This window comes from Microcaecilia unicolor, chromosome 6, assembly GCF_901765095.1.
Source record: "Microcaecilia unicolor chromosome 6, aMicUni1.1, whole genome shotgun sequence".
Taxonomy (NCBI): Eukaryota; Metazoa; Chordata; class Amphibia; order Gymnophiona; family Siphonopidae; genus Microcaecilia; species Microcaecilia unicolor.
The window spans coordinates 14,217,815-14,361,744 of record NC_044036.1 but is presented as its reverse complement, the minus strand read 5'-3'; the positions used below and the strand labels follow the sequence as shown (position 1 = coordinate 14,361,744).

The following is a 143,930-nucleotide window of genomic DNA, read 5'->3' as shown; positions in this document are numbered from 1 at the left end:
TAAATTTACAACACTGCAGCTTCATCGCATGCCCCCTTGTCCTAGTATTTTGGAAAGCGTAAACAGACGCTCCACATCGAACGACCCATTCCATTCCACTCATTATCTTATAGACCTCTATCATTTCTCCCCTCAGCCTCCTTTTCTCCCAAGCTGAAGAGCCCCAGCCTCTTCAGTCTATCCTGATAGGGAAGCCGTCCCTTCCCTTGTATCATCTTTGTTGCCCTTCTCTGCACCTTGTCCAGTATTAAGTTCATAAGTAAGTTGTAAATTCAATTTTGCATGTACCTAGCATTGAAATTTTATTTAGCTCCACCGATCCTATTTTTTGAGCCATGTATAGTATGGTGCTAAGTATATTATGTATGTCACAAGTTCAAGTGTAAGAGTCAGGGCCGCCGAGAGAGAGGGAGAGGGGGGGGCAAAACTCCCCAGGCCCGGGCCTCCAAGGGGGGCCCGGCGCCGGGGTCAGGCCGCCGGCGCTGCCGTACCCAGTCTCACCTGCCTGCCTCCACGGCTCCGGGCCCCCTTCATTCAAAGCGGCAGTCGCAGATCGCATCTCTTCTGGCCTTCCCTCCCTGTGTCCCGCCCTAGCGGAAACCGGAAGTTACATCAGACGAGGGCGGGACACAGGAAAGGAAGGTCAGAAGAGAGGTGATCTGCGACTGCCGCTTTGAATGAAGGGGGCCCGGAGCTGTGGAGGCAGGCAGGTGAGACCGCGAACTGCAGCAGCTGGGGGAGCAACGGGGGGCGGACGCAGGGCGGTGTGGGGACGGAGGCGGGGCGGCCTAGCCCCGGGCCCGGCCTAGTCTCTTGGCGGCCCTGGTAAGAGTAGCACTGGTATCAATTAATTTTTATTAATTCTGAGGGTCTTTTACTAAGGTGCGCGCGCGATTTTGGCGCATGTTAAAATTGTGGGCATGCTAAACGTTAGAGACGCCAATGCATTACTACGGGCATCTCTTAACAATTTTAGCGCGCACTAAAAAATGTGAGTGCGCCTTAGTAAAAGAGGCCCTCTGTGGCCCTAAAAAGGACCATTTGAAACTATTTATCAACTTTAATACTTGGCCAAAAACTAAAGCATATTCATTGGTCAGAAAACTCTCAATGCCATTGGTTCATTTTGATCCGAAAATGCATCAAATTTAGAAGCGCCTAATGGAACACCAATGGGCGGGGAAAAAACCATTACAGGCACCGAAAAATATTAGAAAAGCACACACAACTGATGCAAACTTGAATTCTGAAAATGGCATATGATATGCAATATTTTCCACCGTACATTTGGGCAGAAAGCTGGTCAGAGATGAAAGTTATCATTATCGCACAGGTGACACAGGACTTTTACACACCACTGGAGATTTGGAGTCTTCTCATATGAACAAGCAGAGTTCTGGACAAATCCACGCACTTTCCTCCTAGAAGATTTGCAACCTCTCTGTGAAATAACTGAATTTTTGTTTCTTCTTCATGTCTACTGGTCTTCCCCCCAAGCACGCAGCTCAAGTGTATTTGCAGTGGTGTGCTGGAGCCGGCTCTGTCCGGCTCGCAAGAGCCGCTTGTTAAATTTTGACAGCTCTTGCGAGCCGGTTGTTGTTGGGCAGCGAGCCGGCTCCATTAGGGGAGGTAAGCATGGCAGGAGGGCGCCATCACAGGCCATGCTTACCGCCCCTGCAGCTCCGAAACTTGTCCAACGATGTCCTTCGCCCCCACCCTCCCCTCCCGCTCCCATCTCTCTTTTTTAATTACCTCCGTCAAAGTGCACGCGATTTAAAGCCCTGCTGCATGCTGGCCGTCTCTCCAGGCTTCCCCTGCTTGCTTCGGTGATGTTCGCGCCCTTAGTCCCGCCTTCTGACGTCATTCTGACGTCATTTCCTTTTTCCACGAAGGCAGGGGAGGGAGGAGAATCACTGGGTATGGATGGGGAGAGGGGGGCAGGGGAGAGACTTGCTGGGCATGGATGGGGAGAGGGGAGCAGGGGAGAGACTTGCTGGGCATGGATGGGGAGAGGGGGCAGGGGAGAGGCTTGCTGGGCATGGATGGGGAGAGGGGGACAGGGGAGAGACTTGCTGGGCATGAATGGGGAGAGGGGGCAGGGGAGAGACTTGCTGGGCATGGATGGGGAGAGGGGGACAGGGGACAGACTTGCTGAGAATGGATGGGGAGAGGGGGGCAGGGGAGAGAGGAGAGTTTCAGGACATGGATGGAGGGGAGAGCAAGAGAAATTCTGGACATGGATGGAGGGGAGGGAAGGGAGAGAGAAGAAATGCTGGACATGAAGGGAAGATAGAGGAAGGAGATTAGATGAGGGAAAAGGAATTGAGGAGAGAAACTGCACATGTATGGAGAAAATAGGAAGAAGCTAGATCCACTGGACAGTCAAGTCTGCGGAGGACCAGAAATGAAGAAGAAAGGAGGAAAGAAAAGAAATAAAAGGAAAGGAAGCCCTGGAAACGGAGTCAAGGGAACAGATAGAGCGCAGCAGAATCAGATACTGGACCAGCATGATCAGAGAAACAAAGTCACCAGACAACAAAGGTAGAAAAAAAATAATTTTATTTTCATTATAGTGTTTGGAATATGTCCACTTTGAGAATCAGGTGCTGAACGTTAAAAGTTTATATGTATTATTTATTTATAGCATTTTATCCCATATTAACATGAATTAGATTGGAACCTGTGATCATTTAATTTTTTTTCCTGGAGAGAGTAATGCATTGCCTCCCTCCCCCCCCCCCCCCCCCCCCCCCCCGGCTATAGCCAGCTCTGCAATTTTGGGGGGGGCGCAGAGGTGGGCGGGGGGCGCCGAGGTGGATGGGGGGGCGCCGAGGTGGATGGGGGGGGTGCCGAGGTGGACCAGGGAGAGAACCTGTTGTTAAAAATTTACCAGCACACCACTGATTAAACGTTTATTTTGTTGCCTGTCAACCAAGAGATTTTGTGCTCGGGAGTTTGCTTAAAATAGCGTTGACTGCTCTGGAAGGCGAAGCAGTCAAATATCAGAAAGCAGATCTGGGTGTAAAGGTTAAAGGTAACTGTAGAAGCCGGTTCCTGTGGCATTCTCTTTGGCTTTCATTACCTCTTGGCTCCCTGTTTGTAACAGCCTTGCTGTACCTGAAACATTTGCTTCATCTCGGCAATGCAAAATGCAAACCAACTTGATGGATGGGCTCTCAATTTTAGCAAGTACCAAGAAAGATCATGTCTGTGCCCTGGTCATTGTGGAAGGATTCTCCCCTTTCACCACTGGCAAAAGATTTTGTGCTTCCCCCTGGCCAGCTCATGATCCATTTTCACCACTGTTAGAAAAGGGAGAGGGCGGATTGTAGACTGACACAAGAACTCGGACTCTTTCTGTGATAGCACATTCTTCTCTCCTGGAGAGGGTCTTGGGGGATTGAAGGATTCTTGGGCTACTCAGGTGGTAGGACACTGAACTGACACAAGGGGATCCCTTCCCTCCCTCCATAGAAAAGGGTGGGCTTGTGCACTTTCCAGACCCTCATTTTTACACCTGTCCACTCATGACCCATGATGAAAAATCTGAGTAAGCTCAACTGAATGGCCCTAATTATTGATAATACACTAAAAGTCTTGGATACTCTAGTGGCATTAGAACAACTCTTGAGTTACCATAGCGCAAATCACAGCTTTGGAAGGTGTCAGGATCTTCTTGAGCATTTTCAGCACAGAGTAATGAAGAACCCCATTTTTGTCTCCCTTCCAATACCCTTGTCTAGGAAACAGAGAAAATGATGGCAGAAAAGGCCATATGGCCTATCCAGTCTGCCCATCCATATCATTCGCTATCTCTTCCTCCCCGCTAAGAGATCCCACCTGCCTGTCCCATGCTTTCTTGAATTCAGATACAGTCTTTGTCTCCACCACCTCCACCAGGAGGTCATTCCACACATCCATCATCCTTTCTGTAAAGAAGTATTTCCTTAGTTTACTTTTGAGACTATGCTCCTTCAACTTCATCTTATGCCCTCTCGTTCCAGAGCTTCCTTTCAGTTGAAAGAGACCTGCCTCCTACGCATTTAAGCCATGGAGATATTTAAATGTTTCAATCCTATCTCCTCTCTCTCGTCTTTCTTCCAAAGTATATATATTGAGGTCTATGAGTCTGTCTGTCTGAGGAAGACCATTAACCATTTTAGTAGCCACACTCTGGACTGACTCCATCCTAGTTATATGTTTTTGAAGGTGTGGTCTCCAGAACTCTAAATGAGTCCTCACCAGAAACGTGTATAGAGTGTCACTGTCACCTCCTTTTTCCTGCTGGTCATTCCTCTTTGTATGCACCCAAGCATCCTTCTGGCTTTGGCCATCACCCTTTCTACCTGTTTGGCCACCTTAAGATTGTCAGAAACAATCACCCCCAAGTCTCGTTCTTCTTTCGAGCACAGAAGTACTTCTTCTCCTAAATGGTATTAGTGTCTTCCAGCAGATGCTACGAAGAATTCAAAGGTTGGGTTTTTAGGGTGACCATAGAAAACCAAATATATAGTTCTGGATCATATTCTGCAACTGGGTGTTGAAAGGGGCCGTGCTAGATGCAGGGCTAAAGGGAGGAGTGGCCTAGTGGTTAGGGTGGTGGACTTTGGTCCTGGGGAACTGAGTTTGATTCCCACTTCAGGCACAGGGAGCTCCTTGTGACTCTGGCAAGTCACTTAACCCTCCATTGCCCCATGTAAGCCACATTGAGCCTGCCATGAGTGGGAAAGCGCAGGGTACAAATGTAACAAAAATAAAATAGATACTATTGGAGATTCTACATGGAATGTTGCTACTATTGGAGATTCTAAATGGAATGTTGCTATTCCACTAGCAACATTCCATGTAGAAGGCTGCGCAGGCTTCTGTTTCTGTGAGTCTGACGTCCTGCACGTACGTGCAGGACGTCAGACTCACAGAAGCAGAAGCCTGCGCGGCCACATTGGTGATCTGCAAGGGCCAACTTCTACATGGAATGTTGCTAGTGGAATAGCAACATTCCATGTAGAATCTCAAATAGTAGCAACAGTAGAGGAGTGGCCTAGTGGTTAGGGTGGTGGACTTTGGTCCTGAGGAACTGAGTTTGATTCCCACTTCAGGCACAGGCAGCTCCTTGTGACTCTGGGCAAGTCACTTAACCCTCCATTGCCCCAGATACAAATAAGTACCTGTAAGCCACATTGAGCCTGCCATGAGTGGGAAAGCGCGGGGTACAAATGTAACAAACAAAAAAATAAAAATATATTATGCCAGATTCTACATTTGGCATATTCTATAAACCGTACCTAAAGTTAGGTGCAGTTTACAGAATACACACAGTACCGTCCATGCAACTAAAACTTAGGCGCAGTCATTTACACAAAAGCCGGTGTAAATGCCCACGCCTAATTTTAGGCGTGAAATGGGTTATTCTATAACACTGGGTGTAAATTTTAGGAACACCCATGACCCGTCCACATAGTAGAATTTATGTGGACTACTTTATAGGATATGCTTAGCGAGTAGCGCGCATAAATTCTAATTAGTGCTGATAATTGCTTGTTAATATCCAATTATCGGCGCTGACTGGCTTGTTAACCAATTGAGTTGTGATGCAAATCAGAATACGCTCAGATTTGCACGCGCAACTCATTGCACTATGTAGAATTCAGGGGGATGGTGTATCCAGAACTGGACAGTACAGACTGCGCTGAGGTCTCTCCTGCAATGCAATGTTGCATTTTTCCAGGAGAATTTAGAGTTGGGGGTCCAATGTTCAGCTGAATATCAGCATTTAACTGACCAAGTGCTGACTCCGCCTTGAAATGAGTTGGGCACTAACTGCACATTTTCAGTGGCACCATCCAGTTAGTTACATGCTGCTGAATATGACTGGTTAGGCCCCATACAAGTGATTTAACTGACCAGGAGCCATTTCTGGCTGGTTAAATTGCTTTGAATATTGACCCCGGGGAGATTATACAAGAATCACTTGTATGTCCAGGACGTGGATGCCATAAATGGAATCCTTGCAAGAGTAATGAATGTAAAGCTAGGATGAGGTCACGTGCATGTGCAGAAGATACATGGGATGCACTTGACTGGGGTAAACTATCTGCATGGATTACGTATTCCTCAGGCCTAGCACTGTTACTCCCCTTTCTCAGCATACATTGACTTCCCTTTCAGAGAACAATGTACGGTAGATAATACCTTTCATTTCACCAATGTATAACTCCATGTTACAGTAGCTTCTGAACATTTGCAAAGAGCCATTCATCAAACCGTGTACACACCCAGGTCCAACCTCATGCAAACTCATCCACATACCCTGTTTCCCCGAAAGTAAGACATCCCCCAAAAATAAGACCTAGTAGAGGTTTTCCTGAATTGGTAGATATAAGGCCTCCCCCGAAAGTAAGACCTAGCAAATTTTTGTTTGAAAGCAGGGCTGCCGAGAGCCGGACAAGGCCGCCCCCCCCCCCCCCACCCGAGGTCGCCGGGCCCCCCTCCACCCACCCTCCATCGCTCCCGGAACTAACCTTAAACGCCTCCTTTCACCTTCGCAGCAAGCAGCAGCAGGGCAGACCTCTCCTTCCTTCCATGTCCCGCCCTCGCGGACATTACGTCAGGTGAGGGCGGGACACGGAAGGAAGGAGTGGCCTGCCCTGCTGCTGTTTGCTGCAAAGGTGAAAGGAGACGTTTAAGGTTAGTTCCGGGAGCGACGGAGGGAGGGCAAGCGATGTTTCTCCGAAAAATAAGACAGCCCCTGAAAATAAGACCTAGCGCATTTTGGGGGGCAAAAATTAATATAAGACAGTGTCTTATTTTCGGGGAAACACGGTACACACCCAGAACGTCCATCATGCACGCTCACCTATATATATATCCTCCACCACTATGATCCATTATACAACTGTGCCCACATAGACTCAAACACCAACACTATGTTCTGCTACCCAGGGATGCTTTGAGATAGGGGAAACAGGGCCATTGTCGGGGGCCCTCAAGAGCACAAGAGGCTGACTTGTTAAAGCTGCATAATATCAGTGAAGCAGAGCTTCCAGGTGTGAGGTAGCGAATGGGCCTATTACATAAGTACATAAGTACATAAGTAGTGCCATACTGGGAAAGACCAAAGGTCCATCTAGCCCAGCATCCTGTCACCGACAGTGGCCAATCCAGGTCAAGGGCACCTGGCACGCTCCCCAAACGTAAAAACATTCCAGACAAGTTATACCTAAAAATGAGGAATTTTTCCAGTCCATTTAATAGCGGTCTATGGACTTGTCCTTTAGGAATCTATCTAACCCCTTTTTAAACTCCGTCAAGCTAACCGCCCGTACCACGTTCTCCGGCAATGAATTCCAGAGTCTAATTACACGTTAGCTTATGCCGTGAGCCCTATCTGTACCAACTCACCCACATACTCACATCCTCCACCATATGCCCTCATTCACAAACACACCAGCTATTGCTCCTTATCCAGCATACACTCTCATCTTCATGCATACCTTCCACTATATACCATTACCTACTTACACACTATCCCATCACCACCTTCACCCCTATACATACCCATCCACCGTACAACCTCACCCACATACACACCCTCCAACCACAGACTTTCATTCATATGCACACTATCATCTACCCACACACGATCCATCATACCGTCATCTGTACATATACCCTTTATCACTACCTATCCACTGGAGTGGAGGAGTGGCCTAGTGGTTAGGGTGGTGGACTTTGGTCCTGAGGAACTGAGTTCAATTCCCGTCACAGGCAGCTCCTTGTGACTCTTGGCAAGTCACTTAACCCTCCATTGCCTGCCGCATTGAGCCTGTCATGAGTGGGAAAGCGCGGGGTACAAATGTAACAAAAAAAAAAATACAGCCTTGTAGATAAAATCTTTAAAAGGGATAGTTGTGTTATTCTGGTGTAACTAAATTGACAGAGGCAGGCGGCGCCTTAAAGACTAATCAATTTATTGAGGCATGAGCTTTCAAGGGCCAGAGTCCACTTCATCAGATGCCTGAAATACACAGACACCCCCCCATCTCTATTTATCCACCATACTTCACTCACATTTATACCCTGCATGACTACCTATTCATTATCCCCCGCAATTCTATATATAGTGCCCAAAATTGGGCCTCAACCCAAGATGTTTGCCCAACAAATTGGCTAACAAGCCAATTAATGCCAATAATTGGGTGTTAATTGGTGCTAAATCAGTGCCAGTTTGAATTTGCACGTACATCTTGCTACAGGATATTCTATAACAACTAGTAAAAAAGGCCCGTTTCTTAACGCAATGAAACGGGCGCTAGCAATGTAATGAGTTCCTGCCATTAATGTTTCCACGGTTGTATTCTGAATATAATTGTTGTTTACATGTGTAAGATTTCTTTATATACAATACTAGCCTTTGAGCCCGTAAAAACGGGCTATTATAGGAAGGGGGGGGGTTGAAAGGCCCGCCCCCGCCGCCGAGTTCGCTGCTGCCCCTCCCCTTCTGAATTCACGCCCCCCCCCCCCCCGAGCCGTCACCACCCACCTTCCACCCGGCCGGGCCCTCGCTCCGCTATTGAAACAGCGAGGGTCCGGGAACGCAGCACTGAGCTCTGCTGAGCTGCCGACGTCGGCCTTCGTTCTTCTTCTCTGCCTGTCCCGCCCTCGTGTGACGTAACGTCGTCGAGGGCGGGACAGAGGTAGAGAAGAAGAAGGAAGGGCGATGTCGGCAGCTCAGCAGAGCTCAGTGCTGCGTTCCCGGACTCTCGCTGTTTCAATAGTGGAGCGAGGGCTCGACCGGGTAGAAGGTGGGTGGCGGTGGCGGCGACTCGAGTGGGGGGGAGCGTTAGACAGCGGTGTCCCTCCCTCGGAAATGCGCAGTACAGACCCTCTCTGTTCCACCCCCCGTCATCACGTATTGACGCGGGGGCGGGGCAGAGAAGGTCTCTACTGCGCATTTGCGAGTGAGTACGACACTCGCCTTTTATATATATTGATTTTTTGTGTAAACTGTGTTACAATGTGGTAAAAGTTTTCCTTGTTCAGGCCCTTCAATCAGTTTAACAATCACATCAGAAGAGCTCCTTCCTCGTGAGAATGCAACATACAGTTGCCCATGTGAGAGACTGAGAGTGACAGTGTGTTTTACAGACAGTGTAAGAGAGAGATACACAGAGTGATTGAGTGTGTGTGTGTGATGTGTGTGAGTGATAAAGTGATTAAATGTTTGTCTTCCCTTCCGTTCTGTGCACTTGCCTCCACTGACGTTCGTACCTCCCTGTATATGATTGTTTGTTAGAGATTCAATCCACTCCACTTCCCTCCTCCAAGTTCCGTTCTGTCTGATTGGTTCTTCGTTCCTGTGACATCGCATTTGTTTGCTTGGCAACTATGCAGCGTTCTGTTTCCTCGACGTGAGGGCGGGGACAGTGAGAGCCAATGAAACACTGAACTACAGACTTACGAACCCTACACTGCCACAGTGCCACAGAGTCAGCTTCAGAATGTTGGAGGTGCTTTTTATAGGATAGGATGTGCACTCAAATCCCATAGCACGCAATCCAAAAGGGGGCGTGGCCATGGGAGGTGCATGGGCAGATCTGGAGAATTCCTAAAATTTGTACACAGTGATATAGAGTACTGGGATATGCCCAAGTTGGGTGCCAGGAATTACACCTGGTTTCAGCAGGCGTAAGTTCTGGCACCGAAATCGGCACTCAGTGTTATTCTATAATGGGCACATATCTTTGAGTGCCCATTATAGAATAGCATTGAGTACCAATTTTTGAGTGCCATCTACAGAATCTAGCCCTATATGACCTCGCTCATGTACACACTCTCCAACACTAGATAGGCACCATTATCACACCCAAACACACCCTCCACCATATATCATTCCCATACACACCCTCCATCAGTGGCATTTGCTGACAGGATGAATGGAAATATTTGGCGGGCTAAGCCCTATTCCTCGGAAAGCTGCCTCTCTCCTTACATCGAGAAGGTAAACCTTATCCCAGTTGTGCATGCCATGGTAACATCAAGACTGGATTACTGCAATGCACTATACAATAGTCTGACTAGAAAGGGACTGCACCAGCTCCAGTTGATTCAGAATGCAGCAGCAAGACTCATAGAAGGTTACAAGCGACGTGACCACATCACACCATTTTTATAAAAGCTTCATTGGCTACCAGTACAATACATGGCTAAATTTAAAACTCTGATCCGGAAATGGCCCTGAGTACCTGAAGAATAGGATGATCCTCTCCACACCGCCAAAGACACTAAGGTCCTCTCAAGGACTATCACTAACCACACCCTCTCCAAAAGACATTACACGATGTGATACCCGCAAGCGAGCCTTCTCCGGAGTAGCCTCCACACTCTGGAATGCATTGCCTGAAAGGCTCCGCTTAACACAAGACTATCTGTACTTCAGGAAGCAGGTGAAAGCTTGGCTCTTCAACCAGACCTTTAATGGAAGAAGTAACTAGCTTGTTAGTCTCACTCACACACACAAGGAGTGACTCGGGCTGCACATACTGCAGCGGGACATGTTTATCCACTCCTACCCTAGCTGAGATCATATTTAACCAGCTCTCTGACATCATGTGCAGCTTTCTTTAAATCAGTCACCTTACTTTCTAACCCTTCTTACTCTCTATATGTTCCATCTTTGCTTACACCCTACACTGTCAATTAAAATGTTCTATTGCGTATTGTGTTGACATTGTAAGTAGTGTACTATGCCATACTTTGTATTGTTATTTGAATATTTTTACTGCTGTAATTGCCTATTGCTCATGTTTGAGCTATTCTTACTGTATACCGCCTTGAGTGAATTCCTTCAAAAAGGTAGTAAATAAATCCTAATTAATAAATAAATAAATAAAATAGGTACCTTTATCACACCCATACACACCCTCCACCATATATCGTACCCTCATTCCCATACACACCCTCCATCATTCACTGCACAGCCTCACCTACACACATACCTTCTACCATCATCTACAATCTCTCCCCCTATAGCGCCACTTCCAGAGATGGCAGATCACCAGCACACAGCTTTGCGATATTCAAATGAGCATGCAGCTGGTAAAGGTTAACCTTTCTCGAAAAATAGTGACAGTGTTAATAGGCATGCGTGCCACAGCACTTTGATCTCATCTGATAACACCTCCGCACAGCCACAGTGTTATCTTCTGCCCGTTATTCCCATTGTAATCTTGTGGGATTTTCCCTGTCCCGGACAGTGAGTGCAGTTTCAGGCAGGATTACGGGATTTTAATCTGGTTTGTTATTCTAGGATCAACCCAAAGCACAGGACTCAGCAAAACAGCTTTCAATTAGCCAAGGCCAGGAAATGAGAAATTATTTATATATAGATTTCTTCTACCACTGTGAGATCCTTGCACCCAAGTTGGTGCCATGAAGCACACGGAGAAGAAGGGTTGTTGTTTTTTTTTAAACCAAGCTTAACTGGAATAAAAATGCAAACAGTTAATTCTTTAATTGGACGTCAAGTAATAGTAAATAGTCATAGTACTCCCCCCCCCCCCCCCCCCACTATGATACTTGCCACTGGAAGTACCCATAAAACTCCCTAGGCAAGGAGCTGATGATCCCCTGATGAGGTATGTTTGGGAAAACAAATCCATCCTGAGACTCAGATTCTTTCACAATTTGTAGACCGGACCAGCACTCTATAAGCTTAAAACCACAGATAAACTGTACGCAGGACTTGGTTTACATGGCCCAATGAGATTTGAATCTTGACTCTCCTCCACAGAAAGAAGCCACATGCAGTCAGGTAAACCATACATACCTTTTGTTTAAATAGCAAAACTTGTTTCTGGCTTATTTGCAGCCTGTGAGCCCTCTGCACTTTTGCCCGCTCTATCTTCATTTCCGTTAGATTGCGGTCTATCCATCTCTCTATTACGAAGACAGTGACCAAGTAGCACACGATGGAGAAGATGAGCAGATCGAGGAGAAGTTCAGGGAGCAGCAGGCTTACACCTTCTAAGATCATGGTGAAGTCTCCCTGTCTTCGTCCTCCAGCCTCCTGGGAGATATCGTATAGAAGTGTCCAGTGGCTGAGTTGCCTGTTCTGTCAATGCCAACCTAATGGGAAAAGCAGGTCAGAAAACCCGGACTGGAATGTTCCAGTACACGGATGTGAGCCAGGGACCTTTAAATAGCCTTCCTCCAAAGTCCCGAAACTAGTAGCTGGTGGGCCCCTAAGAATTTACATCAGTGTGCTGAAGTGAAATATTCAAAGCAGGACAGCAAGAGAAGAACTCAAGATGGGAGTTTATACTTAGTCCATCTGTGAACGCCTTCCAAGTCACCTGTCCTTTTTCCAAACAGACACAGCAGGTGGATGGAAAGTTCCTCCCTCTCTGCTGCCAGCCCGGTCCCTGTCTGCAGTGAGGCGCTTCCACCAAGCAGTCTCCCCTCTCAGAAAGAACATCCTGGTAATGCAAAGAGAATTGGCCTGGGAGGAGATTTATTTAAGGACTCTTCATGTGGAAAAGGAGGAGAGCTGCCCGAAGGTGCTGGGGGGAGGGGGGGGAGTCTTGGATTTCCACAGTCCTGCTCAGAGCTGATGAAAAGCTAAGCTCATCTTTAAAGGGGCATCAGGGCTGACCCTTCTCCACTCTCTGTCAATGCACCAAACTGGAAGTTCTAAGAGGGCTGGGGTCGGACACTGCACGCTTCCTGGTAATGGCAGTCGTGAACTCAAAGGGGCCTCTAAAAAAAAAAATCCTGCAAGTTCTTCAAAAAAGCGTAATCAACTGCTACTTATCTTTTCTCCCCCGCAGTCGCTAAAGCATCAATAGCGCTAGAGACCTGAATAGAAATGGGGTTTGCGGGAATCCCGTGGAACCCGTGGGATGGAAGCAGTTCTACTACTACTACTACTATTATTTAACATTTCTATAGCGCTACAAGGCTTACGCAGCGCTGCGGGGTTCCTGTGAGGATGGAAACAATTCCTGCAGGGTTCCCATGAAAGTGGAAGCTGCACCTGCGCCAGCCTCTCATCTACAGAGTACCAAGTTCTTTGAGTGCTGTCGCCTCCTGTTCCTCCATGCTTTAACAGCCCAAATGTGGTCAGGGCCGCCGAAAGGGGGGGGGGCAGGGGGGACAAAATTCCCCAGGTCTCCAAGGGGGGCCGGCGCTGCAGTCCCCTCCACCCTCCACCCTCCGTCCACCACCGGGCCGGGCCCCCCTCAATTCAAATCATAGTGCCTCACCTTGACCTCGCTCCGTGTGAAAGCGCAGCAGCAGCAGTCTGCAGATCGCCTCCCTTCGGGCCTTCCCTCCCTGTGTCCCGCCCTCGTCTGACATAACTTGCGCGAGGGTGGGACACAGAGGGAAGGCCCGAAGGGAGGCGATCTGCAGACTGCTGCGCTTCTTTCACACAGAGCGAGGTCGAGGTAAGGCGCTATGATTTGAATTCAGGGGGCCCAGCCCGATGGTGGACAGAGGGGGGGGCGACAACGACCTCGGTGGGGGGGCAGCGGGGGCCCGGCCCAGTCTCTCGGCGGCCCTGAATGTGGTAAGTATTTCATTAAGGGGGTGGTAGAAACACAAATGATAACAAAATTCAAAAAGGCGTGGGATGAACACAGAGGATCTCTAATTAGAAAACAGAAGTTATAAAAAAGCCTAACCTTAAATGGCTGCATGTGTGTGGATACGTGAAGTAATGCTTAGATGGCGACTCTGGCTGTGATTAACTAGGGCCGATACTGGGCAGACTTGTGTGGTCTGTGTCTCATATATGGCAATCTAGTTTAGGATGGATTGGAAAGAACTTATACAGCAACTTCAGTGGCTGAAACACGAGGACAGTGCTGGATAGACTTTTACAGTCTGTATCCCACAAATGAGAAGACGAATAGACTGGAGTGCGCTTGAACTGCAACTCCAGCAGTTGGAACATAAGGATAAGGCTGGATAGACTTCTATGGTTTATGTCCCAGAAACACCAAAGAAAGACCATAATCAAGCATATAAGAGATTTGCACAGGAACGGGGTTCGTGGGGTTGCCGTGGGGACGGCAGCAGTTCCTGCGGGGTTCCCACGGAAGCGTACACTGCACTTGACTCAGCCTCTCACCTACCGAGTACCAAGTTCTTTGAGTGCTTTTTCCTCCTCCTTGCTTTAACAGCACAAATGTGGAAAGTCTTCCATTAAGGAGTTGGTAGAGACACAAATGGTGACAGAATTCAAAAAGGCGTGGGATGAACACAGAGTATCTCTAATTAGAAAATGGAAGTTTTAAAAATCCTTAAATGGCTGCATGTGTGTGGATATGTCGAGTGGCACTTAGATGGCGACTCTGGCTGTGATGAACTAGGGCCTATACCGGGCAGACTTATATGGCCTGCTGTGTCTCATATATGGCAATCTGGTTTAGGATTGGCTGGAAAGGGCTTAGACAGCAACTTTAGTGGCTGGAACATGAGGACAGTGCTGGACAGACATTTACGGTCTGTGTCCCGCAAATGAAAAGACAAATAGGCTGGTGTAGGCTTTGATGGCAACTCCAGCGGTTGGAACATAAGGATAGAGCCGGGACAGACGTCTATGGTCTGTGTCCCAGAAATGCCAAACAAAAACAATAATCAAATATCCAGCAGATCGCCAAGACCTGTCGCTTCTTTCTTTACAACATCCGTAAAATCCGCCCCTTTCTTTCCGAGCACTCTACCAAAACCCTCATCCCTTGTCACCTCTCATTTAGACTACTGCAATCTGCTTCTTGCTGGCCTCCCACTTAGTCACCTCTCCCCTCTCCAGTCAGTTCAAAACTCTGCTGCCCGTCTCGTCTTCCGCCAGGGTCGCTTTACTCATACTACCCCTCTCCTCAAGTCGCTTCACTGGCTCCCTATCCATTTTCGCATCCTGTTCAAACTTCTTCTACTAACCTATAAATGTACTCACTCTGCTGCTCCCCAGTATCTCTCCACACCCGTCCTTCCCTATACCCCTTCCCGTGCACTCCGCTCCATGGATAAATCCTTCTTATCTGTTCCCTTCTCCACTACTGCCAACTCCAGACTTCGCGCCTTCTGTCTCGCTGCACCCTACGCCTGGAATAAACTTCCTGAGCCCCTACGTCTTGCCTCATCCTTGGCCACCTTTAAATCTAGACTGAAAGCCCACCTCTTTAACATTGCTTTTGACTCGTAACCACTTGTAACCACTCGCCTCCACCTACTCTCCTCTCTTCCTTCCCGTTCACATTAATTGATTTGATTTGCTTACTTTATTTATTTTTTGTCTATTAGATTGTAAGCTCTTTGAGCAGGGACTGTCTTTCTTCTATGTTTGTGCAGCGCTGTGTACGCCTTGTAGCGCTATAGAAATGTTAAATAGTAGTAGTAGTAGTAATATAATATGTTCACTGTTGATTTAATTATGAATTGATGAGTGTGACTATTGGGCAGACTAGATGGACCATTCAGGTTTTTATCTGATGTCACTTACTATGTTACTATTAATCCTCTTTGCTCCCGGGCTGATGCGCAGACCTCAGCTCTGACACAGGCACGAGCATCAGATGTCACCTGACCTACTGGCACTTGCATGAGGCGACCTCTCAGCATTGAGTGCCAGTGAATCAGAGACAAGCCTTACACGAGCGCACCAGAGTGTTCCAAGTTCCAAAGTCAGTTCCTTCCTTGCCTGCAGTGCTGTGGCTCAAATCCAGAGAGACTGAGAGAGCTGACCGGAATTTTCTTTTATATACCATTAAATTCTGCGGGGACGGGTGGGGATGAGTTAAATTCTTACAGGGATGGGTAAGATTTCTGTCCCAGTGCAACTCTCTAAATAGCACCTTAAACCAGCACATAGGGTACTTCAGAAGAAACTGACTTGCCCCTTAAGTACATAAGTATTGCCATACTGGGAAAGACCAAAGGTCCATCAAGCCCAGCATCCTGTTTCCAACAGTAGCCAATCCAGATCATAAATACCTGGCAAGATCCCAAAAAAGTACAAAACATTCTATACTGCTTATCCCAGAAATAGTGGATTTTCCCCATTTAATAATGGTCTATGGACTTTTTCTTTAGGAAGCTGTCCAAACCTTTTTTAAACTCTGCTAAGCTAACCGCCTTTACCACATTCTCTGGCAACGAATTCCAGAGTTTAATTACATGTTGAGTAAAGAAACATTTTCTCCAATTCGTTTTAAATTTACTACATTGTAGCTTCATCGCATGCCCCTTAGTCCTTGCGCTTCCCCATTCTCCCCTAGCTAAAGCCATCCTTTACCTCCTGCAAGTCATAAAGGAAGAAGCACCAGATAACCCAACTGGTCTTCATTGCTCCTTTTTGTTGCCAAAGGGGCATGCCCCTTTGTTTGCTCCCCATCGGTTGTAACACAGCAGGAGTATGCAGTTGACAAATGGCTTTTAGTATCATCGATCATCAACGATATGGCTGGTGGGGTCAGGGTTCAACCCCTTATGATGCATTAGAACTTTTCCAGGTGGCACAAAAGCCAGGAGAGCCCCAGCCATGCAGAGAGGTAACTGTCGTATCTTTCTTTTCTGATTGTTGCTCAACCTGTTAAAATCACAACTAGGACCTTACATGTCAATAAGTTAGTTTCCTTCTTTTTGTACGCCTAGATTGGTTTTGTCTTCCAAAAGACTTCTCACTTTTGCAGTGGTTCCTAAAATCTAATTATCTGAGGTTCCGTAACCTACTTAAACACTGGATGTTCATTAAATATTTCACTTGAATTTGTATTTTACGCTAGCAAATTCTGTTGTTTTATTTTTTTTTATGTTAGGACAAACTATCTGTTTGATTGTAGTTTATTAGATTATTCAAGCAAATAATTTTGAATTGTATTTTATGTTTGAAATTTCTTTTTTATGTTTTGGCAACTTATTTGTTTGATTGTAGTTTGCTAGATTTTTTGCTTAGAGCCTTTGGGTTTGACATGGTATATAAGACTTGGCATGTAATATTATGTTATGTTATTATCCTATATAATAAAACTCACCCTCAACGTTCTGAGGATACTGACGTCACTGTCAGTTCCTCCGGGCACTTCCTTCCGGTTCGAAGGGTTCGTGGTGGTGAAGCCACCAAAATCACTGTGTTGGGGCCCCGCCCTCGCGTCAAACGTGATGACGTCGAGGGCGGAGCAATGGCGTCAGTGGCTTCACAACCAACGACTCAGCACATTGAAGGTGGCGTTGGCGTGCGTTGACGAGGTCCGCAACAATGGCGGTCAGTGCCATCACAACGCCGAAGGGGTGAGTGGGGGGGGGGGTTCGGGAGGAAAACCTTGCTAGCGCCCGTTTCATTTGCGCCTGAAACGGGCATGTTTTACTAGTGTTATGATAAAGTCATACCCCCACCTGCACATTCAGCTGTTTCTGGGAAAAATAAAGTTCCTTAGACATAGGCACCTGGTTTAAAATGCTTCAGGAGGCTCAACTTTCTTAAAACTTAGCAGTGTCACGATACAACTAGTTCCAGTGTGGGCTGGAAGACAGATGTAGCAACACTTTGTGCTGTGTGAGCAGGACAGATGTTGGACTCACGGAATACTCCTAGGAGGGCAGGCCTCAGAAAAGCATGCTTGTCCCCCCTCCGCCTTTCTTCCCCTTACTCCTTACAGTATAGGTTGCAGGACTCTCTCTACAAATGCACTTCCTGTTTTAGAGTAGAAGGGTTTGGATAGAAGGGGGAAAGGGAATGGGACTTGATATAGTGCCTTTCTGTGGCTTTTGCAACTACAAAGCGGTTTACATAGTATATACAGGTACTTATTTGTACCTAGGGTAGCCGCTAGGCTGCTACTCCACTAGCAACATTCCATGTAGAATCTCAAATAGTAGCAACATTCCATGTAGAATCTCAAATAATAGCAACATTCCATGTTCCACTGCACTAACCACCAGGCTAGGCTACTCCTCCACTAGCAACATTCCATGTAGAATCTCAAATAGTAGCAAAATTTCATGTAGAATCTCAAATAATAGCAAGGGAATCTCAAATAATAGCAACATTCCATGTTCCACTGCACTAACCACCAGTCTAGGCTACTCCTCCACTAGCAACATTCCATGTAGAATCTAAAATAGTAGCAACATTCCATGTTCCACTGTACTAAACTTAAACAGCCAAGCCGATGCTCTAATCTCAGCCTCTACTTACTTACCAAAATAAATGGGAATTGATGTTATCGTCTAATTATGATCCCACAAAATGGACAGATCCTATATAATTATTTGCACCTCCAACATTCCATGTCTGGCTGCCTGGGTTCGTAACATCTCCTGACATAAGCCAGCCTCCAGCATTCCATTCCCCCTCACTGTCCCGCCCTCGCATCAAGACGTAATGACGTCAGAGAGCGGAACAATGAGAGGGAAGGGAACGCCGGAGGCGAGCTGACATCAGGAGGGATGTTACGAACAGAATGGAAGCCAGCGTCAGCCAGCCAGAGAACCTTCAGGTACAAATCGAGGGGAGGAGAGAATTGCGGGACATCGAGGGGAGGGGAGGGAGGGAGGAAGGGAAGGGCAGGGGGAATTGATGGACATGGATGGGATGGGAGGACAGTAGAGGAGAGAATCGTGGGACACAGATGGGAAGGCAGGGAAGAGGAGAATCGCTGGACATGGAGGAGAGGGCAGGGGAGAGAGAAAAAAAAAAGCTTACACGACAGCCTTCCTAGGGCCCCGTTTCATTGTTGAGGGAACGGACATGGTTCCACTAATATTTAAATATTTGTTGAGACTTTCTGTCGCAACCCCTCTGGTGGAAAATGGCTGTAAGATGTTAAACCAATGGTATTTTGCATCATATAAACTGTTTCCAAAAATACTAGGACTAGGGGGCATGCGATTAAACTACAGTGTCGTAAATTTAAAACAAATCGGAGAAAATTAAACTCTGGAATTCATTGCCGGAAAATGTGGTGAAGGCGGTTAGCTTAGCAGAGTTTAAAAAGGGGTTGGATGGTTTCCTAAAGGACAAGTCCATAAACCGCTACTAAACGGACTTGGAAAAATCCAAAATCCCAGGAATAACATGTATAGAATGTTTGTACGTTTGGGAAGCTTGCCAGGTGCCCTTGGCCTGGATTGGCCGCTGTCATGGACAAGATGCTGGGCTCGATGGACCCTTGGTCTTTTCCCAGTATGGCATTACTTATGTACTTATGTCTATTATTCTAGTAACCGTTAAGCCCGTAACAATGGGCTAGTTTTTTGTTTTCTTATGGCCTCCCCCCGTCCACCAACCCTGCTCTCTCCCCTGCCCTCCCCCCAGCGTGTTTCCCTCAGTTCCGCCCCCTCCTTCCCGCCCTGCTCTCTCCTCCTCCGATTTCCATGCCCATGTCCAAGCCCTCCTCCCTATTGGGCTGTACTGCTGGTGGAGGCGGGGCTTGGACTTCTATACTCTCAGCATTCCAACACTACTGCGCATTTGCAGGTGAGTCGGTCACTTGCCGTTTAAATGTTTGATTATTCAGACCTTTTGGAACGGTCTTCATTCTCAATTGTTGAAAGGTCTTTCGGGGATTCCAAGCCTCGTGCCAGATGCTTGCCTCCTGAATGTACAGCAACCATTCATTAAGAAGGATCTTCACTACCTTTTATCGCATATCTACACAGCAGCCCGGATAGTGATCGCGAAATATTGGAAACAATCTACAGTACCCTCAGTCAATCAAGACTTTAAGACGGTGGACTGTTGTTGTCTTATGGCTAAGCATACAGCTAAAAAGACACGGAAATAATGCACAGTTTTCTAAAGTATGGGCACCTTATATGAAATGGCGGGGTATATCTGCATGGCAGCTTTGCGTTGGCATAATGATTGGGTCTTATTGAGTCACCATATCTGAACTTCTCGTTTTGTTTTGTTATTCCAGCTGGGGCGGGAAGGGGGGATGGACTTCAGTTGGTGGAAAGGGAAATGGGACTTGATATACTGCCTTTCTGAGGTTTTTGCAACTACATTCAAAGCGGTTTACATATATTCAGGTACTTATTTTGTACCAGGGGCAATGGAGGGTTAAGTGACTTGCCCAGAGTCACAAGGAGCTGTAGTGGGAATTGAACCCAGCTCCCCAGGATCAGAGCCTGCTGCATTAACCACTAGGCTACTCCTCCACTAGCAACAGTCCCTGTAGAAGCCTGCCCTTGCAGATCAGCAACACGGCCGTGCAGGCTTCTGTTTCTGTGAGTCTGACGTCCTGCCCAGACTCACAGAAACAGCAGCCTGCGCAGCCGCGTTGCTGATCTGCAAGGGCAAGCTTCTACATGGAATGTTGCTAGTGGAATAGCAACATTCCATGTAGAATCTCCAATAGTAGCAACGTTCAAATAGGGAACGGGAAATGGTATACTGCCTTTCTGAGGTTTTTGCAACTTCATTCAAAGCGGTTTACATATATTCAGGTACTTATTTGTACCTGGGGCAATGGAGGGCTAAGTGACTTGCCCAAAGTCACAAGGAGCTGCAGTGGGACTTGAACTCAGTTCCCCAGGATCAAAGCCCACTGCACTAACCACTAGGCTACTCCTCCACTAGCAACATTCCATCTAGAAGCCTGCCCTTGCCGCGCAGGCTTCTGTTTCTGTGAGTCTGACGTCCTGCACATACGTGCAGGACGTCAGACTCACAGAAACAGAAGCCTGCGCAGCCGCGTTGCTGATCTGCAAGGGCAGGCTTCTACATGGAATGTTGCTAGTGGAATAGCAACATTCCATGTAGAATGTCAAATAGTAGCAACAGTGGAGGAGTGGCCTAGTGGTTAGGGTGGTGGACTCTGGTCCTGAGGAACTGAGTTCGATTCCCACTTAAGGCACAGGCAGCTCCTTGTGATTCTGGGTAAGTCACTTAACCCTCCATTGCCCCATGTAAGCTGCATTGAGCCTGCCATGAGTGGGAAAGCGCGGGTACAAATGCAACAAAAATAGAATAGGTACTATTGGAGATTCTACATGGAATATTACTATTCCACTAGCAACATTCCATGTAGAAGGCTGCGCAGGCTTCTGTTTCTGTGAGTCTGACGTCCTGCACGTGTCAGACTCACAGAAGCAGAAGCCTGCGCGGCCACATTGGTGATCTGCAAGGGCCGACTTCTACATGGAATGTTGCTAGTGGAATAGCAACATTCCATGTAGAATCTCAAATAGGGAAAGGGAAATAGGACTTGATCTACCGCCTTTCTGAGGTTTTTGCAACTACATTCAAAGCAGTTTACATATATTCAGGTACTTATTTTGTACCAGGGGCAATGGAGGGTTAAGTGACTTTCCCAGAGTCTCAAGGAGCTGCAGTGGGAATTGAACTCAGTTCCCTAGGATCAATGTCCATTGTACTAACCACTAGGCTACTCCACCATACGTATGATATTATAAAAATACAACAGATGTGAGTGCTGTTGCTTTCTGTATACATGTGTATGATGATTGACAATAAAAGAGAATTAAAAAAAAAAACAGCCAAGCTGATATTCAGCGCTGGCCGGTTAAGTTGAAACTGGCCAAACAGACCTGCTATTTCGGGCGGCCTAATTTGGCCCCCAAACTTAGCCGGAATTTCGCTGAATATTAGCAGATACAACCGGTTATCCACTAAACGCTAACCGGCAATATTCAGCAGGAGGTAACTGGCGATCAGCCGCTGGTTATTGCCAGATAGCCAGTTAAGTGCCATTTCATTAGCCAGGAGCTGTTCCTGGCCAGTTAAATGGTTTTAAATATCGGGGAGGGGGGGGGGGAATCTTTAAACTCTGTGGTCGGTGTTTAAAACAAATGCTGGAGTTTCTATACTGATCCTGCTGGAAAATCTGGAGGCTGCAGACACAGGCATACATATGCTTTTTATAGGTACAGCCTCAAAAACAAAATCCCTTCCCCCCCCCCCCCCCCCCCCCCAGGATCCTTTTTTTGGAAGTGAGGGACAAGGGGATCTCCACTCACCCCCACTACTATGCTTCGGGCTTCCCAAATAAGGGAGCCAGCAGGCCCCTCTGATCTCAGGTTCTGATTCCCTGGAAACAACACAGACCTAGAGAGAGTGCAGCACACAGTTTTAATTTCAGTCCTTTGGCACTTCAGTACAGACAGTAGAAATTTGGGTGTCATTTTTAGCTTGTGCAGTTCAGTTTTCCAGTGCTTTACATGGTGCACTCCTTCCTGGTTTGGTCAAAAGAAATTGTAATTCTTATCAGTGGCGTTCCTAGGGGGGCTGACACCCGCCCCCCAGTGCAGCGCCCCCCCCCCCCCCGATGCAGCGCGGACCCCCCCCCCCTGAAGGACCCCCCCCCCGGGTGCAAGCCGCTGGGGGGGGGGGGTGCCACGCGCGCCTGTCGTCCGTTGTTCCATGCTTCTTCTCTGCCCCGAAACAGGGGCAGAGAAGAAGCATGGAACAACGGAGGACAGGCACGTGCGACACCCCCCCAGTGGCGTGCACCCGGGGCGGACTGCATCCACCGCCCCCCCCCCCCTAGGAACGCCACTGATTCTTATACATTAGGGATGGCCAAGTCCTGCCCTCTCACTTTTGGAAATAATGTGAGATCAGTTCAGCCCCCTTTCCCCCTCCGGCGATTATTTATTGCTCACATATCGCACCAAAAAAATCAGAAAGGTTTGTGTCACAAATCAAATGAGCAGTAAAATTCCATTTAAAGCTGGTGGTCAGGAAATAGCCTCTATTTAGCATGTCTATAATTCCTGTGTGGAGTTGTTTTCTTTAATGAGCCCTTCTGACACCCTATCAAGTCCTGATTATTCTTGTCTTCTTGGCATTCAACCACCACTGCAGCGCTTCACAATTCCGGCCGTGCCCTCCTGTTCCACTGTAGGGTTAGAAGTCTTTCTTCCTCTTCTGCTGGGTCAGTCTCTCCACCTCCTTCATGAACCGAAGACACAGTTCCTCCTGCCAAGGTAATGCCACACATTGCACAGCTACGGGCAGTCCCACCCCTCCTTCCATAGCCTGCAGAGACAGCATGAGACAGGAAAGACATTTAATGCATCTGACAAGAGTTTGCTAATCGTCCGATTATCCAGGTTTGGTTCAACTAACAAATTTGACTTCATTTCTTTCGCAAATTTTCCGACTCTCTCCTGGGGGCAGCCATGCTTGAAGAGTCACTGATGACACTACAAACGCTAGATACAAATGGCCCATTATCCATTAAACCAGCCATTCCCAACCCAGTCCTCGGGGTACACTTTCTTTTGTTGTTACATTTGTACCCCGCGCTTTCCCAATCATGGCAGGCTCAATGTGGCTTACATGGGGCAATGGAGGGTTAAGGGACTTGCCCAGAGTCACAAGGAGCTGCCTGTGCCTGAAGTGGGAATCAAATTCAGTTCCCCAGGACCAAAGTCCACCACCCTAACCACTAGGCCACTCCTCCACTGTTGCTACTATTTGAGATTCTACATGGAATGTTGCTATTCCACTAGCAGTCGGCCCTTGCAGATCACCAATGTGGTCGCGCAGGCTTCTGCGAGTCTGACGTCCTGCATGTACGTGCAGGACGTCAGACTCACAGAAACATGCAGGACGTCAGACTCACAGAAACAGAAGCCTGCGCAGCCTTCTACATGGAATGTTGCTAGTGGAATAGCAACATTCCATGTGGAATCTCCAATAGTAGCAACATTCCATGTAGAATCTCCAATAGTATCTATTTTATTTTTTGTTACATTTGTACCCTGCGCTTTCCCACTCATGGCAGGCTCAATGCGGCTTACATGGGGCAATGGAGGGTTAAGTGACTTGCCCAGAGTCACAAGGAGCTGCCTGTGCCTGAAGTGGGAATCAAACTCAGTTCCTCAGGACCAAAGTCCACTAGGCCACTCCTCCACTGTTGCTACTATTTGAGATTCTACATGGAATGTTGCTATTCCACTAGCAACATTCAATGTAGAAGTCGGCCCTTGCAGATCACCAATGTGGCCGCGCAGGCTTCTGCAAGTCTGACGTCCTGCACATACGTGCAGGACGTCAGACTCACAGAAACAGAAGCCTGCGCAGCCTTCTACATGGAATGTTGCTAGTGGAATAGCAACATTCCATGTAGAATCTCCAATAGTAGCAACATTCCATGTAGAATCTCCAATAGTATCTATTTTATTTTTTGTTACATTTGTACCCCATGCTTTCCCACTCATGGCAGGCTCAATGCGGCTTACATGGGGCAATGGAGGGTTAAGTGTCTTGCCCAGAGTCACAAGGAGCTGCCTGTGCCTGAAATGGGAATCGAACTCAGTTCCTCAGTTCCCCAGGACCAAAATCCACCACCCTAACCACTAGGCCACTCCTCCACTCCACTTGTGTATGCAAATCTCTCTCGTTCATATTCACTGTGGATATCCTGAAACCTCAATGGGGCTAGGGGTGCCCCAAGGACTGGGTTGGAATGGCCGCATTAGACAGTAATGACACCACCGGTGTATGCTGGTACATGTGACTCTCTCAAACATGGTTGCTCCCAAGAGATATGGGAAACAGCTAATAGAATTTTAAAAATGACAGTGTAAAAAGTAACTTGATCTCATCGTAGCGTGGCTTAGTTCCCATGGGTTGAAGTTAAACCCAGGAAAATCTTCGGGGGGGGGGGGGGGGGGTTCAGTTCTGTAGGTCCCCTTTTCCTTTCCATTCCACAGTTAAAGTTTTAGGACTTCTGTTCAACCAAAATCTAAACCTTTTTGGGCAGCCAGCTTTGGAACGCTCTACCCAGACCAATCCGATTAATAAACGACTTCTTGCCCTTTAGAAAAATGCTGAAAGCTCATCTCTTTAAGCAAGCCTACCCTAATGCCCCAACCTGATCTCACCAACTTCCACCCCCAATTCTGTTCTGACTTAAATACCAACCTCCCATCCTTCTCTTTCCATCTCTCCTTAATTTTATCCCTCCTTACCCTTTCTCCCAAATTACACTATCCTATCCTGTCTACCCTCTTTTATTCTAGTCATATAGTGGAGGAGTGGCCTAGTGGTTAGGGGGTGGTGGACTTTGGTCCTGGGGAACTGGGGAACTGAGTTCAATTCCCACCTCAGGCACAGACAGCTCCTTGTGACTCTGGGCAAGTCACTTAACCCTCCATTGCCCCATGTAAACCGCATTCAGCCTGCCATGAGTGGGAAAGCGCGGGGTACAAATGTAACAAAAATAAAATAGATACTATTGGAGATTCTACATGGAATGTTGCTATTCCACTAGCAACATTCCATGTAGAAGGCTGCACAGGCTTCTGTTTCTGTGAGTCTGACGTCCTGCACGTATGTGCAGGACGTCAGACTCACAGAAGCAGAAGCCTGCGCGGCCACATTGGTGATCTGCAAGGGCCGACTTCTACATCCCATGTAGAATCTCAAATAGTAGCAACAGTGGAGGAGGAGTGGCCTAGTGGTTAGGGTGGTGGACTTTGGTCCTGGGGAACTGAGGAGCTGAGTTCAATTCCTGGCACAGGCAGCTCCTTGTGACTCTGGGCAAGTCACTTAACCCTCCATTGCCCCATGTAAGCCGCATTGAGCCTGTCATGAGTGGGAAAGCGCAGGGTACAAATGTAATAAAATAGATACTATTGGAGATTCTACATGGAATGTTGCTACTATTGGAGATTCTAAGGCTGCGCAGGCTTCTGCTTCTGTGAGTCTGACGTCCTGCACATACGTGCAGGACGTCAGACTCACAGAAGCAGAAGCCTGTGCAGCCACATTGGTGATCTGCAAGGGCCGACTTCTACATGGAATGTTGCTAGTGGAATAGCAACATTCCATGTAGAATCTCAAATAGCACCAACAGTGGAGGAGTGGCCTAGTGGTTAGGGTGGTGGACTTTGGTCCTGAGGAACTGAGTTCGATTCCCACTTCAGGCACAGGCAGCTCCTTGTGACTCTGGGCAAGTCACTTAACCCTCCATTGCCCCATGTAAGCCGCATTGAGCCTGCCATGAGTGGGAAAGCGCAGGGTACAAATGTAACAATAAAAAAAATAAAATAAACTTTATCATACACTACTACTAAGCCCAACTTTACATTGTTTTACTACTGTTTTATTAAAATCCTATTAACTTCGTATTTCAAATTACTATGTAAGCCGCATTGAGCCTGCATTGTGTGGGAAAGCGCGGGGTACAAATGTAATAATAATAATAATAACCTCAGGGTGGTTCAGTGCAGTTTTTTTTTTTATTGTGCATCCTGTACTGTGTCTGGGGCCTTTTTTCTTCCTCCGCCTTATGGGTGTTGATTCACTCTCTTGTACTGAGTCAGCTAGATTACTGCAATGACCTTTATAATGGGCTTGCGATGTTCTGATCACAGGCACCTTCAGATAGTTCAAAGCTCCAGCCATAAATCTGCTGGCTGGTTCCAAGAGACATGAACATGTCGTACCCTTACTCCCTTACTTCTCGGATAACTTTTTAAGATTTTATTTTTAGTTTATAAGACCTCATCCACAGGCCTCTCAGATCTTTTGGTTCTTTACGTTCCCACTCAGACCCTTAGGTCCTTCTCTCTGAGCCTATTGGGTTTCTTCACAAATACCTGGCAAGATCCCAGAACAGTACAACAGATTTTAAGCTGCTTATCCCAGAATATGCAGTGGAGTTTTCCCAAGTCCATCTTAATAATGGCTTGTGGACTTTTCTTTTAGGAAACTATCCAAACCTTTTTTAAAACCCCGCTAAGCTAACTGCTTTTACCACATTCTCTGGCAACAAATTCTAGAAATTAATTACACGTCGAGTGAAGAAATATTTTCTCCAGTTTGTTTTAAACGTACTACTTAGTAGCTTCATTGTTTGCCCCTAGTCCTAGTATTTTTGGAAAGAATAAACAAGCGATTCACGTCTACCCGTTCCACTCCACTCATTATTTTATAGACCTCTATCATATCTCCCCTCAGCCACCTTTTCTCCAAGCTGAAGAGCCCTAGCCGCTTCAGCCTTTTCTCATAGGGAAGTTGTCTCATCTCCAAACTCTTAGAGGTAGGCTGTTTAAGGTTGCTGGACCTAAGCTCTGGAATGCTCTGAATGTTTGCCATACCTTTAAGAGGCAGTTAAAAGCTTTTTTTGCTTACAGAGGCTTTTGGCCCTTAATTTTGGGCTTTTTTCCCCTTCGAGTTGCTGTGCCTGGGGTTAATTTCTCCGGAATCTCTAGGACTTGTTGTGTGTGTATATGTGTACAACAGTGCTTGCTGTGCTAATTCTTTTTTTCCTGTTTTTATTTTTGTTTTATTATTGTAAACCGCCTAGCTTTTTGTTTTGAGCGGTACATCACATTTTATTAAACTTGGAAACTTTGACTGAGGATATAGGGACTGAAAAGATGTCCTCCAGCCTTGGGCAGTCAGTTCCAGTCGTCCCCACCATGAAATGCTGACTGCCCAACTTTACTGTGAGTGGGAAAAATTGTGCTCACCTCCCCCCCCCCCCCCCCCGTCCCCCCATAAAATAAGCCACAAGCATCTACTAGTCCTGCTCTTCAGTCTGAAACTCCACTGGCACATATGCCAGGGAGCTCAGTTACACATATTTAATTTTTTGAAAGGAGCAAAAGAGCGAATCACATGGAGCTGATAACCTGGATTTTGCACTGCCAGAGAATGGAAAAACCATCCCTGGGAGGAGACAGGACAGACTATGACTAAAAGATTGGCCCAACTTTCCAGATCAGACCAAAGTAGAGAGGTGTGGTAGCCGTGTTAGTCCACTCTTAAAGGTTATCAATAGAAATTAAACAAAATAAAACATGGAAAAGAAAATAAGATGATACCTTTTTTCTTGGACATAACTTAATACATTTCTTGATTAGCTTTCCAAGGTTGCCCTTCTTCCTCAGATCGGAAATAAGCAAATGTGCTAGCTGACAGTGTATATAAGTGAAAACATTCAAGCATTACTATGACAGTAAAATAGATACCATTGGAGATTCTACATGGAATGTTGCTACTATTGGACATTCTACATGGAATGTTGCTATTCCACTAGCAACATTCCATGTAGAAGCCTGCGCGGCCACATTGCTGATCTACGAGGGCCGACTTCTACATGGAATGTTGCTAGTGGAATAGCAACATTCCATGTAGAATCTATAGAAATCAAACAAAATAAAACATGGAAAAGAAAATAAGATGATACCTTTTTTATTGGACATAACTTAATACATTTCTTGATTAGCTTTCGAAGGTTGCCCTTCTTCGTCAGATCGGAAATAAGCAAATGTGGTAGCAGATAGTATATATGAGAGAAACATCAAAGCATTACTTTGACAGTCTGACAGAGTGGGAGGGTGGGCCAACACTTCAGAAGACCAGAACACTGCACCAGTGATTTCACAGTAAGAATACTGAAAGGTAATTTTAAAACAATACAGGAACGTAAGACCTTTGAAATAAGAATGATTGAATATTTTAACACCCAACAAACAGGACTTAATAAGGATCTGGGTTTTCTAACCCATTATAAACCATAAAGCTTTATTTCGCTGTTTATTTCTCTGTTTATTACGCTCCTGTCACCTACCAACATCCATCCTGTTAGAATATCAATGAAATGCTTTGATGTCCCCATGCATACCCCCACCCTCCCACTCTGTCAGACTGTCATAGTAACGCTTGAATGTTTTCACTTATATACACTGTCAGCTAGCACATTTGCTTATTTCCGATCTGACAAAGAAGGGCAACCTTCGAAAGCTAATCAAGAAATGTATTAAGTTATGTCCAATAAAAAAGGTATCATCTTATTTTCTTTTCCATGTTTTATTTTGTTTGATTTCTATTGATAACAGATCAGACCAAAGTTTTGATCTAGGTGGATGAGTGGGGGTGTAGAGATGGGATGAGGGTTAACGAAGCTAACCTGGGATCAGTGGGTCAGGAAGGAGGTGATGAGGCTCAGTGAGGCTCTTCCATATGGGGCTACTAAAATTCAAAGATCTTAGGTCCCAGATCAATGGTTTTCAACCCAATCCTTAGGGACCACCTGGCCAGTCAGGTTTTCAGGATATCCACTATGAATATGCAGGAGAGAGATTTGCATACCAAGAAGGCGGGGCACTCAAATCTATGTCATGCAAATTCATTGTGGTTGGATCTCCTGAAAACCTGACTGGCCAGTGATCCCTGAGGACTGGGTTGAAAACTTGAAATCCACTGTTCTAGGTGATCTTAAGACAAAAACTGCTATATGAAGGTCGGGGGATGATCCACTGGGAAGAATCATGTCCAGTATGTTCACCCCAATGGACATCAACCTCTCTGCTCCCTGCCAAAATGGGGGCAGTGTCTCTAATCTGGACCCAATAAAAAGAATGAATGATTGATTGATTGATGACATTTATATCCCACATTATCCCAAACAAGTTTGAGTTCAATGTGTCTTACAATAAACAGTACAGGATACATAACAAAGAATAATGCATAAGAAAGTAATTTGTTGTAAGAATCCAATTTTACAATACAGTATCATAAACGTACTGGGATAACTATGGATGTTTAACATTTAGGAAATCTATTATGAATGAGAAATTGTACATGAAGCAAAGAGAAAGTTAATGGTAAACAGAGTAATAACCAATTCAGGTAATAATTAATTGTTTGAGATATGGTCATTCTTTGTGAGGGTTTGTTTGAATAGGAACGATTTGAGGATTTTGTGGAATCTAGTACATTCCTGGATATTTCTTATTTTGGGCGGTAAGGAGTTCCACCGTTTGGTTCTTAGGTAAGTGAAGTCTGCAGAGTGGACAGTTTGTAGATCACTTTTTTGAAATTTGGGAGGTGTAGTTTCTTGCCTCATATTTAGTGTTTCTTTGAGGTACGTTTATTAATGGTACCATACAGTCTGGAGCTGTGCCATTTAGTATTTGAAAGATAAAGGTACATAATTTGAAGGTGATTCTTGCTTTGACTGGAAGCCAGTGTAATTTGATTAATAAAGGGGAGGCACTTTCAAAACGAGAGATTTTGTATATGAACCTGGCTTCAGTTGTTTTAGATTTAGCTCATAGCTTTTCATACATTTGTACTCAGTGTTCCCTAGTCTAGTGAATGATATGGGAAAATTGCTACCAAAGCATCTGTCATGAGTACTGGTGATTCAATACTGAAATTGAATTGAATTGAATTTAATACAAGGATACATTTTGGTCTGGGTTTGTGGAATAAGAGACATGACCGTCATGTTTGATTAGTTGGATACTTACTAGATGGCTTTTTATGCTGTTGTCCACTATGTAACTACAGGGTCAACAGAGCAAGGAAGGCAGTGCAGCCTATGTAGGCAAAAAAAAAAAGGCAGGCGATATTAATAGCCACGCAGGCCAGTAGGAGAAAAAGGTAGACGTCAGAAGGCTGATGCAGGATGAAGAGGAATGAGGGACGGGATCTTAGAGGCCACAGCAGGCGGACCTAAAGTGGTGAACTGGATTAGGAACTGGTTGACGGACAGACGCCAGAGGGTGGTGGTGAATGGAGTTAGCTCGGAGGAGGGAAAGGTGAGTAGTGGAGTGCCTCAAGGATCGGTGCTGGGGCCAATTCTGTTCAATATATTTGTGAGTGACCTTGCCGAAGGGTTAGAAGGTAAAGTTTGCCTATTTGCGGATGATACTAAGATCTGTAACAGAGTGGACACCACGGAGGGAGTGGAAGACATGAAAAAGGATCTGAAGAACCTAGAACAACGGTCTAAGGTCTGGCAATTAAAATTCAATGCGAAGAAATGCAAAGTGATGCACTTAGGGAATAGAAATCCACGGGAGACGTATGTGTTAGGTGGCGAGAGTCTGATAGGTACGGACGGGGAGAGGGATCTTGGGGTGATAGTATCTGAGGATTTGAAGGCGACGAAACAGTGTGACAAGGCGGTGGCTGTATCTAGAATGTTGTTGGGCTGTATAGAGAGAGGTGTGACCAGCAGAAGAAAGGGAGTGTTGATGCCCCTGTATAAGTCGTTGGTGAGGCCCCATCTGGAGTATTGTGTTCAGTATTGGAGGCCATATCTTGCTAAGGATGTAAAAAGAATCGAAGTGGTGCAAAGAAAAGCTACGAGAATGGTATGGGATTTGCGTAACAAGACGTATGAGGAGAGACTTGCTGACCTGAACATGTATACCCTGGAGGAAAGGAGAAACAGGAGTGATATGATACAGACGTTCAAATATTTGAAAGGTATTAATCCGCAAACGAACCTTTTCCAGAGATACGAAGGCGGTAGAACGAGAGGACATGAAATGAGATTGAAGGGGGGCAGACTCAAGAAAAATGTCAGGAAGTATTTCTTCACGGAGAGAGTGGTGGATGCTTGGAATGCCCTCCCGCGGGAGGTGGTGGAGATGAAAACGGTAACGGAATTCAAACATGCATGGGATAAACATAAAGGAATCCTGTTCAGAAGGAATGGATCCTCAGGAGCTTAACCGAGATTGGATAGCAGAGTCGGAAGTGGGAGGCGGGGCTGGAGGTTGGGAGGCGGGGATAGTGCGGGGCAGACTTATACGGTCTGTGCCAGAGCCAGTAGTGGGAGGCGGGACTGTAGGTTGGGAGGCAGGGATAGTGCTGGGCAGACTTATACGGTCTGTGCCAGAGCCGGTAGTGGGAGGCGGGGATAGACTTATATGGTCTGTGCCAGAGCCGGTGGTTGGGAGGCGGGGCAGACTTATATGGTCTGTGCCCTGAAGAGCATAGGTACAAATCAAAGTAGGGTATGCACAAAAAGTAGCACACATGAGTTGTCTTGTTGGGCTGACTGGATGGACCGTGCAGGTCTTTTTCTGCCGTCATCTACTATGATAGGGGCTTGGAGAATGAGGGAAACTGCTGTGAACAGGGTAAGAGGTGTTTTTTAGGCTGCTTGTATCTCCTCCCAAATTAGCATAAACCAGCCATTCTCTACTGGAAGGAGTAAAAGAAACCTCAAACTACAAGATAATGAGAAAGGCAATTCTTTATTCTTACCAAGAGAAAGTACATTGCAAATACTAGTTTCTCATGAGGGGTGCAGGGGACCCAAACATGTGGTCTAACTCTGCATCTCCCCCCAATGTAATGCTCTGATACAGCGGTTTATATACCTTTTGTGTTAAACAAGGCTTCAGCACTTATTTTGCTGAGAATTCATTCTGTCTTCTGTTCACACCATCTATCTCCATGTCACTAAATCTCACATTCTTCTGTTCCAGGCCCGTTTGCACATAGGAATGTCTTATCAGATCATAAGTCCTTGGGCCTCACGATTTACTCCGCTCTACGGTGGACAACTAAGCTTATAGTGTTTACTTAAGTGCTAGCAGACCATGAGCTCTGATTCAGTAAAGGGGTCAACTAAAAGAGACCCTCATGGCCTGCTTTTACAGGTCTTAACCATGGTTCATATTTCATGGTTCATAACTGTACCCATAATATACAGAGGGACTGGTGGGGACCAGGGCTGTGATGACAAGGAAAAGAGTTCCATTGGGTGCCTCAGGCACATGTCACTAATGGAACTCATAACCATAAGAACTGTACTGACCAAATTCAGGTAAATTGCAAAAATGGAGAAAAACATCCACTTTGCTAGGACCGCTGCTTTTTAATATATTTATAAATGATTTAGAGATGGGAGTAACTAACGAGGTATTTACATTTGCTGATGACACAAAGTTATTCAAAGTCGTTAACTCGCGACAGGATTGTGAAAAATTACAGAAGGACCTTACGAGACTGGGAGACTGGGCGGCTAAATGGCAGATGACGTTTAATGTGAGCAAGTGCAAGGTGATGCATGTGGGAAAAAAGAACCCGAATTATAGCTACGTCAAGCAAGGTTCCACGTTAGGAGTTACGGACCAAGAAAGGGATCTGGGTGTCGTCATCGATAATACGCTGAAACCTTCTGCTCAGTGTGCTGCTGCGGCTCGGAAAGCGAATAGAATGTTGGGTATTATTAGGAAAGGTATGGAAAACAAGTGTGAGGATGTTATAATGCCGTTATATCGCTCCATGGTGCGACCGCACCTTGAGTATTGTGTTCAATTCTGGTCGCTGCACCTCAAGAAAGATATAGTGGAATTGGAAAAAGTGCAGTGAAGGGCGACTAAAATGATAGCGGGGATGGGATGACTTCCCTATGAAGAAAGACTAAAGAGGCTAGGGCTTTTCAGCTTGGAGAAGAGACGGCTGAGGGGAGACATGATAGAGGTATATAAAATAATGAGTGGAGTGGAACAGGTGGATGTGAAGCGTCTGTTCACGCTTTCCAAAAATACTAGGACTAGGGGGCATGCGATCAAACTACAGTGTAGTAAATTTAAAACAAATCGGAGAAATGTTTTCTTCACCCAACGCGTAATTAATCTCTGGAATTTGTTGCCGGAGAACATGGTGAAGGCGGTTAGCTTGGCAGAGTTTAAAAAGGGGTTAGACAAGTCCATAAACCGCTACTAAATGGACTTGGGAAAAATCCACAATTCCAGGAATAACATGTATAGAATGTTTGTACGTTTGGGAAGCTCGCCAGGTGCCCTTGGCCTGGATTGGCCGCTGTCGTGGATAGGATGCTGGGCTTGATGGACCCTTGGTCTTTTCCCAGTGTGGCATTACTTATATATGTACTTATGATACTGTACAAATACCCAACACACCTAAGTGGAGCTTTAAACAAAATGGAGGCAAAGACCTCAGCTGGCTACAGCTTTATTAAGTGCAGTATCTTTGCCGGTAAAATTGACAAACAACCAGCTTAACTCTACTCACTGCCGTTTAATCTCTCTCGTCGGCCAGAAACCTCCATTATTTCACAGTATTTATTCTGCATTTCTTTGAACATTTTTGAGCTTTATAATTTGTGCTTGACTCTTTACCAATCTCAAATATTCTTCACTTGAGTATTTCTTTGTGACTTTGTCGTTCAAAATCAGACCAAGAAAAAAGAAGCACTTAACTTCCCCTACGGGAATCACTCTTACAGCCGAAGTTACGTGCTTCTTTTTTCACTGAAGGGCATTTAAAGCTCCACTTAGGTATGTTGGGTATTTATCAAATTCGGGTGCAATACGAAGCTCTTTAAAGCAAGAAATTTAAAAAAAAAGAATGAGAGACCCCAAACACACACTCACCTTTACAATCTGCTTATCCCAGGGATCCTTATAGTAGCCTTGGTGATGCTTCAGCTCTCTCTCATCTTTCTCGGTCACCGTGGTTACGGGTACCACTCCAGCAGGGAAGTTCAACAGGTTATACAGAACGGTGTAACATATCCCAGCTGCGCAAAACAACAACACCTTTTAAATCTACAAATCCAAGACCTTCTATTTAGAAAGCAACCCCAAGGGAAGAAGATGCCAGGGCATTAATAATCGTCTGTGGGGATGCCACTGGTTAACTATTGAACACTGAAGAGATGGGCTGCAGAGGAAGATGGCAGCGTGCACTACTGAATGTTACCGAGAGAATGCACACACCTCTGTGTGGCCCTACACACACCTCTTCCTGACTCGAGTGTACGTCTTCAAATCTCTTTCCCTCTGGGCCGCAGAGACTGGGCCGGGCCTAGCCCCGCCCCTGCCGCCCTTGCCGCCCCGCTCCCCGAGGTCGCCGCCGCCACCCCCCCCCCCCCGAGGTTGCCGCCGCTCCCCCAGATCGCCGCAGCCACTGCTTCCCCCCTCCACCCCTCCGAGGTCGCCACCGCTCCCCCCTTCCGTCCGCCATCGGGCCGGGCCCCCTGCATTGAAATTGCAGTCTCACCTCTGTGAAAGCACCTCCCTTCGGCCCTCCTTCCCTCCTTGTGTCCCGCCCTCGCAGAAGTGACGTCAGACGAGGGCGGGACACGGAGGGAAGGAGGGCCAAAGTGAGGCGTTCTGCTGCCTGCAGCGCTGCTTTCACGGAGGTGAGACTGCGATTTCAATGCAGGGGGCAGACAGTCGACGACGGAGGGCGGGTGGGACTGCGGTGCTGGACCCCCCCCTTGGAGGCCCAGGCCCGGGGAATTTTGTCCCCCCTGCCCCCCCCCCCTCTCGGCGGCTATGCTTTCCCTAATGGGACAGGTCACCGTGCTCGATATACTCTCACTTCCAGAAGGTGGGACCAGCTCCAAGCCACTCCAGTTTGATTTTCTGATTGGGTGGTTTGCTTCCTGTGCTGTAAGTGGGTACTCTGGGTTCAATTCCAAAAAAGGGGCTAAAAATTAGGGGACAAAAAACTGGGTACTAAGCTGGTATTCTATAATTGCACAATTACGTACCAAATCTGTTCCAGAATACTGGTGTAAGTCCACAGTAACGCGCTCAAATTTAGGTTTATGTTCATTAAAATGTTTGATATACCGTGATTTCCAGCAAGAGGATCAAAGCAGTTTACAATCATGGAAAGGAACCCCCATCATAATTTAAAAGGACAATTAACTATCCAAAATAGAGGAAATCCATTGCAATCAGCAACAGCACACATCCACAGCGAAGGTGACAAAGATTACATGGATGGCAGTAGCGATCCGAGGTCGGCTACCACCTGGGGCGGATCGCACCCCTCCCCCCCCCGGTGCAGCAGCGTCCGTCCCTCCACGGTGCAGCATGACACTCCCCCCCCCCCCGGTGCAATGACACCCCCTCCCCAACGCATCAAGCCCCCCCCCCCCAGCGCAATGACACCCCCCTCCCCAGTGCATCAAGCCCCCCCCCCCGGTGCATTCTTGGCTGCTGGAGGGTGGAGGAAGTAACCTGTTCCATGGCAGAGGGAGCAGGGAACCAGCAGAGCCGACAGCGCGCAGCTGCTCTCTGCACCCTCCAGCAGCGTGCACCTGGGGCGGACCGCCCCCACCGCCCCGCCCTTGGTACGCCACTGATGGATGGTACAGAATGATCACATCTACAGACTCAACACGGGCCTTCGGTGAAGACGTGTGATGAACATGTGAGCTTGCCTAGTTCTCAGTAAATATAATTGCTTATAGTCTATTGACAGTCATGAATTAGACTATATACTACAGTTCCATCCAACAAGAGACTCCTGAGGCAGGCCTATTGGCCAAAACGCAGGCCCGTGTTGAGTCTGTGGATGTGAATTAAGGATTTGATCTTTCAGTAATGTCCGTGTGATCTTTGTCACCTTCGCTGTGGTTGTGTACAGATAAAAAGTAAAATAGAAATTCTCGACAATCTCAAGGCTGACAAGCCCCTGGTGAAAGGCCAAAAGTACGTTGAAAAAATGCGTTTTCAGCATAGATTTAAATTTGGCAAAAAAAAAAAAAAAAAGCCTCAGAGATCGTTTGAAAATTTTGGGGCCACAAACTAAAGCGCAGTGACCATTTATGCCACGTCTAATATTGGGTTAAATGGTGGTGCCCAAACGCAGCAGTTGGGTGCTTACTACTACTACTACTATTTAGCATTTCTATAGCGCTACAAAGCAAGTATTCTATAGAGCACACGCAAGGTTAATTGGAACACCCCTAACTCACCCATTCCCCTCCCATGTTAACGCCCCCTTTTAAGTTCTGTGTGTGAGAGAAATTACACCCCCTTCAATCCGTTCAGAACTGTGCTGTGCGTCTTATCTTCCGCCTAGACCGATATACTCATATCACCCCTCTTCTCAGGTCACTTCACTGGCTTCCAATCAGATACCGCATACAGTTCAAGCTTCTCCTACTAACCTACAAATGCACTCGATCTGCAGCCCCTCATTACCTCTCTACCCTCATCTCCCCTTACACTCCTACCCGTAACCTCCGCTCACAGGACAAATCCCTCCTCTCAGTACCCTTCTCCACCACCGCCAACTCCAGACTCCGCCCTTTCTGCCTCGCCTCACCCTATGCTTGGAATAAACTCCCTGAGCCCATACGCCAAGCCCCCTCCCTACCCATCTTCAAATCCTTGCTCAAAGCCCACCTCTTCAATGTCGCTTTCGGCACCTAACCATTGTACCTCTATCCAGGAAATCTAGATTGCCCCCAATTTGATTGACTGCACTTTTTTGTCCTTTAGATTGTAAGCTCCTTTGAGCAAGGAGTGTCCTTCTTTGTTAATTGTACAGCGCTGCGCAACCCTGGTAGCGCTTTAGAAATGTTAAATAGTAGAAGTAGTATAGGTTACAGGATAAAGGTGTCAGTCAGTTACACACGGAACTGCTAATTAGTGTCAGTGCTTCTTAATGCCAATTACTGGGACTTATCTCCAATTAAGTGTCAATTAGATAATTATGTTAAATGTGTAACTGACCCTAAGCTATTAACTGGGGGTGCAACTTTAGGTGCCATTTATAAGTTCGGAGGTCTAGGTCAGGTCCTGACGGGGGGGCCAGTCAGTTCTCGGCTAAGTGGTTTAACGTCTGTGTTTCCTCTTCACGATGTCTTAATTGGCTGTTCTATATTTCCTATATTTCAATAGAAATATTTTTCACTAAGGAGAGAGAGGGTAGAGTTGGGTATTGGGGTTAAGCTTAGCTGAGATTGGGTGGCAGAGCCAATTTGGGGAGGCGGGGCTAGTGGTTGGGAGGCGAGGCTAGTGCTGGGCAGACTTCTACGGTCTATGCCCTGAAAATGGCAGATAATGGCAGATACAAATCAAGGTAAGGTATACACATAAAGCAGCACATATGAGTTTATCTTGTTGGGCAGACTGGATGGACCGAACAGGTCTTTCTCTGCCGTCATCTACTATGTTACTATTACTATGTATTTAGTCCAGCAGTTAATTTGTGGATTTTCCTTGCCACAATGTTGTATTGTTTTTTTGTTTTGTTTTGGTTTTGTTTTTGCATTTTTCTGTCCTGTTATTGAATTGTTATATATCGTTGAAGTTTCAATAAAAAAATGTAAACATGTTGTCTTAATTGGGTGAGTCATCCCTACAGCGGTAGCTACCCACATGGTCTCCCTTTTATTCTCTCCTGATTGGAAAGAGAACACAAAAATCAGCTGAGTTAACGTGGAAATGTGTAGGGCGAGACTACTACTACTACTACTTATCATTTCTATAGCGCTACTAGACGTACGCAGCGCTGTACACTTCAACATGAAGAGACAGTCCCTGCTCGACAGAGCTTACAGTCTAATTAGGACAGACAAACAGGACAAACAAGAGATAAGGGAATATTAAAGTGAGGATGATAAAATAAGGGTTCTGAACAAGTGAATAAGGTTAGGAGTTAAAAACAGCATCAAAAAGGTGGGCTTTTAGCTTAGATTTGAATACGGCCAGAGATGGAGCTTGACGTACCGGCTCAGGAAGTCTATTCCAGGCATATGGCGCAGCAAGATAAAAGGAACGGAGTCTGGAGTTAGCGGTGGAGGAGAAGGGTGCAGATAAGAGAGATTTACCCAGTGAACGGAGTTCCCGGGGAGGAATGTAGGGAGAGATGAGAGTGGAGAGGTACTGAGGAGCTGCAGAGTGAATGCACTTATAGGTCAATAAGAGGAGTTTGAACTGTATGCGGAAACGGATAGGAAGCCAGTGAAGTGACTTGAGGAGAGGGCTAATATGAGCATAACGACACTGGCGGAATATTAGTCGTGCAGCTGAATTTTGAACAGATTGAAGAGGAGAGAGATGGCTAAGTGGGAGACCTGTGAGAAGCAAGTTGCAATAGTCTAAGCGAGAGGTGATAAGAGTGTGGATGAGGGTTCTGGTAGTGTGCTCAGAAAAGAAAGGGCAAATTTTGGTAATATTATAGAGAAAGAAATGACAGCTTTTAGCAGTCTGCTGAATATGTGCAGAGAAGGAGAGGGAGGAGTCGAAGATGACCCCAAGGTTACGAGCTGATGAGATAGGAAGGATGAGAGTGTTATCCACAGAAATAGCGACTGGGGGAGGAGGAGAGGTTGGTTTAGGGGGAAAGATAAGAAGCTCAGTCTTGTCATGTTTAGTTTCAGATGGCGCTGAGATATCCAGGCAGCAATGTCAGACAGGCAGGCTGAGACTTTGGCCTGGATTTTGGCTGAGATTTTTGGTGTGGAGAGGTAGATCTGGGAGTCATCAGCATAAAGATGATACTGAAAACCATGGGATGAGATCAGAGTACCAAGGGAAGAAGTATAGATGGAGAAAAGAAGAGGTCCCAGGACAGATCCCTGAGGTACACCAACTGACAGTGGGATAGAAGTAGAGGAGGATCCACTAGAGTATACACTAAAGGTACGCTGGGAGAGATAAGAAGAAAACCAGGAAAGAACAGCTGAAATCTAAGTGAGGACAGCATATCAAGGAGTAGGCTGTGATCAACAGTGTCAAAAGCAGCAGATAGATCGAGAAGGATGAGGATAGAATAGAGACCTTTGGATCTGGCTAGGAACAGATCATTGGAGACTTTAGCAAGCGCTGTTTCAGTTGAATGAAGAGGGCGAAAGCCAGATTGAAGTGGATCAAGAATAGCTTGAGATGAAATAAAGTCAAGGCAACGGCGGTGAAGAGCACGTTCAAGTATCTTGGATAGGAAAGGGAGGAGGGAGGTGGGGCGATAGTTGGAAGGACAGGTAGGGTCCAATGAAGGTTTTTTAAGGAGTGGTGTGACTACGGCATGTTTGAAGGCATCAGGAATAGTCACAGTGGACAGTGAAAGATTGAGGATATGACAAATAAAAGGGATGACAGTAGGAGAGATAGTGTTAAGTGGATGGGTGGGAATAGGATCAGAGGAACAGGTAGTTAGTTTCGAGGAGGAAATAAGATGTGTAGTTTCCTCTTCAGTGATTTCAGAAAAGGAGGCAGGGGTTGGAGGGTTGAGAGAATGGACTAAGGGAAGGAGAGGTGGAGGTGACCTGGTTGAGAATTCAAGTTTAATCTTGTGAATCTTATCATGAGAGTACTCAGCCAGTGTCTGGGGGGAAAGTGAAGGTGGGGTTGGAGGTGAAGGCACTTTGAGGAGAGAGTTCGGTGTGGCAAAGAGACGACGAGGGTTTGAGCCAAGAGAATTAGTCAACTGGATGTAATAATCCTGTTTGGCAAGTAAAAGAGCAGACTGGAAGGAGGTCAGCAAGAATTTGAAATGTATGAAGTCAGCATGGGCACGGGATTTCAGCCAAAGGCGTTCGGCAGACCGGGCACAGGAACATAGGTAGCAGATTCTAGAGGTCAGCCAAGGCTGGGGTTTGGTACGTTTTACAGAACAGGGAATGGGAGGAGCGAGAGTATCCAGAGCAGAGGAGAGAATAGTATTATAGGAAGAGACAGCCTCATTGACAGACTTGGATAACATAGTGGTAGAGGAGAGATTTGAAACACTGGAGGACAGAATAGAAGGGTCAATAGCCTGAAGATTCCTAAATGTATTGGTTAAGATTGGACGGGACTGGGGAGGAGGGTGTTTAAGTGTGAAAGTTATCAGATGATGGTCAGAGAGAGGAAGAGTTGAGGCACAGAAACTGGAGAGTGAGCAGTTTGAGAAGAGGATAAGATCAAGACAGTGGCCATTCTGGTGAGTGGGGGCAGTGGAGCACAGTTGAAGATTGAAAGAGGATGTTAAAAAAAGGAACTGAGAAGAGTCAGAGGGATCATCAGCATGAATGTTAAAATCCCCAAGAATGAGGGAAGGAGATGAAGGTTCAAGAAAGAAGGAAAGCCAGGCATCAAAGTCAGTGAGAAAGGAAGAAAGGGACTTATCAGGGGGTCAATAAATGACTGCTACTCGGAGAGGCAGAGGAGCGAATAGACGGATGGAATGGACTTCGAAGGAAGAAAAACAGTGAGACTGAGGTGGAAGAAGAGGTTGAAATCTACAAGAGGGTGAAAGTAGCAGCCCGACACCACCTCCGCGGCCAACCGGGCGAGGCATATGGGAGAAAAGATAACCTCCATGGCATAGAGCCGCGACTGAAGCAGAGTCTTCAGGGTAAAGCCAAGTTTCAGTTAGGACAAGCAGATGGAGAGTACGAGAGATAAAGAGGTCATGGATGTAGGAAAGTTTGTTACAGACAGAGCGAGCATTCCACAGGGCGCAAGACAAAGGCAGGGAAGAAGGGGGGAGGAGAGGAACAGAAATTGGATTAGAGATATCACGGTGTGACCTGCACAAATAGAACAAGAGATATGTAATGAGGAGCTGTACGGTGAAGCCCCCCCCCCCACCCCCCCCAATATTCAGAAACGGCTCCTGGCCAGTTAAATAGCACTTAACTGGCTTTCTGCAAATATTCAGTGCATCAGCCAAATCAGGCCACCGAAACAGCAGGCTTATCTTTGGCCAATTAAAACTTAACCGGCCAGCGCTGAATATTGACCTGGCCGGTTACGTTTAAACCGGCTAAAAATAAACCGGATATTCAATGCCAGTCACCAGAAACGGCTCGGCACTGACTATCCGGTCTCACCGTCGACCGCGGGAGGTAGTCGGGCTGCCTCCCGTGGTCTGAATTTCAGCCCCAATGTATTTATAGGTGAGTGACAGAAGCTTGAACTGTTTGTGGAAGTTGATGGGGAACCAACGTAATGACTTGAGAAAAGGGGATTCCACGGTCATGGCGTCACAGAAGGAAGATAAGTCGTGCAGCTGCATTTTGAACAGACAGCAATAGAGAAAGACGGTTCCTTAAGAGACCCGCAAGAAGTAGGTTACAGGAGTCTACAAAGGAGGTAGTGTTCAATTCTGGTCGCCGCATCTCAAAAAAGATATAGTGGAATTAGAAAAGGTGCAGAGAAGGGCGAAGAAAATGATAAAGGAGACGGGATGACTTCCTTATGAGGAAAGGCTAAAGCGGCTAGGGCTCTTCAGCTTGGAGAAAAGGCAGCTGAGGGGAGATATGATAGAGGTATATAAAATAATGAGTGGAGTGGTACAGGTAGATGTGAAGCGTCTGTTTACGCTTTTCCAAAAATACTAGGACTAGGGGGCATGCGATGAAGCTACAATGTAGTAAATTTAAAACAAATCGGAGACAATTTTTCTTCACTCAACGTGTAATTAAACTCTGGAATTCGTTGCCAGAGAATGTGGAAAAGGCGGTTAGCTTAGCAGAGTTTTAAAAAGGTTTGGATGGCTTCCTAGGGAAAAGTCCATTATTAAATGGACGTGGGGAAAATCCACTATTTCTGGGATAAGCAGTTTTAATATGTTTTGCACTTTTTGGGGATCTTGCCGGGTATTGGTGACCTGGATTGGCCACTGTTGGAAACAGGATGCTGGGCTTGATGGACCTTTGGTCTTTCCCAGTATGGCAATACTCATGTAGTGAGAAAGAGGACAAGTATTTTGGGAGAGTGCTCAGAAAAGAAGGGACAGAATTTATCAGGGCTGAAAAGGAAGAAATGTCACATTTTGGATAGGTGTTACGATCTGAGGGAAGCAGAGCATGACAGCGCCACCCACACCGACAGAAAAAGAGGGCAGGTGAGTTGGGGGGGGGGGGGGGGGAAATGTGTTCACCATGTTAAATTTAAAGTGACAGTGTGACATCCAGGCAGAGGTGGTGAAAAATTGACCTGTTGCTATGGTCCTTGAGGACTTGGCTGAGGGCCACTGAGTTACCCATTAAAAATATCCCACTGCTAATACCGAGAGGCCGTAGTGCCATGGACAGTACCAAAGAGTTTTCCAGGGTATCCGATTTTTTGTGCGGGGCTGAGCAAGGGGCACAACATCACATCCAGCTCCAGCTTGTTCCATTCGGTAATGAATTCATGGCAGTATTCCTGAAACACAGGATGTGGAAAAGTTTATCTTTCATTCCACCAAGAATTTTGCCACACAAAAGCCTTCACAGGACTACCTGCCGAATCTTTGCACAAACGTCAAAGCACTTTGATTTGCCCTTTTAACCCCCCCCCCCCCCAACAATAAAGTAAGATATGGCAAGTTTTTGAATAGAGTGACACCATCGAGCCGCGTGTGACGCGTGTCAAACATTCTGCCTTTCCCTGCAGGAAGGTTGTGTCTTACTGTGGCTTCCACATGCTGCAGCCAGAGGTCCTGTACCGAGCTGAAATTTCAGAGGAAAAAGACAAGGTCAAAAGCAGTTATTGCAAAGATCTTTGGGGGTCGATATTCAAAGTGGTTTACGTACACACGAGAGGCGCCTGCTCGCTTAATCGTGCTCAGTGGGCCAGGCAGCAATATTCAGCAGCTGTTAACTGGGCAATGCTGCTTATAAAAACCAGAGCATGGGTATAAAGGAGACGAAATAGTGAAAGGATTGACCCAAAACGAGTTCCAAAAGATGTGGAGATAGTTTTTGTATATGAATATTTTATTAATATCAATATATGAAGATCATGAGGAAGTTCTCAGAGTATAAACTCACCCAAGCGAGACTACACCAAAGTGAATTACGTCTCTAAGGGTGGACAAGGTTCTCGATCCTAGAACTTTTTGAGTATTTTTTCAATTTTTTATGAGCAATTGCACACCCGTGCTCTAATTGTTTTTAGATAATAAGATAAATGTTCAGCCCACCCCCCCCCCCACAAAATTAAAGAACTAATGAGTCAATTCTATCACTTGCTCCAATAAATCTCAAGCACGCGTGAGTAAAAATACACTATAATCTAACACTCTTGATCACTGAATAGCAGCTTTAGTCAGCCATCTTGAATCTGGGCAGTGGGAGGGGTGTTCCGGTGGCGGGGCCGCTGAGAGACTGAGTCGGGCCTAGGGCAGGGCCCCAGGATTGTCGCCACCACCCCAAGGATTGTCACTGTCGCCACCCCGCCCACCCACCACAGCCTGCTGCAACTGTAACACCTTGTCTGGCGGGGATCCCAAGGCCCCGCAAGCAGAAGAGTCTTCCTCCAGCGCTGCTCTTCGTCTCTCTGCTGCCTGGCCTGGCCCTGCAGCTGCTTCTTTCTCTCAGTTCCCGCATGCTGGGTTTCAAAAGTCGCTTGGAAGGCAACGGGGCAGACTGTGAAGAAGATCTTTTCCGCAGGCAGGCAGGCAGGCAGGCAGGCCCCCCCCCCCCCCCCCCCCAGTCTGCTGTGTCCAGGTCCTCCCCAGCCTCCGAGGGGGGGCCCGGCACCAGAGTTTTCTCTCTCCTGCTCTTGTTGGGACGCGATCACCCGGGTCCCGTCAGGAGCAGAACATAGAGAGAGAGAGAGAGACCCTGGCACCGGGCCCCCCCTTGGAGGCCCAGGCCTGAGGAATTTTGCCTCCTTCCCCTCTCTCGGCGGCCCTGTCCAGTGGTGGAGTATAAAAGGAGCCAGCAGCTATGCAGGTACTGGCAATACTCAGTGCTGGCACCCACACAGCTGTGAGAAGACAGGACAAGACAGCACAAAAGGCAGTCATAGGTCTGCTTAGCTATGCAGGTGCCAGCAATGAGTATCGGCCAGCATCCGTCTAAATTCTGGGTACCGTCCTGAAGCTTTCCACGTCCCTCCTCCATCCTGACCCCTCCAACAAGAGAAGACCACCCGGTTTTGATCCGCCTTCTTGGACATCACCCCAACAACAGAAGCCCCTTCCCTCCCCACATCCCTGGATGCCTGCCCCCCCCAGCCTATTTGACCATCCCTGATGGTGCAATTCATGGAGGTTTGTCAACAGGAGAAGGCATGAGCCTATCTGGCCCATTATGTGGGCTGAAGCCAGTAGGCAGAACTTGTCACCCTATCAATTTCATTGTTTTTGGGTGTACCAAGATGGCAGAAGCTGCACTGAGGAGAATTAAAACTTCCGTGGGTGGACACCGGCTTCAGCCTTGTGAAATCATGCAGTCTCCTGTTATCAAATCTCCTCAGTCCAGTTGGGAAGGCTGACAGCTCTTGCCCCTGGCGGCTCCCGCTATAAAATGGGGTCACAAGCTCTAGTGGTAGTCTTGTAGTACTACCGCTAGAGGCTGAGACCCGAGCGATGGTGGCCAGCAGATGCCTGGAAAGCCCTGGGTATTCAATGCTGATGTCAGGACATGGGCCGGCACTGAATATCAGGGGCAAATTTAGTTGGCAACCATCAGTGCTTAAAAAAAAATGCTGACCACCGCCAGTTGAATCCTGACAGATTTATTTTCAGGCATTTCAATATAAAATTCGTACATAATATTTGATTTGACAGAACCATTGTTTTTTAGATTAATGTGCTGCAGTTCTCTGTGGCCTATTCCCAGCTGTGACGCTCAGCTCATTTCAGCCGTAGGGTTAGGTTTCTCTCTTATGGCTGGCACTGCCAGGCAGGGGAGCAAACTGCATTCAACCTTGCATTCACTTACCCCCTTATTACAAAGACAGCAGCTTTCAGTGTAAATATTGCTAACTCCAGAGAGCAGACAGTTTCACGCTGGAGGCATCACACATCCAAAGAAAAGTGTCTTATTTTAACATAATTTTTAGCTCAGTAAGCTGAAGAAGTCTTGAAACAACCGTGACTTCCTGGATGTATGTAAGGTGCTTTCACTGATACAGTACTGTAAGCAGACATTACAAGCGAACGTTCTGGAAACATCTGTCACCATAGGAGCCAACTTTTCAAAATTATTGGGAGTGCTAAGCCCAATGAAAATAACCCCTCCCTGGACACATACAAGGAATTTTCTCAATATTGGGGGTGCTCAAGCACCCATAGCACCCACAGAGTCGGCTCCAATGTCTGTCACCTGTATAGGCCGCATGGACTGGCTTCCAAGCATTTGTGCTGATTTGTGCGAAAGCTTCTAGAGTTTGGATGGAAAATTAAGGATTCCCCACCTGAACTCTTCACAACAGAGTCATCACTATTTGTCATTTTTTCCCAAAAGGAAGGAGGAGTCTTGCCCCAGAAAACCCCAGCACATAACGCAGGAGGAAATCCGGCCTCATCAGTCCAGCCAGACCTGGCAGCTAATAACAACTGTCCTGTCACCCACTATAAGCATTCCCCCTCCCCTGCCATCCCAAAACCAGCCTCCCGAATATAGGATGCAGTATCTTACCTTACACCTGCCAAGTTCTTCAATGACTTTGCTATTCTGGGATACTGAAGAAAAATAAATATAATTACACAGTATATTGATTTGATAAAAGTGTACAACGTCTTGTAAACATCTCCACACTGACCTTTGCACGTGTAACACATTCTGCTGTCGAAAAATATACGATTCAAAATATATCGAAGGGTTTATTTTACTGATCAGCACAATATGAAAACAAAATTATAGAAATATTGAAAAAAATAATTAGGAATAAGAAACCAAAAAGTCCTGATTCCATAATTGTTCACAAGCTCACTCGTACTGTAGCAGAGCTGATTTGGACACGCCTGGATAAAGAACCAAGCTCCTTCTGTTGTGTGAAATGAATTTAAAGTAGAGTCTAAACACGCTGAATTTCAAGATAAACGTTATTAAAAGGTACTCATTGGAGAAAAAGGGTATAAGAAAATTTCAATGTGTTTGAAGCTGGCTCGCTTGAATGAAGTTAAAGCATGCTGCAGAGCCGTAGCGAAGGGAGCTGACACCCGGGGCGGGTCGCCACTGCGCACCCCCCCCCCCGGGTGCAGCACGGCGCACCCTCCTCCCGCTGGAGCGCCCCCCCTGGAGCGCATCCCTCCCCCCCCCCCGGAGCGCATACCTGCGGCGAGGGACGGGCGGGAGGGCCGATCCGCCCTGACTGCACGCCGCTAGGGTGTGTCGGCTCCGCGCTGGTTCACTGCTCTCTCTGTCCCGGAACAGGAAGTAACCTGTTCCGGGGCAGAGAGGGCAGTGCACCAGCGCGGAGCCGACACCCCCCAGCGGTGTGCACCCGGGGCGGACCGCCCCCCCTTCCTAAACCACTGGCATGCTGATAAAGCACCACCACCAGGGGCATAACCAGACCTCGCCGTAGGAGTGGGCCATTTTGCTCTGCCGCTTCCCCCGCCACTCCCCACCCACTGCCGCAGCAAATACCTTGGCTGGTGGAGGTCCCCAACCCCTACCAGCTGAAGCCTTGTCCAGGGCCATTCTCCAGGGCCACCATGTTGCCTGCCCTACTCTGCCTTCCCCTCGTGTCCTGAACACTCCTTTTAGTGAAGTTGAGCATGCTGGACGTGAGAGGAAGACAGAGCAGGGCAGGCAACGCGGCAGTGCCAGAGACCAACGCTGGACAAGGTTTCAGCTGGCGGGGGTTAGGGACCTCTGTCAGCAAAACCAGGAGCCCACAGGAAATTGGGGGGGGGGGGGCCAGGTCCCCATGGCCCCACATCGCTACGCCACTAACTGCCACTGCCTCAGAAATAAGAGTACTTTGTGCTTCTTTATGAAACAACTTCAGAATTCCTCTAACAGCTCCTTCAACGGATGGCTCCACTGAACAGACAGAGGCCACATCAGATAAGGAGGGAGAAGCAGAGACAGCCTCATCTGCCCACTCCTGGAGGTCTAAACCAGATCTCTTAGGAGCCAGAGGGGCAGCGAGGCGAAAAACTGCAGCACCTTGCAGAAATTTGTCCCTGTTCCAGTAAATAGGCCTAGAACTCTGCAGAAAACAAAGATCCCGATGAAGCCTGATGCTCTTTTGGGCCCGGAGGCTGTGAAATGGCGGCTGTGCTCCAAACACGATCAGACAGAGGCTGCTCCTCACTGCCAGTTGGCTCCGACGAAATAGCATCCGTTCCCGTGCTGGAGAGCCTGAAGACCCCGGCATATTCGGACGCTGCGTCAAATCCGAAGACGTGCCGCCGCCGACAGTTTCCTCCCCGTTCCGTGGGATTCTCGGCTTCCACGCACTGCGATGCCGCAACCCTGGCTGGTGGATCCCACAGCGGGAACCCTGCTTATTTACCTCCGCAGCAGTTGCCATTCATCCCAAATGTCACAAGTGCGGAACGTGTCCCAAGCTGTGAGTCGGGATCCCCTACACCAAGTAGAGCTTGCAGCCCTCCAGGTGGTTCTGAGTCAAACCACTGCCTGATGCTGCTCCCCCCCCCCCCAAGTTCATAGTCACCGTAAATCTTACCACAGATGAGAACGGCTCAGGACTGATACTCTGTCCGCTCTCCAGCAAACCTCTTTCCTTATCCTTTCTTTCTTTTTAATTTTTAAGGTTGTTGTGCTGGAAAAGGAAAGCTCCATGGGAAACAGGGGAGAGGTGAAGGGAGGGAAAAAGTAAATTTCCGGGGAACCAGAGACAGGGATCTGAAGACCTCCAGATATTACTCTGCAGACTCAAGCCATCTGCAAAGCTCAACTGGGAACCAGTTGTCCAACTGGACCAGGATCAAAGCACTCGGAAACATCCACCTGCTGGAGACAGAAAATACTGAGCAGCTGGACTGGATGCCAAGAGAGATATGACTCGGCTCAGTTTTCAGTTCTCTATCTCCACCTGCTGGTAGATGAACACAACTATCCCACTGGTTCTGGAATAGTGGGAAGCTACGTAATGGAAAACGCACTTACTGTAAATATTGCATTTGGAATTTGCTACATTGTCTGTACGACTAGCCCTTGGGGCACTATCAGCTCCATCACTGTGAACTTGAAGCAGTTTGGCACTACCATGACACAGTCTCAATCAAGCAGTCCACAGATGAAGGTTAAGGAAACTGTGAGGCTTAAGATTTCTTTAAAAGAAGTATACAGGTCTTGAGCTGAGACAGGGGAAGATATTTAACGTTCAACAACTTCAAGATCACTCCTCAAATGTGATTTTTATGGGAGGGCACTGATGTGCCACATAGCAATAGAAACATAGAAACATGACGGCAGATAAAGGCCATATGACCCATCCAGTCTGCCCATCCTTTGTAACCCCTAATTCTTCCTGTTCCTAAGCGATCCCACATGCTTATCCCATGCCTTTTTAAATTCTGGAACAGTCCTCGACTCCACCACCTCCACTGGGAGGCCATTCCACGCCTCTATCTGTGAAATAATACTTCCTTAGGTTACTCCTAAGCCTATTCCCATTATGACATCACAATATGAGCTCTGGTTACCAGAGACTGAAACTCTTCACACTAAGGGGGGAAAGTAAGCCAAGAATAGGACAATTGAGCCATTGTGACATCACTGATGAGGTTGGCTCTTAGGCATTGGTGGAATGAGGCATTATGACATCACAATCTCAGCTCTGGTTACCAGAGACTGAAACACACTAAGGGGGGAAAGTAAGGCAATAATAGGACAATTGAGCCATTGTGACATCACTGATGAGGTTGGCTCTTAGGCATTGGTGGAATAGAAACATAGAAACATGACGGCAGATAAAGGCCATATGACCCACCCAGTCTGCCCATCCTCTGTAACCCCTAATTCTTCCTGTTCCTAAGCGATCCCACATGCTTATCCCTTGCCTTTTTACATTCTGGAACAGTCCTTGACTCCACCACCTCCACCAGGAGGCCATTCCACGCCTCCACCACCCTTTCTGTGAAATAATACTTCCTTAGGTTACTCCTAAGCCTATTCCCATTATGACATCACAATATGAGCTCTGGTTACCAGAGACTGAAACTCTTCACACTAAGGGGGGAAAGTAAGCCAAGAATAGGACAATTGAGCCATTGTGACATCACTGATGAGGTTGGCTCAGGCATTGGTGGAATGAGGCATTATGACATCATCAAAATATCAGCTCTGGTTACCAGAAACACACTAAGGGGGGAAAGTAAGGCAATAATAGGACAATTGAGCCATTGTGACATCACTGATGAGGTTGGCTCTTAGGCATTGGTGGAATAGAAACATAGAAACATGACGGCAGATAAAGGCCATATGACCCATCCAGTCTGCCCATCCTCTGTAACCCCTAATTCTTTCTGTTCCTAAGCGATCTCACATGCTTATCCCATGCCTTTTTAAATTCTGGAACAGTCCTCGACTCCACCACCTCCACAGGGAAGCCATTCCACGCTTCCACCACCCTTTCTGTGAAATAATACTTCCTTAGGTTACTCCTAAGCCTATTCCCTCTTAACTTTGTCGTATGCCCCCTCATTCCAGAGCTCTCCTTCATTTGAAAAAGGCTCTCTTCCTGTACATAAATGCCCTTGAGATATTTAAATGTCTCTATCATGTCTCCTCCCTCCCTCCTCTCTTCCAGCGTATATATGTTGAGGTTCATAAGCCTGTCCCTATAATATTTGCATTCAAGACCGCTTACTAATTTCGTAGCTGCCCTCTGGACCAACTCCATCCTGTTTATATCTTTCCGTAGGTGCGGTCTCCAGAATTGCACGCAGAACTCCAAATGGGGCCTCATCAGAGATTTATACAACGGCACTATCACCTCCTTTTTCCAGCTGGTCATGCCTCTCTTTATGCACCCAAGCATCCTTCTGGCTTTGACCGTCGCTATTTCTACTTGAGAAAAACTTACGTGCATTGCTTGTACGTGGAAGATGTTTTTGTGGGCTGATGAGATCAAAGTAGAATTTTGGGAGTTTCAATACTATATGATAATTGTGGCATAAAAACAAACACAACCCATCACCCTGCTTACATCATCCCTACAGTAAAGCATGGTGGGGGCAGCATTATATTGCAGGGGTCTTTTGCAGCAACGCTGACAGGGTGGCTTATAAAGATCGAGGTAAGATGGATGGTGCAAAGTACAAGCAGATCCTGGAAGAAGATTTGTTCCAGTCTACATGGAACGAGGAACGGGAAAAAAGTTTCACCTTTCTGTAGGACAATGGCTTTGTGTGGCCCAGTCAAAGCCCAGACATGAATCCAAAGACTTGAAGACTGCAGTCGACACAAGATTCCCAGCTTACAAGTACGTAAGTATTGCCATACTGGGACACACCGAAGATCCATCAAACCCAGCATCCTGTTTCCAACAGTGGCCAATCCAGGTTACAAGTACCTGGCAAGATCCCCCAAAAGTACAAAGCATTTTATGCTGCTTATCCTAGAAATAAGCAGTGGATTTTCCCCAAGTCCATTTTAATAACGCTTTATGGACTTTTCTTTTAGGAAGCCATCCAAACCTTTTTTTGTTAAACCCCGCTAAGCTAACTGCTTTTACCACATTCTCTTGGCAACGAATTCCAGGGTTTAATTTCACGTTGAGTGAAGAAAGATTTTCTCCAATTCGTTTTAAACTTACTACTTTGTAGCTTAAATGTATGACCCCTAGTCCTAGTATTTTTGGAAAGAGTAAACAAGTGATTCACATCTACCTGTTCTACTCCACTCATTATTTTATAGACCTCTATCATATCTCCCCTCAGCTGTCTTTTCTTCAAGCTGAAGAGCCCTAGCTGGTCGTCAGACTCACAGAAACAGAACAAAGCCTTGCGCCAGAAGAAGAGGACCTCGGCTGGCGGGGGTTGGGGTCCCCCGCCAGCAAAGGATCAAAGGTAGGCGACAGCGGGGGAGGGTTGGCGGTGGGGGGGGGGTCAAGACTCTCGGCAGGGTCATCGGCGGGGGGGGTCAAAGTTGTTGGTGGTGGTGGTGGCGGGAGGGGGTCAGCAATGGCAGGGGGGTCGGCAGCACCGGGGGGGGGGGGCTAAAATGTGCCCCCTCACCTCAGGCTATGGACCCCCCCTCCCGCCAAAGTCTGGCTATGCCCCTGATTTTTGCTGCTCTGATTAGTGCTAGATTTCTTAACTGAATGTATTAGTTTACTTTAAGTTCAGTTTCAAAACTGTAATCTACCTTGGACTAGTTTGTTAGGCAGAATATAAACGTCAAATTAAATATTCTTAATTAATTTTTGAATTTTTCTATAATTCTTCTTTCACATTGAAAGTGTAGAATAATGGTGTGTATATTAGTGAAACAAATTCCTCCCATGATGTGTTTGGAACAGTACTTTTTAGACAGCAGAAGATGAAAAAGTGCAAGGGTGGGAAGACCATTGCAAGGCACGGCATTTAATCCAAATCGAATTCCAGTTTCATTTCATTCCTTATCAACTGCATGCTCTAGAGGTCATGGAAGCAAATCAATAAAAGCACTTGAATGCAACAGCAATAAAAACAATAACCCCACATCAAGAAAATCATAAATGCATAAAAACAATACAAAATTCCAAATCAATCTAAGGTTATCAATAGAAATCAAACAAAATAAAACATAGAAAAGAAAATAAGATGATACCTTTTTTATTGGACATAACTTAATACATTTCTTGATTAGCTTTCGAAGGTTGCCCTTCTTCGTCTGATCGGAAATAAGCAAATGTGCTAGCTGACAGTGTATATAAGTGAAAACATTCAAGCATTACTATGACAGTAAAATAGATACTATTGGACATTCTACATGGAATGTTGCTACTATTGGACATTCTACATGGAATGTTGCTATTCCACTAGCAACATGCCTGCGCGGCCACATTGGTGATCTACAAGGGCCGACTTCTACATGGAATGTTGCTAGTGGAATAGCAACATTCCATGTAGAATCTATAGAAATCAAACAAAATAAAACATGGAAAAGAAAATAAGATGATACCTTTTTTATTGGACATAACTTAATACATTTCTTGATTAGCTTTCGAAGGTTGCCCTTCTTCCTCAGATCGGAAATAAACAAATCAATCTAACAAATCAACATGATAATTTAGAATATCCAAAGTTTACTAACATCGGTCCCAAAGAAACTATTTTATTTATTTATCAAATTTATATCCCGTATCATAAAACCTGGAATGTTTATAAGAAGTGGCGTGATCAATCTGCATCGTTACTGTAGTTCCTCTTTGCTGTTTGGAGAGTTTTTGACCACCAGACTTACAACAGGACATTTAGGGGGCTGGGGAGGTGGGGTATTGCCTGTTTTGTATTGATGGTTGTTTGCTGTACTTTCGGCTGTAATTTAAAGATCCTGCTTAGCACAAGTGACTGTGATTTGGCTGCTTTGTAAATCCATTAAAACTATATATACAATAAAAAAAATTATATCCTGCATTATCCATACAATCTAAGCGGGTTACAATACAGCATACTAAAAACATATAAAATACAAAATAAATTTATACAAATAAACAGAACTAACTAAAACCAAATTATTCAAATACCAACAAGGAAAAAGGAAAACTTAGACCAGCTATCCACCTATATAACTTCAACAATGCTATCAATAAAATGCCATCTGAAATAAATCTGTTTTTAGCTGTTCTCTAAACTGAAAAATAGATGTTGTTATCTGCTGTAACTCTAGAGGAAGCTCATTCCACATTGTTGGACTTGCTATAAAAAACATCTGGGAATGATCTTCTTCTAGCTGGACCTGGTGAAATGAGGGGATATATCAACTCACTTGAAAAACATGCGAGTACAGCCTAAATGTTACCAATTAACGGTGAAGGAAAGAGCCTCAGAATTCTTCATAGATTACAAAAATGCACTTATTAAATTATAGGCAAAAATAATCCTCCACTCCCTCCATTTTACATTTAATTTTTCTCTAAATCTTTTCCATTTTTATAAATGTCAAAAAAAAGGTGTGTTAGCGTTTTTAACGAAAATTAATGGTTGATGCGCCTTAAACACTAATACGCTCATAGGAATGTATTGGCAGTTTACTGTTTACACAACCTAACTTCAAAAGCGCGTTAAAAACACTAACATGCTTTAGTAAACATACCCCTTAGGCATGTTTTTCAAGCGAGTTGGTTTGCGATTTTTTGATATAGCGTGTGTCCCTCACTCCTCATAATGTATTGAAATGAGGCGATATCCAGCAAACATTTTTCCCGAGACCTTAGATTTTTAACAGGATGATAAAATTTTAAACATTTAAAAATAACCAAAAGAGCATCATTATGAAAGGCCTTAAATACTAACAATATTATTTTCAATCTAATCAAGAGTTAAACCCACTTAAGGACAGAACAACTCCATGCAAGGATCAGTTTATGAATGCTAATGTACTGCCAGATCACCATTATTTCACACCTGTGAATCAAAAACTTGGGATGGGGCATCATAGACCACAAGACCCGATGCCCATCTTTCTTCCCCTCTTCAAACCCACTATCTACAAACAAGCATTAATGCTCTAACATTTTATTTATTTATTAGGATTTATTTACCGCCTTTTTGAAGGAATTCACTCAAGGCGGTATACAGTAAGAATAAATCAAACATAAGCAATAGACAATTACAGCAGTAAAAATATTCAAACAACAATACAAAGTATGGCATAATATGCTACATTACAATGTCAACACATAAGTACATAAGTATTGCCATACTGGGAAAGACCAAAGGTCCATCAAGCCCAGCATCCTGTTTCCAACAGTGGCCAATCCAGGTCACAAGTACCTGGCAGAAACCTAAATAGTAGCAACATTCTATGTAGAACCCCAAAGAGTAGCAAGATTCTAGAATTCTAAAGAATAACAAGATTCCATGTAGAACCCCAAAGAGTAGCAAGATTCCATTCAGAATCCCAAGTACATAAGTGTTGCCATACTGGGAAAGACCAAAGGTCCATCAAGCCCAGCATCCTGTTTCCAACAGTGGCCAATCCAGGTCACAAGTACCTGGCAGAAACCTAAATAGTAGCAACATTCTATGTAGAACCCCAAAGAGTAGCAAGATTCTAGAATTCTAAAGAATAACAAGATTCCATGTAGAACCCCAAAGAGTAGCAAGATTCCATTCAGAATCCCAAGTACATAAGTGTTGCCATACTGGGAAAGACCAAAGGTCCATCAAGCCCAGCATCCTGTTTCCAACAGTGGCCAATCCAGGTCACAAATACCTGGCAAGATCCCAAAAGGTACAAAACATTTTATACTGCTTATCCCTGAAATAGTGGATTTTCCCAAGTCCATTTAAAAACAGTCTATGGACTTTTCCTTTAGGAAGCCGTCCAAACCTTTTTTAAACTCCGCTAAGCTAACTGCCTTTACCAATACACAATAAAATATTTTCACAGACAGCCTACAGTATAAGCAAAGATAGAGCATACAGATAGATAAGATAGAGGAACAGGAGTAAGAAAATAAGGGGATTAATCTTGCATTCTATCTGTTTTTCAACAGCCAATTAGTGTAATTCATATATTGGTGTAATATGATCTGAATTTTTAGTTCCTGATAACAATCTTGCAACTGTATTTTGTACCAACTGTAAATGTTTTAAACAAACCTTACTCGAACCAATTAATAATGAATTACAGTACTCTAACCTACTAGTAATGAATGCATGAACCAATTTTGTCACATTTTCTTTAGTAAGAATTATTTTCAATTGTTTTAACATGCACGATTTCACTACATGATTTATCTGAGGATGAAATGACAAGTCACTATGGGGCCCCTTTTGTACTTAGATTCTGGCAAGGCTTCTGAAACAATTCTGCACGAAAAACTTATAAATGCGCAAGCACTGTCGCTATGGGCCCTAAAGTAAACTGACTGGGAGGTGCCAAAGAGTGGCGACAAATGGAATTCATTTTGAGGAAAGGGAAAATAACCAGAGATGTGCTGGAGGGTCTAATCTCGGTCTGCTGGTTTTCAACAGTTTAATATGCAGAATCCTGGGAGGGCTATTGGGGAAGATTTGCCTTTTTGTGGATGACACCGAAATTTGCAGAAGGGCAGGAAGCTGCGGATAACAAGAGGCTGTCTCTCGCAAAGCCTGAGGAATGTTCTAGAGTGCAGGTTCTTGTAAAAAAAATCTAAGAGGCCCTTTTAATAAGCACTACTACTACTACTACTATTTAGCATTTCTATAGCGCTACAAAGCGACAATCTAGTAGACAAAAAAATAAAGCAAACAAATCAATTAATGTGTAGAGGAAAGAGGAGAGGAGGGTAGGTGGAGGCGAGTGGATACAAGTGGTTACGAGTCAAAAGCAATGTTAAAGAGGTGGGCTTTCAATCTAGATTTAAAGATGATCCGGGACTCCACCAGCCCAATGAGGGCGCCGGTGGAAGCTCCGCCCTCAGCACATGGCATTTCTGGTGCTAGTGGAAATATTTGACAAGTCTTTCCACGGGGGGGGGGGGGGGGGGGGGGGGGGGGGTTAGCACAAGAGCCCTTACCGCCTCCTCAATGGGCATCGGTTAGTGCTTCCTCCCGAAACGGCAGCACGGAAAGTATGACCTTACCGCACAGCCACTTCATTTTTGGCCGTTTTTACCCTCTGCGTGGCATAGAGCCCCTTATACTGCAGCTTAGTAAAAGGTCCCCTAAGGCAGCAAAAATGTGAAAAAATATGAGAGTAGTACAGTATTGGGGGGGGGGGTGGTCTTTGCGTGGAACAAGACTGGGATCTGGGGTTGAAAGGATCTGATGATATTACAGTGACCAAACAAGTAGAAATGGTTAACAGCGAAAGCCAAAAGTATGCTTGAGAGTACAGGGAGAGGACTGGCCAGCAAGAAAAAAGGAGGTGAAGTCTCTAGTGAGACCCTCAAAAAATATAAACACCATAAGAGTCAGTTTATTTATTTATTTGTTACATTTGTACCCCACATTTTCCACCTATCTCCCCCTATGTTCCCGCCCGTAACCTCCGCTCCCAGGACAAATCCCTCCTTTCAGTTCCCTTCTCCACCACTGCCAACTCCAGGCTCCGCTCATTCTGCCTTGCCTCACCCTATGCCTGGAACAATCTTCCTCAACCCCTACGCCAAGCCCCCTCCCTACCCATCTTCAAATCTCTGCTTAAAGCTCACCTCTTCAATGCTGCTTTCGGCACCTAACCTTCCGTGAAATATAGCATGCCCTATTAGTCGGACTCTACACTTGTCTTTGACTGGACACTTGTCTCTAGATTGTACACCTGTCTTTTAGATTGTAAGCTCCTTGAGCAGGGACTGTCCTTCCATGTTAAATTGTACAGCGCTGCGTAACCCTGGTAGCGCTTTAGAAATGTTTTTTTTTTTTTTTTTTTTTTTTTTTTTTGCTGTTAGTTCAGTTTAATGGTTAATAAATTTATGTTTAAATTTGTTTATTGATTTGCACGGAAAATTCCATATCATATTCAGAAAAGGCTCTAAACAATTTTCATGTCTAACATAAACAGGTTATTTATAACTTCAACTATCTCTCAATTTTACTAACATCAACTTCTAATCTATCATGACCTAAAACCTTTTCCAAATGTCCTTATTGATATTCCTGTGATATTTCCGGTAGGCACCTTGTTTCCTATCTCCCCCCCTCCCCCCCTTCCCTCCCACGTCCACCCTCCCTTATGCTCTTATGTCCTTAGCCGATCAGTTTGTACTGGATTGTCCAAGCAGTTCTGCTACAAATTCAGGATCCGGCTTCTTCCCCCTAAGGGGATAGTTTGCCAGAAGGCAGTCCAAATCCGATGGAAGTCCTTTTCTGTAAATCTTCTTTCACTTTTATAGTCTGCCAATTTCTTTTCAAACTTCATGTAGTCTATCATCAAACCACGCCACTGCTGCAAGGTTGGAGTTTTATTTGTAATCCATTCAGTAAGTATAACTTTTTTTGCAATCATTATGGCTCTATGAGTAAATCCCTTAAACCCTGTCGGAATCGGGTGCACCATCATGGGTTTTCCAAATAACATCTGTGGTCCCTTCTTACAGGTAGCACCCCACATCTGTGAGATCGACTGGGTAAGTATTGTCCAAAATTTTTGGATGCTGGGGCATGACCAAAACATGTGTCCAAGTGTCGCCCCGTGCGCCCCACACTTAGGGCATGCACCATCCGGGGATATTCCCATGTGGAAGGCTCTCCTTGGAGGGATATATGCCCTCATTACAAATTTGTATTCCATTTCGCTGTATTGAACCATTTTGGAAGCTTTTTGGACCTTGTTGATATACTCCTGTATTATATTTGGTGGCAAGATCGTGCCTAGGTCCGTGTTCCACTGTTCAGTCAGCAACTGGTAGTCCGGTTCTTCTGTCCTGTCTTTTAGATGACGATGATTCATGGACAATGACACTCTGCCCTGGGACTGCAGGGAGTATGCCGATGAAAGTTCCTCCTGCACATCCTCTGTGAGGCACTCCCAGGGCAAACTTTTTACATAATGAGTCAACTGCCAGTAGTGAAAACGATCCCTTGGTTTGAGGGTAAATTGTGTCTGTAGTTCTTCAAAAGTTCTCATTTGCCCCTCTTCTGTTACCACTTGATGAATATATGCCAGACCGCTTCGCCTCCATATACGAAACCCATCATGCATGATTCCGGGCTGGAACTGCGGGTTTTCACAAATAGATAGATATGGGGTCACTCTCCACGAGAAGTTGTGCTTTTTACATACCCATCTCCATACTGATCTGGCTGTTGGAAGTAGGTATGATTGTTGGAGGAGCCTAGGCTGTTGGCCCATTCCCATATGTAGCCAGCAGCTAAAATGAACTCCTTGAGTTAGTGAAGTTTCTAAGGGTGTGTCTGAAAATTCTGTGGTATTCCTATACCAATCTGTGATATGTCGCATGCCACTGGCAATGGTGAGATAACGCATATTCAATAGGCCCAAGCCTCCATATTCTCGCGGGGTGTGCAATAATTGTATCGGCAGTCTTGCTTTTCGTCCTCTCCATAGAAATCTCTGAATGAGCTTATTTAACTGTTTTTCATCTTCTGTTTTCAGAAACAGAGGGAGAGTCTGGAAAACATATATCCACTTGGGCGCGATCATCATATTATAGACAGTGATGCGCCCCAACAGCGACAGAGGATATGATTCCCACATTCTTAGTTTTAGACGTGTGGTCTCCAGCAGGGGCTCAACATTCTCTTGGTATAGTCTGCCCAGATCTTGTGTTATGTTGGTGCCCAGATATCTAATTTTCCCTTTTACTTTGGTCAGAGGGCAGTCCTCCCGGTCCGGGCCTCCTTTGTCTGGATATGCCTCCATGGCCAGTGATTTTTTTTTGTTCAAAGTAAACCCTGAGATTCGGCCATATTCCTCAGTTTTCTGTATAATCTGGTCTAGCGAGGCTGAAGGATGAGTTGTCACAATCATCAAGTCATCTGCAAACGCTAAGGTTTTGATAATTTTATTCCCCACCTGCACTCCTGAGACTTCTTCTGATTTCTTCAAAGCTCTCAGCAGGGGCTCTAATGACAGGATAAACAATGCTGGGGACAGTGGGCAGCCCTGTCTTGTACCCCTCGCTATCTCGAAAGGCTTGTCTCTAATCCCATTTACTATTACTGCAGCTGACGGGTCTGTATATAGTGCTACGATTGCATTGTAGAACCATCCCCCAATGCCCATGTACCGCAGGACGGCGAACAGATATGTCCAGTTCACTTTATCAAATGCTTTTTCGGCATCTAGTGAGTATAAAGCAGTTGGTGTCTCTGTCAGCTGTCCCGCTGCCATTGCCAGTAAGAGCCTACGTACATCTTAGTTGCCTGTCTGGTTTTGACGAATCCCACCTGCTCCTCTCCCACCACCCTGGGTAGTATCCCTGATAACCGGTTGGCAAGAATCTTGGCTAGGATTTTTAAGTCCACATTGATAAGTGATATGGGTCTATAGGAGTCGGCCAGGTCATCTGACTTCCCGGGTTTCAAAATTAAAGTTATTAAAGCTAAGTTTGCGTGTTGTGGGAAGTGGCCTGCTTCTATTACTTGCTCATAAAATGCATGTATCACTGGGTAGAAGGAGCTGGGCATTAGCCTGTAAAACTCCCCAGAATATCCATCTGGACCTGGAGCCGAACCTGTAGGCATTGACTTGATGACTTCCTGAATCTCTTTTGCCTCCAGGGGTGCCTCCATTTCGAGTTTTTCTTTTTCTGATAATTTAGGTAGCCCAGCCTTATCTAAAAACTGGTTTATCTGCCCTACTTCTGGTTCGACAGGTGAGCTGTACAGGTTGGCAAAAAATTTTGAGAGAAGCTCAGCTATTTTGTCACTTTTATTATATACCTTCCCTGTCGAATCTCTGAGTGTCACTATTGGCTTGCGGGGTCCCCATGCATTGACTAGGTGTGATAGTAGTGTTCCTGGCCTATTCCCAAATCTTTGAAATTTACATCGCTGAGTCGCTAAAAATCTCTGTCCCCTCTCCTGTAATAAAGCATTCAGTGTTACTTGAATTGCTCGCAATTGTTCTTTAGTCTCTTCGGTCGGGCGTTTAATAAATTGGGACTTAGCTTTCCGTAGACTCTGCTCTAATCGTGTTATTGCTATGGATTGCTTCTTATTTTTGGCATGAACAAAGGCAATGATCTCGCCTCGAAGGACAGCCTTAGCTGCACTCCAGAGTAGTTCTGGTTGATCTATGTGGCCACTATTGTTATAAAGGTAATCTGACCATTTTTTTTTAAGAAAGTCTTGGAATCACTGTTCTTTGCTAGGTAATTTGGGAAAACGCCAGTTACGTGTCTGCTGGTAAATAATGGCACTTCAATGTCAGCCCACACTAGGGAGTGGTCCGAGACCTCTTCTGGGACCTATCTCGATGCTAGCACCCAGGAAAACGCCGGTTTGGGAGATAAATATGTAGTCTAGTCTGGAATAAGTCCCGTGTGCTCTTGATAAGTGGGTGTAATCATGCTCCTCAGGGTGTAAGCAGCGCCATGTGTCTATTAGGCCAGAGACCGTTGAAAAAATGAGAGCGCATGGGCCCTAGGTCCCCCCTAGAAGCCGCCTGGGGTTCGAACAATCTGCTTTAGGATCCACCCACTAAGTTGAAAATCTCCCATCACCAGCAGCTGTATGGATTTATATGGGAGACAAAGTTGCACAAGGCTGGTATAGAACTTGCATCATATACATTGGGGCCATACACCCCTAGAATCAGGAGCTCCCTCTGATGGATCCAAAGGCGAACCAAGACATAGCGTCCGTTTGGGTCTGCTCTTATTAGTTCTGATCTTGAGGCAATCCCTTTACGGATCACTACTGCTACCACCCCTTTACGATCCCCGGAGGATGCTGCATGGACCTCGCCCACCCATTGTATCTTTAATTTATTGTGTTCCTCCATGGTGAGTTTGTCTCCTGCAGGCATCCTATATCTACTTTGTGTCTCTTTAAGCACATAAGTATTTTTGCCCCGCTTTACTGGTGTAGAGATCCCCCCCACGTTCCATGAGGCAAATCTTGTGGTCTTAATGTGGGGTTATTCTATATGTGTTCATTTGCTGTTTCTGTCTACCTATAACCGTCCCCGGGTGCCCAGCCCCACCCAGGGTTGCAAATACACCTTGTTCTGTAATGTATGACTTCCTATAAAGCTTACTCAATTTGGACTTTGTTTGTGGTCTACCCTCCTGGTTGATTTGCTTGGTTCTCCAGTATCTATCTCTTGCCTTTATACCCTCCCTTACCCACCCCCCTGTCTCTTCCCATTCCCTTTCCCTGCATCACTATTTACCCTTCCTCCTATCTAATGTGAAAAATATGGGGATCAATAATGTGAGGCTTTCCCTCCCCCCCCCCTTACTTTGAATGTTCCAGTCTTGCCCAGTACCTCCTTATTTTCAGGATCGCTTTCTTGTTTTACAGTTGCATTCTCCAGATCTGCCTGGCGCCATGTTTCATGTAAAGGAAATCTTATTTTCTTTGACATTGAGATTCGCTGCCAGCCAGTCCTGCGCATCTTTCGGGGTTAAGAATGTTCGCCATGTACCTTGGAAATTGATTCGCAGTGTGGCAGGGTATATTAACATAAATTTTTGATTAGCATCCACCAGTGTTTGGCAAACAGGTCCATAAGCTCGCCGTCGCTCTTGCAACGCAGGAGAGTAATCTTGAAAGATTTTAATTGGCGACCCCTCAAAAGCCAGTGTATTGCGTTTCTCTCGTGCTCCTCTAAGGATTTCTGCTTTGTGGATAAAGTTATGTATTTTATCATTACCATTCTAGGTCTCTGGTTACTGTCTATCTTGCGGCCCACGCGGTGTGCTCGTTCAAGGCAAAGCGCGCCAATACTATCAGACAAGGCAAATTCCGTTTGGAGCCATTTTTCTAATACAGAGGGCAGGGAACGATCTGAAACTGTTTCTGGTATTCCTATAATTCGAAGGTTTCCCCTTCTCGATCTATTTTCTAGATCATCAAGTTGTTGCGATTGTTTTTTCACCGTTTTGTCTTAGATCTTCAAGCTCCGTTGTCATGCCCGCCTGTTCATCCTCAGCAGATGATACTCTCTGTTCTAATTCTCCGGTTCGTCGGGTCGTGTCAGCCAGCAAGCTTTCCACCGCTTTCATTTGCCCAGAGAGCTGTTGTAATTGCGGTTCCAGGGCTTGCTTAACTGCGTCGGTAATTTGTTGCAGCTGTGGCGGAGAGAACATCGAGGTTGACGCCTCAGGCTGCGGGCTCATCGCCATTTTGGAGTCTGCGGCGCGGGGCCTCTCCGCTTCTTTTTTTGTCGATTTCGGAGGCATTTTTGATTCCAATCGCGTAATAAAAGGGTCCATTCACTTGCGCGACCCCTACCTCAGCGAATGTTGGCTCGAAGGAGTGCTAGGCTGCTATTTTGTCGGCGGGATGGGGGATTCGGCCTAAGAGGTGAGCTTTCCTGCCTCCGCTCTCCTCAGCACATCACGTGATCTCCCTGCGCTTTAGAAATGTTAAATAGTAGTAGTAGTAGTAGTAGTATTTGCAGGCTCAATGTGGCTTACATGGTACTGTGAAGGCGATTGCCAACTCTGATAGAGAGCAAATACGAAGTGGTGTTATAGTCGGATTATTATTATTATTGTTTGCATTTGTATCCCACATTTTCCCACCTCTTTGCAGGCTCAGTGTGGCTTACAATAAGATATGAATAATGAAAATACATTTGTTACAACTTGGTTATGGGTTACATTGTACAAGTTATGCGAGATAATCGAATTATCATTAGGAATATCACAATGGGACATCAACATTGAGACATTGGGAGGAGACAATGGGAAGCTTAAGGGCAGTGTTGAGACACAAAGGCACATGGTGTACATATTTCTGTGAGTAAATGTATGAGTAATGTGGAATTATGGGGGATGAGAGATCATAGGTGGATGTATGATGCATTGATGAACAGTGAGTGTGGACTCTATGTGTTTTGGTTCTTTCCGTAAATTGTCTCAAATAGATGGGTCTTCAGTAATCTGCGGAAGGATGCTTGTTCGTGGATCGCTCTTAAGTTGCGCGGCAGTGTGTTCCAAAGCTGTGTGCTCGTGTGAGAAAAGGTTGACGCGTGTAGCGTCTTGTATTTCACGCCCTTGCAAGTAGGGAAATGGAGGTTGAGGTACGTTCGGGAAGATCTCCTAGCATTTCTGGGTGGTAGGTCAATCAACTCGGACATGTAGGCTGGGTTCATATGTTACAATCGCATTGGGAATCGCAGGGAACAAGAATTATATAGTGTTCATTACGAGCTCTGGTTACGTTGTGTTGCAGGGTTCAGGCACTAAAGTTGGGTCGGGAGGGTATGCCCTTCCGAACAGGTAGTTCTTTAGTAATTTCCGAAAGTTAAGGTGGTCATACGTTGTTGTCACAGCTTTTGGTAGTTCAGAGGGCAGCTACTAAAATGGTCAGTGATCTTTGACTTAAAGACCTCAATATGTATATTTTGGAACAAAGACTGGAGAGGGGAGATGTAACAGAGACGTTTAAATACTTCTGTGGCATAAATGCACAGGAAGTGAGTCTCCTTCAAATGAAAAGAAGCTCGGGAACGAAGGGACATAGGATGAAGGTGAGAGAGGACAGACTCAGGAGTAATGTAAGGAAATACTTCTTCGTGGAAAGGGTGGTGGACGCGTGGAACCGCCTCCAGTGGAGGAGGCGAAGATAAAACTGTTATCTAAATTCATGAAAACTTGGGACGAGCACAGAGGACCTCTAAGGGAGAGGCAGGAGTAATAGAATTTAGTACTTAATGTGGCTGGGCAGCTACTATTTGTCAGTAGGAAATGATTTTATAGGGTTATTACCTCTTAAACATAACATAGTAGATGACGGCAGAAAAAGACCTGCACGGTCCATCCAGTCTGCCCAACAAGATAAACTCATATGTGTATACCTTACCTTGATTTGTACCTGCCTTTTTCAGGGCACAGACCGTATAAGTCTGCCCAGCAGTATTTCCCGCCTCCCAACACCGGCTCCGGCACAGACTGTATAAGTCTGCCTTCCACTATCCTCGCCTCCCAACCACCAACCTCTCTTCCCCCACCTGCTCCGCCACCCAATTTTGGCTAAGCTTCACATCAACCGAAACGGGCTGATCCAGACGGCCGGTTGTTGTATTTCATGTATTATTATTATTATTATTTGTTACATTTGTATCCCACATTTTCCCACCTATTTGCAGGCTCAATGTGGCTTACATAGTACCATTAACGGCGATAGCCGATTCCGGTATGAACAAATACATGTTACGTGAATAATACAAAGTGATATTGTGGTGGGATGAAGTACATTATTGGTAGGTTGGATTGGGGGGTCTTAGAGAGGGAGAGGGGAGGAAGAGTCAGGTAATGTTCATTAAGGTCTTTGGTTTCATTATGACGTAGGTGTCCAGGTATTTTATGTTGAGTGCTTTCCGGAAGTCTAGATGGTCGAGCGTAGTTTTTACTGCTTTATGTATGGCATGATTGTTCTCAAATCCCTAAAGAAAACAGGACCATGCAATGGAACAAAACCAGAATGGGACCAACATTCTCAGGTCTCCCAGGATGAGGTAATGACCCTACACCCCCAGTCTTTGGTCCCCTGCTGCCAAACCCTCCCCCCATGATGTCCCAGCACCAGAAGGCCTCCAATTTCTATTAACAGAACAGTCCCTGACCCTTCAGTCCAATAAGATAAGAACATTCCTTGATTTCCACCCTCCATCATGCCCTCCACCCACCCCAAAGACGCCCACAGACACAATTAAATCCTCAGTTCATCCAAATGTAAATGTGTGAAATAAAGGAACCTCACCAGCGGCCGGAGAACAATGGACAAGAGTCTTTTCAGCCAGCCCGGTAGCTTAAACAGCAAGATCTGGGATTTTAAGGTAGGGTCCACAAAGTCTCCTTTACTGAAAGAAAAGCAGTTGAGGATAATAAAAGGCTGAAGGCCCTCAGATTCACTTCTTCAGCTTCATGTTTAAAGGTTCAATTTCAAAGCACTTAGGGAGTCTTTTACTAAAGCTTAGCTCGAGTTATCTGCAGCAGGGTCCATAGGAATAAAATGGGCCCTGCTGCAGATAACTCATAGTAACATAGTAAGTGACGGCAGATAAAGACCTGTACGGTCCATCCAGTCTGCCTAACAAGATAAACTCATTTTACATGGTATGTGATACTTTATACCCGAGTTTGATTTGTCCTTGCCATTCTCAGGGCACACACCCTAGAAGTCTGCCCAGCACTGTTCTTGTACTAAGTTCTGAAGCTAAGGTCGAAGCCACTTAAAATGTACACTCGAGCCCATCCCTATCTATTCAGTCACAATCAGGGCGTAGACCATAGAAGTGAGTCCTTCAAAACCCACTGTACCCACATCTAGGTGCCCCCCTTCACCCCTTAGGGCTATGGTAGTGGAATACAGTTGTGGGGAGTGGGTTTTGGGGGGCTCAGCACACAAGGTAAGGGAGTTATGCACCTGGGAGCTTTTCACTGCAGTGCCCCCTAGGGTGCCCGGTTGGTGTCCTGGCATGTCAGGGGGACCAGTGCACTACGAATGCTGGCTCCTCCCACGACCAAATGAGTTGGATTTGGTCGTTTTTGAGATGGGCGCCCTCAGTTTCCATCTCAACATTTAGGTCGACCATCTCTAAGGTCGACCTAAATGTTGAGATTTGGGCGTCCCCGACCGTATTATCGAAACGAAAGATGGTCGCTCATCTTGTTTCGATAATACGGGTTTCCCCGCCCCTTCGCCGGGACGTCCTTAGAGATGGTCGCCCCTCCACGTAGGACCTTCGGAAAGAGCAGCACAGTTCAGGGACATAACAATTTTTTTTTTTTCATTTTAAATAGCAAACATTTTACCAATTTTTTAAACCATTTTAGTGACAAAAGTTATCGACTGCACTTAGCTTTGCGTTGCAGGATCCAACGCCAACAACATAGCGTTTTGCTATCTTCATCAGGGAAGTGGTCCGTTTAATGTGGAAGGAATGATACTACGCTTTGACAGACCAAGATCACTGCTGCAGGTCTCCCCTGTGGCCGTATTTACTGCTATTGCTCACAGCAGAGGAGGAGGAGATGCCATGAGAGAACACCGACCCCTCACCCGCTGATAGACTCTTTCTCCTTCTGCCAACTCTAATTCTTGAGTGGAGACGGTAAGGTTTAAAGGGACAAGGCAGCAGGAGGAATGCTTGAAAGGGGAAAGAGAAAGAGGATATGCATAGGGGTGGGAGTTAGGACAGAGGGGGTAAACCTGGTTGGCATGATGAGAGAGAAGGTATAAACAGTGCAATGGTGTCACTACAGGAGAACCCTAGGGCTGCAAGTGCCACCCTTCAAAAAAGTGACTTTCAAGATTGAGATTAGATGGAAATTCAGGGATGGGAGGGTGTGAAGAAACAGTATTTTGGGTCTGTAAAATGTATTGGATATTTTCCTGCCTTGATTATGTCATGAAGTGAATTTCTTCTATTTGGCCAGCAGGTGGTGTTTCTTTGCTGTAAAGCTGTTAAAGGGAACTAAATGTTCTTTTTCTTTAACACAAGCAGGAAGCAAGCAGCAGTATACTTTTAAATCTTGTTGACTGATTGGCCCAGGAGCTCATTTTCTTTAGTGTACTGATTTTGCCTCCAGTCTTAGCCTGGGAGAAAAGAGAGACAGCTCTCTTTGCTGAGGCTTGGTGAATTATATGTCCTGATCTTCCCAGATACTGTTTATATAGTATACAAATTTTTAGTTAGTGTTATAATTGATCCATATTTCAGTTACCTGTTATAGTTTGCTGATTGAACTATTCTATTCCACTGTTTGATTTTTTAAGAAAATAAACAATATTTAGTTTATTGCCTCTCTGTCTGGACTGATAAAGAATCCTGGTGGTTTCTGTGTTGGGTCTGTGAGTGCTTTCTGGACTGTGGGACCACTGGGAGTGTGGCTCCAGTAACCTATAAATCAATGGGGACAACTGGAGAGCGGAAGACTCACCCAGAGGCAGTTATGACCCAGGGTGCTAGTGTAGAGCACAAGTGGCAGGTGAAGGCGGACCTGAGCTGTGCTGGGGATAGACCCTCTAAGTGGCTGCAGGGTAACCCCAGGCGGGTGGCTAGGCGTTTCGTGACAGAGGGGTACTTTTGTCCTTCATCTCTCAGCATTCCCCCCTGTCTCTGGACTAAGGGAACTCTCACCTTTAGTCTCTCAGCACTTTCTCAGATTAAGAGTGCTCTCTCACCATGTCCCCCTGTCTCTGGGCTCTGTAATGACGCTTTCACATCTGGCTTCTCAGTACTCTTCCCTGATTCTGGGCTGTGTTAGCACACTCTCACCTTTGGTCTCTCAGCACTCTCGGAGGTTAAGGGTACTCTCACCTTTGATCTCTCAGCACACTCCCCTTTCTCTGGGCTGTGTAATGACACTCTCGCCTTTGGTTTCTCAGTACTCTCTTCTGTTCCTGGGCTGTGTAATGGCACTCTCACGTTTGGTCTCTCAGCACTCTCGGAGGTTAAGGGTACTCTCGCCTTTGGTCTCTCAGCACCCTCCCCTGTCTCTGGACTGTGTAGTGGCACCCTCGCCTTTAGTCTCTCTTCTGTTTCTGGGCTGTGTAATGACACTCTCGCCTTTGGTCTCTCAGCACTCTCAGAGGTTAAGGGTACTCTCGCCTTTGGTCTCTCAGCACCCTCCCCTTTCTCTGGGCTGTGTAATGGCACTCTCGCCTTTAGGTCTCTCTTCTGTTTCTGGGCTGTGTAATGACACTCTCGCCTTTGGTTTCTCAGCACTCTCTCAGGTTAAGGGTACTTTGATCTCTCAGCACCCTCCCCTGTCTCTGAGCTGTGTAATGGCACTCTCGTCTCTGATCTCTCAGCACTCTCCCCCGTCTCAGGGCTGTGACACCAGAAACAAGCTGTAGGCTAATGGAAGAAAAAGTTCTTTCTGTGCTCCGAGAACTTATCAGCCTTTCCCTGCACAGAAGAATGTAATACTGATCCTCCAGATAGTTCTGTCTTTTATCTCCTGTTTGATGTTCTAGTACATTCTTTCCCCATCACTATTGTTACATGCCTAGTTCTTCCTATCTCTCCTCCAAATATGCTGAGTCTGCACCTGTGGCACCCTTAAAACAGAGGCGCCAGCCTGGATCAGGCCAAGACCCACTGGGCCTGACAACCTGTCTCCAACAGTGGTTAATCCAGGTCACAGGCACCCGGCAGGTCCTAACGGAGGAGCTCCGTTCCTTGCGATTAATTCCCCTCGCCTGTCTGACAAACATTAATAGACTCGTTCTCCAGAATCTTATCCAAACCTTTGTTAAAGCCTGCTGTAGAACCAGTGGCGTAGCCAAGGGTGGGCTTGGGTGGGTTCAGGCCCACCCATTAGCAGCATACCTATGATGTGGCTGGCAGGGATCCCCAAGCCCCACCAGTCGAAAACTCCCAACAAGTGTCCCTCCTGCATACCTTGTAAGTAGCAGATCTTCACCTGCACTGAACAGTGACATACATACTGCTCGCACCGGCCCCACAGCCTTCCCTCTGATGTATTTCTGCCTAGGCGGAAACAGGAAGTTGCATCAGAGGGAAGGGTGTGGGGCCAACATGAGCAGTGTGTATTAGTTGCTGCTCGCTGCTGGTGAAAATCTGTTTTTTAAAAGGTATACGGGAAAGGGGGGATGTTTGAGAGACCATATGGCATGCAGGCGAGAGAAGGAGAGACCAAATCACCTGTGGGACGGGGCGAGGTTCTTCTGCCCACCCATCTTGGGCCCAGGCCCACCCAAAGTTGGGTGTCTGGCTACGCCCCTATGTAGAACTAGCCCTGACACAATCCCTCAACAAATTCCACAGCTTGACGGTGTATTGACTGGAAAAAAAAGTCATTTTCCAGTTTTGAATGTGGTACCTATTAGCTTCACAGCATGTCCCCTAATCTTAATACTGATTAAAAGGGTCACTAACTGTTCCCTATTTACCCCACTCATGGTTTTATAGAACTATCACATATTCCCTCAGCCGTCTCTTTTCCAAGCTGAACAGCCCCAACCTCTTGAGCCTTTCCTCGTATGGGAGCTGCTTCACCCCTCTATCCTTTCGGTTGCCCTTCTTTATAGCTTTTCTAGTTCTGCTACATCTTTCTTGAGCTAAGGTGACCCACAGCTGCACAGAGTGCTCGAGGTGCGGTCACAACATGGAGTAATGCATTACGATATTCTCTAATTTGTTTTCCATTCTTTCCAACTAAATTCTATCATTCTGTTTACTTTTTTTGACCTTCTGCTATTGTACACTGAGCTGCTGATCACTTGCACTCCCACCCGGATCACCATCATCGGCAGCTGCACTCCCATATTCACTCCTTCCTGCTTGCTGGAACGTCCTTGAAGGCTCCTCTCTCCCAGCGTATTCAGAACAGAACAACTACTTTGTCTCCACACTGTGCTTTTCCCCCTACAGTCTGAAGGTCGGACAATAAACTCCTATAACCTCAGACTTCAGATCTACACTATTACATCTTTATTTTCCACCTCTTTCCATCCGAAGGTGAAAGAGCTGTCTGTGCCTCCTTGTAGAACTGAACAGTAATGCAGGGTAGTGGCTTAGCCACTGGGCCCCCCCCCCCCCCCCCAATTTGGGTTCAGGACTCCATCCCCCAAGGTCTGCTGGTTTTGCTGGCGGGGATCTCCAAGCCCCTCCAGCAGTTTTCCAGCGGCAATTTTTGCTGCCGCGCTGCCTGCCCTGCTTTCCCCCTCCCCAGTGCCCATGCTTGCTTTTAGTGAAATTGAGCGTCCATGAGCATCGTGCCTTGAGCCTGCAAATTGGTGGGAAAATGTGGGGTACAAATGTGTTAATTAAATAAATAAATAAATATTTCATTTCCAGCAACGAGTCTCCCAGATTTACCTGGCTAATCATTTTTATGAACTTTTCCTCCAGGAACTTGTCCAATCCTCATGCTACCGCATGCTCCAGCAACAGATTCTACAGCTTAATTATGCTCTGCATGAAAAATATTTTCTACGATTTGATTTCAGTCTGCTGCTCATTAATTTCATAGTGTGTCCTGTTATTTTACTGTTTATTTGACAGGTTAAACAACTATTCCCTATTTAACTGTCCCATCCCGCTCAATATTTTATGAGCTTCTATCATGCCCCCTCTCTCAATGATCTCTTTTCCACGCTGAACAACCCAAAACACTTTCGCACAAGCTGCCAGGAAAACGTAAAAAAAAGGGAGTGCACACCACATCATACTCACAAAGCTTTCAAGAAGGTGGAGCCACCATCTGCAGCCAATCCCCGCATTGCAAGTTCCAGGACTGCATAATCCAGGCGAGGGAGTGTGAATGGGACCAGCTGCAGGAAGCCAATCAGAAAAAGGATCCAGGTTACTGCATCACAATGGGATTGAAACCATCACCCAGCTCTCCCCACACATAGTAACCAATCACACACTGGAGCTCTTTAAACTGAGGCCCTGTGATTGGCTGGGAGACAAGAGTCATGAGTGTCATCACCCACATCTCCTGGATCTGACTGGTGCACACGTGTCAAGTCACTTAAGAACAACTGAATACTACTACTACTACTTAAGTGTTGCCAGGTGGGCGGTTTTCCGCGACCCGCCGCGGGAAATTTTTGCCCGCGGCGGGTTGCGGTTTTTTTGGGCTTCTTTTTTTTCTTTTGGGCGGTTTTCAGGCGGTTTTTTCGGCAGCGGGGGGCGGGGTTAGTGACGTTTTGGGCGGGGTTAGTGATGTTCTGGGCGGGGCCGATGACGGGGGAGGCGGGGCCGATGACGGCGGGGGCGGGGTTGATGACAGCGGGGGTGATGATGCAGGGGTGGGGGTGTCAGGGGCGGGGTTTGAGTTTGGCTGGGTTTTGGGCTGTTTTTAGGCTGGATTGGGTGGGAAAAAAATTTTCCACCTGGCAACCCTGCTACTTACCATTTCTATAGCGCTACTAGATGTATGCAGCGCTGTACATTGGACATGAAGAGACAGTCCCTGCTCAACAGCGCTTACAATCTAATCAGGACAGACCAGGGACATAGACAGATTTTGTGGTGGGAGGGGGCCAGAGTCTAACATAGGGGGACACACATTTTGATCTGCACCCCACCGCCCCCCCCCCACCGCCTCGCCGTTCCCCCCCGCCGCCCTGCCAATCCCCACCCACCTCCGCAGCAAATACCTTGGCTGGCGGGGGTCCCCAAACCCCGCCAGCTGAAGCTTTGTCTAGCACCAGTCTCCAGCACCACCGCATTGCTTGCCCTACTCTGTCCTTTTAGTGAAATTGAGCATGCTCAGTTTCATTAAAAGGAGTGTGCCGGACGTGAGAGGAAGACAGACAAGGGTAGGGAACGCGGCAGCACCGGAGACTGGCACTGGACAAATTTCCTTTGGGCCCCGCCAGCAAAACCAGGGGCCCAAAGGAAATTTGGGGGGCCCGGGCCCCCGTGGCCCCATGTAGCTACGCCACTGGGACAAACAGGACAAATAAGGGATAAGGGAATTACTACGGTGGGAATGATAAAACATGGGCACTGAACAAGTAAGTAAGGGTTAAAAGTAAAAAGCAGAATCAAAAAAGTGGGCTTTTAGCCTAGATTTGAAGATGGCCAGAGACCGAACTTGAAGTATTGACTCAGGAAGTCTATTCCAGGCATATATGGTGCAGCAAGATAAAAGGAACAGAGTCTGGAGTTAACAGTGGAGGAGAAGGGTGCAGATAAGAGAGATTTACCCAGTGAACGGAGTTCCCAGTGAGGAGTGTAGGGAGAGATAAGAGTGGAGAGGTTCTGAGGAGCTGCAGAGTGAATGCACTTGTAAGTCAATAAGAGGAGTTTTAACTTTATGCGGAAACGGATAGGAAGCCAGTGAAGTGACTTGAGGAGAGGGCTAATATGAGCTCAGCGAAACTGGCAGAATTTAAGCCGTGTAGCAGAATTTTGAACAGATTGAAGGGGAGAGAGATGGCTTAGAGGGAGACCTGTGAGAAGCAAGTAGTGGGAGACCTGTGAGAAACAGGTTGCAATAGTCTAAAAAAGAGGTGATAAGAGTGTGCTCAGAAAGGAAAGGCCAAATTTTGCTGATATTATAGAGAAAGAAACGACAGGTTTTAGCAGTCTGGTGAATATGTGCAGAGAAGAAGAGAGTGGAGTCGAAGATGACCCATGGTTACGAGCTGATGAGACAGGGAGGATTAGGATAAGAGTGTTATCCACAGAGATAGAGAATAGGGGAAGAGAAGAGGTTGGTTTAGGGGGAAAGATAAGAAGCTCAGTCTTGGTCACGTTTAGTTTCAGATGGCAGTGAGACATCTAGGCAGCAATGTCAGACAGACAGGCTGAGACTTTGCCTGGATTCCTTCTGAAATTTCTGGTGTGAAGAGGTGACCTGTTAGCATAGGAAATCACATTCAGGGAGCATACCAACTTCCTCGGAAATCTCCTGGTCAGAAGCGTAGCCAGGTTATGACGCCAGGGCAGAGAGGTGTGCGCATGCACTGCGTACATGCGATGGACTGCCTGAAAAATAGGCGCTAGCGCCATGGGAAGTCCGTTTGGAGAAGCGGTCGCTCCCCTGACGCCTTACCTAGCTACGCCTCTATTCCTGGTACTACAATCTTTCCAACGAGCAATTCTACTGTAGCTCTGTCCCAACTCAGCCTCACCCTTCGCCAGATCAGAGGAATCGGGATGAGGGGAGAAGCAGAGGAGTCCAAGCCACTGCTTCCACTGCTGAAGGCTCCCACCAGACAGGGACACCACTCTCCCCACTGTCTTTAGGGAGCTACAGAAGCAATGGGCCGCAAATTTCTGCCAGCGCTGCTAAGGATTTAGCACTCAAGGCGTGTTTACGAGTGGAGCAGGAACACGTCTCCATGCAATACCTTTTAACCAGTGGCGTAGCCAGGGGGGGGGGTGCCAGGGGAGCAGCCGCTCCCCCAAACAGAGTTCTGCCAGCTCCGGCGCCTATGTTTTTCTCAATGTGTTGCATTGAAAATGTGCGCCAGTGGAAGTCTGCTCTCGCTGCCCCCGCGCCGTCAACCTGGCTCCGCTTCTGCTTTTAACATTTCATTTCCTTCCTCACTTTTTCCCTCTCTCTCTCTCTCTTCTTGCTGGCTGCAGTGTGCTAATCCTCTGCTGCCAGGGCTCCCCCCTCCCCCCCGGGCACTGTCCTCACGCTTCCTTGAACATATTTAGCTCTGGATTCTTTCTTTCCAGCAGCTCTGAAATTAGACATCTGAGAGGTCAGCCGTCCTACCTCCCTCTTCTGAGGATACAGCAGGGTGGACAGTCTGTTCAGCTTGATAAGGATTCAAAAAGACAACTGTTTAATGGAATCACAGGATTTGACCAGTTTACGGAGGGATTTGTGTGTTAGTCTGTCTGCAGGTAATTTGGACTAAAACTGCAGCGTTTCCCCTCACGCACATACGGGGCCGGTGTTAGGGGGTAGCAAACAGGGCGATTGCCCTGGGACCCCATACCTTCCTCAAGCTAAAGCAGGCATAGGCTGCTTTTGGGCCCCCTCCTTAATTTCTGTCTGAACCCCTGAATGTCTAACACCAGCCCTGCGCACACACCAGGGGCGTAGCTAGACCTCGACAGGAGGAGGGGCACATTTGGGCCTGCCTCTGCCCTCCCGCTGCTACTTCTGCCACCCCCTGTGGCCACTACCGCCTCCCCTCCGCCTCTCCCCCCCCCCCCACCGCAAAGGTACCTTGACTGGCGAAGGTCCCCAAGCCCCGCCAGCTAAAGCGGTTGTCCCGCGCGGGTCTCACACTGCCTGGCTCCTTGTCCTGTTTTCAGTCGCTGTGTACGCTTGTTTTAATGAAGGCTCAGTTTCATAGCGACTGAAAACAGGGCAGGGAGCCAGGCAATGTGAGACCAGCGCGGGACAAACGCTTTAGCTGCTGGGGCTTGGGGACCCCCGTCAGCCAAACCGGGGGGCCCCAGAGCCAATTTGGGAGGGCCCAGGACCCCATGGCCACTGGCACATATAGACACACTACACTGCAGGGCCTCTGGCACTGTTTCTCCAGCAAAACCTTCCGCCTTTAGCAACTGGCATTTCTTTTAAGCACAATTCAAAGCAGGGCTGAGATCTGGTGAAAAGAGCTTCCTTGCACAAAATCTCAGAGATCTGTGCCATATTTTATATTCGACCCTTCCCAACAACATACTGTACCTAGTCTGGTCACTGCAGCTATGTGTACTTTCCAGCACCCTGCAATCACAGGCCCCTGAATCTGGCCACCAAGTGTCACTATTAACAAATGACCATGATTCCTCCTCCTTCCTGCCACCACACTTTCCCCAGCCTCTCCCCAGCAGATACAGAAAAACAGAACTGCCGATTCAGGGACTCAGTGGCGTAGCCACAGGTGGGCCTGGGCCCACCCACTTCGGGTTCAGGCCCACCCAACAGTAGCACATGTTTAGTGGTAGCTGCAGTTGCGTACCAAGGGTGGGGGGCGGTCCGCCCCGGGTCCACACCGCTGGGAGGTGCCGCGGCGCACGCCTGTGGGCTCCGACTTCGTGAACTTCACTCGTTCGCTGCAGCTCCCTCTGCCCCGGAACAGGTTACTTCCCGTTCCGGAGCAGAGGGAGCTGCAGCGAATGAGCAAAGTTCGCGAAGTTGGAGCCCACAGGCGCGCGCCACAGCACCCCCCCCCCCCCCCAGCAGTGTGCACCCGGGAAGGTCATATCGCCGGGGAGGGGGGAAGATGTCATTTCACAGGCGGGGGGGGGGGGGGCGCATCGGCGATCCGCCCCGGGTGCCATCCACGCTAGGAACGCCACTGGGTAGCTGGTAGGGATCCCAAGGTCTGCCAGCTGAAGACTTCTCCCTGATTGTAACGAAAACGCTACTCTCCAAGATACCGGCACCTGCGCATGCTCAGTTTTCAGCGCATGCCTGCTGCAGACTACCAAGGTGGAGAGAAGCATTTTCCCACCAGCTATTGCTTTGGCGTGGGAGGGGGAGAACATTTGGTGCCCACCCACTTCTTGCCTAGGCCCACCCAAAATCTGCTGTCTGGCTACGCCCTTGCAGGGCCTGAATCAATGAACTCCTGCATGAGTCACTACTCAACACAGCTGGTTGAAAAAAAAAAGAGAGAACAATTTTAAAGAAAAATGAAATCTTGCGTAATTATATTTATTACTATGTGAAAAGTTAGTTAGTGCGGTTTCAAGATTAGAGGGGTTTGGAATGAATGAATGGACGAAGGAATTATGACTGGACAGTCAGACTGAGGGAGTCAATATGCGATGTGGATGACATCGTCAGCGGTAGAAAGTAATGGGTGGCAGGAGTCTTAAGTGACTAGATGGGGGTTATGAGTGTCTGGGGGAAGTATATGGGGTGCTGATACAGTGAGTGGATGAGGGGCTATGAGATAACAGAGCCGGTAGTGGGAGGCGGGGCTAGTGGTTGGGAGGCGGGGATAGTGCCGGGCAGACTTATACGGTCTGTGCCAGAGCCAATGGTGGGAGGCGGGGATAGTGCTGGGCAGACTTATATGGTCTGTGCCAGAGCTGGTGGTGGGAGGCGGGGCCGGTAATTGGGAGGCGGGGATAGTGCTAGGCAGACTTATAAGGTCTGTGCCCTGAAAAAGACAGGTACAAATCACGGTAAGGTATACACAAAAAGTGGCACATTTCTTGGGCAGACTGGATGGACCGTGCAGGTCTTTTTCTGTCGTCATCTACTATGTTACTATGAGATTCAGGGGGCTGAGTAGACAGGAAGGTTTGGAGAGGCAGTTAGTAAAATGGGGGATTAAGAGTTAACGGGTGGGAGGGGGCTCCCGTCAGTAGTTGCAGACAGAATGAGTGAGATCATGGTTATCAGCTGTGGAGGGGCTTGGTGAGTGCACGGTAAGTAAAATAAGCAGGCTCCACTCCACTGCTCCACTCCAGGTCTTTTGATTGTTCTGCCAGCATCCCTGCCAACCTTCCTCTCTTACACCACCACAGTCACCAGCCGCTTCATAGTTCCTCAGTACACGTCAGCTGTTTGTCAAACAGATGTGTACGGACAGATGGACCGGCCCTCAACAAAACATGCCCAAATATGATATTTTGGAGCCAAAAATAGATTCCCTCGTTGTTGCAGGGCAGGCGTTATCAGGAAACCACACACACACACACCTCATCCACCTTTTCCAGCCCCCCTCCCACACTCTATCCATATTTATTCCAGCACCCCTCCCTGCACACACACACCTCATCCACCTTTTCCAGCCCCCCTCCCACACTCTATCCATATTTATTCCAGCACCCCTCCCTGCACACACACACCTCATCCACCTTTTCCAGCCCCCCTCCCACACTCTATCCATATTTATTCCAGCACTCCTCCCTGCACACACACACCTCATCCACCTTTTCCAGCCCCCCTCCCACACTCTATCCATATTTATTCCAGCACCCCTCCCTGCACACACACACCTCATCCACTTTTTCTAGCCCCCGCCTCACTCCATCAATATTTATTCCAGCCCCCTCCCTGCGTGCACACACATGCTTCAGGGCTCTCCCTCCCTCCCTCTCTGCACCCTCACCAGCTTCAGCACGGCATGTGGGGGCCTGCTTCCTGTTCCTCTGCCGTCCCAGGCCCAACTGTTCCTTTGAGCTGCGTGGGCCTCCGTACAGCCATGCGGCAGGAACCGCTGGGGACCAAGGCGGCAGAGGAGCAGGAAGAAGCCTGATGTGCTGCTAGGCCGCCGCTCCTCATGCCACGCTGAAGCCAGTGTGTGCATGGGAAAGTCAGAATTCTGTGAAGTCTTCAGACGTGGGGAATTCTGTGCACGTTCTGGATTGCGCAGTAGTGCAGAATTCTCCCAGGAATAACACGTTTCTACAGATTAGTGTACATAAGTACATAAGCATTCGAGCCCAGCACCCTGTCACCGACAGCGGCCAAAAGAACAAGCAATTTGTCCCGCCCATCCTAGAAATACTGTATTATTCCCTCGTCCACTCAATACTACTACTACTACTACTATTTAGCATTTCTATAGCGCTACAAGGCGTACGCAGCGCTGCACAAACATAGAAGAAAGACAGTCCCTGCTCAAAGAGCTATGTAATAAAAGTGAGCCAAGTATAGGACAATCAAGCCATTGTGACATCACTGATGAGGTTGGCTCTTATTGGTGGCCTGAGGCATTATGACATCACAATATTAGCTCTGGTTACAAGAGACTACTACTACTACTATTTATCACTTCTATAGCGCTACAAGGCGTACGCAGCGCTGCACAAACATAGAAGAAAGACAGTCCCTGCTCAAAGAGCTATGTAATAAAAGTGAGCCAAGTATAGGACAATCAAGCCATTGTGACATCACTGATGAGGTTGGCTCTTATTGGTGGCCTGAGGCATTATGACATCACAATATTAGCTCTGGTTACAAGAGACTACTACTACTACTATTTATCACTTCTATAGCACTACAAGGCATACGCAGCGCTGTACACCATACATGAAAAGACAGTCCCTGCTCAAAGAGCTTACAATCTAGTAGACAAAAAATAAAGCAAACAACATTCTATGGCTTTTTCTTCCAGTTTATCATCTATGCACATGCTTGCAAACTCCACCCCTTTACATGCCTAGCGGCACAGGACATACCGTGATGTCATAGCGCCTACTTTTATGCCGGTTGGTATTTCATAAGGGACTGTGTAAAAAGTTTAATATTTAAAAATATGACATTCAGTTTTCTGTTTTTTACAGGATGTTCTGGGTCAGGTGGTTTTTGGGGTGATCATAATCGTTGGGTTCAATAATCAAAACCTAAAAGGAGAGGGGGGCGCTGGGATGGGGAAGCGAGTAATACCTTTGCTCTGGTCCTGCATCGCTGCTCTGCAGTTCAAAAGGGCTTTTCACAATTATAAATAGCTCCCAGTCTGAGAGGAAGAGCAGAACAGCTGATTCCCACATTACACACTGCAGAGCCCTCTGGGCTTCAGGTCACAGGGCAGGCAGGGAAATTACAGAATATTTAGACAGCTCAGAAGGGGAAAGAGGGGAGAGGGAAGCAACTTAACACCCGCTCTGGGGAAGGCGAAGGCTTGAGACAAAACTGTTCAAAAGTCATGTGTGTGTCAGGAGGGGCTTCTAATCCTCTACCCACCAACCAAGGCGCAATCCAAGACATTAAAACTGAGAGCCCATTGGGGAAAGGAGGAATAGTGCCCCAATATATCTTACAGCAAACCACATATAGGACTAAATTCTCTATATGGCGCTGGAAAACAACCCTGCTCGGCGCTATTCTATAAAACCGCGCTTAAAGTTAGGCTCACGCCTGGGAACCGTGACTACATTTAGGCACGGGAAAACAACAAGGGAGACGATCCCGCACAATCCAGTGTGGGAACAGACAAAGCAGGAATGCAGCGTTCACCTGAAGAGCGATTCTACCTCTGACCAGGGGTGTGTAGCCAGACTTTCGGCAGGAGGGAGGGGTCCAGAGCCCGAGGTGAGGGGGCACATTTTAGCCCTCCCTGGCGCTGCGGCCCCCCCCCCCGGCCATTTTTTACCTCCCCGCCGCCGCCACCACCACCTTTGACCCCCCCTCCCCCCCAGCACCAACCCTTTCGACTCCCTCTTCCTGTCACCTCCAACCCTCCCCCGCCTCTGGGTACCTTTGGCCAGCCGAACTCCTCTTCTCCGGTGCGGCCGCGTTGCTGATCTGCAAGGGCAGGCTTCTGTTTCTGTGAGTGAGGAGTAAGGGGAGGTGATCCCCTATTCCCTCCGGTGGTCATCTGGTCAGTTGGGGCACTTTTTCGAGACTTGGTCCTAAAACTAAATGGACCAAGTGAAGCCGGCCAAGTGCTCGTCAGAGCTGGCCTTCTTTTTTCCATTATCCGCCGAAGCCGGCCATCTCATAACCACGCCCCTGTCCCGCCTTCCGTACCCTGCCGAAACGCCCCCTTTAACTTTGGCCAGCCCTTCGACGGAAAGCAGTTGAAGCCGGCCAGAATCGGCTTTCGATTATACCGATTTGGCCGGGTTCAGGAGATGGCCGGCCATCTCCCGATTTGTGTCGGAAGATGGCCGGCCTTCTCCTTCGAAAATAAGCAAGATAGTCACCAGGGCTCTCTTATATAGTTTCTCTCACCAATGGGGTGAACCCCTGCAGGAGACGGTTTTAATCATAGCCAAAACCCCCCTTCCTTCCTAAGTGTGCAGTGGCAAACCAAATATTTATTTTTTGACGGTTTATCAACCCCTTTTTTGACCTTTTTTTGTTTTTGATTTACTACTAAGTTACTAGTGCTTGTCATACGATCACCCACACACTCTATAAGCAGCGTGTAGATTTAGGTGCAGTATACGGAATACGCTTAGTTTGACACCCTAGCGCCTAAATCTGTGCGCCTCCATTTACACCAACAAAAACATGGCGTAAATCCCGACGCGTACATTTAGGTGCAGAGGGCCATATTCTATAACCGTGCGTGTAAATTTTAGCACACCCATGAAATACCCGTTTCCACAGCCCTTTTTGCCAGCACACATTAAAATTTCGGCGCAGTGCGTTACAGAATACACTTAGCAATTTGCGCGCCTAAATTCTAATTGTCCAGTGCTCATTATTTATTTTATTTGTTACATTTTTACCCCACATTTTCCCACCTGTTTGCAGGCTCAATGTGGCTAACAAGGTGCCAGAGAGGTGTTGGTAGACTCCAATTACAAGGTTAAGCTGTGGTAGGAAAAGGTTCACGTGGTGGGACCACATGAAGGAAATCAAGAACAGATGGAGTTGTTTGGTGATCGTTATGAACTATAGTGTTGTGGTGTTGCTAGGTTCATGCATTTATGTTGGGTCGGTCGGGTCTGCCTTTTGAAACAGGTGCGTTTTTAGTTTTTTTCCTGAATTGGAGGTGATCGTACGTGGTTTTCACGGCTTTTGGTAGAGCGTTCCACAATTGTGTGCTGATGTAGGAAAAACTGGATGCATAAGTAGATTTGTATTTTAGTCCTTTGCAGCTTGGAAAGTTGAGATTTAGGTATTTACGAGCTGATGCGGTTGTGTTTCTGGTTGGTAGGTCAATCAAGTCTGTCATATATCCCGCCGTAGATGATTTTGTGAACCATAGTGCAAATTTTGAAGGCGATGCGTTCTTTGATTGGGAGCCAGTGTAGTTTTTCGCCTAGGGGTGTTGCACTTTCAAATCGTGTTTTTCCGAAGATGAGTCTTGCCGCCGTGTTTTGAGCAGTCTGAAGTTTCCTTGAGATTTGGTGTTTGCATCCCGCATAGCAGGGGCGTATCTGAGGTTCGGCGGTAGGGGAGGAAGGGGCTAGAGTGAGGGGGCACATTATAGCCCCCCCCCCCAGCCGCCGCCCCCCCTACCGCCGTCAACCCTCCCCTACCGCCGTCAACCCTTCCCCGCCTACCGCCGTCACCTACCCCCGCCGAGGTCCGCTTCCTCCGGTCCGGTGCCTTTAAAAATGTTACTTCAGCTGGCGGGGGACCCCCAACCCCCGCCAGCCCAGCCGAGGTCTTGTTTTAAGTTCTTCTTCCATCCTCGTGCTATTGAAAACTGCCTGCAGTTTTCAATAGCACGGGAATGGAAGAAGAAAACCTTGCCAGCGCCCATTTCATTTCCCTAACAAAATAACACATTAAGTTGTCTATTCTCGCACAAATATCTACATTGTGTATTGCTATAGAATACGCTTAGGCAGAAATGTTTTCCACGTGGACTTTTTAGGCACCATATATATAGTATTTCCCCCCCCCCCCCCCCACCCGCCACCCCATTATATATAGTTTACAGGTACTTCCTCTGCCCCTAGTGGGCTCACAATCTAAGATTTTTTTTTTTTTGGTACCTGGGGCATTGGAGGGTTAAGTGGATTAGTCATGGTCACAAGAAAAGTAGTTTAACTACCTGGTTAACTACATTTTTTATGCAGTAGTTCAACTACATGAGACAACTGCTGCAAAACTAGTTAACTAGTAATTAACTACTTCAAAGGCATTATAATATGCCTTAAAATGAATTGCTCCTAGGAAGAAATGTGTTTAATGTTTAAAAACAGAGTTTATAGATTCTCAGCAAATCACTAATTAACTAATGCTAAATACTTTACAATGATTTCCGCTTTATGTTTAACTAGTAAAAAAGGCCCGTTTCTGACACAAATGAAACAGGCGGTAGCAAGGTTTTCCTCGGAGTGTGTATGTTTGTGTGTGTGTGAGAGTCACTGTGTGAGAGAGAGAGAGTGAATGTGCGAGTGTGTGTGTGTGACAGAGAGTGAGACTGGGTGCGAGTGTGTCTGTAAGAGAGAGTGTGTGTGTGAGAATGACAGTATGTGCCAGGCCCCCCCTCCCTCCCTCCCAGTTCCAGGGTCGCCCCCTCCCTCCCTCTCTCTCTTCAAGTACCAGGGTCGTCCCCTCCCTCCTGTCTTCGAGTGCCAGGGTCGCCAGGATCCCCTCCCCCACACCACATACACAGACGGAGATACCAAGCCACACTTACTGGACTGCTCTGCTCTCACGCGCACTCTCCCCTCCCCTCCCCTCCGGGGGTCTAGCGCCTGCCTCGCGCTCTTCCCTGTCCGCTCTCCACTATCTCCCTCATTCTGAAGCTCCCCGCCCCGCCTCCTACCTGCCACCTTAACCTGCAGGTTGCCCGTCACCGGACCCGCAGTGCTCCCTCTCCGGCGTCCCGCCCACTCTGATGAAATGTCCTCCTTCCCTTGGCCGCGTCTCGCCCCTTCTGATGCGCTTCCTATTTCCAGCAAGGCGAGAACAGGAAACGGCATGACATTTACTACTACATTTAGAAGGTTGAAGCCACTTAGCTTAATCTCTGTTTCCCCTTTCCCGCGAAGCTGTCCTTCTGCGTACAAAAAGCAAACAAACCTATGAGCTGCTGCTTCCACGTTGTCCTTCGATTTAATCTCGCAGTATACGGATGTACACAGAGGAAGTATAATAACTTTTCCCAGGTCAGCCCCACCCCCAGGGGTGTGGCCACAATGGCAACGGTGACGTCAGCCAGGGCTTCGGAGCCTAGCAGACCAACTGAAGAAAGCCATGGACACAGGCAGCAAGATAGAACGTTGGAGGTAAGAATTATTATATAGGAAGTCTCAGAATTCTCAATATGTCATTTATTTTATACTACAGAAAAAAACCAGTCTCTTAAATTTATCGTCACTAACAGAGCATCATTGTGGTACAAAAATTTGTCCGATAGTTACTACTACTACTATTTAGCATTTCTATAGCGCTACAAAGCATACGCAGCGCTGCACAAACATAGAAGAAAGACAGTCCCTGCTCAAAGAGCTTACAATCTAATAGACAAAAAAAAAATAAAGTAAGCAAATCAAATCAATTAATGTGAACGGGAAGGAAGAGAGGAGGGTAGGTGGAGGCGAGTGGTTACAAGTGGTTACGAGTCAAAAGCAATGTTAAAGAGGTGGGCTTTCAGTCTAGATTTAAAGGTGGCCAAGGATGGGGCAAGACGTAGGGGCTCAGGAAGTTTATTCCAGGCGTAGGGTGCAGCGAGACAGAAGGCGCGAAGTCTGGAGTTGGCAGTAGTGGAGAAGGGAACAGATAAGAAGGATTTATCCATGGAGCGGAGTGCACGGGAAGGGGTGTAGGGAAGGACGAGTGTGGAGAGATACTGGGGAGCAGCAGAGTGAGTACATTTATAGGTTAGTAGAAGAAGTTTGAACAGGATGCGAAAACGGATAGGGAGCCAGTGAAGCGACTTGAGGAGAGGGGTAGTATGAGTAAAGCGACCCTGGCGGAAGATGAGACGGGCAGCAGAGTTTTGAACTGACTGGAGAGGGGAGAGGTGACTAAGTGGGAGGCCAGCAAGAAGCAGATTGCAGTAGTCTAAACGAGAGGTGACAAGGGTGTGGATGAGGGTTTTGGTAAGAGTGCTCGGAAAGAAAGGGGCGGATTTTACGGATGTTGTAAAAAAAGAAACGACAGGTCTTGGCGATCTGCTGGATATGAGCAGAGAAGGAGAGAGAAGAGTCAAAGATGATAGTTCTAAATCACAACACCATTTTCACAAATGACAGCAGTTGGTGAAATAATGTGCTTCCGTCACATTTTAACCTGCCAAACCAGCACCATAGAAATGAAAATGATATGAAAATGAGACACTCACAAGCAGTGGCGTACCAAGGGGGGGGGCGGTGGGGGTGGTCCGCCCCGGGTGCATGCCGCTGGGGGGTGCCACGGCACGCGCCTGTCGGCTCCGAGTTTGCTACGCTAACTTCGCTGGTTCGCTGCAGCTCCCTCCCTCTGCCCTGGAACGGGTGCACACCGCTGGGGGGGGTGCCATTTCGCCGGGGGAGGGAGGTGTCATTTCGCAGGGGGAGGCGCGCTGCACCCGGGGGGGGGGGGGCGCATCGGCGATCTGCCCTGGGTGTCATCGAGCCTAGGAACGCCACTGCTCACAAGCAGACAAGCTGTACATCAGTAGCCCACAATACTCAACCTTGAGATGCTTGATGAAGCTGGTGCTTGAAGTGATATTGAGGGGCATTTTCGAAAGAAACGTCTAAATCAGAATTTGGACGTTTTACAGACGTCGTCCCCCCCTTGTTCCTTCTTACTCAGTACTTCCCTTGCCCTTAATTGTCTTGTCTGTCTGTGTTATTTTAGATTGTAAGCTCTATTGAGCATGGACTGTCTCTCTGTGTCAGGTGTTCAGCGCTGCGTGCATCTGGTAGCTCTATACAAATGCTAATAATAATAATAATAATAATAATAATTTTATCTAATCACAGACTAGTACTTCCTTTTCATCCATCCAATCACAGTAGTTTCTTATTTCTTCCAATCACAATGCAGTTTCTTATTTTATCCAATGACAATGCTTCCTTCCTACACATCCAATACCAGTGCTCTTTCTCATTTTATCCAAACACAGTCCACTTTCTTATTTTATACAATCACACTTGCTCCAGAACCAAAGATATTATACAGGGTTGCCAACGCAGCAGTTTTCCCGCGGAATTGGACGATTTTAATAGGTTGCCTGTGGGCACTTTTTAACTGTTGCGGGTTGTGACTTTTTGAGCAATTTCTGGTTCTGTCTCCTATTGGTCAAATTTGGTGATGGAATGAGGCTTGAAGTCTCTCAAGCCTCATTCCGGCTCCGAATTTGACCAACAGGAGGGTAAGATGGGTGGTGAGGTTATCAGCTGATGAGTCACCATCAGCCCTGCAAGAGGTGGTGAGCATTAACCACGTGAGATTTTTTGAAATTTGTCAACCCTGATATTATATCACAAGCTGGGGTGTTAGTAAGTCAGTAAGCAGGCAGGGCAGAAGAACTTAAAAGCACAACTGAGATTTTTTTGCCCTTAACGACTCAAAATGTAGTTCAACTACTTAGTAATTAAATACTTAAAATGTAGTTTAATTACTGGGCAACTGTTTACGAGTAATTAAACCTTTTAGAATAACTACTAAAAAGTAGTTTAACTATGTAGTTAACTACTGCCCAGCACTGCGTAAAACTGGTCTCTGCCGCAGGAAGTGGATAGGGGTCAGTATGTACCGTGTGTCCTGCAGCCTCCAGGAGCTGCTTGGTCTCCAGAATGGCACGTCGCATGGAAGGCACTGGCATCATAAAGCCGTCGGTCTCGTAATACCCAATTCGCAGTGGACTGGTGCTGTCGTACACCTAAAAGGTAAATGAGATGAGATGAGGGTATCAGTGCTGGGAGGCAGAAGGGTCTGACTGAAAGGTAACGGCTCCTGTTCTGATGCTCTACAGCTCAAACCCTGCAAAACTAGACACAAAGCCAATCGCTGATGATTAACAGCGACCAAGCTCACTGCAGAACACATCAGGGGTGGTAACATGACACAGAACTTCAGAGGAAGGCACATCATAGTCAGTGTGGCCACTTATGCATGTAAATGATCTCAAAAATGCACACTATGATTTGATGGAACACACATTACCAGTGGGATTGTACAAAGGTATGTGAGTAAATGACAGAATTTCATGACTTCCGCCAGTGTCGCTGTGCTCATATTAGCCCTCTCCTCAAGTCACTTCACTGGCTTCCTATCCGTTTCCGCATTCAGTTCAAACTCCTCTTATTGACCTATAAGTGCTTTCACTCTGCAGCTCCTCAGTACCTCTCCACTCTCATCTCTCCCTACATTCCTCCCCGGGAACTCCGTTCACTGGGTAAATCTCTCTTATCTGCACCCTTCTCCTCCACCGCTAACTCCAGACTCCGTTCCTTTTATCTTGCTGCACCGTATGCCTGGAATAGACTCCCTGAGCCGGTACGTCAAGCTCCATCTCTCTGGCCGTCTTCAAATCTAGGCTAAAAGCCCACCTTTTTGATGCTGCTTTTAATTCCTAAACCCTTACTCAGTTGTTCAGTACCCATACTTTTCATTCCCATGTTAGTAATTCCCTTATCTGTTATTTGTCCTGTTTGTCTGTCCTAATTAGATTGTAAACTCTGTTGAGCAGGGACTGTCTCTTCATGTTCAAGTGTACAGCGCTGCGTACGTCTAGAAGCGCTATAGAAATGATAAGCAGTAATAGGAGTCTTTGGGATTCCAGAATCTTGGTACTCTTAGGGATTCCGGAATCTTGCTACTCGTTGGGATTCTGCACAGAATCTTGCTACTGTGGGATTCCGGAATCTTGCTACTCTTTGTCCTTATCCCTTACTTGTCCTGTTTGTCTGTCCTAATTAGATTGTAAGCTCTGTTGAGCAGGGACTGTCTCTTCATGTTCAAGTGTACAGCGCTGCGTACGTCTAGTAGCGCTATAGAAATGATAAGTAGTAGTTGTACATGATAGCAGCATAGCCAGGCAGCTCATTTTGTGGGGGCCTGCGGGCACCAAATTTTTATCCTTGCCTTCTGCCCTCCCCCTGGCACCCAGCACCCCCTGCCCGAATGCAAAATATAAATACCCAAGTTAGCAGGGAGCCCCACACCCACTAGCTGAAGACCACCTCCTGCTCCTCCCCAGTCTGGTGGCCAGAACTGTGCAAGCTCTAGAACTGTCAGCAGTGTCCCTGAGCTACAGCAGCTGCTGCCCTCCCCCCACCCCCATGCATGGTTTTTTTTTTTTTTAGTTACATTTGTACCCTGCGCTTTCCCACTCATGGCAGACTCAATGCGGCAGGCAATGGAGGGTTAAGTGACTTGCCCAGAGTCACAAGGAGCTGCCTGTGCCTGAAGTGGGAATTGAACTCAGTTCCCCAGGACCAAAGTCCCCCCAGGACCAAAGTCCACCACCCTAACCAATAGGCCACTCCTCCACTGTAAGCCGCATTGAGCCTGCCATGAGTGGGAAAGCGCAGGGTACAAATGTAACAAAAATAAAATAGATACTATTGGAGATTCTACATGGAATGTTGCTACTATTGGAGATTCTACATGGAATGTTGCTATTCCACTAGCAACATTCCATGTAGAAGGCTGCGCAGGCTTCTGTTTCTGTGAGTCTGACGTCCTGTGTCAGACACACAGAAGCAGAAGCCTGCGCAACCACATTGGTGATCTGCAAGGGCCGACTTCTACATGGAATAGCAACATTCCATGTAGAATCTCAAATAGTAGCAACATTCCATGTAGAATCTCCAATAGTATCTATTTTATTTTTGTTACATTTGTACCCTGCGCTTTCCCACTCATGGCAGGCTCAATGCGGCTTACATGGGGCAATGGAGGGTTAAGTGACTTGCCCAGAGTCACAAGGAGCTGCCTGTGCCTGAAGTGGGAATCCAACTCAGTTCCCCAGGACCAAAGTCCACCACCCTAACCACTAGGCCACTCCTCCACTGTTGCTACTATTTGAGATTCTACATGGAATGTTGCTATTCCACTAGCAACATTCCATGTAGAAGTCGGCCCTTGCAGATGAGCAATGTGGCTGCGCAGGCTTCTGCTTCTGTGAGTCTGACGTCAGACTCACAGAAACAGAAGCCTGCGCAGCCTTCTACATGGAATGTTGCTAGTGGAATAGCAACATTCCATGTAGAATCTTCAATAGTAGCAACATTCCATGTAGAATCTCCAATAGTATCTGTTTTATTTTTGTTACATTTGTACCCTGCGCTTTCCCACTCATGGCAGGCTCAATGCGGCTTACATGGGGCAATGGAGGGTTAAGTGACTTGCCCAGAGTCACAAGGAGCTGCCTGTGCCGGGAATTGAACTCAGCTCCTCAGGACCAAAGTCCATCATCCTAACCACTAGGCCACTCTTTCTCACCTCATCTCTGAAGGGGATGGGAGGCACAGTGGGATCCAGGCGGAACATGTGGTCACACAGGAGCGCTTTCATGCACAGAGCCAGGCTGTCCACGTCTCTTGCCATCGGCCCTACTGCTGCTGTCACTAGAATAAAGCACAGGACCATGACTACACCAAGTACCGTTCTCATCTCTATGTCAAGGTACAGGTAAGGGCACCCACGAGAGGGAGTGCATAGCAACTACAAGATAAGTCTTCATTACATCTTCTTACCACATTAGTTTACAAACCACTTTTAATAGAATTCCTGGCAGAAATATTTCAGAATATACAGGAGACTATTATGTATGATTTTGATTTGGTATTATAATTCTGCATCTGTTCCTGTGCTCTGTCTCCTCCTGCTGGAATCTTAAAGGAAACACAATTTGCTTCTCTCTATCATCCTATAACCGCACCTCCAACGTTCTGAAGCTGAGAAAGTGAAGCCTTGAAGCATTCGTGCTCTCTCTAAAGCTGTATCCATCTCCTGAAGTGACGTCAGCATACTTCCGGGTATGTCACACGCAGCACTGACCAACCACAGGTGGGAGGGCGAGCGCACAGCGACAATTAGCTCTACCGTTCAGTGGGTGTGCACGCTGCGCTGTGCACGGCAGCGGAGGTTGGGCGGTTGGCGGAGGGGCAGAGATTTGGGCGGTGTGGTGCTGTAAGGGGAAGGAGAATCGCTGTGTGGCTGAAGGGGGGGCAGGGGAGAGAGCAGAATCGCTGGATGTCTGGAGGGGGGGCAGGGGACATAGGAGAATTGCTGGGTGGCTGGAGGGGGGCAGGAGAGATAGGACAATCGCTGGGTGGCTGGAGGGGGGGCAGGGGAGAGAGGAGATTCACTGGGTGGCTGGAGGGGGGCAGGGGACAGAGGAGACTCGCTGGGTGGCTGGAGGGGGGCAGGGGACAGAGGAGATTCGCTGAGTGGCTGGAGGGGGGGCAGGGGAGAGAAGAACATCGGTGGGTGGCTGGAGGGGGACAAGGGAAAAAGGAGAATCGGTGGGTGGCTGGAGGGTGGGGCAGGGGACACAGGAGAATTGCTGGGTGGCTGGAGGGGGGGCAGGGGAGATAGGACAATCGCTGGGTGGCTGGAGGGGGGCAGGGGAGAGAGGAGATTCACTGGGTGGCTGGAGGGGGGCAGGGGACAGAGGAGACTCGCTGGGTGGCTGAAGGGGGGACAGAGGAGACACACTTGCAGTCTCACTCTCTCTCACACACAGTCAATCTCACACATACTCTCTCAAACATACACACTCTGAGGAAAACCTTGCTAGCGCCCGTTTCATTTGTGTCAGAAACGGGCCTTTTTTACTAGTTTAAACATAAATCTGCAGGGAGCCCTAACAAAGTAAGGCAAATTACTGCTGCATTTGGTGCCTGCTAATGCTGTGGGTGCTAATACTGAATTAGACCCCCACCCCCCACCCCCTCACTTCCAAAATGACTTCCTTACCCTTTACGACTGAAAGTAAGTGGGCAAACTATACCTAGCCGGACATCCCAGGGTTACTCTTATAACAAGACACCTATGTGAGAAGGGCAAAAAGGTGCCAATTTTACGCAGAGACCTGCAGCTGCCAATATTACGGTGAACCATCAATTGGTAGGTGAGAGCTTTTCATTCACTAAATTAATGCATCTGTGATAAGTTTCCACATCGGGTCAGCGGGGAGGGGGGGGACAATGCAGTTACTCTGGTGTAAACGGTACAAACTCATCAGGTCTTGGGCTGTTTGCATATGTCACTACAGCTCGATAAAAGGGGGTAGGGGGTAGACAGAGGTGATGAGAAAGCAATGATTCACATTAAAACGGCCCTTCCTTTATCTGATAATGGGTGAGAAAGCCAGTGTCTCTATCGAGTTCTTTTGTGTTACACCTGATGAGATATGGCTAATTGTTGACCTGTACTTCCTCAAGCCTGTCTTATAAAATATTTAATAATACAAGCCTTTATAAAGGGAAATTCTACCGTGGTGGAGAAAGGCTGAAATCCCACGAAGGATGCAAAGCAAAAAGAAACAGTGGAAAATGGACCAGGGTGCTCCAAGGACAAATGCAGGAAACTTCAAACGCTCAATGAAACAAATATTTATTGATAGAAGACTCGATACAGCACTGTGTTTCAGCCAAAGGACTGCCTCGGGAGTCCTTACATTTTATCTGGAGAATGACATCAACCAGTGGTTAATGTGCCAATGGGCAGTAAAAAAACAAGCGGTCTTGAAAAAGACCTTTTTGGAAAGAACCACAACAAAACACAATCGTATTATCAGAGTGAATGACAAAATGCTTGTTTTTTTTAATGCCCATTAACCATTGGATGGTTTCATTCTCCAGATAAAATACTGACTCCTGAGGCAGGCCTTTGACCGAAACACAGTTCTGTGTCGAGCCTTATATCGATAAATATTTAGAACATAAGAACATAAGCACTGCCATACTGGGACAGACCGAAGGTCCATCAAGCCTAGTATCCTGTTTCCAACAGTGGCCAATCCAGGTTACAAGTACCTGGAAAGATCCCAGAACAGAAAAACAGATTTTATGCTGCTTATCCTAGAATATACAGTGGATTTTCCCAAGTGCATCTTAATAATCACTTATGGACTTGTCTTTTAGGAAAGTATACAAACCTTTTTTTAAACCCCGCTAAGCTAACTGCTTTTATTACATTCTCTGGCAACAAATTCCAGAGTTTAATTACTCATTGAGTGAAGAAGTATTTTCTCCGATTCATTTTAAATTTACTACTTACTAGCTTCTCTACGTGCCCCCTAGTCCTAGTATTTTTGGAAAGTGTAAACAAGCGATTTGCATCCACCTGTTCCACTCCACTCAATATTTTATAAACCTCTATCATATCTCCCTTCAGCCATCTATTCTCCAAGCTGAAGTGCCCTAGCTGCTTTAGCCTTTCCTCATAGGGAAGTTGTCCCATCCCCTTTATCATTTTCGTTCCCTTCTCTGTACCTTTTCTAATTCCACTATATCTTTTTTGAGATGCAGTGACCAGAACTGCACACAGTATTCAAGGTGTGGTTACACCATGGAGCGATGCAAAGGCATTATAACGTCCTCATTTTTGTTTTCCATTCCTTTCCTAATAATCCCTAACATTCTATTTACTTTCTTAAGCACCACTGCGCATTGAGCACAGGGTTTCGACGTATCATCAACGATGACACCTAGATCCTTTCACTGGTTGGTGACTCCTAATGTGGAACCTTGCTTGACGTAGCTACAGCTTGGGTTCCTCTTTCCCACATGCATCACTCTGCACTTGCTCACATTAAAAGTCATCTGCCATTTGGATGCCTAGTCTCCCATTTGTCCTCGGAGCGCCCTGGTCCATTTCCCACTGTTCCTTTTGTTTTGACCCTTTATAAGACAGGCTTCCAGAACCAGCTCCAATATTGCACAAATGCCCACACACACATTTACACCTGCTCTGAACAAGAAGTAAATACAGGTGTGTATTCTGTGTCCTCTGACACTGCATAAGTACATAAGCACCGCCACGCTGGGAAAAGACCAAAGGTCCATCAAGCCCAGCACTCTGTCTCCGACAGTGGCCAATCCGGGCCCCAAGAACCTGGCAAAAAAACCAAAATTTAATAACGATCAATGGACTTTTCCTTCAGGAATCTGTCCAGACCCCCTTTAAACTCAGCAAGGCCAGCTGCCGTCACTACCTTCTCCGGCAATGAGTTCCAGAGTCTAACCACACGCTGAGTAAAGAAAAACTTTCTCCGATTTGTTTTAAACCTACCACATTCTAATTTCATCTTGTGTCCCCTGGTTCTATCAAACATATAAATGGCAAGAGGCGTACTCACTCGCAAATGCGCAGTAGAGACCCTCTCTGTCCCGCCCCCACGTCAATACGTGATGACGGGGCTTGACAGAGAGGGAACCTGCGCACCTGCGAGTGAGGGAACCGCCGTCGCCACCGCTCCCCCCCCCCAGGGTTGCCGCTACCGCTCCCCCCACCCACCCTCCACCCGGCCCGGGTACCTGGCTTCACTATTCAAAACGCCGGAACGCAGCACACAGCTCATCTGAGCTGCCGTCGGCCTTCCTTACCTGCCTGTGTCCCGCCCTCGCCGACGTTACATCACACGAGGGCGGAACACACGCAGAGAAGAAGGAAGGCCGACGGCAGCTCAGATGAGCTGTGTGCTGCGTTCCGGCGGTTTGAATAGTGAAGCCAGGTACCCGGCCCGGGTGGAGGGGTGGCGGAGGGGACTCCGGGGGGGGGCGGCGGCGACTCCGGGGGGGGGGGCTTTCAACCCCCCCTTCCTTTACTAGCCCGTTTTACGGGCTCAACGGCTAGTTATTGTTAGAAAGCGTAAACAAACGCTTCACATCTGTCCGCTCTACCCCACTCATTATTTTGTAAACCTCTATCATATCACCTCTCAGCCGCCTTTTCTCCAGGCTAAAGAGTCCTAGCCGTCTTAACCTGTCCTCATAAGGTAGTCGTCCCATCCCTTTTATCATTTTCGTCACCCTTCTCTGCATCTTCTCCAATTCCTTTATATCTTTTTTGAGATGAGGAGACCAGAACTGAACATATTGTATAAAAAACATTCAAAAAATAAAATACAGGAGCTACCAAGTTACCCAGTTCCAGAAGGAAGATGTTTCTCCAGTCCTGGATTTCTGAAAACCTGATCCTGATGCATTATGGGACCTACAGAACCGACTTCCAATGGGCAGAATCAGAAAACATAAACACCACAGTACACTGGGATGTAAATTCAAAACCAGGACCAAAGAGATTCTATTCGGGGACCGGGTAAGTTGGCAGCTCCGACAGCACTGTAGAAAAATACTTCGCAATTAACAAATTTTAGCACAATTTCAACTGGTTTGAAACTAGTTTCACCAGCCTTGACAGAAAGTTAAAGAAGACGTGGCCAGGTCCCCTGGTGAAAGCAGTGATTTACGCTCACAACCTCAGAAAATGTCCTGTCGCTGCTGCAGGAGCTTAAGAGCGGTGTAAACGTTCTGCGATGTTACCCATGCACATCTCATGGACAGGTGAGCGCAGAATCGGGCCAGCCAATCAGGAGGCGGATTCTGAGACTGTACGACGAACAGGAAGAAGTTCACCAGAGGGGGCCCAAGCAGAGATTGTAAATAAATAAATCAAAATAAAAGATGATGACCGGGTCGGCGTCTGACCTGTTTTCTGGCCCATGAGACTGGACTTCACCCCTTGCCGGCTGCAAAGCAAAAACAGAGGATTCCAGTAAAGATCAGTCCCAATCAGTGTGAGGCCAGCAGGGTTAAGTAACTGAGTGCCTCAGCTAATTACAGTAAGAAAGATTCCTGTTACTGCAACTAAAAGGAGGGCTGCAGAGGCCTACAGAAATCTGTGTTATCTACAATTCTGTGCAGCCGCCTGTTCAAAGAGAATATGAAACATTTTCCCCTTAAAGAAGTACCCAACCCACGGGCAGTAGAATCTTGTAAAAGGCAAAAAAGAAATTTAATTGAAGAAATGTCATTTTTGTTTTTTCTACATAGGAAGAACTATGTGGAGGAATGGCCTAGTGGTTAGGGTGGTGGACTTTGGTCCTGAGGAACTGAGGAACTGAATTCAATTCCCACTTCAGGCACAGGCAGTTCCTTGTGACTCTGGGCAAGTCACTTAACCCTCCATTGCCCCATGTAAGCCGCATTGAGCCTGCCATGAGTGGGAAAGTGCAGGGTACAAATGTAACAAAAATAAAATAGATACTATTGGAGATTCTACATGGAATGTTGCTACTATTGGAGATTCTACATGGAATGTTGCTATTCCACTAGCAACATTCCATGTAGAAGCCTGCACGGCCACATTGGTGATCTGCAAGGGCCGACTTCTACATGGAATGTTGCTAGTGGAATAGCAACATTCCATGTAGAATCTCAAATAGTAGCAACAGTGGAGGAGTGGCCTAGTGGTCAGGGTGGTGGACTTTGGTCCTGAGGAACTGAGTTTGATTCCCACTTCAAGCACAGGCAGCTCCTTGTGACTCTGGGCAAGTCACTTGACCCTCCATTGCCCCATGTAAGCCGCATTGAGCCTGCCATGAGTGGGAAAGCGCAGGGTACAAATGTAACAAAAATATATACAGTGGTGGAAATAAGTATTTGATCCCTTGCTGATTTTGTAAGTTTGCCCACTGACAAAGACATGAGCAGCCCATAATTGAAGGGTAGGTTATTGGTAACAGTGAGAGATAGCACATCACAAATTAAATCCGGAAAATCACATTGTGGAAAGTATATGAATTTATTTGCATTCTGCAGAGGGAAATAAGTATTTAATCCCTCTGGCAAACAAGACCTAATACTTGGTGGCAAAACCCTTGTTGGCAAGCACAGCGGTCAGACGTCTTCTGTAGTTGATGATGAGGTTTGCACACATGTCAGGAGGAATTTTGGTCCACTCCTCTTTGCAGATCATCTCTAAATCATTAAGAGTTCTGGGCTGTCGCTTGGCAACTCGCAGCTTCAGCTCCCTCCATAAGTTTTCAATGGGATTAAGGTCTGGTGACTGGCTAGGCCACTCCATGACCCTAATGTGCTTCTTCCTGAGCCACTCCTTTGTTGCCTTGGCTGTATGTTTTGGGTCATTGTCGTGCTGGAAGACCCAGCCACGACCCATTTTTAAGGCCCTGGCGGAGGGAAGGAGGTTGTCACTCAGAATTGTACGGTACATGGCCCCATCCATTCTCCCATTGATGCGGTGAAGTAGTCCTGTGCCCTTAGCAGAGAAACACCCCCAAAACATAACATTTCCACCTCCATGCTTGACAGTGGGGACGGTGTTCTTTGGGTCATAGGCAGCATTTCTCTTCCTCCAAACACGGCGAGTTGAGTTCATGCCAAAGAGCTCAATTTTTGTCTCATCTGACCACAGCACCTTCTCCCAATCACTCTCGGCATCATCCAGGTGTTCACTGGCAAACTTCAGACGGGCCGTCACATGTGCCTTCCGGAGCAGGGGGACCTTGCGGGCACTGCAGGATTGCAATCCGTTATGTCGTAATGTGTTACCAATGGTTTTCGTGGTGACAGTGGTCCCAGCTGCCTTGAGATCATTGACAAGTTCCCCCCTTGTAGTTGTAGGCTGATTTCTAACCTTCCTCATGATCAAGGATACCCCACGAGGTGAGATTTTGCGTGGAGCCCCAGATCTTTGTCGATTGACAGTCATTTTGTACTTCTTCCATTTTCTTACTATGGCACCAACAGTTGTCTCCTTCTCGCCCAGCGTCTTACTGATGGTTTTGTAGCCCATTCCAGCCTTGTGCAGGTGTATGATCTTGTCCCTGACATCCTTAGACAGCTCCTTGCTCTTGGCCATTTTGTAGAGGTTAGAGTCTGACTGATTCACTGAGTCTGTGGACAGGTGTCTTTCATACAGGTGACCATTGCCGACAGCTGTCTGTCATGCAGGTAAGGAGTTGATTTGGAGCATCTACCTGGTCTGTAGGGGCCAGATCTCTTACTGGTTGGTGGGGGATCAAATACTTATTTCCCTCTGCAGAATGCAAATAAATTCATATACTTTCCACAATGTGATTTTCCGGATTTAATTTGTGATGTGCTATCTCTCACTGTTACCAATAACCTACCCTTCAATTATGGGCTGCTCATGTCTTTGTCAGTGGGCAAACTTACAAAATCAGCAAGGGATCAAATACTTATTTCCACCACTGTATATATACTAAACAATGCATTGTACTTGAGAGGTTTTGATCATTTTAAATTTTGTTTTTACTGGGAATACTAGAGTTTTAAAAAAAATCTAACTTTTGTGTTGACAGGCTCTTGTCTAACACTGTCCCTGTTTTACCAAAAACTTTGTGAATGGGGCAACTGAATTTCATTGTTTGGGATAATGTCTTTTATTTTTCTTGAATCCATATATTAAAGAAATATGTCACTTATTCTTATTATGTTGACAATTCATTCTTTTCTTTAATTCTTTTGGGTATAAGCTTAAATATTTCACATTCCACACTGCCTACTCCTATTCACGGAGGGCAGTGCTTTCTACATTTCTGAGTCCCACCTCTGTGATATCCACTGTGAACAGGGCAAGAGATAAAGAGACATACACTGGGGTCTCCAGTGCACGACTGGACTCTTGCATATTTATTGTGGATGTCCTGAAAACCTAACCGGCTGTGGGGAAGCTCTGGCGTGGTCAGCGCATCACACGACAGACTTCCCTCTACTGTGACCACATATAGTATTACACTAAAAGGCATCATTTCTGTCCCTGCGCTCTGCCTCCTACTGAATCAGAGTGACTGTCTGAAAATGTGTTATTAATAATTATTTATGTTAAAAATGTATATATCATCTATAACTAGGTGGTTTCCAAGATAAACAGTCATAAAATAAAGTAAAACAATATACAGAATAAAAAAGAAACATAATAGCATCACCCTGCAATAAAAAAAGATCCGGTCCATGGGTTTAAAGTGCTACAGTGACGAAGCTGGCCAGGGTCTGCATTCCATAAGGAGATCCCTGCAAGAACAAAGGCTGAAGCTCGCGTATCAGCAAGGCTTCGTTCTGTTTCTGTGAGTCTGACGTCACAACGTGCAGGACGTCAGAAACACTGGCCGATCTGCAAGGCTTCGTTCTGTTTCTGTGAGTCGGACGTCACAACGTGCAGGACGTCAGAAACACTGGCCGATCTGAAAGGCTTCGTTCTGTTTCTGTGAGTCTGACGTCACAACATGCAGGACGTCAGAAACACTGGCCGATCTGCAAGGCTTCGTTCTGTTTCTGTGAGTCTGACATCACAATGTGCAGGACGTCAGAAACACTGGCCGATCTGCAAGGCTTCCTTCTGTTTCTGTGAGTCTGACGTCACAGCGTGCAGGACGTCAGAAACACTGGCCGATCTGCAAGTCTTCGTTCTGTTTCTGTGAGTCTGACGTCACAATGTCCAGGACGTCAGAAACACTGGCCGATCTGCAAGGCTTCGTTCTGTTTCTGTGAGTCTGACGTCACAACGTGCAGGACGTCAGAAACACTGGCCGATCTGCAAGGCTTCGTTCTGTTTCTGTGAGTGACGTCACAACGTGCAGGACGTCAGAAACACTGGCCGATCTGCAAGGCTTCGTTATGTTTCTGTGAGTCTGACGTCACAACGTGCAGGACGTCAGAAATACTGGCCGATCTGCAAGGCTTCGTTCTGTTTCTGTGAGTCTGACGTCACAACGTGCAGGATGTCAGAAACACTGGCTGATCTGAAAGGCTTCATGACATCAGCAGAAAGCTGCATAGCAGTCTCTGACCTCAATGCACGCCTCGGATGATGAACGTTCAAAGCTTGCTTCAAATAAAATGGAGGAGCAGCAGCAAAATAGTACCTGATCTATCATTATCAGCACTTTAAATTGTATTCTTTGCAAAACAGGAAGAAATGCAATTGCTTGACCACAGGTGTTATATGGGAAACCTTTGCCACAGCCCTGATAATCAAAGATGACATACCAATATACAATGATAAAATGTACTAAGATATCCAAATACTGGTTGTGTGCGGTGCAATGTTTTGAACGAGGAAAAAGCCTCAAATGCCAAGGAGAACTCCTTCGTTGGAACACCAACTTAAGGGAGCCCCCTTTCATTCATCACGGGCTAAAAACCTCTTACATTGCAATTTCACACTTGAACCAAATGATTTAAATCTTAACGGTTCTAAGTTGCACTCATCTCAACAGCTTTGTAGTCACGTCTCACACCCTCCACGGCCCTGCAGCATTCAGTGAATCACAGCACTGGTTATAGTCGGTTGATACCACGGACCCTAAGGCAGTCATCGAAACTCGGGCCGACGTTTCCTGCCTTGCTGCCCATGTATATTCCTTTCCCCTCTACTACTACTACTACTACTATTTAGCATTTCTATAGCGCTACAAAGTGTATGCAGCGCTGCACAAACATAGAAGAAAGACAGTCCCTGCTCAAAGAGCTTACAATCTAATAGACAAAAAATAAAGTAAGCAAATCAAATCAATTAATGTGTACAGGAAGGAGGAGAGGAGGGTAGGTGGAGGCGAGTGGTTACAAGTGGTTACGAGTCAAAAGCAATGTCAAAGAGGTGGGCTTTCAGTCTAGATTTAAAGGTGGCCAAGGATGGGGCAAGACGTAGGGGCTCAGGAAGTTTATTCCAGGCATAGGGTGCAGCAAGACAGAAGGAGCGAAGTCTGGAGTTGGCAGTAGCGGAGAAGGGAACAGATAAGAAGGATTTATCCAGGAAACGGAGAAGGGAACAAATAAGAAGGATTTATCCAGGGAACTGACCCTCAGTCCCTGTTCAGCCTAGTTGGTATCCAGTGCCTGCCCTGTCCTGTAAGTCCTGCCGGCCGCCTGCACACAGGGGTCAACTCCTGGGGAACGGCGGTCAAGCGCAGATGAAGTCTAGCTGTTTCTGTCAGAGTTCTGCCTTGTCTCTGGCGTGGGGTGGGTTTGCCTGCCACTGCTGCTCCCTATGGTGGTAGGGTCCTTTACGGGCCAGCTGTGGCTCATCAGCCTCCTTTGGCTCTACTGGGTCATCTGCAAATGCCTCTGAGACTGGGGTCCTTCTCTTCATCCCCTGCAGGCGGCTCCTGGCTGGTGACCTCAACGTGCTCTTCCTCTCCCATGGTGCCCTCCTGTGAGCCCTCAATGCCACTGATTTGCCCTCCTCCTCAAGATGTGCCTGCTGGTTCCCGGCTCTCCATCGGACTCCATGTCCTTGCCTGCATAGGAAAAGTAGAGGAAATGTGTCTGTTGCACTAGCTAACCTGGCAGTCTGCAGCAGTCTTGCTGAAGATACTCCTCCATGTAAACTTCTAGACCACAGCTGAAGAGGAATGACATTGAGGGGCATAATCGAAAGGGTCACCCAAGTTTTGTAGAGGACGTCCTTGCAAAACATCCCGATGGAGGGGCAGGGAAACCCATATTATCAAAACAAGATGGACATCCATCTTTCGTTTCGATAATACGGTCGTGGATGCCCAAATCTTGAAATTTAGGTCGTCCCTAGACTTGGTCGTTTCTGATTTTCAGCGATAATGGAAACCAAGGTCGCCCATCTCAGAAACAACCAAATGCAAGCCCTTTGGTCATGGGAGGACCCAGCATTTTTAGTGCACTGGTCCCCCTGACATGCCAGGACACCAAGTGGGCACCCTAGAGGGCATTGAAGTGGACTTCATAAAATGCTCCCAGGAACATAGCTCCCTTAGCTTGTGCGCTGAGCCCCCCAAACCCCTGCTAAAACTGTACACCACTACCGTAGCCCTTACAGGTGAAGGGGGGCACCTAGATGTGGGTACAGTGGGTTTCTGGTGGGTTTTGGAGGGCTCGCTGTTTCCTCCACAAACGTAACAGGTAGGGAGGGGGATGGGCCTGGGTCCGCCTGCCTAAAGTGCACTGCACTCACTAAAGCCTCTAGGGACCTGCATACTGCTGTGATGGACCTGAGTATGACATTTGAGGCTGGCAAAAATATTTTTAAAGATATTTTTCGAGGGTGGGAGGGGGTTAGTGATCATGGGGGGGAATAAGGGGAGGTCATCCCCCATTCTCTCCGGTGGTCAACTGGTCAGTTTGGGCACCTTTTTGTGTCTTAGTCGTAAAAACAGGACCAGGAAAAGTCGTCCAAGTGCTCGTCAGGGACACCCTTTTTTTCCATTATGGGTCCAGGACGTCCATGTGTTAGGCACGCCCAAGTCCCACCTCCGCTACACCTCCGATACGCCCCCTTGAACTTTGGCTGTCCCTGTGACGGAAAGCAGTTGGGGACGTCCAAAACCAGCTTTCGATTATACCGATTTGGACGACCCTGTGAGAAGAACAACCATCTTCCGATTTGTGTCGAAAGATGGGCGTCCTTCTCTTTCGAAAATGAGCCCGATTGTCATGCAACGTGCAGGACGTCAGAAACACTGGCTGATCTGCAAGGCTTCGTTATGTTTCTGTGAGTCTGACGTCACAATGTGGAGGACGTCAGAAACACTGGCTGATCTGAAAGGCTTCGTTCTGTTTCTGTGAGTCTGACGTCACAACGTGCAGGACGTCAGAAACACTGGCCGATCTGCAAGGCTTTGTCCTGTTTCTGTGAGTCTGATGTCACAACGTGCACGACGTCAGAAACACTGGCTGATCTGCAAGGCTTCGTTATGTTTCTGTGAGACTGCCTTCACAACGTGCAGGACGTCAGAAACACTGGCTGATCTGAAAGGCTTCGTTCTGTTTCTGTGAGTCTGACATCCTGCACGTACAACGTGCAGGATGTCAGAAACAGAACTGAATATAAGTTATCTACTGTAATAAAGATATTGGGTGTATTAGTAGATAGCACTGCCTCAATGGCAGGCAGATGATCAAAAGCCCCGCGCTGTTCCAAATAGCGCTCTAAAATAGCTCTGGAACAGCGCGGGGCGCTATTAGACCTATGATCAGAGATAATGCATGCAAATTTAAGCAGCGCAATTATCTCTGATTATGGGGTAGAAGTGCAGAATTGTGCCTGAGCATGCACTCAGCACAATCGTCCCGCACTTGTTTGACAGGTCCTGGGCTGGAGACCAATGAAAAGAGAAGGACGCCCATCTTTAAATCGGAAGATGGACGTCCTCAACTGCCCTGTTGCAGGGACGGCCAAATTTCAAGGGGGTGTCGGAGATATAGCGACGGGGCAGTTGAGAACGTCCAAAATTTGGCTGTTTCGGCAATGGGCAGTTAAGGACGTCCAAAATTGGATGTTTCTATGAGAAAGACATCTTTCTCATAGAAACATCCAATTTTGGACATCCTTAACTGCCCATTGCAGAAACGACCAAAATTTGGACGTCCTCTACTGCCCCGTCACAGAAACGTCCAAATTTTGGGCGTCCTCAACAGCCCTCACTGGCAGGTTTGCTGTAGGGGGGAATGGGGGGGCCTGCCAGAATGCAAATGCATGCTGGACAGGGCTCACCATTCCTCCCCAATGTTCTGCAAACCCCAACGCCAGCTTGGAGCTGGTGTAGGGTTTGTCGCAGCCAGCGACCCAGTCTTTGGCGCGCTGGATGCTGATCATTGGGGATGAATGCGTTAAGCGCTGATTAGCATGCATTTGCATGCTACTTGCGCTAAGAGCCCTCAAGCACGTTGTTTCACGTGCTCGAGGGCTCTGATCATGGGTCGGTAGCAAACGCCGGCACTAGTATGGCGCTAACAGCCTCTAGCACCGGCGTTTGCTTTTGATCATCTGCCTGTGGAGAGGAAAACGGTAACAGAATTCAAACATGCGTGGGATATACATAAAGGAATCCTGTGCAGAAGGAATGGATCCTCAGAAGCTTAGCCGAAATTGGGTGGCGGAGCTGGTGGGAGGAAGAAGGGTTGGTGGTTGGGAGGCGAAGATAGTGGTGGGCAGAATTATACGGTCTGTGCCAGATCCGGTGGTGGGAGGCGGGACTGGTGGTTGGGAGGCGGGGATAGTGCTGGGCAGACTTATACGGTCTGTGCCAGAGCCGGTGGTGGGAGGCGGGGCTGGTGGTTGGGGGGGCGGGGATAGTGCTGGGCAGACTTATACGGTCTGTGCCCTGAAAAAGACAGGTACAAATCAAGGTAAGGTATACACGAGTCATCTTGTTGGGCAGACTGGATGGACCGTGCAGGTCTTTTTCTGCTGTCATCTACTATGTTATGAGAAAGCTATGCTGTGTTTGTAGCTATTTTGAAACAGTTTCATTTTGTTTATTGATATGGGCTCTTCTTTTCTCACAACTAGACTATTGTAATCTAGAATACTTGGGATGTACTAAATTTCAATGAAAAAGAATTCAAACCATCCAGAACACTGCAGTACGTTTCATACTCGGTTTAACCAAATATGATCGTGTTTCTTATTAAGTTAAACTTCACTGACTGCCTTTTGAGGCCAGAGTTCTGTTTAAATTGGCCTGTTTTCTCTAGAAATTATTGCATGGTCTTGGTTTCTGAGTCCCTATATTTGCACTTTCAGTTTGCAGTTTCTGCTAGATCCAGGAGGACTACCTGTAACTATCTGTTTGCTTTTCCTTCATCCAAGGGAAAAAAAAAAAAGAGATTAAAGATGCTGGAATTCACCTTAGCATTCCAAGCCGCTAGGCATTGGAAAGAACTTGCTGAGTGATCAAGACCTTACTGTGTCATACATTTATTCTTTTCAAATAAGGTTTAGTTTTAATTACATTTCATTATTCCTTTTATTAATATTCCAGAAGTTTGCCTTGCTTGGTTACCCACTTTGAACTGTAAGGTATTAGCAGGATATAAGCTTCTACATCCATGCAGGAGCCAAGGGGGTCTTATGCACTGTGTACCTCAGATACCAGGGTGTCAGACAGCCACACAGCCAGGTGTTTGTACAGAAGGAAGGCTTGTGGAAGTGGTGTGGAGGGCACAGTAAGAGGAACACAGAAGCAAAGAATGTGGTAAAGGCGGTTAGCGTAGCGGATTTTTAAAAAGGTTTGGACGGCTTCCTAAAGGAAAAGTCCATAGACCGTTATTAAATGGACTTGGGGAAAATCCACTATTTCTGGGATAAGCAGTATAAAATGTTTTGACCATTTTTGGGATCTTGCCGGGTATTTGTGACCTGGATTGGCCACTGTTGGAATCAGGATGCTGGGCTCGATGGACCTTTGGTCTTTCCCAGAATGGCAATACTTATGTACTTATGTACACTGATTGGTGATGGACCTAGGGGGGTGGGGGGGAGAGGAACCTAAACATTACAGATACAAGGGCCCTCCACCCAGCGAGCTGAATGGCCCCAGAGCTGCTCACTAACCAGTACTCCATGTTGAGTTGCTGGGACATGGCCCCTGATAACCAGCCTTTCAGCACGTACTCTGGTGTGCCTTCTTACCCCCTCCCTGTACTACACATGGGAGTGCTATCAATGAGGCCCCCCCCCCCCCCCACACGCACACACTGTCCCTGCTTCAGGAAGAGAGGGTGAAACAGAGAGAGAACAGCCTGCAAAGCTTTGTTCTCCCAAACTTACCTGACTCCCCAGCCTGGGCTGAGGTGCCCTGGCTTCCTAGGCCACAGATGTCCTCCTGGGGAAGGCGACTGTGCACCATGCGGTCCACAGGAGTGAGGTTCATGGTGTCCAAATCCGGCAGGTTGGCCCCAGCCTCTTCATCTGCCTCCGTTTCCTCTTCCAATCCTCCACTTCCCTATTTGCGTGGTAGACCGCAATAAGCTCGTTGCATAGGGTGACCCATTCTTTCCCCTTGGTATAAGCAGGGCTTTTTTTGAGGGGGTACTTGGGGGCACCTTTTCCATTGTCTGCTAAAATTGACCCGGGTCCACAAGTTTTAATGAAAGAGCTCAGGCTCTACACACCAATTCTGCCTTGTCATAGATTCTGTGACTGGTTGCAGGGGGCCTGGCTGTTGTGGGGTGGGTCCCTCAGTGATCACCCACCCCCGAAGGGTGGCCTGGCATTTGAGTACCAGCACCTTTTTTGCTAGAAAAAACGCACTGGGTATAAGCGAATATTGTTTGTCCCTTCGGAACAAGGAAACTGGCATACCATGATCTCCTTGACGAGGAGCTCAATCCTCCCGTCGCTGAAATTACACTTCCTGCTCAGGGCCTTCATTTTGGGGGCCATAGCAGTTGTGTGATGTGGAAGGTTGACTAGATTATCCGTGCAAGATGCAAGTAATGCTAATTTTACAATGTTATGGGATGCTTTAAATAGAAATGTGCTGCGTGAGATTGCTCCCTTTAGAGAGAAGAAACACCCACTGAAGGTTAAATCTCCTTGGTTTAATTCAGAGATCCTGGATTTGAAAAGATACTGTAAGAGATTAGAAAGGAAATGAAGGGAAAATTAGGTTCTTACCATGCATCCGTTACCACCAGGCACCAAATGGGGAGCGTCAGCGGCATTCCTCGCCGCAGCATGCTGTCCGAGAGCCACCACTCCATGCTGAGACGGGCCGCAGGGAGCCAAGTAAGTCTGCATTGGTAATCCTGAGAAATTGGAGACCACCTCTGGAGAAGGGAATACTGTAGCGGTCTCAGGTGCGCTCTCGCCCAGGGTACCACTTCCATCGTGGCTGTCATCGATCCCAGCAGCTGGACAATGTCCCAAGCTCGCGGGCGAGGCATCCTCAGGAGCAGATGGACCTGATTCTGAAGCTTGCACCGCCTTGGCTCGGGTAGGAACACATAGCCCGAGAGTGTGTCGAACCTGGCCCCCAAAAACTCTAGAGATTGTGAAGGGGACAGGTGACTTTTGGCCATATTGACGACCCAGCCTAGAGATTGCAGTACTGAGACCACTCTGGCTGTAGCTTGTAAGCTCTCTGTTGCAGAGTCTGCTCTGATGAGCCAGTCGTCTAGGTACGGGTGAACCCTGATACCTTCTCGCCTGAGAAAAGCAGCTACTACCACCATTACCTTCGAAAAGGTTCGGGGAGCTATGGCAAGGCCAAAAGGCAAGGCCCTGAACTGGAAATGTTTTCCCAACACCGCAAACCTCAGAAACTTCTGGTGCGGGGGCCAAATCGGTATGTGCAAGTAAGCTTCTTTCAGGTCTAGAGACGTAATGGCTTCATCTGCTTGATGACAAGGAAGTAAGGATTAATCAGAAAATAACAGGACATCTTGGAGACACGCTGTGAATGGATATAAAAGTTAAGATTAGGTTGGCTAAATTAGAGTACCATACTTCATTTATTAAAGTGGATGTTACAGATGTCAAACAAGTTGGTGAATACCTTATATAAGAGACTAACTCTGCTGTCTTTGAATGAACATCTTTCATCGGCAGACGAGTTAGCAGAATATTTTTAAAGTAAAATAATTAATATTAGCAAGGATTTGCTTTCAACAAAGTTAGAGAGAGTTGATTTTTTTTTTTTAAAGAACCAGATGGTGGGGGAGGAAGTGATGTCACGTAACCGAATGGACGCTTGATCCTCTCGCTCCGCGATCCCCCACTGATTAAACTGCAGAAATCGCGCTGTAAACCACTTTGACTTGCTGGAAAGGCATTGGCACGAGGGTGAGAAGTTCCCAAAGCCATGAGCAAGAAAAATATTGCTCCCCCGCGGGATAATGAGCGACTATCTACGAGACAGGTGACGCGAGGCCTGTCCCAACCAGCTTCCCCAAAACAACGAGGCTCGCAAATGGTCGAGTCGGAAGGACCCTGTACCCGCGGCGACGCTAGCGATACTGCGCCGATACCAGCCCTGCCCGATGAACTGACAAAATGCCTTGAAGCAATCCGGGCAGATATTCGGGCTTCCAAAGAGGAAATTTTGGAACACGTGGACGCCCTGAGTGTAGAGCTGAGGGAGCTGGGGGGCAGGGTTGAGACACTGGAGGAAAAAATAGACGAACAGGAAGAAAAGAACGTTGAAGTGGAGAGGAGGCTAAATAAGATGGACGAGCAGGCAGAGGAGATGCGGTTTCAGATGGACGACCTTGAAAACCGTGGGCGCAGACAAAATTTAAGATTTCGAGGCGTGCCAGAGAGCGCAGGTACGAAGGACGTCCATAGAGTGGTGAAAACCCTGTGTGAGCAGCTGATGGGAGAAAGCTTTGACGCTGAAGGAATGGGTATTGATAGAGCCCACAGAGCTCTGGCAAAAAACAGAGACAACAGGCCAAGAGACATAGTGGTCAGATTCACCTCGTATGTCAGCAAAGAGCAGATTTGGCAGAAAGCCCGTCAGACATCTACATTGGAGTTCAATGGGACGCCTATATCAATTTATCAGGATTTATCCATATTTACTTTGAATCAGAGAAGAACCATGAAACCGGTAATCGAAATCCTGATGAAAGAAAAAATTGCATACAGATGGGGTTTCCCATTTGCTCTCTGCTTTGAGCTACAAGGAGAGAGCACTCGCTGCAGAAAAATGGAAGCGGCGTGGAAACTTTTGCACGAGGCGGGATTGGCTCCGATGGAAACACCACCTGTGGGTATAGCACCCTCTACAAAGAGCCGGTTGCAGAGGTGGAAACGTGTGGAAAAAGCAGGAAAGAGGAACGTGTATCAGACATGAATGACTATAAACTGACTTGGGTGAATACCTTGTTATATATGTTTTTCTGGTCAGACCGGAGTAAGTTAAGAGGGGAATTTAAAAACAAGTTTTAGGTTAATATAGACATGGGGTGAATAATTGTAGTGGCTTTACAGGAACTGCAGTGGGGGGGGGGGGGGGGGGGGGGGGGGGGGGGGGGGGGGTGGATTGAGTGGAAGTTGGTGGAAATCTTATTTTCACCTTAAGTTTGGCTGGTGGGGTTATCTTTCTCTGGGCGCCCAGGTAGTGCTGAAAAGCACTGGTTGGTGGGTAGATGAGGGAGGGAGGGATTGGGATGGAAGGAGACGGAGGGCAGATGGGATGGGGAGTTAGAGTCTATGTTCTGGGAGAAGAATGGGGGGGGGGGAGGGAGAGGGAGGGGCAGGAGGGGGGGAAATATAGAGATAACCTAAACCTTTCATCAAAAGGAGGATGTGAAATGGAAAATGTAGATGGCTGACTTTAAGTTGCTTACTTACAATGTCAAAGGCCTAAATTCTCCGTATAAAAGACATGCCTTGGGGAGGGAAATACGTCTAATGCATCCACAGGTTGTATTTTTACAAGAAACCCACTTCCTAAAATCACATGAGAAGCACCTTTTTTTTAAACAATATTCAAATATGTATTTTGCTTCAGATGTGAAGGGAGCAAAAAAAAGAGGAGTGGCAATCCTGCTTCATAGAGATGTTCAGGCTCAGATTTTGCATGTGAAAAGGGATGGGGAGGGAAGATATTTATTTTTGCATGTTCTTTTGGAGCGGGAGGAATATACGTTGGTCAATGTTTATGCCCCTAATGAGAGACAGGAGCGCTTCTTCGTGCGGCTCCATAGAGAGTTGCAGGCCTTTGTTAGAGGGAAGCTGCTGATGGCTGGAGATTTTAATGCTACCATGCAACCTGGGCTGGACCGGTCGGCTCCTCCGGCTCCAAATGATCTGAAAATTTCTCGATCCCTGAAGAATCTTGTAGATGAGATGGGGCTATATGATGTGTGGAGACTTGGACACTCTAGAGGGAGGGATTATACTTATTATTCCCAGGTGCACCTCTCCTACTCTAGATTGGATTACATATTTGTTGATAAGACTCTCTCGGAGGGGGGAGGTGAATCACATATAGGTCACATTACTATTTCGGACCATGCTCCGGTGTGGGCTGTCCTCCCTTCTTTGAGAGAAGAAACGAGGGATAAAAGATGTTCCCTCAATAATTGCTTATTGCAGGACCCGGCCACTGTGGCTAAATGTACAGAAGTGTTACAAGAGTACTTTGAGCTTAACATGGACTCAGGACCGACATTGGATATAGTATGGGACGCCTTTAAGGCGGTGGCCAGAGGGTACTTTATAAAGAGGGCTGGTCAGAGGAACAGAATACACAAAGAACGGTTGGCTCAATGCATGGAGAAACTTGGGGCCTTGGAGGTTAGATATAGGGCATCTGGCTCGGTGTCTGACTATCGGAGGCTCCAAGCAGTGAGATTGGAGATAGCGGGCCTGCACGAAGAAAGCCTGAAATTTGTGCAGTCACGCTTGAAACAGGTATATTATGAATCCACAAATAAACCAGGGAGACTTTTGGCTCACAAATTGAGGAAGATGAGAGCAGATAGGCACATTCTGAGAGTGAAGGATGACAAGGGAAACATGCTGCACACTTCAGCACAGATTAGGGAAAGATTTGCAAAATACTATGAATCTCTATATGCGGAGGATGCTGCTGTACAGACAGGGGAAATAGATGACTATTTAAATGACAAGGATCTGACAGTGTTGACAGAACAACAAAAGAGGGTTCTGGAAGCCCCGATTCAGGTGGCTGAGGTGACCCAGGTTATCAAATCCTTGCCAACAGGGAAGGTGCCTGGCCTCGACGGATTTACCAACGAATTCTTTAAAACATTTGGAGGGATATTGGCCCCATATCTTACGCTAGTTATTAACTCAGTGAGAGCAGGTGCCCAGCTCCCTAAGACCATGATGGAGGCGTGGGTAGCAATCATACCAAAACCGGACAAAGATAAAACGGAATGTGCTGCATATAGACCAATATCAATACTTAACACAGACGTAAAAATTTTGGCAAAGGTGCTAGCGAACCGACTGGGCGGGGTGCTCCCATGCCTGATCCATCCAGATCAAGTTGGATTTGTGGCCAATAGACAGGCAGGGGACAATATACGAAGAACGTTGGACTTAGTGTATCAGGTACAAAAGAAAGCTTGCCCGATGGTGCTGTTAGGCCTAGATGCAGAAAAGGCTTTTGACCGGGTACATTGGGGCTACCTGGACAAAGTCCTCCAAAGAGTGGGGATTGGACAGCTTTATAGATCTTGGGTCCGAGCGCTCTACACATCCCCACGGGCGTGTGAGGGTTAATGGTGGGCATTCAGCGGCATTTCGGCTGGGGCGAGGTACACGTCAGGGCTGCCCGTTGTCCCCTCTTTTGTTTGCATTGGCGATTGAGCCACTGGCAGCAGCTATACGGGAGAATGTGGACATAGAGGGGGTCAATGTGGGAGGACAGGAACACAAAATTGCGTTATTTGCCGATGATGTGCTTTTGTCATTGACCAAACCGTTGATATCCTTTCCAAATGTCATGAGAGAAATAGAGAGGTACACTAGAGTGTCTGGATATAAACTTAATGCCAGTAAGTCGGTTGGCCTGGCGGTGGGAGTCCCGAGGGATCTATTAGAGACGTTGAAAAAATCCTTTGCTTTCAAATGGGAGGAGCGAGCAATAAGATATTTGGGGGTGCAAATTCCGCATGACCTGTCCGAGGTATTTGCAGTTAACTATCCGGCCCTCCAGAAAGCAGTAAGGCGGGATTTGGAACGCTGGATGCCAATGGGATTGTCCTGGATGGGGCGGATAGCAGCACTTAAAATGAATGTCTTACCTAGGTTGTTATATTTGTTTCAGGTACTCCCACTCAGACTACCGAGACAATTTTTGTCCGGGCTCCAGGACAGTTCGGTCCGATTCATCTGGAACAATAAAAGACCACGCTTACCTAGGGCTTTCTTATATAAAAGTAAGAGGGATGGGGGTCTGGGGGTTCCCAATCTATTAGGGTACTACTGTGCAGCACAGTCGAGAGCAGCAGTGGAATGGTTCCGGAAGGAAGAACATAAAATATGGGTGAATATAGAACAAACATTGACCGGATCTCGAGCATTAGGGCATCTAATGTGGTTACCAGGTAAACACAGAGGGCAGGTGGATAAATTTCCACCAACTGTTCAAGCCACATTCCATTATTGGGATTGCATGTTTAGGGAGCGCCAGCCCCCAGTGTCTGGGTTGACACCCATAGTGGACAACCCGAGGTTCAGACCGGGAATGGGGAGTACTACATTTCGAAGGTGGGCTACATTGGGGCTAGACTTGTGTGGGCAACTGCATGTAGGAACTGACATGATACCAATTGATAGATTGGTAGAAGACTATGGACTTGGGCCGGAAGACAGATACGCATACATACAAATACAACACTTTTTACAGGGTCCTAATTATGTAGAGTGTATGAAAAGAGAAACACACCCCCTGGATGTGTACAGACGAGGACCACGCGGGGTATGATCACTTACCTGTATGAATTCTACGGGACACACATTAGGCCATATACACTGCACAGACAGAGGTGGGAACAAGAACTTAGTTTTACCATGCCGGAGCAGGACTGGATCAGGCTAGAGAGGACGATTTTGAAATCCTCCCGGGCGGTAGCTGTAAAGGAAAATGCTATTAAGGTATTCTATAGATGGTATCTCACTCCACAGAGATTACACCACATGTACGCACATGTCTCGAAAGACTGTTGGAGAAAGTGTGGTGGAGTAGGCACTATGGGACACATTTGGTGGACCTGTCCAAAGGCGCAGGCCTACTGGAAAAGTGTGCAGTCAAGACTTCAAACCTGGACGGGAAGAGCTGTGCAGTGGCATCCTGCGATATTCATTCTGGGCCGGAGGCCGGATGGTCTTACGGCGGGTCAGTGGGCTCTAGTGAGGGGATCCTTGCATGCTGCTCGCATAAACTTGGCACAGCAGTGGAAGGGGGAGCGGGTTCCCTCACTGCAGTCCTGGATTACGAAATTAAGATATATCTGTGATATGGAGAGGTTGACAGCTGTTAAGCATCATTCTTTGCCCAAGTGGGAAAAAGTTTGGAAATCCTTTTTGAGTGCATGTGCTTGATGGAGGGTATTTGATTGAAGAGAGAGGAGGGATGGGGGAGGGTGGGATAGGGGTACGAGGGAGGGTTAGGTTGGGTTAGGGGGATGGATACTTAATAAAAAATTAAAATTTTTGAAGTGTCAATACAATCCAACTAAAATGGCTGCAGGACTTTCTTTTCTGTTTACACAGTGAAAAATTTGATACTTGTAGGAATATGTGTTAAGTTGACTTGAAAAATATGGTTGCTTATTGTTCTGTATCACCATTATGCAATAAAAACTTCTATAAATCAAAAAAAAAAAAGAACCAGATGGTGAATTGAATAGTTGGGCAGTCGACAGAGGATGGTGTTCTTTTCAACTACTTTTTTTGGTTGTGGTTGGATCTCGTCTTTTGAAGACGTTTTCTTCAGCATCTTGTGTTTTGGCCAGGGGCGTAGCCAGACTTCGGCGGGAGGGGGGTCCAGAGCCCGAGGTGAGGGGGCACATTTTAGCCCTCCCCCCCCCCCACCATTGCCAACCTCTCCCCGCCATCGCCGCCACCAACTTTGACGACCCCTGCTGACGACCCTCTCGACCCCCCATCCAGCCGCCAACCCTCCCCCGCCGTCGCCTACCTTTGTACGTGCAGGACGTCAGAAACAGAATGAAACCTTCGCGGGGAGAAGAGGACCTCGGCTGGCAGGGATTGGGGTCCCCCGCCAGCAAAGGTAGGCGACGGCGGGGGAGGGTTGGTGGCGGGAGGGGGGTAGAGAGAGTCGTCGGCAGGGAAGTCCAGGGCCAAATCTACAGGGGCCCAGGCCACCGTGGCCCCACATAGCTACGCCACTGGTTTTGGCTAGCTGGGCTAAATACTTAGGGCCCTGTTTACAAAGACCCACTAACCGTGTAGATACCCATAATATTCCTACAAGGGTACTCATGTTAGCTGTTTTAGGGCCCTCACTGTTGGCAGTGGTTACACATCATCCCAAGACTCATGACCATACTTTGGGGGTGACTGGGGGGAGGAGGGAAGCATACACATAGGTGGAAGTTTCCATAAGGGGGGGGACTGGGGGCCCAGTATAATGTGGAGATTTCAGGGGCCCCCGAGCTTGGGACTTCAAGGATGTCTCACAGGACAGCAGCATACCGAATTTGGGACCTGACAATAGTATATCCAATGAGTGTGGGTTAGGGGGCATGACAGAGCATCCATTTGGGGAGGCAACTGATGCTGTGACGGCCCTCTGTGGTCAGTGTACTGTCCCTCCTTGAACACTCCTTTGTCAGATATGTGTTTGGCACAGGGGTTAGGGCTGTGTGCCCTGAATGAAGGGGACGCGGATTTGATTCCCACTATGGGTGTATTTCCCCTGCCATAGCGGCTGCAATGTGCTGGGTAAGTAGCACTTTTCTATTGGACGCTAGAGGAAGCTGTCCGAAGGGCTTCCCCCTCCCCCCCTTCTTTTCCATGACATCTCATAGGTTGAGGGTGGGCTGCAACACATTCTAGTAGATATGGGGGTTGTGGGTATACTGTAACAAGGGCAGTTGCATATTCAGGCGTTGATCGAGGACAGAGTTGTTGTAAGGGTGCTACGTCTGTGCTACTTACGTCGTGCCGGATTAGAGCAGGGTCTTCTCTTTGGATCAGGGGCGTAACTAGGTGGGGGCATGGGCCCCCACCACTTTCGACCCACCGCCGCCAGGTACTTTTGCTAGCGGGGGTCCCCAACCCCTGCCAGCCTTAGTCTTCTTCAGCGCCGGTTTCTGTTTCACTTCAAGGAACGTGCAGGACAACCGGCGCTGTAGAAGACTAAGACTGGCGGGGTGGTACCTTGTGGTGGCGGCGGCATGGGGGGGGCAGGTTAAAATGTGTCCCCCCCACCTTGGGCTCTGGACCCCCCTCCCGCCGAGGTCTGGCTACACCCCTGCTTTGGATGTGCCTGTACTGGCGTCAGAGCGACTCAAAGTCCGAGTAGATACCGAAGTGTCTGCAAAACACAAGTTGGTGGAGTCAGGGTTCAGGTGACGGGCCTTCTTGGTGTCACATACATTATTATTTTTTACAACACGTTGTGCAATGCTGCTCACATAGCCTGTGACAATGGCTACAGCATGATTTGGGGTGGGGGGAACTGAGGGGGTGGGTATGCATTACACAGGCACAGGTGCTGTGTGAGCTGAGATGGAATGGAGGCCTTTTTGTGGAGCATGTGCACTGGGAGGTGGGGATGGGCAGTGGGGTACAGGAGGGTGGTTCAGTGTACTTTAGGCGCAGGGCAAGATGCTAGGGGGGAAGGGTGGGAAGGGGGGTCCTGATATTTTAGCACTCAATGGTTAGTGGAGGGGGGCCACATAATTACTTGTTATTGGATATTCTGTACATTGTGATTTCAACAATGTTTTGATTTTCTTTCTTACGAAAAATCAATAACATATATCCTAATGAGCGGAGAAGCCTAATGGTTAGAGCAGCAGGCTTTGATCCTGGTGACCTGGGTTCAATTCCCACTACCGATTCTTGTGACCTTGGGCAAGTCGCTTAACCCTCCATTGTCCCAGGTACAAGTAAGTACCTGTATATACTATGTAAACCGTTTTGAATGTAGTTGCAAAAACCACAGAAAGGCAGTATATCAAGTCCCATTGATGAGATTCTACCTGGAATGTCGCTAGTGGAGGAGTAGCCTAGTGCAGTGGACGTTGATCCTGGAGAACTGGGTTCAATTCCCACTGCAGCTCCTTATGACTCTGGGCAAGTCACTTAACCCTCCATTGCCCCAGGTACAAAATAAGTACCTGAATATATGTAAACCACTTTGAATGTAGTTGCAAAAACCTCAGAAAGGTGGTATGTCAAGTCCCATTTCCCTTTCCCTATTTGAGATTCTACATGGAATGTTGCTACTATTGGAGATTCTAGATGGAATGTTAATGTTGCTATTCCACTAGCAACATTCCATGTAGAAGCCTGCCCTTGCAGATCAGCAACGCGGCCGCGCAGGCTTCTGTTTCTGTGAGTCTGACATCCTGCACAGGCAGGCTTCTACCTGGAATGTCGCTAGTGGAGGAGTAGCCTAGTGGTTAGTGCAGTGGACTTTGATCCTGGAGAACTGGGTTCAATTCCCACTGTAGCTCCTTATGACTCTGGGCAAGTCACTTAACCCTCCATTGCCCCCAGGTACAAAATAAGTACCTGAATATATGTAAACCGCTTTGAATGTAGTTGTAAAAACCTCAGAAAGGCGGTATGTCAAGTCCCAGTTCCCTATTTGAGATTCTACATGGAATGTTGCTACTATTGGAGATTCTAGATGGAATGTTAATGTTGCTATTCCACTAGCAACATTCCATATAGAAGCCTGCCCTTGCAGATCAGCAACGCGGCCGCGCAGGCTTCTGTTTCTGTGAGTCTGATGTCCTGCATTTATGTGCAAGACGTCAGACTCACAGAAACAGAAGCCTGCGCGGCCGCATTGCTGATCTGCAAGAGCAGGCTTCTACATGGAATGTTGCTAGTGGAGGAGTAGCCTAGTGGTTAGTGCAGTGGACTTTGATCCTGGAGAACTGGGTTCAATTCCCACTGCAGCTCCTTGTGACTCTGGGCAAGTCACTTAACCCTCCATTGCCCCAGGTACCAAAACTTAGATTGTGAGCCCTCTTGGGACAGAGAAAGTACATGCATGTAATGTGTACAGTACCGTGTACATCTAGTAGCGCTATAGAAATGATTAGTAGTAGTACGTATTGGAACAATAAAGGGACCTCACACTATATGTGACCCTGCCTATGTATGATGCTTGACTAGTGCTGTGATCCTGGGGGGGGGGGGGGGGGGGGGGGGACAATGCTTCACACTCACCTTGCCAGGCTGCCTCTAATGGATCTCCGTGCCCTCATGGAGACATTGTGTGGGGGGCAGGTTCTCTCCAACCAGGAGCTCTGTCTCTAGCACTGTGAAATTGGTGCAGCGATGAACATTCCTCCACGTGCAGAAGTATAGATGCGTGTTTTGCACGAGGAGGGAATATCCTGCTGTTGCCGCGGATGTTTTCTCAATGCAGGGACCGGTACCACCACTGCATTGTCTGCATAGTGTGCTTCCGATAGGCGGAGACCTTTATCTCCGAACATCTATGGCGTTTGCAGGGTGTCCTCTTTCTAAACTTGTTTTTTCTGTATTTTTGAATATCGAAAAACATTTCGTTCTTTCTTCCATTATAGACTGGCGTTTTTAGATGTCTTCTGATAAACGTTTATTTCGCCATCTGAACATCATATCAAAAACGCCCCTCTATATGGACCATTATTATACGGTTGTACCACAGAAATGCAGTACCTTAAATCTATGACCCTTTACCCTCTGAACAGGGATTCATTCACCTGAGAAACTCTTGGGAAGCTCAGGTTTCACACAGATGTTGCAGATGTGCTCTGAGGATCTGCTGCGGGCAGATACCTGAAATGCAGAAGCGGAACAAGCAAAGAGCGATCCAATCTGGTGTCAGTACCTCAGTCGATTTCCGGTGGGCTTCAGACTGCAGATTCCACAGAAGGCACCAGGAAAACGGATACTCCCCCCGATGTCAGTGCCCAGCCCTAACACGGAGCCCCCGCCAGCAATCAGCGCAGCCTCTCCCCCAGAGGAACCACCGGAGGTCTTCTCGTGGTTCCAGGGATTAAGTGTCTGGCCAAAGATCACGTTACTGCAGTCATAACTGGAACAAAGAAACAAAGCAAACCCATCACATACAACATAAGAAGAAAACCCAAAGCAACAGAAGAAGTGTCTTCAGAAAAACTGCAGTTCTGTGGAAATCTAAAGTCCTGAAACTCAAGAAAAGCTGTATCTGCTCTTTCCTACAGGAGCAAGATGGAATACAACAGCAGCAAACCTTCTGCTAATTTACTCCATTCTATAATTTACCAATTAGGATCTTTACCTCAGGCCTGAGGGTATGTTAGTGAGAGCTCCTTCTCCTTAATTTGATTCCTACAACCCCCTCACCTATCACCCATCCACTCCAGGGGGAGGGAAAATGTCCCTCCTCCTGCAGGGTGTGTCATCAAAATGGCAGCACCCTGCCCTGTGCATCTTGGGATACACTGGGTGGGGTTTAACTACCATATAACTCCCTTATATGGTAGTTAAGCCCCGCCCAGTGCATCCCAGGATGCACTGGGCAGGGCACTGCCATTTCGATGGCGCACTCAGCAGATGGTGGGACTAGGACTCTGTCCCTCCTCCTTCATCAAGATAGGAGGGGGTTGGGGGCCATTGCTAGGCCACCAGGGCTAGTCTTTGGGTTGGGAGGGCATGGCCAAGAGTCCCACTGGAACATGGTTTTATCTATTTTCAGGGAGGGGGGTCTCGGGTCCACCAGACCACCAAGACCCTAAGTCCTTAGGGAGGTGGGGGGTCTGGGGTCCACTGGACCATCAGGGTTTAGTGTTTGGGGAAGTGGGGGGTCTGGGGTCCACTGGATCACCAGGGTTGACAGGTCAGAGCTTAATATACAGTTCTTGAGCGCATACCCAGGTACAATTCTCCCGCTGAACTCAAAACAGCTCCCTAATGCTCAGCACTGATATTGCGCCTAAATTTGAATGTCATTTTGTGCTAAGCATTAGGATCTATGTTGCAACACTGTTGTGGCGGGAGTTTTGAGCATCTGCCCCTCAATGAGGGAGATTATTAGAAATAGTGAGCGGATATAGTAAGACATAACACATATGGTTTACTCCAAGAGCCATAAACCATACGTAAAAAATTATGAGACGAATGTTCAAAAGAACACATATGTTTAGCGGTTAAATGTAAAAATATGTGAATTTTTATTGGCCATATATGCAACTGCAAATTCTTACATACCACCCAAGTAATATATGGATTCAGTGTGTACGGGCTCCTTTTTCTCCTGTAACTGGGGGGGGGGGGGGGGGGGGGAGGGGGCATTGTGCAGCGACATAGGAAGTGGGCTCAGTCTGTCCTGTGGCATCTTCTGAGAGGTCACTGAACATACCCCTTCACTGAGTCTCAGCAGACCCTGCTACTGAAAATCTATTATGGCAAAAGGTAAAAACAGCCAAAAAAAATCAGACTAAAAGAGAGGGCAACAGAACTGAGTATATGCAGGAAAATACTGTACCCACTACAGAAACTGGCAGTGCCCTATGGGAGGGAACCAGGAGGTTCGGCAGAAGGTCCTGTACAGTTACTGGGACACCACCACAGAGGACGAAAATCTTTCACTGGCGGACATGTACTCAACCCCCACATGTGCAATACCTTCACTCAGTTACACAGGTTGTTAGTCTGGTTGTGAGCCCTTGGGCCCCGGCCGAGTGTAGGGGTTAGGCCAAGGCTGAGGGCGGGCCGAGCAGGTACTACACTACCCCAGCTACCAAGCCCTGTACACACACACACGCAGCAACCAACTTGCACCACAGAAAAGGGAAGATAGGGCAATCAGGCAGGCCTCACGGCCTAACTGGAACCGATTCACTCAGAATTCAAGCATGCGGGCCTCACGGCCTAACTGGAACCGAGTCAAACCTAGGGAGGGGAGAAAGAGATTAACCGAGGGGTCCCCAGCACCAGCAACCCCTTTGGTGCTGGTAATCAAGGAGGAAGGGAAGCATACACAGAAACCCGTCAAGCCGTAGCCCACCACACACAAAGAAAGTGAGGGACTATCATGTAAGATACTGTAGGCAGAGACCCTCAGCAAACAGGGAAGGGAAAAGCCTGCAAAACGTAGTGCAGAGCCTAACACACACACCAGCACAGAAAGGGCCAGGGCTCTGTAATACGGGAGGTAATACAAGAAAGAAAGGATTGAACCAGTCACACAGGGAACTGCAGTAAACAGAACTGCCAGAAGAAGAGAATCTCTGCAGACAAAGGGTTAAACCACGCTCAGCATAGACAGTAACTAGAGGCAGGGAACACTGCGGACTACAGGTTAATCGGGAGTACAATGAAAAAACAAACAACCAACCCCCACAGTGGAGGAGTGGCCTAGTGGTTAAGGTGGTGGACTTTGGTCCTGGGGAACTGAGGAACTGAGTTCGATTCCCGGCACAGGCAGCGCCTTGTGACTCTGGGCAAGTCACTTAACCCTCCATTGCCTGCCGCATTGAGCCTGCCATGAGTGGGAAAGCGCGGCGTACAAATGTAGCAAACAAACAAACAAAGAGCAGGACCTGCCAAGCAGAAACAAACACAGCAGGAAGGGAACTCTGAAGGGAAGCAAAACAAACAGACTGGAACAGAACGAGGAGGGACTTACCACACGGAACCAGAGCCAAAGAGAGAAACCCAGGTATAGTGAGAAAGGTAATTAGACACACACGCAGGCAGAGACAGAGCAATAGAAAACAGCAAGCCAGGATAGGAGAACAATTCCACACAAGCACAGAGCAAATAGCTCAGACAGAGCACAGGTAAGGCTTCAGCAGAAACAGAGAAAATGCCAAAGCAGGGGTTGACGGGAGGGTTGAGCTTAAGTAGATCAGACTGACATCAGCTCAGCCCCTGACGGACCAATCAGGAGCGGTACCAAGCATTCCCCTGTCTGACTAGCAGAAATACTAACAGAATCATAACACAGGTGAACATATACAAGGACAAACTATTCACATCCACTGACAAAGCTCATGCACCTGTAGACAGACACACGGACACACATGGATTATGATCTGGAAAAGGTAAGTCCTGACAACCTAAGCAACGACTGTGGAATATTTGTCTTCACAAAGGGAATGGCTCCTTGTGCCTTTAAGACCTGGACTACCACACAGTCCTCAGGAACGGGACAGAACAGGTTCTGCTGGAGACCCAAGGTCGAGTCGTGCCCCTGGGGAAACAGAGATAAAACAAGGGGTTAAATATTGCCCCTGCAATATCCTAACCAGGGAGAGAAGCGAAGGTGCAATGGGAGCAAGCCATCTTCCCAACATTTAACCTCTGACCTGCTTTCTAAAGTCAGAAGAGGGCCACGTTCTTTCACCGAATGCTTGTGAATCTAGAACGTTTCCCAATTAAATGGTTTAAAAAAAAAAACAGGGGTAACGGGTACCTTTTGTCTAAATAATACCCAAAACAAAAGTAAGGAGAACGGCTAACCTAGAGGTTGAAAAATGCCAAATAGTTTAGAAGGTGTTCTTTAGTTCTCGTACTTTTCAACCTCTAGGTTAGCTGTTCTCCTTACTTTTGCTTTGGGCTCCACGTAAATAGTACCATTAATTAAGAGACACCAGCTACCAGTCTTTAAATCCTCACAATTTTTCACATTCTGCTGCCTGAAAAGTCCACTTCATTTTCAACATGAAAGATAATCCTAGAAGTAAAAAAAAACCCACAAAGTCTTGAGTTCATAATTGTTCACACCCCCGACTCAATACTTGGTGGAAGCCTGTTTTGCAGCAATAACAGTCTTCAGCTTTAGGATAAGGGTTTGTTTGTTTTTTTCACTCAAAGTTATATTTTTGATCAATTCCAGCCCAGACTGACCTAAGCAGGATCACAATAAAACAGCCATTATAAAAACAGACAACATAACAATAGCAACCAACCTTCCCCTCCCTAATACAACCCACTGCAACCCAGGGGTCTAGCTACGATTGAGCCAGCCCAAGAAAATGAACAAGGTTGCTGAATGGTAGGAGCTGCCTGAAGTTAACCCCTCCCCTTGCAAGTCCAGTGTCCCTGAGTCTGACGTCGGTGCCGGGGAAAATGGTAGAGGCTATTATCAAAAACAAAATTACAGAGCACATCCGAGGACATGGATTACTGAGACCAAGTCAGCACGGCTTTTGTGTGGGGAAATCTTGCCTGGCCAATTTACTTCAATTCTTTGAAGGAGTAAACAATGTGGACAAAGGGGAGCCAGTTGATATTGTGTATCTGGATTTTCAAAAGGCGTTAGACAAGGTACCTCATGAAAGGCTACAGAGGAAATTGGAGGGTCATGGGATAGGATTAAAAACTGGTTGAAGGATAGGAAACAGAGAGTGGGGTTAAATGGGCAGTATTCACAATGGAGAAGGGTAGTTAGTGGGGTTCCTCAGGGGTCCGTGCTAGGACCGCTGCTTTTTAATATATTTATAAATGATTTAGAGATGGGAGTAACTAGCGATGTAATTAAATTTGCTGATGACACAAAGTTATTCAAAGTTGTTAACTCGTGACAGGATTGTGAAAAAATTACAGAAGGACCTTACGAGACTGGGTGGCTAAATGGCAGATGACGTTTAATGTGAGCAAGTGCAAGGTGATGCATTTTGGAAAAAAGAACCCGAATTATAGCTACGTCATGCAAGGTTCCACGTTAGGAGTTACGGACCAAGAAAGGGATCTGGGTGTCGTCGTCGATAACACACTGAAACCTTCTGCTCAGTGTGCTGCTGCGGCTAAGAAAGCGAATAGAATGTTGGGTATTATCAGGAAAGGTATGGAAAACAGGTGTGAGGATGTTATAATGCCGTTGTATCGCTCCATGGTGCAACCGCACCTTGAGTATTGTGTTCAATTCTGGTCGCCGCATCTCAAGAAAGATATAGTAGAATTGGAAAAGGTGCAGCGAAGGGCGACTAAAATGATAGCGGGGATGGGACGACTTCCCTATGAAGAAAGACTAAGGAGGCTAGGGCTATACAGCTTGGAGAAGAGATGGCTAAGGGGAGACATGATAGAGGTATATAAAATAATGAGTGGAGTGGAACAGGTGGATGTGAAGCGTCTGTTCATGCTTTCCAAAAATACTAGGACTAGGGGGCATGCGATGAAACTACAGTGTAGTAAATTTAAAACGGAGAAAATATTTCTTCACCCAACGTGTAATTAAACTCTGGAATTCGTTGTCGGAGAAAGTGGTGAAGGCGGTTAGCTTAGCAGAGTTTAAAAAGGGGTTGGACGGTTTCCTAAAGGACAAGTCCATAAACCGTTACTAAACGGACTTGGAAAACTCCAAAATTCCAGGAATAACATGTATAGAATGTTTGTACATTTGGGAAGCTTGCCAGGTGCCCTTGGCCTGGATTGGCCGCTGTCGTGGACAGGATGCTGGGCTCGATGGACCCTTGGTCTTTTCCCAGTATGGCATTACTTATGTACTTATGTACTCTCTTCCTGACTGCCCCTCCCATGTCGTTTTTTCATCTCTCTATATCTATTCCTCCCACGCGGCTCTGGCAACATTGCAATGTTCACCCCCCCCCCCCCAATGGTCCTAAAACGCACAGTGGGTGTCCAGCAGAGGCAGCGATGTAAAGAACCTGTTTTAGGCTGGCCGCACCAGAGTGTTTCCTGTGAGTTGTCCTGCCCACAGGAAATTGCATCAGAGAGGCGGAACGCCCTACAGGAAAAGCTGTTCCCTTTAAGCTATGCACCTTTCGGTAAACGGCCATGCAGCCCTAGATACATCAGGACTTGCTTGGTACCTCCCGCACCACCCTGCCACCCTTTCCGGAACCAGCAACAGTAAACCAAAATACAACTATCACGAGACCTCCCTATCCACACCCGCAGCTTTCAGTCTGCCTTCAATAACTGAAATGTTCTCTGAGTTATTACAGAACTGAGATATAGTCCTGTATAAGAAAAAAACAGGCTGAAATCAAAAGTTAATATATGCCAGATACTCATCCTCACATATCCTACTTGAAGACCAACATCACAAACTCTTTGATACCACGATGGCACCCTGCTATCCATCTAATAGTTCTATAGGAAAAGAAATCCCCTCCCCATCTACATAAGTACATAAGTATTGCCATACTAGGACAGACCAAAGGTCCATCAAGCCCAGCATCCAGATTACAACAGTGGCCAATCCAGGTCACAAGTACCTGGCAGAAACCTAAATAGTAGTAACATTCTATGTAGAACCCCAAAGAGTACCAAGATTCTAGAATTCTAAAGAATAACAAGATTCCATGCAGAATTTCAAAGTGTAGCAGCATTCCATGTAGAACCCCAAAGAGTAGCAAGATTCCATTCAGAATCCCAAGTACATAAGTGTTGCCATACTGGGACAGACCAAAGGTCCATCAAGCCCAGCATCCAGATTACAACAGTGGCCAATCCAGGTCACAAGTACCTGGCAGAAACCTAAATAGTAGTAACATTCTATGTAGAACCCCAAAGAGTACCAAGATTCTAGAATTCTAAAGAATAACAAGATTCCATGCAGAATTTCAAAGTGTAGCAGCATTCCATGTAGAACCCCAAAGAGTAGCAAGATTCCATTCAGAATCCCAAGTACATAAGTGTTGCCATACTGGGACAGACCAAAGGTCCATCAAGCCCAGCATCCAGATTACAACAGTGGCCAATCCAGGTCACAAGTACCTGGCACAATTCCAAAATAGTACAATATATTTTATGCTACTTATTCTAGAAATAAGCAGTGGATTCTCCCCAAGGCCATTTTAATAATGGCTTATGGACTTTTCCTTTAGGAAGCCAGCCAAACCTTTTTTTAAATTTTTTTATTGATCATTTTACTTAATTACATTCACATTTATCACATAAATGTAAGGAAATACAGAAATTAATATAAAGGAAAAAGAAAACATTTTCTCTCATCAATATTATAATAATTGTCCACAATTGGGGGATCCAAGATCAGGAAAACAATCTCAAAGAAAATAAGAAAAACACAAAATGGTCAATCTTACAATTCATATTTTGAGGGAGGACGGTTAATCGGTAATTGCAGCCGGTACAGTGGTAACTAAAGGAAGCTAAGCTAACTGCTTTTACTACATTCTCCAGCAACGAATTCCAGAGTTTAATTATACACTGAGTGAAGAAATATTTTCTCCAATTCATTTTAAATTTACTACTTTGTAGCTTTATTGCGTGCCCCCTAGTCCTAGTATTTTTGGAATGCGTAAACAGACGCTTCATATCTACCCGTTCAACTCCACTCATTATTTTATAGACCTCTATCATATCTCCTCTCAGCCGCCTTTTCCCCAAGCTGAAGAGCCCCAGCCACTTTAGCCTTTCCTCACAGGGAAGTCATCCCATCCCTTTATCATTTTTCATTCCCTTCTCTGTACCTTTTCTAATTCCACTATACCTTTTTTTGAGATGTGGTGACTAGAATCGAACATAATATTCGAGGTGTGATCGCACCATGGAGCGATACAAAGGCATTATAATGTCCTCATTTCTGTTTTCCATTCCTTTCCTAATTATACCTAACATTCTATTTGCTTTGTTAGCTGCCTGCGCACACTGAGCAGAGGGTTTCAACGTATCACCAACGATGACACCTGGATCCCTTTCCTGGTTGGATTGGTTAGAACTGGGGCTTTCTTTGATGACGTGGCTTTAAGTAGTCAGCGTCCTGACTTCAGACGCCATTTTGAAAATTCTCCATTAGAGTTAAGCCGAGGCACAGCGAGGTAAGATTGATTAGGCAGGGATATCGTTTGATACGTTTTAATTGTATTAGTTGTTTGAATGGTTCTAAATTTCATGTGTTATGACTCTTTTAGGACCTATGTCCAGATGCAGGTTCCCAAAACATGGACCCTGTTGGTGACAGGTCCTTTAATATCAGAAGCTTTTATTATAAATTATATTAAAAGTATGAAAATGTTTTTGTAAGGATTATTAAAGTTTGATACTGGCCAATGACGATATCAGTGAATCATTAGGCTGTGACTTCGTGTGAAAAGAGTCACCGCTGAGATCTTGTTATTTTAACAACTCCCTGCTTAGATTGACTGAGATGCAGGGCTTATTTTTACGATTAGTGCTCCCACCGATAAAGTTCAGATTGTTGAAATTACAGTTAGGCGTAAGCATTTCCACTAGCCACTGAGCTACCTGCTCGCACCTAAAGTTAGGTGCATAAATGAGGACTTGGGCTCGTATTCGATAATGGTAATTGTGTGCGTGACCGCTGTTACAGAACTCATGTTTAACGGGCACGATCGCAGTGCCTAAATGTCGGTGACCTGTCATTTCTTTCTCTATAAAATATCACCAAAATTCGCCCTTTCCTTTCTGAGCACACTACCAGAACCCTCATCCACGCTCTTATCACCTCTCGCTTAGACTATTGCAACTTGCTTCTCACAGGTCTCCCACTTAGCCATCTCTCTCCTCTTCAATCTGTTCAAAATTCTGCTGCACGACTTACATTCCGCCAGTGTCGTTATGCTCATATTAGCCCTCTCCTCAAGTCACTTCACTGGCTTCCTATCCATTTCCCCATACAGTTCAAACTCCTCTTATTGACTTACAAGTGCATTCACTCTGCAGCTCCTCATTACCTCTCCACTCTCATCTCTCCCTACATTCCTCCCCGGGAACTCCGTTCACTGGGTAAATCTCTCTTATCTGCACCCTTCTCCTCCACTGCTAACTCCAGACTCCGTTCCTTTTATCTTGCTGCACCATATGCCTTGAATAGACTTCCTGAGCCGGTACGTCAAGCTCCATCTCTGGCCGTCTTCAAATCTAAGCTAAAAGCCCACCTTTTTGATGCTGCTTTTAACTCCTAACCCTTGTTCACTTGTTCAGAACCCTTATTTTATCATCCTCACTTTAATATTCCCTTATCTCTTGTTTGTCCTGCTTGTCTGTCCTGATTAGATTGTAAGCTCTGTCGAGCAGGGACTGTCTCTTACATGTTTAAGTGTGCAGCACTGCGTACGTCTAGTAGCACTTTAGAAATGATCAGGAGTAGCCTTCGGGATTCTGGAACCTTGCTACTCTTTGTCCTTATCCCTTATTTGTCCTGTTTGTCTGTCTTGATTAGATTGTAAGCTCTTTAGAGCGACTGTCTTTTTATGTTCAAGTGTACAGCGCTGAATATGTCTAGTAGTACTACAGAAATGATAAGGAGCAGTAATAGTAGTCCTAGAATTCACCCCTATATTCCCACTTCTCATGTTTTGCTTACCATCCCTTCACAGCCGATTTTGCTCAGAGATAAGAGGGTCACGGCACTGCTGCCTTACCTTGCAGTTGAAGTTGTCCTTCAGGCTGACGGGGACGCCGTACAGCAGACCTCTCCTATCCTGCCCCCGCAGCCGCCGCAGCTGCGCTTCACACTCCTGCAGGTAATCTGTCACGCAGTTCAGCTCCCGTGTCACCTGCAGGGCCTTGGAAAGGCAGAGAGCAGCGGGGTTCAGAACACAGGTGAATCTCAGCCCATGGGGTCAGCCGCTAATGTGGGGACAGCCCATGGGGGTCAGCCGTTAATGTGGGGACAGTCTGTTCTGTATAACTAGTACACGCAGAGCAGCTAAATCCAGTGCAGATCTGGGCCCTATGCTGTGGCTTTAAGGTAAAGGGACTTTCTGATGTTCATTTAAAGATGTAAGTAAGTGTTTTCATCTGTAAATGCATTAAAAAGCACTACACCGACTTATTCTGTACCTCTAATACAAAACCGGGGGAAGGAACATAGTAACATAGTAAATGACGGCAGATAAAGACCTGAACGGTCCATCCAGTCTGCCCAACGAGTACCTGGAAGAAACCCAAATAGTCAGATAAAGAGGACAAAAATTAAAAAAAAAAAAACACTCCCCAGAAAATAGTACATACGTGGCAACAATCATTAATACTCATCCAGCATTGGCACTAAGCCTCTGGGCTGGCAAAGACTTCCTTTTAATTCAAAAATGTTGGGATCAGGCAGGGTGAGAAATGCAACAATCTAATTGTTGTCTCTTTGCACGGGGTGAGATTGAGCAACCAGTACGAAGCAGAAAGACAGAAGTGGCTATTCCTCCCTGCTGAACCCATAGTAAACTTAAAATACAAGTTGCGTTTTGCCTCGTCTTTTCGCTTCACTTGTCCCCGTTACTGGAACGCTCTACCATCAAAGATAAAAGAGACATCCGATCACAGCCTGTTTAAGAAATCCTTAAAGACCTACCTGTGTGATCCATCTTACCCCTGTACTGCTTGATCTTCCGCATCCCCGCATTCCCCTCCCCTGTTGATTCCCGCTCTTCCCCTCCTCTGCTTTCTACCCTGATTTGAACTTGACTTATTGTGATGTACTTTTCCTTAGCATTGTAAGTCACATAGAGCCTGCCTTGGTGGGATTATGTGGGATATAAATGTTCACTATAAATAAATAAATAAAACTGGGACACAGATAACTCATTCTGTTTACCACATATACAGTAGAAATCCAGACCCTCGGGGTCAAAAATGGTTTCCTGTTCGTACCACTGCAGCTCACCTTTTCCATGTAGGTACGGAGAACATCCTCTGGGGACAGTGAGGCTTCCCGCAGCTTCTGAGCCAGGTCTTGAAGGGACAGGGAGAGGATGGATCCGGCGCTGACCGCAGGATTCTGCAGAAGTTCGAATCACAGCCACATTTTAGTGTCTTGCAAAATGATTCTCTTTGACAGACTTAGGCGGGTAGCGGTAAGTGCACAACTGCCGCACGGCCATTTCCAGGGGCAGCCCTGACTGCCACCTCTTTAGGAGGTGGTAAGAGCCTCCTGCGCTCGCCCGGCAGTAACTGGGCAGCGTTGTTACCACCGGGTAAGCCCCTGGTGCAAAAAAAACATTTATATTCTGTTGTGCCAGTGTATTGCAGCCTGCTCACTTGATCATCACAGACTGCTCACAGAATAAAATACTACAAATTCTTTTGGATTCGTATTGGGTAAATGAAACTCTTTATTAGTACTTTAAATGGGGAGTGTATAAGTCATTATTGTTCCAGCTACACAATGATTAAGAAATACACAGACTAATCGAGTACATTACTAAAGGAAGGCTACAGAAAATTAAAATAAGAAAGATAAATAAATAAATAAATAAATTATATATATATATATATATATATATATATATATACATCATCATTGGTCAGGAATTACATCATTCAGGCCCTTATCTCATAAGCTGGGGGGCCCGCTACAGCGAAAGCCCAAAGTCTCCATATGACCAGAAACAAGTCTTTTCTGCATGATGCGTCCATCCACAGAATGAGCCCCAAGGCTCTGCTACAAAAAGCCCCCTTTTTATTAAGCTAAAACTTATCCAGGAATGTACATGAGGTTTCAGTCATATGCTCTCAGTTCAGGTGGTGGCTTATCTCCCGAACCTCAAGCATACCCTGCCTCCCTCCTGCACAAGCTGGCTTCAGAGGCATTCCAACCTGTTCTTGAGATGTGCCTTATCTCATACATTGTTCTTGAGATGTGCCTTACATTCCAGCCTGTTCTTTGAGATATACCAGGAAAGTCACTTTTGGTCAAAGACAGGGGATTTTAAAAGACTGAAAAGCAATTTTTAATATTTTCCATCACAGCCGGGAATGGAGCACGCTGGGGGGCGGCACTACCGCTGGCTCCTGCAGTAGGCCAGCAGTACCGCCGGACTGGCGTACGCCAAAGCTGCAGTAGCTCTATCATGGCATTGTAAAAGGGCTCCTTAATGAGGGTAATCTCATTACAGGGTGAGGTATGGTCGCTTTAGCCTACTTTTGCCAACGGACGCGCTGCAGCGTTTTGTATTCTTTGCAGGGGCGGACTGACCATTCGGGCCCACCGGGAAGGGCCTGAGGGCCCAGAGGCTCTAGGGGGCTCAGAGGCTCTGCCCGGATGCCCACCCCCACACTACAGCCCTCCCCGGTCCTACCTTTAAATGTGCACCACTGGTGATCTAGTGGCTTCTGCAGGGGGGAACATGTTCTTTCCTGCCCGACACTGCCGTACTTTAAAACTAGCGGCCGAGACTCCCTAGACCTGTCAGACTACCACGGGAAGTCTCCCGTCGCCATTTTGGCAGGCGGGGGAATAGCAGCAGCGCAGTGGGCAGGAAAGAACATTCTCCCCTCCCCCTGCAGGGACCACTAGACCTTCAGGTAGGACCAGGGCAGGGGGGCAGCAACACAGCAGTGGGGGGGGGGGGGTGTCAGGCAGCAGTCAGGCAACACACCCAGATCACCCTCAGTGCCCGGGGGCCCAGACCACTCTCAGTCCGCTCCTGATTCTTTGAAACACTTTCAGAGTCCTACAAACAAGACATTACAGCAATCAAGGAATGGTAAAAACAAAGCAATCAAACAAATAACTGGGAAAAAAGCTTCTCTGAAAAGTAGCCCCTGGCATGTATGCAAAACAATTTTTATGCTGTTTTTAACAACACTTCCTCTGCTCTGAATTTTGTCCACAGAAGTCTCTTTGGGTTTGTCATAATTACAAGGATTTTTGTTTTTGTTTTTTTGACAGCTCTAAATATATTGCACACAATAATAGGAAGGAAAATCTGGGTGATAAAAAAAAAAAAACAGAACTAGAGATCATGTCCAACAACAATCACAAAGGTGATTGGAGTGGAGTGGAGGAGTGGCCTAGTGGTTAGGGTGGTGGACTTTGGTCCTGAGGAACTGAGTTCGATTCCCGGCACAGGCAGCTCCTTGTGACTCTGGGCATGTCACTTAACCCTCCATTGCCCCATGTAAGCTGCATTGAGCCTGCCATGAGTGGGAAAGCAGGGTACAAATGTAACAAAAAATAAAACAGATACTATTGGAGATTCTACATGGAATGTTGCTACTATTGGAGATTCTACATGGAATGTTGCTATTCCAGTAGCAACATTCCATGTAGAAGGCTGCGCAGGCTTCTGTTTCTGTGAGTCTGACGTCCTGCACATACGTGCAGGACGTCAGACTCACAGAAGCAGAAGCCTGCGCGGCCACATTGGTGATCTGCAAGGGCCGACTGCTAGTGGAATAGCAACATTCCATGTAGAATCTCAAATAGTAGCAACAGTGGAGGAGTGGCCTAGTGGTTAGGGTGGTGGACTTTGGTCCTGAGAAACTGAGTTCGATTCCCAGCACAGGCAGCTCCTTGTGACTCTGGGCAACTCACTTAACCCTCCATTGCCTGCCGCATTGAGCCTGCCATGAGTGGGAAAGCGTGGGGTACAAATGTAACAAAAATAAAATCATTGCACCCAGAAAAAAAACTTCAAATAATTAACAGAAGCATTCCAAACAACTGAACACGGCTATCGGATCTCTTATTGCACATGCTATTCTGCATCCAAGCTCCTCCAACTATCATCAATCATGTGCCTCACCAGTCTGATCAATACACTTTTTTATTTAAACAATGTTATGTCTTTCTCAGACAATAAAAACTAAGAGCAAAATCCACTATGAGACTTCACTGCTTAAAACAGTACAGAATCAACAAAAGTCCAAAAAGAAATAGTGAATGCGACTACTTAGCTTTCTTGGGATAGTGTAATCCATTCAAAATACCTGACGACAACAACACATTACCGGCGTTTCGGTCCATGTGGCCTGCTCCGGGGGAATGGAAAGCAGACGCCATCTTCAAAGAACGCGTCTCGCGATCGGCTGAGCTGCAGTCTCCTGGGGCTGGACACCAGGCACTAACAGAGCAGAGCCAGCTTGCGGACGAGGGAGTCAGAGTAAGCCAGTGGCGTAGCCAAGGGTGGGCGCAGGCCCACCCACTTTGGGCTCCGGCCCACCCACTAGCAGCACACCTGTGATGTGGCTGGTAGGGATCCCCAAGCCCCATCAGCCAAAAACTCCCAACAACTATCCTTCCTGCATACCTTAGAAATAGCAGATCTTCACCCGCAGCAAGCAGCGACTGATACATACTGTTCGCACTGGCCCTACAGCCTTCCCTCTGATGTATTCCCGCCTATGCGGAAACAGGAAGTTGCATCAGAGGGAAGGCTGTGGGGCCAACATGAGCAGTGTGTATTAGTTGCTGCTTGCTGCTGGTGAAAATCTGCTACTTAAAAAGTATGCGGGGGGAGGGGGGATATTTGAGAGACCATATGGTATGCAGGAGAGAGAGAGAGACCAAATCACTTGTGGGATAGGGCAGAGTTCTTCTGCCCACCCATGTTGGGTCTAGGCCCACCCAAAATTGGGTGTCTGGCTACGCCCCTGGAGTAAGCACCAGTTCCGGTTCCTCTAATGCCCGGTAGTTGGAAGGGAAGTAACTGGGTGCATGTTTTGGCGTACGATTAAACTTCGCAGTATGTATTTTTTAAAAACCTGGGCTTGTTTTGGACTTATATTGTACTGAAAACGGTGCTCGTTTTTCCATGACTACCTGGCAACACTGGAGACCCCGTGCCGAGGTGCTCTATGCTGGGTCCCACCCCCACAGGGGATCAGGGTACCTGCTGGCCTTCTGGTGGGAATGAGTGACGGATCCGGGTGCAGCCAACTCTTTTGGAGGGATTAGGTACTGAATCCTGGTGGATCCGGCCCTTCTTGTGGGAATGAGAGCTGGATCTAGGTGGATCCTGTCCTGCAGAAGACCATCAGTCTCTTTGCCAAGTCATTCACCTCGGCAGCCTTGAGGGGTGCCACACCTTTAAAGTGTTTGACCCCCATCACAGATTCAGGAAACGTTACTGGCCTGCTAGTTTCCACCCTCTTACCAAGGCAGTATATAAAATGACTCAAGCCAAAGAACATTTCATGCTGGTATTGAAGGCCCGCCAGTCCAGGACTAAATCGGTCCCTGCACATTCCCTTAAAGGGGCTGAACCTGCAAACTAGAACTGTCAATATGTTCCCGGGAATCCCAACGCGGTCTAGGGTGCAAGTAACGGATCGGGGCTCGGTCTCTTACCTGCTGTCCCAAGTGCAGAGCTGCTGTTTGCAGATGCTGCAGCGCTGTCTCGCGCCGGTCCCGGGCCTCCTGCAGCCTCTGCCGCACGCGCCTCCGCCCCAGCCAGTGCGCGGTCAGCAGTCCTGCAGCCCCGACGGCGACCAGAGCCCCCAGGAGGGGGAGCCGGGGCTGCAAATGCTCCAGACTCTCGGCCAGCATGCCGAAGGCTTCACCCTGCCCGTCCGCCTCTTGCGTCCTTCCCGGGGGCCGAGGGTTATTACCGTATTCTCCGGAGACCGCGCGTAATGGGGTGACAAGTCACAGTGCCGGCTCCTGGCACGCAGCAGGCTGCAATGACTTGAGCCAAGGGGCAAAGTGCAATCGGTGCAAGTCCGTGACACTGAAGGAAACGAACCAATCATTTTGCACAAATTCATGAGAAAATCAAATGGGGTGGGACTGGGAGCAGTGTTAGACCACTTAAAAAAAAAAGGAAAAAGAAAATTAGGCATTTTATATTGAACTAATAATATGTTATGGAGATCAGAATGTTTATTGGCAGATGTGTTACTGTATAGATGACTTCTCCATGAGAGTGTATAGTTATGTTAATGATATAAGATGTTTGTATCTGACTCCATACATCAATAAAAATACTTTACAATAAAAAAGAAAGGAGTGCCTGGTGAAAAAGACGCCCCATGTGGGAGGGACGTGGGTGTTGAGGAGCCCCACTCCGGCCAGAACTTTGCCAGCCAGCCAGAGGATCCCTAATCCAGAATGGGACAGACATATAATTGACATTGATGGAATGTAACTTTGGCCTGTTAAGCACTTAAATTGAAGAAACGAGGGTTGGTTTATGAACTGTTGTTGGGTTGAGTTAATCCAGTAAAAGAAAGTTTGAAGTTTGTCTATTGAAACTGCTGGTCGTTATAGTGGACTCTTGCACCTCCCAGGGTGGGGATACCCTTTAGCCTGCGACCCTGACTGCTGTTAGCTTGACCCAGAGCAGTAGTGTTGCAAGACTACCACTAGAGGTCACCAGCACCATATTCAACCTGGGGCAGGAGAGATTGGAGATTGTTCCGGCCTAGTACTCCCTAGCCCCTATGGATTTGTAGCTAGAGGTGGGTCTATGTCAGAATGAGGGGGCTCTCTGGGTGGTTATGAAGAAAGGCATATGAAGAGGGGGTCATGATGGTGTGAGGGAGACTTTGGGGGGGGGGAACATCAGAGGGTTATTTATTTTAGATTGTGAACATTTATGTAATCAAGACATTGTAGCTTCTTTTGGAATATTTCAACAATTCTCCTTTCAAACGTTTAAAGTGTAGTATGTGTTGCACAGCTCAGCGAAACAAACTCAGAGCTGCGAAGTTACCCATTCCAGGAGGGAAGACTTTTTGGCCGGTCTTGGATTTCTGATGTCAGGGAGGTCAAAAAAGCGAGTGAAGAGCTTCTGGATTAGAAGAATCATGCATCTCATTGATGATAATCCCATTTTTTGAGGACAAATCCAACTTGGCCAAGTTTCAGCCACCAGTGTACAGCAGACGTCATCAAAGCCTCAAAGCAAACACTGGTCCTACAAAGTAAATTACAGGGAACTGCTTGCTCATTTATCAATGTAAGCGCCACAAGCTTTGGTCTCTTGCAGATCGAAACTTTTCCAAAACCTTTGAGACTTTGACCCCTGATACAGGCTGGTGCTGAAACTTGGCCAAGTCGGGTTTGTCCTCCGTGAGATTGGATGCATGATTCTTTTGACCTCCTTCCGCTAGTGCTGATGTTGGATGTTGTTTTGCAGAGGTGTTCCTCTTGTTGCAGTCCTGGATTTCTGCCAACCTCATCCTGGTGCAATGTGGGGACCTGCAGCACTGATTTCAATAGATAGAATCATGGACTGCAAATACTACACTGTTTAAAACCGGGACTGGCCAAAAAGTCTCCCTCCTGGACTGGGTATCTTGGCAGGCTCTGCAAACTCCTTTCTTACAGGGCAAATTATAACAGGGCACCTAAGCTAACAGGGCAGAAAGGTGCAGAATTCCGGACCCATACACGGCAACGTTACAGGTGTGTGGAGAGAGACAGACCCAGCACGGTAATTTATTTGTTCATAGAAAGCGGCGGTTGCATTCCGGGTCCCTGACGAAGGTCATCTTGAAACCCTGCCGTGTCAGACACAGACGGACTCTGCCAGTTTCAAGTACTAGAAGAAGCAGCGAAGAAAATACTACGACGCCTGAAAAAGCAGAAGCTGCCGGGTGTAGTGCGCCTTACTTGAAGAATATTTTCTAATGAGTTCTTTATTTTCTTCACTTTCTCGTGCATGCTCTTGTTGAATTGGTAATGGACACGTATAGAGACAGCTTGAGATCTTAGGAGTCCATCGGTCTTTAAACATAGGCATTATGGCATTTTAAAGTATCTAAACAAGTCTTTAATGCATTTAACATAAGTAGACAAGTACAAGTAAGCCAGTGGACAGGTGAACAACTTTTAATATTGCAGGGACAATTGTTTGTTTGACACACATCCTATATAATAATTCTCACCACCAACGTTCTAATGTGGGATTGCCTGTGTCCGTGGCTTAGGGCCGGTCAAACTCGGTAAGCGGGGTAAGCACCGCAGGGGGGCACCTGCCTTCAAGGGCGCCGCCATACCGTGCCACCCTTGGTGCTTTAAATCTTTAATTTACCTCCGTTCCAGCAGCCATGTCATTTGAAAGCCCTGCCGTGTCTCTAGCCTTCCTTCCCTTCGTGAGTTCGTTCCGCAGTTCCACCTTCTGATGTAATTTCCTCAAGGGCGGGACTCTGAGGGAACGAACGGAGGTAAATTAAAGATTTAAAGCACCAAGGGCGGTGCGGTATGGCGGGGGATGGAGCGAAGGAGAATCGCTGGACAGGGGCAGGGTGGGAGAAGAGAGAAAGGAGATTGGGGGGGGGCGCCAACACATAGTCTGCTGGGGGGTGCCAGAGACCCTAGGACCGGCCCTGACGTGGCTCCTGGAGTTGCTGAGCTAGGCTCCGTAGCCAGGATGACGTCACTCACAGCTGATTCCCAGGCAGGGGGAGGAGTAGGGAAACACATGGAGCGTGCTCCCCCTCCCTGGGAATCAGCTGTCAGTGCGCCGCTCCCTACCACTTTGGAGCAAGTGGCAGGGAGCGGCGCATCAAAAAACTACAAGAGTGGCACCACAGAGACTCCCCCCCTCGGCGCATCACCCAACCCCCCCCCCCCCCCCGGCACATCAAATACCCCCTGCCCCCCTGAAGCACCTCAAACACCCCCCTCCCCCCACCTGAAGCACATCAACACCCCCCCCCCCCCGGCACATCAACCCCCTCGCCACCCGCAGCTGCCACAACGCTGTCCGGCCACTGGAGTAAGACCCCGGAGGAGCGCAGCAACGTGACAGGCGAGAGGAGGAGTGGCTGCAGAGACTGCGTTTTAAGACTCGGGTATTTGCGAATGATTTGGGCTGGGTTTAAAAACATTTATTGATTTTTTTCTTTTCGTAGCGGCCGCTGCTGCTCAACAGGAAAAGCAGCAGTGGCCGGACAGCATTACCACTGGCAGCTGCGGGTGGCGAGGGGGTTTGATGCGCCGGGGGGGGGGAGTGTCGCTGGACATGGGTGGCTGCAGGGGGGGCAGGGGGAGAGGAGGGTTGCTGGACATGGATGGCTGGAGGGGGGGCAGGGGAGAGGGAGGTGGGGAGGAGGTCCTGAGACCAGAGAGGTGGGGGTGGGGAGGGGGGCCCTGCGAGGGGGGGGTGGGGGGGGGGGGCCCTGCGAGGGGGGGGTGGGGGCTCACACTCACTCACTCACTGTCTCTCACATACACTCTCTCTGACACACTCCCTGTCTATCACACTCTATCTCTCTGTCACACACACACAGTCTCACACACACAGACACTCTGTCTCTCACACACACTCTCTCTCTCACACAAACACACACACACACGCTGACTCTGTCTCTCTCTCATTCTCTTGACACACACACTCCATCTCTCACACACACTTTCTCTCAAACATACACACTCCGAGGAAAACCTTGCTAGCGCCCGTTTCATTTGTGTCAGAAACGGGCCTGTTTTACTAGTATGAGTATAAATGTAACATCTTTCATTTATATTTTTCTTGTCCTGCAGCAAGTTGAATGTGATTATATACTACTACAACTACTTATCATTTCTATAGCGCTACCGGACGTACGCAGCGCTTCACACTTGAACATGGAGAGACAGTCCCTGCTCAATAGAGCTTACAATCTAATTATGACAGACAGACAGGACAAGTAAGGGGTAAGGGAGGGTTAGGACAGACAGGACATATCAGGGATAGGGGACAGTTGAAGGTTTAGGAGTTAAAAGCAGCTTCATCGCATACCCCCTTGTCCTAGTATTTTTGGAAAGCGTAAACAGACGCTCCACATCGACCCGTTCCATTCCACTCATTATCACTTTCTTGACTTGGGAGCACTGGTTTTCTCATCGTGGTTCATTTAAACACATGGGAGATTTTCAATGCTAGAGAAACCCATCCACCCTCTAGGGATAGCCAAAAACCTTGAGTGGGTATTCCGCTTGGGTGAGTCTTACCTCTGCGAATTTCTCCTTTTCACACAAATATTTATAACATATGTCTTGTTTACAACACAAAGCTCTCTACCTATATTCTATTACACTTTTCTGATTTTCTTAGTATTCTAAAACCCTGGTTTGTATCATTTATTACATAAGTACATAAGCATCGCCATGCTGGGACAGACCAAGGATCCATCAAGCCCAGCACCCTGTCACAGACAGCGGCCAAAAGAACAAGCAAATTGTCCCGCCCATCCTAGAAATACTGTATTATTCCCTCGTCCACTCAATAACATTCTATGGATTTCTCCTCCTGGAAGCCGTCCAACCCTTTTTTGAAGTCCGCTAAGTTAACCGCCGTAACCACGTTTTCTGGCAGCGAATTCCAGAGTTTAACTACGCATTGAGTGAAGAAAGGTTTCCTCCCATTCGTTTTAAATTTACCACACTGCAGCTTCATCGCATGCCCCCTTGTCCTAGTATTTTTGGAAAGCGTAAACAGACGCTCCACATCGACCCGTTCCATTCCACTCATTATCACTTTCTTGACTTGGGAGCACTGGTTTTCTCATCGTGGTTCATTTAAACACATGGGAGATTTTCAATGCTAGAGAAACCCATCCACCCTCTAGCCACAAACCTTGAGTGGGTATTCCGCTTGGGTGAGTCTTACCTCTGCGAATTTCTCCTTTTCACACAAATATTTATAACATATGTCTTGTTTACAACACAAAGCTCTCTACCTATATTCTATTACACTTTTCTGATTTTCTTAGTAAAGTTCTAAAACCCTGGTTTGTATCATTTATTACATAAGTACATAAGCATCGCCATGCTGGGACAGACCAAGGGTCCATCGAGCCCAGCACCCTGTCACAGACAGCGGCCAAAAGAACAAGCAAATTGTCCCGCCCATCCTAGAAATACTGTATTATTCCCTCGTCCACTCAATAACATTCTATGGATTTCTCCTCCTGGAAGCCGTCCAACCCTTTTTTGAAGTCCGCTAAGTTAACCGCCGTAACCACGTTTTCTGGCAGCGAATTCCAGAGTTTAACTACGCATTGAGTGAAGAAAGGTTTCCTCCCATTCGTTTTAAATTTACCACACTGCAGCTTCATCGCATGCCCCCTTGTCCTAGTATTTTTGGAAAGCGTAAACAGACGCTCCACATCGACCCGTTCCATTCCACTCATTATCACTTTCTTGACTTGGGAGCACTGGTTTTCTCATCGTGGTTCATTTAAACACATGGGAGATTTTCAATGCTAGAGAAACCCATCCACCCTCTAGCCAAAAACCTTGAGTGGGTATTCCGCTTGGGTGAGTCTTACCTCTGCGAATTTCTCCTTTTCACACAAATATTTATAACATATGTCTTGTTTATAACACAAAACTCTCTACCTATATTCTATTACACTTTTCTGATTTTCTTAGTAAAGTTCTAAAACCCTGGTTTGTATCATTTATTACATAAGTACATAAGCATCGCCATGCTGGGACAGACCAAGGATCCATCGAGCCCAGCACCCTGTCACAGACAGCGGCCAAAAGAACAAGCAAATTGTCCCGCCCATCCTAGAAATACTGTATTATTCCCTCGTCCACTCAATAACATTCTATGGATTTCTCCTCCTGGAAGCCGTCCAACCCTTTTTTGAAGTCCGCTAAGTTAACCGCCGTAACCACGTTTTCTGGCAGCGAATTCCAGAGTTTAACTACGCATTGAGTGAAGAAAGGTTTCCTCCCATTCGTTTTAAATTTACCACACTGCAGCTTCATCGCATGCCCCCTTGTCCTAGTATTTTTGGAAAGCGTAAACAGACGCTCCACATCGACCCGTTCCATTCCACTCATTATCACTTTCTTGACTTGGGAGCACTGGTTTTCTCATCGTGGTTCATTTAAACACATGGGAGATTTTCAATGCTAGAGAAACCCATCCACCCTCTAGCCAAAAACCTTGAGTGGGTATTCCGCTTGGGTGAGTCTTACCTCTGCGAATTTCTCCTTTTCACACAAATATTTATAACATATGTCTTGTTTATAACACAAAGCTCTCTACCTATATTCTATTACACTCTTCTGATTTTCTTAGTAAAGTTCTAAAACCCTGGTTTGTATCATTTATTACATAAGTACATAAGCATCGCCATGCTGGGACAGACCAAGGATCCATCAAGCCCAGCACCCTGTCACAGACAGCGGCCAAAAGAACAAGCAAATTGTCCCGCCCATCCTAGAAATACTGTATTATTCCCTCGTCCACTCAATAACATTCTATGGCTTTTTCCTCCAGGAAGCCGTCCAACCCTTTTTTGAAGTCCGCTAAGTTAACCGCCGTAACCACCTTTTCCGGCAGCGAATTCCAGAGTTTAACTATGCATTGAGTGAAGAAAAATTTCCTCTGACTCGTTTTAAATTTAATACACTTCAGCTTCATCGCATACCCCCTTGTCCTAGTATTTTTGGAAAGCGTAAACAGACGCTCCACATCGCCCTTTCCATTCCACTCATTATCTTATAGACCTCTATCATATCTTCCCTCAGCCGCCTTTTCTCCAAGCTGAAGAGCCCCAGCCTCTTCAGCCTTTCCTCATAGGGAAGTTGTCCCATCCCCTGTATCATCTTTGTCGCCCTTCTCTACACCTTTTCCAATTCCACTATGTCTTTTTTGAGGTGCGGTGACCAGAATTGAACACAATACTCGAGGTGCGGTCGCACCATGGAGCGATACAATGGCAGAATAATATCCTTATTTTTGTTTTCAATCCCTTTCCTAATGATACCCAACATTCTATTTGCTTTCCTAGCCGCAGCAGCACATTGAGCAGAAGTTTTCAATGTATCATCAATCATGACACCTAGATCCCTTTCTTGGTCCGTGACTCCTAACGTGGAACCTTGCATGACGTAGTTATAATTCGGGTTCCTCTTTCCCACATGCATCACTTTTCACTTGTTCACATTAAACGTCATCTGCCATTTAGACGCCCAGTCCCCCAGTCTCGTAAGGTCCTCTTGTAGTTTTTCACAATCTTCCCTCGATTTGACAACTTTGAATAACTTTGTGTCATCGGCAAATTTGATTACCTCACTAGTTACCCCCATCTCTAGGTCATTTATGAATATGTTAAAAAGCAGAGGTCCCAGCACCAACCGCTAACTACCCTTCTGCTTTGCGAATATTGACCTTTTAATCCTACTCTCTGTTTCCTATCTTTCAACCAGGTTTTAATCCACAGTAAGACACTACCTCCGATCCCATGTCCCTCTAATTTCCTCTGTAGTCTTTCATGAGGGACCTTATCAAACGCCTTCTGAAAATCTAGATACACAATATCAACCGGCTCACCTTTGTCCACGTTTGTTTACCCCTTCAAAGAAATGCAGCAGATTGGTGAGGCAAGACTTCCATTCACTAAATCCATGTTGACTTTGTCCCATTAGTCCATGCTTTTGAATATGCTCTGTAATTTTGTTCTTAATAACAGTCTCTACCATTTTGCCCGGCACCGATGTCAGACTCACCGGTCTATAATTTCCTGGGTCTCCTCTGGAATCTTTTAAAAATATCGGCGTTACATTGGCCACCCTCCGATCTTTCGGTAAATTGAGCATGCAAGAAACTTTAAAACAAATACACACACATTCAGTGGCGTAGCAAGGGCGGGGCGGTGGGGGCGGTCCGACCCGGGTGTCAACGGGTGGGGGGGTGCTCCGTCCACCACCCCCAGCGTGGACCCCCCCCCGGCGCAGCGCCTCTCACTCCACCCCTCCATCCGACAGGCCCCACCTGCCTATCAGCTGAGCTCCATGCACCCAGCACCTCGAATCTGCAGCGCTGCTGACTGTAAAAGAAGAAAATTGTCTCGTCGTTGGCCCTTTCCTCACTGTGTCCTGCCCTCGAGGAAATAGGAAGTTACATCAGAGGGCGGGACACAGTGTGAGGGAAGGGCCAACGACGAGACAATTTTCTTCTTTTACAGTCAGCAGCGCTGCAGATTCCAGGTGCCGGATGCATGGAGCTCAGCTGGTAGGCAGATGGGGACTGTCGGGGGGGGGGGGGGGGGGGAGGCGCTGCGCTGAGGGGTCCACGCCAGGAGGGGGCCCCGTGTTGCACTGCATCCGGGGGGGGGTGCGTGGCAATCCGCCCCGGGTGTCAGCCAACCACGGAACGCCACTGCACACATTCAGATAGTTGATGACACATGGTTTTGAGGTCCCAAAAATATAAAATACTGTGGAAGCCAATGAGTTTAAATGTAGTGATTAAACCACACCAATATATCACAAACTGGTGCAAAGGATTACATGCACATTGTGTTCTTGAAGCATAGCATACACACGATTAATTGAAACAAGCAAATCTAAAAAAAAAAAAAAAAAACAGTTCCAAAAGTTAAAAATTAACCAAAGTACACCACATACCTAACTAGGAGTAAGAGAAATGCTTCCCCTAGCTTTTGACTGTGAATCCAAGACTACCTAAAGAATATTTAAAATAATGGGGAATTGTAAAAATGCAAATAAAAATAAAAAGAGTCTGTGCTCTGGTAAACTTACAGTCAGCAACTCTTTAAAAATCATGAGGATTGTTTCAGGCACAGCAACAGCCCCACAATGGAATCAGCCATAGATTTCAGCAGCTTTTTAATGTTTTATAGAGGTTTTCCAGGAGTGTTTTTCTTAGGAGATGAGTGTGATTACTAGGGCAAAGCATGTAGATTATCTACTTTCTTTTTTTGAAATTTGTAAGAGCGTCAAAAATGTGATTTTTTAAAGCATTTTTTAAAAGCGCTTTTAATTTGGTCAGCTTATATCTATGGTTCACCAAATTAGGTTGTTTTTTTTTTTTTTGTACCACTTTTAAAATGCTTTGCTTTAGTGAATCTAGTTTTTATTTAATGGTGAAAGTTAGTGACCTCTGGACCCCCCCCCCCCCCCCCCGGCATTAAAGGCTGATTCCATTTGGGAGACAGAGAAGCTGATGCTTTCCCTGAAACTACCCTCATGATTTTAAAGAGCTGCAAGTATACGGACTGGAGGAGAGGCCGAGTGGTCAGGGTGATGGACTTTGGTCCTGGGGAACTGAGTTTGATTCCCACTTCAGGCACAGGCAGCTCCTTCTGACTCTGGGCAACTCACATAACCCTCCATTGCCCCATGTAAGCCGCATTGAGCCTGCCATGAGTGGGAAAGCGCAGGGTACAAATGTAACAAAAAATAAAATAGATACTATTGGAGATTCTACATGGAATGTTGCTACTATTGGAGATTCTACATGGAATGTTGCTATTCCACTAGCCTGCGTGGCCACATTGGTGATCTGCAAGGGCCGACTTCTACATGGAATATTGCTAGTGGAATAGCAACATTCCATGTAGAATCTCAAATAGTAGCATCAGTGGAGGAGTGGCCTAGTGGTGCACTTTGGTCCTGGGGAACTGAGGAACTGAGTTTGATTCCCACTTCAGGCACAGGCAGCTCCTTGTGACTCTGGGCAAGTCACTTAACCCTCCATTGCCCCATGTAAGCCGCATTGAGCCTGCCATGAGTGGGAAAGCGCAGGGTACAAATGTAACAAAAATAAAATAGATACTATTGGAGATTCTACATGGAATGTTGCTACTATTGGAGATTCCAGAAAAGGGGTAGGGAAAATAGGCTCTATTCAAACAATGGGGGACAGGTATGGATTAGTTAAAACAATATTTATTATGAATAGGTGACTATTGGAGATTCTACATGGAATGTTGCGTTGCTATTCCACTAGCAACATTCCATGTAGAAGCCTGCGCGGCCACATTGGTGATCTGCAAGGGCCGACTTCTACATGGAATGTTGCTAGTGGAATAGCAACATTCCATGTAGAATCTCAAATAGTAGCAACAGTGGAGGAGTGTTTAGAGTGGTGGACTTTGGTCCTGGGGAACTGAGGAACTGAGTTCGATTCCCGGCACAGGCAGCTCCTTGTGACTCTGGGCAAGTCACTTAACTCTCCATTGCCCCATGTAAGCTGCATTGAGCCTGCCATGAGTGGGAAAGCATAAGGTACAAATGTAACGAAAAACAAATACCAGTGCACAGGCTCTTTTTATAGCTAGGGGAATCATTTCTCTTACCCCCAATTACATAGTGTACTTTGGTTAACTTTAACTTTTGGAACTGTTTTTTTTTTAAGATTTGCTTGTTATTTTCCACTCCCTCGGGTAAGCCCGTGATGCGGACGGAATGGCGCAATCTGTTTTCCAGTTTGTCAACTTTGTTTAGCAGTTTTTGGATGATGGCCACTTGCGAGGAAGTCTCTTATCTTAGTAGGGTGATGTCCTTCTCTGTGTCTGTGATTCTCTGTACTACATTCTCCAATCTCTCGACTGCGGCCCTTATGTCCGACTGCACTCTGTTTAAATCAGTTTGGACTTGAGCCAGTGGGCCATTTATTGATGCGGTGCCCTCCTTTACGGAAGCGAGGATTGTCGCTGTGTCTATTATACGCTGTCCTTGGTTGAACGACGGTGGTGCGTTGTCTCTTTGTGGCGTGCTGTCTCCCGATTAAGTCGGGGCTGACGACACAGAGAAGCCTCCTCCACCATCTTGCACTCATGCATATGCTTGTTGTCTTGTCGGTCTATCATTTTTCATTGGGAGAGGAGTCGCTTTCGTTGTTTTTTTTGTGTCCGCTTTCACTGTTGATTCTTTGGGATTTTGGTTCAGCTCTCGGTTATTGTGCACTGGTTGTGTTTTCCAGTGGTTTGTGGTCAACAGGACGGGAGCTCCCTGAGGTTGCTACTTTCTTCTAGCTGCACATCACCAGAAGGCCCCCACAATAACAAATTTAAAATGACAAAGTTGTCCCTCATATATTCAGGTATCTCCTTGTTTTTGTTTCCTTCCCCTCAAGTCATTTTTTCACCTCTTGTTTAATAAAAGTATCCAAAGCAAATTAACTAAGGGCTCCTTTTACAAAGCTGAGCTAGCGATTCCGGCATGGCAAATGCGACGAAGCCCATTCATGTATATTTTAATACTTAAGTAAAAGTACAGTGAAAAACATATTAAAAATGTTCTTTAATAAAAGTAAAAAAGTTATTGCCTAATAGTAAAAGTACCACAACTCCATCTCTGGCCATCTTCAAATTTAAGCTAAAAGCCCACCTTTTTAATGCTGCTTTTAACTCCTAACCCTTATTCACTTGTTCAGAACCCTTATTTCATCATTCTCACTTTAATATTCCCTTATCTTGTTTGTCCTGTTTGTCTGTCCTAATTGGATTGTAAGCTCTGTCGAGCAGGGACTGTCTCTTACATGTTCAGTGTACAACACTGCGTATGTCTAGTAGCACTATAGAAATTATAAGTAGTAGTAGTAGTCTTTGGGATTCCGGAATCTTGCTACTCTTTGTCCTTATCCCTTGTACTGTTTGTCTGTCCTAATTAGATTGTAAGCTCTGTTGAGCAGGGACTGTCTCTTCATGTTCAAGTGTACAGCGCTGCGTATGTCTAGTAGCACTATAGAAATTATAAGTAGTAGTAGTAGTCTTTGGGATTCCGGAATCTTGCTACTCTTTGGGATTCTGCACAGAATCTTGCTACTGTGGGATTCCGGAATCTTGCTACTCTTTGTCCTTATCCCTTACTTGTCCTGTTTGTCTGTCCTAATTAGATTGAAAGCTCTGTCGACCAGGGACTGTCTCTTCATGTTCAAGTGTACAGCGCTGCGTACGTCTAGTAGCGCTATAGAAATAAGTAGTAGTAGTAGTCTTTGGGATTCCGGAATCTTGCTACTCTCTGGGATTCTGCACAGAATCTTGCTACGCTTTGGCATTCTGCACAGAATCTTGCTACTGTGGGATTCCGGAATCTTGCTACTCTTTGGGATTCCAGAATCTTGCTACTCTTTGTCCTTATCCCTTACTTGTCCTGTTTGTCTGTCCTAATTAGATTGTAAGCTCTGTCGACCAGGGACTGTCTCTTCATGTTCAAGTGTACAGCGCTGCGTACGTCTAGTAGCGCTATAGAAATAAGTAGTAGTAGTAGTCTTTGGGATTCCGGAATCTTGCTACTCTCTGGGATTCTGCACAGAATCTTGCTACGCTTTGGGATTCTGCACAGAATCTTGCTACTGTGGGATTCCGGAATCTTGCTACTCTTTGGGATTCCAGAATCTTGCTACTCTTTGTCCTTATCCCTTACTTGTCCTGTTTGTCTGTCCTAATTAGATTGTAAGCTCTGTCGAGCAGGGACTGTCTCTTCATGTTCAAGTGTACAGCGCTGCATACGTCTAGTAGCGCTATAGAAATGATAAGTAGTAGTAGTAGTAGACTTCAACTACTGTTGATGTTTTTATCCCAATAACTTTACTGCTTTACAATTCAATCCACTTTGCTTTTAGTAAAATTAAATTTTAGAAAATGGCCGTCATTTATGCAAGTGCACTTCTGAGTCATTAATCCAGCACAGCTAAAAAGGTTCAACAACTGCACTAGCAGGAAATGGATTGTTCAGTCTGATAGAGTAGCAAGATTCTGGAATCCCAAAGAGTAGCAAGATTCCGGAATCCCACAGTAGCAAGATTCTGTGCAGAATCCCTAAGCATAGCAAGATTCTGTGCAGAATCCCAGAGAATTCAAACATGCGTGGGATATACATAAAGGAATCCTGTGCAGAAGAAATAGATCCTCAGAAGCTTAGCCAAAATTGGATTGAGGAGCAGGTGGGGGGAAGAGAGGTTGGTGGTTGGGAGGTGAGGATAGTAGATGGCAGACTTATACGGTCTGTACCAGAGCCAATGATGGGAGGCGGGTCTGGTGGTTGGGAGGCGGGGAATACCGCTGGGCAGACTTATACGGTCTGTGCCCTGAAATAAAATAAAACAGGTACAAATCAAGGTAAGGTACAAATCAAGGGCAGACTTATACGGTCTATGCCCTGAAAAAGACAGGTACAAATCAAGGGCAGACTTATACGGTCTGTGATGGAGGTGGGACTGGTGGTTGGGAGGCGGGGAATACTGCTGGGCAGATTTATACGGTCTGTGCCCTGAAAAAGACAGGTACAAATCAAGGTAAGGTATACACATATGAGTTTATCTTGTTGGGCAGACTAGATGGACCGTGCGGGTCTTTTTCTGCTGTCATCTACTATGTTACTATGATAAAAAGTTCCTTCAAATCAGGCCAGGCTGCAATATGACTGATGTCTTCTGACTTGGTCTGCAGGTATTGATCAAGGGAATCTCTATCTGAACTACTTGACTTCCGTACAGCAAAGAGTACTTTATCATCGTTATTGTCATTATCATCTGTATTAGAAGTAGAACTGTTTAATTCATCATTTGCATCTTCAAAAATAAGTACCTGAATATATGTAAACCGCTTTGAATGTAGTTGCAAAAACCTCAGAAAGGCGGTATATCAAGTCCCAGTTCCCTTTCCCTATTTGAGATTCTACATGGAATGTTGCTACTATTGAGATTCTAGATGGAATGTTGCTACTATTGGAGATTCTACATGGAATGTTGCTACTATTGGAGGTTCTAGAAGGAATGTTGCTACTATTGAGATTCTGTTGCTACTATTTGAGATTCTACATGGAATGTTGCTACTATTGGAGGTTCTAGATGGAATGTTGCTACTATTTGAGATTCTACATGGAATGTTGCTATTCCACTAACAACATTCCATGTAGAAGCCTGCCCTTGCAGATCAGGAATGCGGTCACGCAGGCTTCTGTTTCTGTGAGTCTGATGTCCTGCACATACGCGTAGGACGTCAGACTCACAGAAACAGAAGCCTGCGCAGCCGCACTGGTGATCTGCAAGGGCAGGCTTCTACAAGGAATGTTGCTAGTGGAGGAGTAGCCTAGTGGTTACTGGAGTGGACTTTGATCCTGGGGAACTGAGTTCAATTCCCACTGCAGCTCCTTGTGACTCTGGGCAAGTCACTTAACCCTCCATTGCCCCTGGTACAAAATAAGTACCTGAATATATGTAAACCGCTTTGAATGTAGTTGCAAAAACCTCAGAAAGGTGGTATATCAAGTCCCATTTCCCTTTCCCTATTTGAGATTCTACATGGAATGTTGCTACTATTGAGATTCTGTTGCTACTATTTGAGATTCTACATGATGTGCAGGACGTCAGACTCACAGAAACAGAAGCCTGCGCGGCCGCATTGGTGATCTGCAAGGGCAGGCTTCTCCATGGAATGTTGCTAGTGGAGTAGCCTAGTGGTTAGTGCAGTGGACCCTGATTCTGGGGAACTGGGTTCAATTCCCACTGCAGCTCCTTGTGACTCTGGGCAAGTCACAACCCTCCATTGCCCCAGGTAGA

At 46.9% G+C, this 143,930-nt stretch overlaps 1 protein-coding gene across 1 annotated transcript; it reads right to left on the bottom strand.

The window, feature by feature from the left end:
* Positions 1-22,525: 22,525 nt before the first annotated feature.
* On the bottom strand, positions 22,526-129,370 carry FAAH (fatty acid amide hydrolase). The gene is made up of 15 exons (XM_030207041.1): positions 129,023-129,370; positions 124,616-124,729; positions 123,378-123,521; positions 117,120-117,253; positions 113,906-114,112; positions 92,313-92,353; positions 87,097-87,221; positions 84,404-84,529; positions 70,101-70,198; positions 64,655-64,754; positions 45,843-45,886; positions 42,884-42,923; positions 42,528-42,636; positions 34,132-34,277; positions 22,526-23,005 (listed from the first exon to the last, which is right to left on the bottom strand). The coding sequence occupies exons 1-15, from the start codon at positions 129,218-129,220 to the stop codon at positions 22,874-22,876; spliced, it is 1,758 nt and encodes a 585-aa protein (XP_030062901.1). The 5' UTR covers positions 129,221-129,370; the 3' UTR covers positions 22,526-22,873.
* Between the last annotated feature and the right edge of the window lie 14,560 nt (positions 129,371-143,930).

Coding starts and splice junctions, on each gene's coding strand:
- FAAH (XM_030207041.1), bottom strand. CDS start 129,220: ATGCTGGCCGAGAGTCTGGAGCATTTGCAGCCCCGGCTCCCCCTCCTG. Junction 64,755..70,100: donor TCCACCTTCTTGAAAGCTTT/GTGAGTATGATG, acceptor CTTTTCTTTCAG/TAAAGGAGACTTTGTGGACC. Junction 34,278..42,527: donor ATACCCTGGAAAACTCTTTG/GTACTGTCCATG, acceptor TGTTTTGCGCAG/CTGGGATATGTTACACCGTT.